This window comes from Schistocerca piceifrons, chromosome 9, assembly GCF_021461385.2.
Source record: "Schistocerca piceifrons isolate TAMUIC-IGC-003096 chromosome 9, iqSchPice1.1, whole genome shotgun sequence".
Lineage (NCBI taxonomy): Eukaryota > Metazoa > Arthropoda > Insecta > Orthoptera > Acrididae > Schistocerca > Schistocerca piceifrons.
Genome location: NC_060146.1, coordinates 225,795,290 through 225,939,468, shown reverse-complemented (window position 1 = coordinate 225,939,468; position 144,179 = coordinate 225,795,290). Strand labels below are relative to the sequence as shown.

The 144,179-nt window shown below is 46.2% G+C and overlaps 1 protein-coding gene across 1 annotated transcript; it reads left to right on the top strand.

The window, feature by feature from the left end:
- Positions 1 to 39,783: 39,783 nt before the first annotated feature.
- On the top strand, positions 39,784 to 136,560 carry LOC124716886 (UDP-glucuronosyltransferase 2C1-like). The gene is made up of 9 exons (XM_047243439.1): positions 39,784 to 39,888; positions 72,234 to 72,467; positions 76,047 to 76,268; positions 111,284 to 111,541; positions 118,182 to 118,367; positions 123,905 to 124,080; positions 124,171 to 124,223; positions 130,733 to 130,952; positions 136,278 to 136,560. Exons 1-9 carry the CDS (start codon positions 39,784 to 39,786, stop codon positions 136,558 to 136,560), a joined length of 1,737 nt encoding a protein of 578 aa, XP_047099395.1.
- The last annotated feature ends 7,619 nt before the right edge of the window (positions 136,561 to 144,179 follow it).

Sequence of the window (144,179 nt, the reverse complement as noted above, 5' to 3'; positions counted from 1 at the left end):
TAGAAGAAGAATGGGTAGCTTTGAGGGATGAAATAGTGAAGGCAGCAGAGGATCAAGTAGGTAAAAAGACGAGGGCTAATAGAAATCCTTGGGTAACAGAAGAGATACTGAATTTAATTGATGAAAGCAGAAAATACAAAAATGCAGTAAATGAAGCAGACAAAAAGGATTATAGACGTATCAAAAATGAGATCGACAGGAAGTGCAAAATGGCTAAGCAAGGACGGCTAGACGACAAATGTAAGGATGTAGAGGCGTGTATCACTAGGAGTAAGATAGATACTGTCTACAGGAGAATTAAAGAGACCTTTGGAGAAAAGAGAACCACTTGCATGAATATCAAGAGCTCAGATGAAAACCCCGTTTTAATCAAAGAAGGGAAATCAGAAAGGTGGAAGGAGTATATAGAGGGTCTATACAAGGGCGGGGTACTTGAGGGCAATATTGTGGAAATGCAAGAGGATGTAGATGAAGATGAAATGGGAGATATGATACGGCGTTAAGAGTTTGACAGAGCACTGTAAGACCTAAGTCGAAACAAGGCCCGGGAGTAGACAACATTCCATTAGAATAACTGATAGCCTTGGAAAAGCCAGCCCTGACAAAACTCTACCATGTGGTGAGCAAGATGTATGAGACAGGCGAAATACCCTCAGACTTCAAGAAGGATATAATAAAACCAATCCCAAAGAAAGCAGGTGTTGACAGATGTGAAAATTACCGAACTATCAGTTAGTTTAATAAGCCACGGTTGCAAAATACTAACACGAATTCTTTACAGACTAGTGGAAAAACGGGCAGAAACAGTCCTCGAGGAAGATCAATTTGGATTCTGTAGAAATGTTGAAACACGTGAGGCAATACTGACTCTACGACTTATGTTAGAAAATAGATTAAGGAAAGGCAAACCTACGTTTCTAGCATTTGCAGACTTAGAGAAAGCTTTTGACAATGTTGACTGGAATATTTCAAATTCTGAAGGTGGCAGGGGTAAAATACAGGGAGGGAAAAGCTATTTACAATTTGTATAGAAAGCAGATGGCAGTTATAAGAGTCGAGGGACATGAAAGAGAAGCAGTTGTTGGGAAGGGAGTGAGACAGGGTTGTAACCTATCCCCTATGTTCTTCAATCTGTATATTGAGCAATCAGTAATGGAAACAAATGAAAAATTCGGAGTAGGAATTAAAATCCATGGAGAAGAAATTAAAACTTATACGTTCGCCGATGACATTGTAATTCTGTCAGAGGCAGCAAAGGACCTGGAAGAGCAATTGAACGGAATGGACAGTGTCTCGAAAGGAGGATATAAGATGAACGCGAACAAAAGCAAAACGAGGATAATGGAATGTAGTAGAATTAAATCAGGTGATGCTGCAGGAATTAGATTAGGAAATGACTCGCTTAAAGTAGTAAATGAGTTTTGCTATTTGGGGAGCAAAATAACTGATGATGTTCGAAGTAGAGAGGATATAAAATGTAGACTGGCAATAGGATGGAAAGCGTTTCTGAAGGAGAGAAATTTGTTAACATCGAGTGTAGATTAAAGTGTCAATAAGTCTGTTCTGAAAGTATTTGTATGGAGTGTAGCCATGTATGGAAGTGAAACTTGGGCGATAAATGGTTTAGACAAAAAGAGAATAGAAGCTTTCGAAATGTGGTGCTATAGAAGGATGCTGAAGATTAGATGAGTAGATCACATAACTAATGAGGACGTATTGAATAGAATTGGGGAGAATAGAAAGAAGAAGGGATCGGTTTGTAGGACATATTCTGAGACATCAAGGGATCATCAATTTAGTATTGGAGGGCAGCGCGGAGGATAAAAATCGTAGAGGGATACCAAGAGATGAATACATTAAACAGATTGAGAAGGATGTAGGTTGCAGTAGGTACTGGGAGATGAAGAAGCTTTCACAGGATAGAGTAGCATGGAGAGCTGCATCAAACCAGTCTCTGGACTGAAGACCACAACAAACAACCACCTAATCTTCAGCAATTCCCCGAAGCACCACATTTCAAAAGCTTCTGCTCTGCTCTTGCCTATCTTTCTGCAGAAGTGAAGCGTAGTTCATAAACAGCTCACATTCCAGCTTCACAAAAAGACTCCCGAATACAGAAATTCATATAAGGTATTAAACATTACTGTTTTCCATATTTTTTTATTGGTAGTGCCCTCTGTATTTTATGTCCACGTTACGTCTGTCATCGTCAGCGAGTTTGCCTTTCGGTTGGCAGGAATCGTCCACAACGTCTGTTATTCCACCTGCCAGTCTACTTCCTTCAGAATTGCCTGATTTAAATCGACTTCGTTCCATCAGCCTTTCAGGACACTAATCATCCGTTCGACTGCTCCTCAAAGTTCTTTCGAGCCTCAGATGGAAATTGCGAGGTTATCGTCTAAGTTGTCTTTATTTCTTTTCATTCAACTGGAATTCCCTTGCAAATTTCTCCTTGGTTTTGTCGTCAATTTTCATTTACTCTCCTCGACCTTTAATTGCCTTTCCAATGTTTTCATTACTACGGACAGAGTGACATAAGCGATTTTTTTTTACATTTTTCTTTTATTGGTTTTTTCTTCTTGTTTAAATTTTTATCCTACCTCACTCCGTTATCAACCACTGTTTCCCTTTTGTGTCCTTCGACTTTCATAATTCCAGTCTGATTTCTGTACATATTGTACACAACCTTTCGATCCCTGTAGTTTATCGCCGTGACTTTCAGGATTTCAAAAACTGTTTGCCAGACATTACCAAGTCTCTTCTAAATCGACAAATGATATAAATCAAGGTTTACCTTTTTTAGTCTATCTTCTAATGGAACTCGCAGGGTCCTACATTTCTCCAGAAGAACTGAAGCTCGCCTACGTCCGCTTCTCCAACTGTCTTTGTGTATAACTGCCATCAGTATTTCGCATTAGTATTAAACTGATGATTCGGTCTGTTAGCATTAACCTCTTTGGAATTAGCAACATTTCATTTTTATGGAAGTCAGTGTTTGTATCGCTTGTCGCATGTGTCTTGCGAAGAACATGTGAATATAAATTCGTAGCTGCTGGTACGTCAATGATTTTTCGCAGAACCAAATGTGGACAGATTTGATCCATTTTTCGTTAAACTTGCCGTCTTGACGAGGTGTGTGTGGGACGTGTGCAGGTGGAGTGATACGGGACCCCTGCTACGTCTAGATAAGAGTCCGATGCGTGACACGTACGTAAGCATCCCGTCTGATCACCTGCATCCATTCACGTCTATTTTGCACTCCGACGGACTTGGGTAATTCCAGCAAGACAGTGCGACACCTCATTCGTCCAGAATTGCCACGGAGTGGCTCCAGGAACACTCTTCTGAGTTTAAATACTTCCGCTGCCCACCAGACTCCCAAGACGAAAGTCACTGAGCATATCTTTGATGCACTGCAACGTGTTGTTCAGAAGAGATCTCCACAGCCCTGCAGGATTCATGGTATCAGTTCCCTCCAGCACTACTTCAGACATTAGTCGAGTACATGTCACGTCGTGTCGCGGCACTTCTGCGTGCTCGCGGGGGCCCCGCACGATATTAGGCAGGTGTACCAGTTTCTTTGGCTCTTCAGTGTAGTTTGTGTACTGACATGCAGCTCATGTGCGACGCTACGAAAGCGCTGCACTGGCAGCGTTCACGTCTCGTGGCCAAAGTCACGCTCACCTAGCCTAGAGGGCCACGCGGATCGGCAGCTGCCACGTCAGCAGCGGCAGTTTTCGCCTTTGTCACAGCAGAGCAGCCGCCAAGTCAGAAAAAAAAGTCCGCGTTATAAATTAGCCAACTAGTTAATATTCATTAAGCGAGGAGCGGAGCTGCTCGCCGGAAACTTGTGACGGAATAACGCGAGCCCAGTTAAGGAACGCCTCAAGTTCTGCCGTGTTCCCCTCTACTCGCTCTTTTTTAAATTTTATTTTCCTTTTCCCCTGCAAAGTGTCACCTTATTCATCAGACTGCCACTAAAAACTTGCTGCGGCTTTGTAATAAAACTTGTTTAACGAGAACCGAATTTTTTTCACCGCGCATACAAGTTCGCCACGCGTCCAGGCCTTGTTTGAAAAGTCGTGCGCTGAACGAAAGAGAGTGAAGTAAAAATTCTGTTTCTGTAAGGCGAGTCGACACCCGCGGGAAAAGTTTGCGTCCTTCCACGGCTTCCGCTGCTACCTCGCGGCTACTTCTGACGTCGCCAGATTCGAAACAGCCTTCTTAGTAAGGTTTACTGTGACGGGTGCCAATTAGCGTAAGCCCTCTACAGGACGGGTACTTCCAGAAGTCAATAAGGATATATAGGGTCTTTCCATCAAACATCTAGGGGTAATTGATCACTTCACGGAGAACAACTTTTGTTCAGGAAAGTTAACACTCGCTTCCAGCCGATGCTAGGTCAGTTATACCCCTGAGAGGTGGCAGGGCGTAGGCATTCCGCAGCGCGTGTATGCTTTGTGTGTAGCCTATACCTGAGGTAAAGAAAGACACGGCATAGTGATACGCACGTAAACAGAAGGCCGTAGCATCTGGCACAAAAGGTGTAAAAGGGCAGTGCGCTGGCGGAGCTGTCTCGTTCGTGCAGTGGTGGGTTCTTAGCTTTACTCCTGGAGCCGATGGGTAGAGACACTCCACGTTAATGTTCACTAATGAGTGTCCATGTGCTTCTGCCGGATAGCGGACGACTGCCACACACCTCTACATCTACATTTATACTCCGCAAGCCACCTAACGGTGTGTGGCGGAGGGCACTTTACGTGCCACTGTCATTACCTCCCTTTCCTGTTCCAGTCGCGTATGGTTCGCGGGAAGAACGACTGCCGGAAAGCCTCCGTGCGTGCTCGAATCTCTCTTTTTACATTCGTGATTTCCTCGGGAGGTATAAGTAGGGGGAAGCAATATATTCGATACCTCATCCAGAAACGCACCCTCTCGAAACCTGGACAGCAAAGCTACACCCCACACCGCGATGCGGAGCGCCTCTCTTGCAGAGTCTGCCACTCGAGTTTGCTAAACATCTCCGTGGCGCTATCACGGTTACCAAATAACCCTGTGATGAAACGCGCCGCTCTTCTTTGGATCTTCTCTGTCTCCTCCGGCAACCCGATCTGGTACGGATCCCACACTGATGAGTAATACTCAAGTGTAGGTCGAACGAGTGTTTTGTAAGCCACCTCCTTCGTTGATGGACTACATTTTCTAAGGACTCTCCCAATGAATGTCAACCTGGTACCCGCCTCACCAACAATTAATTTTATATGATCACTCCAGATCGTTCCGCACGCATACTCCCAGATATTTTACAGAAGTAACTGCTACCAGTGTTCGTTCTGCTATCATATAGTCATACAATAAAGGATCCTTCTTTCTATTTATTCGCAATACATTACATTTGTCTATGTTAAGGGTCAGTTGCCACACCCTGCACCAAGTGCCTATCCGCTGCAGCTCTTCCTGCATTTCGCTGCAGTTTTCTAATGCTGAAACTTCTCTGTATACTACAGTATCATCCGCGAAAATCCGCATGGTACTTCCGACACTATACACTAGGTCATTTATATATACTGTGAAAAACAATGGTCCCATAACACTCCCCTGTGGTACGCCAGAGGTTACTTTGTCTGTAGACGTCTCTCCACTGAGAACAACATGCTGTGTTCTGTTTGCAAAAAAGTCTTCAATCCAGCCCCACAGCTGGTCTGATATTTCGTAGGCTCTTACTTTGTTTATCAGGCGACAGTGCGGAACTGTATCGAACGCCTTCCGGAAGTCAAGGAAAATAGCATGTATCTAATATTTTCTTTGTCTCACGAACAAATAAAGCGAGTTGGGTCTCACATGATCGCTGTTTCCGGAATCTATGTTGATTCTTACAGAGTAGATTCTGGGCTTCCAGAAATGACATGATACGTGAGCAAAAAACATGTTCTAAAATTCTATAACAGATCGATGTCAGAGATATAGGCCTATAGTTCCGCGCATCTACTCGACGACCCTTTTTAAAAACTGGGACCAGCTGTGCTCTTTTCCAATCATTTGGAACCTTCCGTTCCTCTAGAGACTTGCGGTACACGGCTGTTAGAAGGGGGGCAAGTTCTGAGCAGTATTGCGTGATGACACGCAGAAGTCATTTGTAGACGGACTGAGCGTGGCCAGTGTCCTGCTAGTGAACCCAGAAGCACAGTGATCGGGCCGCTCCAAACGTGTATAAAGTGTCATGTACAGGTATCTGTATTGGTTGACTGATTGCAGTTGTGAATTTTCTAGTCATAAGATACTAAGTATTCTAGTGCATAATTTTACACTCCTGAATACTGAAAGTAAGTTGCAAATCGTTGCACCACTTTGAAATCTTATCAAGCTCTGGTAGAATATTCCTGCACCTTCCTTCAAATGGTACTTCATTTACGCATCTTCGTGATCTGCTGTTAAAAACAGTGCCTATTTAAAACTGGTCCGTCTCATGTGTCAGTGGACAGGACAATTGAAAAGAGAACCAAAGACGCTTCTGAGAAGCAGAGCTACACACCGTCAGGTGGCTTGCGGAGTATGGACGTAGATGTAGATTGTTAAACAGTATTTAACGACAAACTTGTGCCATTTCTTGTGAGCGCACTTGTGCATGAATGCTGGCTTATTTATTTATGAACAAACTTTTATTTATAAATTATATAAGCATGACCAAATGTTGATAACATTTATTTAAGATTTGTTGTAATAATTTAGTCCACGAAATGGTCAAGTAGAGTCAAATGATGTTTGTAGAATGTATGAACTATGTATTTTCGGTGGGGACGGACTTCAGCCAATGGAAAAGCGGGCAGTAGCAATTGCTCTAGTGAAGAGCTCAAGTGAGCGATTTCGGACAAGTTATGTCGACTGCTGGAAGAAGGCAGACCGGCCTGTGGTAAGGCGCGTGATTCAGTCGTAAAGGTGGTTCACTCTCGGTGGTGAACGGCCTCTACAATTTCCAGAGGTCTGAATGTGCTTCAAGTAGGACTAACTTTTTTCCGCTTGTATTACGAAACGGAAGATAGTCAGAGTATGAGTTATTATTCCGTGTACCACGTGTGGCAATCTGTGAACCGTCATGTTAAACTCTGAACTCTTTTAAGGTGAAGAATATTTCATGTATTGTGATCACGAAATGAATTTAGTTGTCCCATGTCTTTGATGACTATTTAGTTTGGGGTTTTGCTACCATTCTCGTAACGCTCTGAACGTAACTAAATTGCATGTGATAAGGGTATTTTCTGTCTGAATGAATATCTTAGGACAATTTCTCGTTTATTTGAGATGTCGCTTCTTGAATAAACATTATTCAACATAATTCTTTGTTGTCTACATCAATTACAGACGTTAGAATAGCTGCCTTGTTATTAAATGTTTCGTTTGAATTTATTTTGTATTTATGTGTGTTTTAATAACTCGAAATTCTAGTCAGTGTATAGACTGACTGCTGGTTATTATTTGCAGCGGATATGCTGCGGGGCGTGAAAACAGACGTGCGCGGCTCCACGCTGTGTTTACATCGAGCTAATCTCTTTAAACAGAGCCCTGAATATCCCAGGTACCTACAGTACGAATAACCGCACGTAAACACGCAAATGATTTGAACTGCTCGTATGGGATGCTGTTTAGAAGAGCACGTACTCGTCAGCAACCGTTGGGAACCGTCGCAATCACCGAACAAGCCGTACTACCTCTTTCAACGGAAGCGAGGAAGTTGCATTTCGGATGATCGATGTTTGCTTAATACACGTTGATTTACATGGGAAAGTGTATATAGCGGCTGGGAAAAAAAACGCAAGCTATTCCAGTATCCAGGAAGGATCACAGGCAGATGCATACGACGTCAGTCAGTTATAACATTTTGCACGCTCACGTACTGTGACGGTTTTGGAGAACGAAAAGGTCAATAACGATTCCGCAAACTCAGCTCCCTCTGTTCTTCCACGAAACCTACAGTATCGGGTAACATTTGCGATTGGACTTGAATTAAGACTTCCTTGCAAACAGTATTCATCACATTGCTCTTACTAGAAAAAAATCGACAAATGTAAATTGCGAGCTAAAATTCCAAAGATGTTCGGGATCACATGCCGTTCCTCTTCGTCTAAATGTCTTGGCTCAAACTCGTCTACGGGTTGAACAGCACGTGTCGCATTACACGCCCTAATTAGACACTTGTGACCATTTGGTTAAATTGTCTGGCTGATGGCAAGTTTGCGAAATTGTACGAAACATACAAAGTTAATATGACATAGAAAAACAGTAATAATAATATCGGGAGCTAAATTAACTTCTTCTTCTTCAGTAGCGCTACAGCCCTTGGTGAGCCTTGGCTTCTTCAGCAATCTTCCTCCACACTTCTCGGTTATTTGCTGCTCTTTTCCACCCCCGGACTCCCATATTGGTGATATCCACTATTACCTCGTCGATCCGTCTTCTTCTAGGTCTCCCTTTTCGCCTAACTAAACGGATCATACCTTTCATCATTTTCTCTGGGATTCTATCCTCTGCCATTCTCTCCTAGTGTCGTAGCCATCGTATTCGCTGTGATTTCACAAATTTTACAATGTCCCTGCCTTGTAGTAACTCTTGTAATTCGGCATTGTAGCGTATTCTCCAGCCTTCTTCCTCCCGTATTGGCCCATAGATTTTGCGTAGTATTTTCCGCTCAATGCTTCTTAGTGCATTTTTATCGTGTTCTGTCAACGTCCATACCTCTGAGCCGTATGTGATACCTGGGCGGACTAGGGAATTATATATTAGCAGTTTAGTTTTTCTTGTAACAAGGCTGTTTTTGAAAAGCTGCATATTTGCAAAATAAGCTCTGTTTCCTGCTTGTATTCTTTCCCTTATAGCCTTTCAAATACTGTTATCATTTGTTGTTAGGGCCCTTAAGTAGTTAAAAGAGGACACTCCATTGGAGCATTTCCCATTGATGTTTAGGTTTTTAGGGGTTCTTCTGGCCTCAGATTGTGACATTACCATATATTTTGTTTTGTTTTCGTTTACTATGAGGCCAATTTTTAAGGCTTCTGTTTCCATTGCCCGGTATGTTCCTAGGACTGTATTGGTATTCCTTCCTACTATAGCAATGTCATCAGCGTATGCACATATCTGGCTAGTTTTCATAAATATGGTGCCTCTTCTGTTGATTTTATTTACTACACTATGCAGGGCTATATTGAATAGGACAGTGGAGAGGCTATCCCCTTGCATCACACCTTTATTAAAGTCAAAGCTTTCACTTGTTCTGCTAAGAACCTTTACTTTTGCTCTTGTCTCTGTCATTGTCATTCTGATTAGTCTTATTAATTTAGCACATATATCAACTTCTTTCAGTACTCTGTATAGTTCTTACCGATTTATGCTGTCAAAGGCTTGTTTGAAATCGATGAATAGGAAATGCAGATCTATATCATATTCATAGTACTTTTCCATCACTTGTCTTATCACAAATATTTGATCAGTTGCCCCTCTGCCTGGTCGAAAGCCACACTGATATTCCCCTAGTATGCCTTCTGCACACTTCAGTATCCTTTTGTTTAATATACTTGTGAAGATCTTATAAACTGTACTAAGGAGTGTTACACCTCTCTAGTTTTCACATGCTGTTCTGTCCCCTTTCTTATAAATAGGGACTATTATTCCAATTTTCCAATTATGTGGCATAGTTTCTGTTTCCCATATATCTCATATTAATGTGTGCAGTTCCTTTATTACAGCCTCACCACCAGTTTTTATTTATTCAGCAATTATGCTGTCTTCCCCAGGGGCTCGATTGTTTTTTGACTTGTGCGCAGCCTGGGAGACCTCTTGTAGTGTTGGCTTTCTTGCCTCATTGGTTTCATTGTCTACTTCCAGCTCCACTCTTCCCTCCTGTGCGGCTGTCTGTTCATCTTCTAGGCTGGTGCTTAGTGTATCTTTGAAATACTCTGCCCATCTTCCCACTATCTGGGAGCTAAATTAACGACCCATAAATGACGTAGGCCACACAGTTGTGATTTGGTTAGAATAATGTTTATTCACAAAGCAAACTAATAGCGAAAGTGGTCGTATTTAGAGCTACTGTAGCCCTCGAGCGCTTATCCCTTTGACACAGTTCGATCATTCACAATCTCATCGCGAAATAAAAGTCCAGTACTCCGCCTCGTTACCTACGCGACTAGTTAGAGAGTTCGTACCAGGCACGCGGCTGCTCACCGCTCAGGAACCAAGTCCCGCGATGCCACACAACACAACGCGACGTTTCACGTCCTGGCTACCTAAAGACCGGCCACCTGCTTTAACAATAATATCCGTTACATAATAAACGTTAAATTCTTTTACATAAAACCAATACAATTTCCTTCTTAACTCTGAATTTCAGGGCCAGTAGCCTTGCACCAATGTGCTTTCTGATAAATAATACAGAACAAAAGTAACTGTTATGCACTAAACCTCACAACAAATGTTCTATTACCTAATGATTCAATAAGGTGCAATGCTGTCATCGTTCAACGTGTTTTATGTGGAGGAAATGACGACCTGATGTTTAACTGAAAATACTGATAATTTAAATTTACTACATCTTTTAAACAACTAAATTTACAGAGTTGATACTTACAACATTTGTCATGTTAATGGTGCGCTTTTATAACAAAACTTGTTAATTTCACTTCATCAGTAAATCCTAAACTATTATAGATTGATCAATATTAAAGTTTTATTGGGATCACCACGAAAATTTAAGAAAGATAGTAGATTTAATTTACTGTGGCTTCAGTCCCTGAATTACTACAGAATTAAATAGTTTTCGTAAATGTTCCCTTTTATGGCCGATTTCAGGTCCGCCATATTTGCTACGCCTCCCTGGTCACAAACAGCTCCTACGGGGTTTCGCTATGATGAACATTCTCGTTTGTCTCACTCGCACACTACAGCGCTTAGGCCTCACTCAGCACAACAGACGCCTGTGGACTTTCCCCATATCGTGGCTAATCTGCGCTCTTTGTGGCAAGCGGTCCTGGACGACAGGATTCGTTTCACAATTCCTGGAAGGCTCTCTCTTTCGACCATATACTTAAATGAGAGCGAAATGCTCGTTAACTCACAAAATATAATTTCAGGAGTACTCCAAGGAAGCGTGACAGGGCCGTTGCTATTTAATATGTAAATAAATGGTCTAGTAGGATGCGTCGGAAACTCCATAATGCTGTAAAAATCCGACGTGTTGTGTTTGTTGTGTGTGGGTTTTGGTTTCCTAGGGGTAGACGTGGAAGTGACCCACAAAATAATCCTCCAATCTCGTTTATGTCCATCCGTTGTAGAACCATAGAACATGTTCTGAGCTCGACGTAATGAGGTGTCTGACACGAAATCATTTCCTCCTTCATCAGGTTATCCTCCATTCAGAGGCTGTTGCACGCAGGGACTGTTGCACGTGTCCTCCAGTGTTTTATAAATTTAAAAAATGTTTTCAAAAATTAAAACGTTTTTCCCACCTGAAGTAATTTAAATGTTTTAATAATAATAACGAACTCACAAGGAGTGAACATGCAAATTTTATTACTTGATGATAAATATGAAATAAGTTGGACGACAATGTATTAATTTTACTTATGTTCCATTTCATGTAATTAAATTTGAAGTGGTTTTCTTCCATTGAGTTTTATATGTAGTTCACATAGGTGGCGCCATGTAATCAGCCGATGGGTTCTCCACACAGCCCGCCTTCCGCAAACATTAGTATTCAATGAACTGTGGACAAAGCCCGACCAACAGGCATTACATGCATTGACCAAAAATGATAGTGGTATGTAATGTATAAACCATATGAGTAAAGCCATTAATTGCAACTTTTTTATGACATCATCTATGTACCTGTTGTATTCTTGCCATTTAGAACGGCTAGTTTCTAGCTGAAATCTAGAACTGCCGATAAAAATTGCAAAGGATGACTGATAGCTGAAATCTATTATTTACATTTCCTCCTTGCCAAACAGGAAAACTGGAAATTTGTGGCGAGTTGCTATGGAACCAAACTTCTGAGGTCATCGGTCTCTAGGCTTACACACTATGTAATTTAACTTAAACTACCTTACTGTAAGGACAACACACACACACACACACACACACAATCACACACACACACACACACACACACACACACACACACACACACACAACATATGCCAAAGGGAGGACTGGAACTTCCGACGGGGGGAGCCGCGCGAACCGTGGTGAGGCGCCCAAGACCTCGCAGTTATCCCGCGCGGCTTGCCAAACAGCACGAACTGCAGAACCATAGGTCATACTGAACTCAACTTGGGCTTTCCTCACACGAAATCGTCAAAACCATGGACTGAGCAAATCAGGTAGATGCAGTAAGCGTTTCTGCCGGTAGCACCCCATATTTTCTTAACCAAAGCGCTTCTATAGGGTGTATCAAAATTTTTGACTGACTTGAGGATTTTTGATGGACAGAAAGCGGCACTTTATGTAGGATGGAGAGCCGTCGACAGATGCGGGGAAGTTCCCGTGTCTTCCGGCTAACCCCGCTGGCTGCCGTCCTCGTTGTCGGTGTTTTAATTTAATCACCCGACACATAACGTTATTAGCGACACTAGTTACGGGCAAACCAGTAAACTGTTCATTAAATAACTGCAGAGGTATGACGATGTGTGGGGTACTCGTGTGGAGAATACGATGTTGTGATAAGTTTTGCGTAATAAAAAGAGGTATAAAAGACATCATAAGTGAATAAATAAAACTGATACAGGTATGCGGCTTTCGGGGACGATAGCAATTGTGCAGTGTTCAGATAAGAACATCGTTTCTTGAAATCGCATGAACCATTTGGAAGTTATTAATGCAGAGGTACACTACTGGCCATTGCTACACCAAGAAGAAATGGAGATGATAAACGGGTATTCATTGGACAAATATATTATACTGGAACTGACATATGATTACGTTTTCACGCAATTTGGGTGCATACATCCTGAGAAATCAGTACCCAGAACAACAACCTCTGGCCGTAATAACGGCCTTGATACGTCTGGGCATTGAGTCAAACAGAGCTTGGATGGCGTGTACGGGTACAGCTGCCCATGCAGCTTCAACACGATACCACAGTTCATCGAGAGTAGTGACTGGCGTATTCTGACGAGCCAGTTGCTCGGCCACCATTGACCAGACGTTTCCAATTGGTGAGAGATCTGGAGAATGTGCTGGCCAGGGCAGCAGTCGAACAGTTTCTGTATCCAGAAAGGCCCGTACAGGACCTGCAACATGCGGTTGTGCATTATCCTGATGAAATGTAGGGTTTCGCAGGGATGGAATAAAGGGTAGATCCACGGGTCGTAACACATCTGAAATGTAACGTCCAAAGTGCCGTCAATGCGAACAAGAGGTGACCGAGACGTGTAACCAATGGCACCCCATACCATCATGCCGGGTGATACGCCACTATGGTGATGACGAATACACGCTTCCAATGTGCGTTCACCGCGATGTCGCTAAACACGGATGCGATCATCATGATGCTGTAAACAGAACCTGCATTCATCCGAAAAAATGACGTTTCGCGATTCGTGCAGCCAGGTTCGTCGTTGAGTACACCACCGCAGGCGCTCCTGCCTGTGAACAGCGTCAAGGGCAACCGCAGCCACGGTCTCCGAGCTGATAGTCCATGCTGCTGTAAACGTCGTCGAACTGTTCGTGCAGTTGGTTGTTGTCTTACAAACGTCCCCATTTGTTGACTCAGGGATCGAGACGTGGCTGCACGATCCGTACACCCATGCAGATAAGATGCCTGTCATCTCGAGTGCTAGTGATACGAGGCCGTTGGGATCCGGCACGGCGTTCCGTATTACCCTCCTGAACCCACCGATTCCATATTCTACTAACAGTCATTGGATGTCGACCAACGCGAGCAGCAGTGTCGCGATACGATAAACCGCAATCGCGATACGCTACAATCCGACCTTTATCACAGTCGGAATCGTGATGGTACTAATTTTTCCTCCTTCACGAGGCATCACAAGAACGTTTCACCAGGAAACGTCGGTCAACTGCTGTTTGTGTATGAGAAATCGGTTGGAAACTTTCCTCATGTCAGCGCATTGTAGGTGTCGCCACCGGCGCCAACCTTGTGTGAATGCTCTGAAAAGCTAGTCATGTGCATATCACAGCATCTTCTTCCTATCGATTAAATTTCGCGTCTGTAGGACGGTATCTTCGTGGTGTAGCAATTTTAATGGCCAGTAGTGTATATAGTGAAAATGTTTAGTCACTGTCGGATGTTAATTTCTGTACTTTTAAAGGTATTGGAAATACTATTGCTTGCGTGGATGCACCCTGTTTTTCTGCGATCGCAAATGTATTCAGATTTGCTGTAATACTTGACTGTCAATTATCACAGAATCTCAACGAGTTGTAAAGAGCCGTCTTCCAGCTTGTGTGACGCTCCGTCATTTTTTGGAGCCTTGTGTCCTGGACAGAGGCCACGCGAGCGGCAGCCGTCCAGATCGCCAGCTCAGTCTGGGGTTCGCCACAGTCTGCCTCCAGCCACGGTGCGCGACCCGCCCACTCCGCTCACCCAGCCCGACCTGCCGTTGCGCGCACTCAACCCTCAACCCTCAGCCCTCCAACAGTTTCTCTTCCCCTCACACCATCTCCAGGCAGCCACAGCGTTCGTCTACATATGCGTAACGTTATGTGACATTAGATTTTTCATAATCACGTGAAGACGTTTGCGACGTACAGAACGCAGCACGATGCTCTGGCTGGAGAATCGTCCACAGACAGTGCAGTAATGTCTGGCATTTCTGTTCATCTCACCTGTTTGTGTCTTAGCGGTTAGTACTCCGTACAATCTCACTGTGTTCCTTGATGATGTGATTATCTACATGCAATTTCTGCCTGGTAAAGATTCTACTAATTTCCAGTTACATCTTGCCGCAACTTACTGCAGAGAAAAAAAACCTATGATTTTCTTATATAATATTGTAACTTCTGTAAGTACTTGCATTTTATACTGCAGTCTCTGCTGAACTAGATTATTTTACCTGAAATTATAACGCCATCTACCAGAGATGAAATTTGTGTCGTTTACAGATTTTATAGAATTACGTAGTACTTACAAAATACTTTGAGTACTGTATACCTATACTATCACTTGTACTACATAATGACCTTAATTACCTGGGTAGAACCATCATACAATTACACTAACCTTCAATGTCTCTCTACGCGCGCGCGCGCGGGTGTGTGTGTGTGTGTGTGTGTGTGTGTGTGTGTGTGTAAAAGTAATAATAGTAATTATAATGATAATACAGTATGTCCATACAGTCAGTAACATTGTTATCCTAAATTTACTGTGTTCATTTACCTCTAACTATGATCCTGCCTTCGTCAAACACTTATTTAGTTTTAAAGATATGGAAATTGTTTTACCCTTTTGTCTCTAGGCACGGACTCTTATTAATATTACAATCTTAATTTATCTGTACTTTTTTATCTACAATCATAACGTCCACTATTTCTCAATCTTTCGTTTGGTCCACAGTCTTTGAAGAACTATGGTCTCCATGTATATAATAACGTAACTTCTGCAAGCTCACACTGTTATTTCACTCTAAACGCGGGGTTACTCGCACAGTGCTGGAAGGCAGCACTTGCATCGGAATGGCGGTAACTGACTCCCACGGTAGCCGACCGCTGTGGCCTAGCGGTTCTAGGCGCTTCAGTCTGGAACCGTGCGGCTGCTACGGTCGCAGGTTCGAATCCTGCCTCGGGCATGGATGTGTGTGACCTCCTTAGGTTAGTTAGGTTTAAGTAGTTCTAAGTTCTAGGGGACTGATGACGTCAGATGTTAAGTGCCATAGTGCTCGGAGCCATTTGAACCATTTGTTTGAGTGCCGCGGTACGGCCTCGTGCAGAGAGGCTCAGTGCAGCTTGTAACACGGCACGGCTGACAGTCGTCTGCGTGGGCGGCTGGCCAGTGGTTTCCCGGAGCTAAAACAACAGGCGCTGGAGGAGCAACCGCTGCTCAGCGTCGGCCATGTTGGAACACCTGGTTGGGTGCGAATTCTCAGAACGAGGGTTCGGACGGACTGGTATGGCTACGCCACCGCGAGGCTTCAATTTCAATTTGAAATAACGGCCAGGAAACTTTCCTGAACTTCGCCGCCTTGAGCGTTTTCAATATTAATTAGACTTGGAATCTTATATATATATATATATATATATATATATATATATATATATATATATATATATATATATATATATCGCATCCCTCAAATTGTAGATAAGAAGACATCGGGCACGGGAAAATTAATTCAGTACCCTAAAAAGGGCAGTTAAGTTCGGCCATTTATTAATTAATCAGCTGACTGGTTTGAGTTTAGTATCGAATTACTGGAATTGTATCAGGAGTCCGAATTAATTCTATTTCTCTTCCCCTTCCACTGTGGTAGCAACTGCTGTACGCGGCCGCTGTGGTCCGGTTCACGTGCGATGTCAGTACAGTTGCTCACGAAGGTCAGGTGTGGGCTGCGACTGTCGAATAACAGTGAAACTTGTCAGGTATCGTAATGCGTTACTGCGCAACCGAGTTATGCTACAAAACATTAGTTTCAATTTTGGCCACCAGTTGCAAATTTGGCGCTGTACTCTGTACCACTGTATGACATCCATGCTGTCATTGGTGAAGCCGTAACGTGAGTGAGCAGTATGGCTAGGGAGAGGAAAAAAGGTGAAACTGTTTTATGTGCACGGCTGCGACTACAGCGCTGCCTGCACTGACAGGCTATCGCCGACTGAGAGCTCTGGGGAGAGGATGTCATTAAAGGGTTGAAAGAAAATGATACCGACATGCAAAAACACGGGCGAGGTTGGCGTGGTACCTGGAAGAGAAAAGCGTCCTTTGTCGGTGGAAAGTATCGACGAGGTTGCTGTTGCTGTAACTGACCATGAAGCACGTGGCCCGGCTATTTCTGGTACTCGTGCAGAGAACACTCTATATGGTCAGAAGGACGGAAGCTTTTGCGGTATATTTTACACTGATACGTGCAGCAAGTGAAACCTCATGATCCGTAGCAACATTCCGATTTTGTTCTTCGGTTTTGGCCACTGGTCGAAGTTGATGGCACGTGGCCAGGCAATAGTTTATGGAGCGACGAGGCACATTTTACACTACAGGATGCAGTGAATGCGCAGAACTGCCGAATTTGGGACACTGCTCAACCGAGTTTTGCGCACGAAGAGCCAATGCACTCGCCGTGTGTGACTGCGCGGTATTGATTCGAGAGCACCTCTACTCTCGGTGCGTTCTTCTATGTGTTATGTCTAGAGGTTTCTCACACGTATGGCCTGCAAGATTACCTAATCTGAACCCATGTGACTTTTGTCTCTGGCGATATCTAAAGAGAACGCGTTTACCAGTGACACGCTCGGTTCCTTCCTGATCTGAGGGCCAGTACACAGGAACACTTTGGTCGGATTCCACCGGAACTGCTGCGAGCAACTCTCTATCACGACCTTTTATAGATGCTGCATCTCTCGCCTTCTCTGCTGCTCATAGTGAGCAAATCGTGTAAGCGGCCGTTAATAACAAAATCAACACTACCCCTTTCTGTCTTGTTTGACCTTTTCTGCCCACGTCCCGTTCCTAATGCATTATATATGGAAACCTTTCTGTACGTCTTTCTTGCATTCACCGCGCCAAATTTTCACGTGATTGTCAAAATTAGGACTATTTTTTTAATTAACGCATTAACATATCGAACAAGTTTCGCTGTCATACGATAATTACAGCCCACACTGGACCTCCGTACGCAATTGCAATTTAATTACAACCAGCCGGGTTAAATCAGTCCGTTCCAGGGTAACCGCGGTGTATCTACCGTGAGGTGTGTAATGACATACCGCGGATGGAAAGTTTGGAAAATACAACGTTACGCTATATTATACTTTGCAGAGTATTTAAACTTAAAGAACATTATATTGGATTGGATTGTTTGGGGGAAGAGACCAAACAGCGAGGTCATCGGTCTCATCAGATTAGGGAAGGATGAGGAAGGAAGTTGGCCGTGCGCTTTCAAAGGAACCATCCCAGCATTTGCCTGGAGCGATTTTAGGGAAATCACAGAAAACCTAAATCAGGATGGCCGGACGCGGGATTGAACCGTCGTCCTCCCGAATGCGAGTCCAGTGTGCTACCACTGCGCCACCTCGCTCGGTAAAGCACATTAGAAGTGAACCATCTAAAACACTTATAAAACTCAGCAATTTGATAGGCTCCACTCAAACGGTGAACAAACAGCAACGCTACAGCACTTCCGCATAAAATTCCGTAGTGCGCTACGACACGTAAAATACACTTCAATATACGACTCTCTAGGGTCATTTTCCCATTGTTTTAAAGAAGTCAGCTTTTTGTGGAGGGTCGTTTCACACATTTTCTGTGTTATCAGGTGCAACAAGTGAAAGTGATTTCGTTCAAACTTTGTCCTTCCGTCCACATAATCACTTTGTTTCATTCCTCGAATTGGTTCTTCGTTATTTACGCAAGACTAGTACTGCCGTCCAGGACACCATATCTAGAGTGGCTGTAACTTCATCCTTCTTCTGTTGCCTTTGCTTCGACGGAACGCTTGTTGCAGCGGTTGACACGTGGTCAGAATGCCGCTTTGCCGATTGAATACGCAACAGTATTTCTCGTCCGAATTTAATGCTGAACTGAGTAACTGACGGCGATTATGAGCCTGATATGCTCTTAAGGTGCCGTAATCCAGTCAGTGCCACAATAAGTGACACATACACACTAACAAGAGGGTACGTGAAACCCACAACCTTTGGATATAGAAAGCAATCGGATTCTCTGTTGCTGAATCCCGAAGAGTTGCACGGGAGCACAAAGAGAAATTTAAACAGACCGTCCATCAGTTCCACCGACTACACGGTCCTACATGCAGACCTGCCAGGGTTAAATTCCGCAAGAGATTCGTTACTACTGAGCCAAATGAGCCATCGAAGCCCTGCCTCGTCCCAGCGGCAGCACGTCAGTGTGGAAGACTTGGAGGACACTGAACCTCGCCAGCACGCGTGTAGCGCCAGACAAGACAAATCTGATGACGTGGGGCCTCTTCCCCAACGCAACACCTGTGGCTGGAGAGGAAAGAAGCACTGGACGTGCCTCGACGTTGGGCTGGAAAACTTCGAAAGAAACTTTCCGGACAAGAAGGAGTAACGTAAGACAAGGTTTGAACATTACAAGGGAAAATATCAAAGACAGTCTACATGCAGACGGTAATCAGATTTTGGCTCTGGGATATATGGCGCAATAGTTAAAGACCTGTAAACCCTCCGACTCTTCAAAGAATCGAACTCTCATGTGTAAAACACGTTCAAACGTCAGGTTACTCTACAACTGAGTCTATGTGTTAAGTATTTGACCTTAGGCATGTAAGCGAGAAAATGTTTAGAAGACATATGAAATTATGTGGGAAGTCGCTAAGTGCCCTCAATCTCAAACGCTGCATGAATGAAGTCCGGGTACATGCCAACTGTCACTTACGCTACCTCAAGAGAAACACACACATTACACTTGTAACACTTAAACTTTTAACAAAAGATTATACGTCTTGATGAACAGATTATGAGTGCATTTTAAATTCGATCAACATTGAAAATCACTTTTTTTGTTGTCGTTAGGTATTCAGCTTGCTACTGGTGAAGGGTTCCCGCATACTCGTTTAGTAATACGGAAGTCGTACTGCTGTTTGTGAGGAGGGATGTGTGCCGGCTGCGCAGGCTCAGTAACAGGTGAAGTAGCAGACAAGTTCAGCCGGAATTTTCACGAAAGACCTGACGGTGTTCAGACAGAACAGGCCAAACACAGCTGTGGGTGGGTTGTTTGTTGCTGTTGTAAGCAGTTTATCTTGCAGCGAAACTGCAGTACATTGTCGTACTTCCCGTGAGGTAGTATCGGTAGAGATAATTCTTGACAACCTGAATAAAATATTAATTCGATTCTTTTACCGACCTCGCAACTCATATGATACAACTGCTGAAAGGTTCAAAGAAAACTTGACTCGTACAGTTTCAGTTACCAGAAACTTCAATGTAACTTCGATATGTCCGGGAAAATCCACGTTTAAATCCGGAGATACCAGCGAAACATCATCCAAAATTGTGCTGAACGCATTCTCTGAATATTATTTCGAGCAGTTATTTTATGAGCCAATTCGAATGGTAAACGGTTGTGAAAACGCACTTGATGAGCAGCTGATGAAAGAATTTCAGGTAACGTTTTAGGAGCAGTAACGCACAACTCGAATGTCAATAAGAGACTTCTCGGAAATCAGAGAGAGATCAACCAGACGAGTGTGCTGCGAACACCTCACTCGGTCGCATTCTGTCCTCTTCACATTTCGCTGCTTCTTCAGCTTCACGGCAACGACTCCCAGAATTCGTTACAGTTCTCCGAACGTTACCTACGGAAAGTGCGAAGAGATGCAGCATATCTACGCAAAATTTTGTTTACGGTACAAGCATCGTTTACAAACCATGGGCGAGTCAACCTTTCCATCGCCAGTTGAAAATCCACACTGACTCTCAGAAGTGGATAAAAACAACGGTCTTGACCTTGCGCATTTTTCAAGACCCACACCATTGGTCTTTGTTTTATTCATGGGAACCTAAATACAGCCAAATATTTCGAGGCGCTGGGATATTCAGCTGCCGCAGCTACTGGAAGACATTCCACAGGACATGGGGTAGTCCGTGTGGTCCCTCCAGTTCCGCGCATGTAAAGACAGACATTCCTAAGAGAACGTTTGGAGAGCATTGGAACGGTCGTTGAGGAAAATCAAAATGGTCTGCAGATCACCAAACTTAATACTTCTATACTTTTACGTGTAGCGAAAATTAAAACAAGAGGTCTATTATGACGAATTCCCAAGGCACGGAATGCCTTATAACACGGTCCTGTGCAGCCGTCAACTCCAGATGAAATTCAACGTGCACTATTGTTTCTCCAGAACCACTTTGTAGCGTGTTATCTTGATACTACTGAAATGTGAAACACCGCCTGTAATTTTTCCATAGTTCTTCTGCACGAATCAACGCTCTATTGTTTTTGATCGCATGTCACTATATGTAGGGTTCATCGACGACAAAGTTTTCTCACATCTAACTGTTGATGTAAAATGTTTTGGATTTGACTCATACCAATGCTAAATGTCTGCCGAATAAATTCATAAAATGCCTGTCGACCTTGTCCAAACATTGCTCGAAGGGCGGTAATATTTTCATCAGTAACAACAGTTCCTGGCCGCCTTCGCGAAACTCGTCACAAAAAAATCTACTTTCAATTCCCAGTACGGATTATAAATTCTCACTTTACATGGGGTTTCTTCGCCAAATGCATTTCTAAACGGACCTTCACATTGTAGAGGCGTTAAAGGTGATTTAAAAGTGTAAAAAACATTGCCCGAAAACGTGAGACCTGAGTTTCTCCTGGCGTATACAACTTTCAAATAACTTCCGTGAATTCCACCAGGATGAATGCCCGGAAGTTATTTGAAAATTTACCGAAAATATTCTGTAGTCGAGTTCATTTTTCGATGCACAGAAAATCATTAAATGAAAATAATTAACAAACTATTGCAGCACATCGAACAAACTACGCGGCAATCAGTTCGCAAAACATCAGCAAAAGTCTATTTAATAGAGTCGATAACATTTACAGCAACATCGCTTTTAACGACGTATTGGCTATAACAACGAAATCCAACGATCCTGTCTCTATCCTATGTAAACGGTACGTTTAAAAATCGCGTAGTACTTATTGCGACCTATCGTATAACACGACATACTTTTTGGTACATTTTCGGAGAAATGCCTAGGCTGTAACTTCCACTGTTCATTTTTGTTTGCTGTGCGTTCACGGTTTACTAATAGCAGTGTAACGCTTATTTTCAAACTCGTATTTCTGCAAATTTTTGGTTTTAAACCAGGCGCTTTTGACTTCCCGCCAAATTCAAAATGCATACGCACATCTTACATGCGAAAAATATGAAAAGATAACTGATTAACTCGAGTAGGACAACGTAGTGTAGTATGCATTAATTTATTTCATTTTAAAGAAAAAGCAAGAGGTTGAACAACGAAACAACACTGTCTTTGCTGAGATTGCAGAAAACTAGAAAGTAAATTTCAGTACGTGTTATTTTTTCAAAGTAAGGAAGTGGAATAATAAAGTATTCTCTACTGAAGTTTTGTGGTTGTGTGTGTTAGATATTTTCACTGTGCTTGGCACAGTACATCACATTTGTACAGCATTTTAAAGAGAAACGTAGGTGGAAGTGTAGGACTAGGTGCAATTTAGGTGTGGAATCCTATCTTTTCGTTTTGCAGCTGTTGATTAATTTTTGTTGCACGGTACCCCGAACGACGTTGTGTTGTTCATGACTGATATACAGTGCAGTACTTACAGTAAGTTTTAAGCATTCTCAGCTTTTATCTCATTCATTTCCGAGACCGTGTTCGACGTTAATAAACAATTTACATTGCTGCTACTTCTTTTTACGTTTTTCCGGGACTTTATTACTGTACGTGCTGAAAAAAAAGTAAAAAATATTTCCCTTCAATTTCTCTCCACAAATACAGTATCGTAAATACTGTAGGTACACCGCATTTCTGCTACTTTTTGAACTGTTAACTCTATGGCAGCACAGTATTTGAAAATACGAAACTTTTAGCAAAAAGCAGAGCAAATACTCGGTTTATGCGACCATCGGCTGTAACGAACATAAACCGTTGGTCCTTTCGACTGTATGAACTAATTTCATTTGTCTTTAAAAACCGTTGCATTCTAAAAAAATTCAGTCACTCTTGCGTGAATTGACTGATTCCAATTGTGACCAACCGAGCGGGGTGGCGCAGTGGTTAGCACACAGGACTCACATCCGGGAGGCCGACGGTTCAAAACCGCGTCCGGCCACCCTGATTTTGGCTTTCCGTGATTTCCCTAAATCGCTCCAGGAAAATGCCGGGATGGTTCCTTTGAGAGGGCACGGCCGACTTCCTTCCCCGTCCTTCCCTAACCCGATGAGCCCGGTGACCTCGCTGTTTAGTCTCTTCCCCCAAACAACCCAACCCAACCACTCCAAATGTGACTCACTGATATAGTGTCACAGAGCACAATTTTGGGTCTTGTCGCTGGAGAGAGAACATCAATAGACAAAGGAATGCGTCAGTATCTCTAGCATAAAGCACTTCCACGGTTCACACTCCTGTTCTTCCCCTGTGTGTGTGTGTGCGTGTGTGTGTGTGTGTGTGTGTGTGTGTGTGTGCCTTTTTTGGTGGAGTCACAATATTTGCATGATTCGGGGACTTGGGTCGTCTTATAAGGACTCAGGATTTCATTTTTATATACTTCTTTTACTTTGAATTGAACACTAATTGACTCGAGGGAATTTTCTGTGTTAGCCAACCTAAAAATCGGGAACCCCAGCCCAGTACAGACCGCTGCAGGGCTGGAATTTTGCTGGCGTGCCGACTCGAGGAGAGTGTTCTGTTATTTCGCTTAAAATTTTGGGAGCCTCATAAACTCGGTTTTTCAGCGCGCGAGCACCTCGCCGTGTGTCTACAAGTCCGACTGGGACGTTCCGGGAGAGCAGATTGCATTACCGCTCGCCCACAGAGGAATGTCCCCGCAATGAAATTTAAGTCACGCACGAGAGGACGACAAAGGCTGGCCTTTGTCCTTGTCTGCGCACACACACACACACACACACACACACACACACACACACACACACGGCGACTTGAAATGGAGCGTGCACGAGTGCCTCCGCAACATTAAGCTGGGAATTCCTCTGGGGGCGCGCTTTGGAGGGGCGTTGACGATCCCTTCGCAGTCGAGCGACACTTCCGGCGAATAATTTTGGTAAGAAACGAAAGAGAAGCAGCGGTGTGTACGCAAAACGACTTGTTGCAGTGTAATGAAAAAAAAAACGGGAAATGCAGCACCCCTGTGTTTCTCAGCATTTTTTTGAACGTGAACGAGACCAGGCTGTAGAGTGCAAGAGGTCCGCCTGTCGTTAATTTTCAGCTTAATTTTTACCATTTTTTGCTTTGCCAGAATCAGTCTGACAGGTTTTACTCGGATCGACCGTTACGGAGTGTGGGCTTGCCTAGATTCGACTAGATACCGGCTGGTTACGGCCACCGACAGTGAGCAGATCCTAGAAGACGATTAACAACGTCAGAAAGAAAAGGAAATAATTCTATATTTACAAAAGAATTTAATGTTGGTTCCGCAGATCCCAAGTGAGATGTTTATATGGTTAGGGAAAAAGTTAAAGACAAATATGGTTCAAATGGCTCTGAGCACTGTGGAACTTCTGATGTCCTCAGTCCCCTAGAACATAAAACTACTTAAACCTAATTAACCTAAGGACATCACACACATCTATGCCCGAGGCAGGATTCGAACCTGCGACCGTAGCGTAAAGACAAACACATTTTTTTTCTTTTTTTTCATATACGCATTGATTAAGACGTTTACCATATACGTTTTAAGTTAAAACTACTGAGGAGCACAAGTTAATTGCAAATCGATTGTAGTCAAGAGTCGAAAGAGACATAAGAAGTTTCCACGGTTTCGTAACATAGACCATAGACTCATATTAGAGAAAAAGGCTGTGCTGAAATTAAATACTAGAAAACATCACACAAACCTGATTCTTTGAACAACCAAACTGCCATGCATAAAACATCTTCAAATTCCTGATTGCTGTACAAATGAGTCAATGTGTTAAATATTTCACGTTAAGCATGTGAACGAGAAAAAGTTTAGACTAAGTTGGAAACTACGCTCGAAGTTTGTTGGATGTCAGCAAGCCCTCTCGTCCTCGGATACTGCATTGCTGCCTGCAGTCGAGGTGATTTGCCCGCCACAGCAGGGTGCAACTGAGTCTGAGGACTGTCTGCTTACACCAAAAAGAAGACGAAAATGACCATCAAGGGCGAGCTCCGAAATGCATACGTCGAGACCTGCGAGCATTTATTTATATCTCGGTGTTACGAGACGGGTCAACCAAACGAGTGCTGTGCGGACGACTCACTCCGTCGCAGTCCAGCCTCTTCACATTTCGCTGCATCTACAGATTCACGGCAATGCTACCCAAAATTTGTTACAGTTGTCCGAATGTTGTCTGTGGAAAGTACAAAGTAATGGGATACGCCTAAACAAAATTTTGTTTAAGGAAATAGCATCTCTTACAAAACGTGCGCAGATCAATGTTCGCAATACGCAGTAATCGTCAGCTGAAAATGCGTGCCGATTTAAAGAAGTTGAGAAGAACAACGCTCTTGGTCTGTCACGTTTTGGTGCGTGTTTGGCCCCGTTTTATTGATAGGAATCTAAATGCAGTCAAGCATCTCGAGTTTCTAAGATGTTCCGTTGCCGCAGTTACTGGAAGACATTCCACTGCATGTCTCTCCAATTCCGCACACGTAATAGCAGACACTGTTAAGGGAACGTTTGGACATCTTTGTAACGGCTGTCCAGGAGACGCAAAATGGTCTGCACGCTCACCAGACCTAACACTTCCATACTTTTAGCTATAGCGGTGCAGTGCAGTTTCTGAAAAGCTTTTCTTACTTCTGCATGCCAGCGTTTTATTTTGTATGTACTCCTACCGTGATCAACTATTTTGCCCCCCCCCCCCCCCCAAGTAGCAAAAGTTGTCTGCATATACACTACTGGCCATTAAAATTGCTACACTAAGAAGAAATGCAGATGATAAACGGTATTCATTGGACAAATATATTATACTAGAACTGACATATGATTACATTTTCATGCAATTTGGGTGCATACATCCTGAGAAATCAGTACCCAGAACAACGACCTCTAGCCGTAATAACGGCCTTGATACGCCTGGGCATTGAGTCAAACAGAGCTTGGATGGCGTGTACGGGTACAGCTGCCCATGCAGCTTCAACACGATACCACAGTTCATCGAGAGTAGTGACTGGCGTATCGTAACGAGCCAGATGCTCGGCCACCATTGACCAGACGTTTCCAGTTGGTAAGAGATCTGGAGAATGTGCTGGTCAGGGCAGCAGTCGAACATTTTCTGTATACGGAAAAGCCCGTACAGGACCTGCAACACGCGGTCGTGCATTATCCTGCTGAAATGTAAGGTTTCGCAGGGATCGAATGAAGGGTAGAGCGACGGGTCGTAACACATCTGAAATGTAACGTCCACTGTTCAAAGTGCAGTCGATGCGAACAAGAGGTGACCGAGACGTGTAACCAATGGCACCCCATACCATCACGCCGGGTGATACGCCAATACAGCGATGACGAATACACGCTTCCAATATTCGTTCACCGCGATGTCAGCAAACACGGATGTGACCATGATGATGCTGTAAACAGAACCTGGATTCATCCAAAAAAAATGACTTGTCATTCGTGCACCCGGGTTCGTCGTTGAGTACACCATCGCAGGCGCTCCTGTGCGTGATGCAGCGTCAAGGGTAACCGCAGCCATGGTCTCCGAGCTGATAGTCCGTGCTGCTGTAAACGTCGTCGAACTGTTCGTGCAGATGGTTGTTGTTTTGCAAACGTCCCCATCTGTTGACTCAGGGATCCAGACGTGGCTGCACGGTCCGTTACAGCGATGCGAATAAGATGGCTGTCATCTCGACTGCTAGTGATACGAGGCCGTTGGGATACAGCACGGCGTTCCATATTACCCTTCTGAACCCACCGATTCCATTTTCTGCTAATAGTCATTGGATCTCGACCAACGCGAGCAGCAATGTCACGATACGATAAACCGCAATCGCTATAGGTTACAATCCGACCATTATCAAAGTCGGAAACGTGACGGTAAGCATTTCTCCTCCTGGTACGAGGCATCACAACAAAATTTCACCATGCAACGCCGGTCAACTGCTGTTTGTGTATGAGAAGTCGGTTGGAAACTGTCCTGATGTCAGCACGTTGTAGGTGTCGTCACCGGCGCCAACCTTGTGTGTATGCTCTGAAAAGATAACCATTTGCATATCACAGCATCTTGTATGTGTCGGTTAAATTTCGCGTCTGCAGCACGTCATCTTCGTGGTGTAGCAATTTTAATGGCCAGTAGTGTACATTACACGTTCACACATTATGCTATCCTGTTCGAACGACGATTACCGAAACGTGTGATTGTGCTAAAGGTCTGCTGGCAAAAAATATATCAGTCGAGTGAGTGGAGTCCATTAGCGACACAAACACTGTACGTTTGAGAGTCACACTGCAAAGCCGACCTGCGCAGCCCACGCCTCGCTCTGCCGCTGACGATCTGCAGCCTGGCCATTAGGCGCCGACTGGCCACACTGCGGCCGCGGTCATCCCAGTTTAAAACGCTGCCGGGCCACCGCGCTGAGTGGCCACGGAGTAAATCGGATCTGCCACCAGAGCTGTGGGCTTTAGTCGCACTCTGCACCGCCGTTCCGTTAAAAAAACAATCGCGCGATACCACCTGAGTTAGACGCATCGGCCCACGCTCCCGCCACATTAGCGTCGGGCAAACACGTTCATTCCCATCTCCGACGAGGATTCCGTCCTGTTTTCTCACCGTGCTGATGGCTACTCCGTCAACAGCGCCAACAAATTCGGCCAGCAGTCAGCAACGCCGGTCGGCTGACGCGACAGCAGACGCCGGGCAGAGCGCTGACTGATTTGCCTGCCACACTCCGCCAGACGCACACCGGCTGTAGTATCCACCCAGAGCTGTGCGGAGAGTGAAGTAAGAAGAGCGTGTGGGGCTATCGCCCGCGGCACACCGCCTGCGACGGTTGACCCATCTGGTGCGAGTCTTCCCGCTTGACGCCACTTCGGCGAATCTCTCGTCTTTCTGACGGAGTTTAGATGAAATGAAGTGAGACCTGGTAGTCGATGAATGTAGGATTCGGTTACGATTGTGGACGGGGCCGTAATCAATTACTTTTGGTTGCCTTTTTTTAACGAAACACAATTTATTTAAAATCAACACCAAATTAAAATAGTGGCAATAATTTAAGAATTGTTTCACGGCTGAAAGCCTTCATGGGCATAAATTAAGAATTGTTTAAACTTGTTGTAACTTTCAATTGCAGTTCTTACAATACAAAAGACAATTCACCAAAGATCTTAAATCCGACTGTTAAAATGCAATTACCAAATTAGGGGTTGGGTTGGGTTGTTTGGGACCAGACAGCGAGGGCACCGGTCTCATCGAATTAGGGAAGGAAGGCGGCCGTGCCCTTTCAAAGGAACCATCCCGTCATTTGCCTGGAGCGATATAAGGAAATAACGGAAAACCTATATGAGGATGGTCGGACGCGGGATTGAACCGTCGTCATCCCGAATGCGAGTCCAGTGTCTAACCACTGCACCACCTCGCTCGGTACCAAATTAGGATTTTGAGACAAGTAACAACACTCACGGCTGATGGCCCTAATAGCAACAAATTAAGAATTTTTTCACACCTGAAGGCCTTACTGGCAATAAATTAAGAACTGATTCAAGGCTGAAGACCTCAAACGCCAAGAATGGCAACTATTAAAAAATTTAACAAGCATACTGTCAAACAGAAATGCAAAAGCAAAAGTTAATTTAAAAGACAGGCAACTGATCACCAAACAAGTGAGACAAATGATAATAAACTTGGTAGCACAACCGTTTAAATTTGCTGTAACGCCAAGAGTGGCAATTATATTTAAAACAATTAGAACATACAATAAAACAGCAAATATAATATCAAGGTTAATTCAAAAGAACAAGCAACTGATTACCAAACAGGTGAGGCCAATGATGGTAACTTGGTAATACAATAATAAAATAATAACACAGTAATAAAACACAAGGGCCAGTCACAGACGGCGCTCCAGGAATCGACCTCTGAGTAGATCAGGCCAAAAGCACTTCTTCGAGCAATGAGAAAGACGGCCAGAAGTTGCTTTCACATCACAAGATGGTAACTCGGACTAGTGGAAGTCTAAGGAATGAATAATGATAATCTGCTGAAGCTACCTAACGCCCGATAAGCAATGCAACGATGGAACAACACGTCAAGGCTGGAACTACGTCCTCAGAATGCTGTGTTCAGAGCGTCCGAAAGGAGAAAGGAACCACTACTATCAGAGTAGAAGAAACACCAACCGACCTACAAATCAAGGAAACTGTCAGAACTAAACTCCTTGCAGGACAGCAGCGGCAAGGCGAGGAAACGTACACTGCCGTCACACACACTGACCTCCAGGGCAGGTAAGTGGGGCGTTAGCGGCCACCAGGCAGGGAAAAATACCGCTGGTTGAACTTAACAAACAGTAACACGTAGCATGCAGCAATTAGTAACAACAACTCGAGGAAAGCTAATTAGATCCGCCTTCCCCAAGCACTCCACTCGCTGCTCTTCGTCTCGGCAACATTGCGACCAGCAACAGGAACTCGAGTCACTGGAGAATCGCGAGATCTCACAATGGTGGAGGTTTCACTACTCGGATTAAAATCCACTCAACTTAAGGCTTGTTAGATCCGGTTGAGGAGTAGGCCATCTACCCTCGCGACCACAGCCCTTCCATCCGGCAGTGCATGCGTGTCGCCAGCAGTCTCGGCGTGTTCCCGCACTGCACTCCTGGCTCCTCCGGAGTCCCCAACTGAACTGCTCACTCACACGATCCGGAAAAACAACGACGTCACCGCAAAGATAGGGCCACAGTTACCACATATCGATAACGCCGCTGCTGCCGCTAGCGGACAGGCAACGCTTGCGAAACCAAGTGGCGCCAGTCAAGACAAGAGTAAGACAAACAACCGCAACCGTGTCAACTAAACGATACAGTCTGGCCTCCAACAGAGGGCGGAAACCTACAAACAGCAACAACGCGAGCCAGAGAACAGCTCACGAAGAGCACCAGTTTCTGAGCGAAGAATGTCTGCAACCCAGATGGGAAGCGAACCCGCGACCTCGCGATTTAGCAGCGGTGCTAAATCACTAGACCACCAACTGAAAAGCACTGGCTGCACGAATTTTTGAAAAAGAGTTACACCGGACTGCTGATGTTTCTCAGAGACGAAAGCAACATCACGTGTGCATCAATTATCGTAACGTACACTGTCTTTCACAGTTTCTGTTATAGGGGTCTCCATGTTGTAGAGGGGTCTGAGTAGATCAAGTTCTGATCAGAATGTTTTAGAGTTAATAAAAACAAATGTGCTTGAGTGATAAATGGATGATTCGTTTTGTTTCCTTTTGAATAATTCCACAGCAGAAGTGGATGAGTTAAACGTCCGAACTGAAACCATAGTAGAACGGAAACGGTACGTTTCCGGACACGGGATACTTTTCAAAATACTATGTACTCACTAACCTCCACAAATTCTAGAAGTTTGTAACGGGAAATTCCGAACATCCTGAACTGGTAAAAATGACTCTTCCACTTCTCTGCCTGTTATTTCTTATGTACATCAGTAGCTCTCGAAAGAAAGTTTCACCCAGTAATGTCAGTTTTCAGAACAAGTGCGAAAAACTCCCTTTATGAATGAATGCGAAATTTGCCTTAGTGTTCAACTAACCGAGGACACCAGGAGGTCCTGAAGAAGATCGCAGCAGTATTGAGGTCGAAACCGCGGCTGTGTAAGAAGAAACCAAAGAGGAACATGACGGGTCAGATTAGATCAGAACGAGTTCTTCTTTATCAATCGGCTTAATTTTCGGCGTCTTTCTGCAACACATCTCGAAGCCTTCGATTCTCTTGTGTACCGGTTTACGCACAGTCCGCGATTCACCTTCGTTCTGTGCTGTACTGCAGACGTACGTTCTCAGCAATTCCTTCCTCGCCTGAAGTCCTACGTCATGTTGAGGTAGACGTATTGCAGCGAGCAGTGGCCCCTCTGACTGAGCTGCTCTCCTCCCGCCGCTCTGCCTCCTCGGAAGCAGAGTTTCTGCGGTTCGTCTGCTGCGCTACCTCTACTTTCGGTGTCGGAACTGTCGGTAATCTCATTTCCGCAGGGGACCCTGGGACAGGTAGTCAGCGGGCGTGGACGGCGCGCCGGCACATTCCGCGGCGCCGACCGCCCGCTGCTGACTGCTGACACGCCACGCCCCCGCAGCTGCAGATGGCCGCCGAAGGTTAATTGCCGGCGCTCCGCCGTTCGTGACCCGCGTCCCCGATGTCCCCCGCCACACAGTAGCCTCGCGGCGTACGAGCAGTCAGCGACACACACACACACACAGACAAACCACGGTTCCTGGCACCGCCCCACAGCAGCTCCGTACACTGTGCAACGCGAGTCACCCTACACAAGTAGGCCGCCAGTGTCTTCTGACCTAACGACAGCCACAGCAACGTAATACCGTCAAGACTGTCACAGTTGGAGCAGAGCCATCTATTGGCGTAACGTCTCTCCACATTATCTGATCGAAAGCATCTGGACACCGCTGGTAGTGCGGAATCGTCCTCTAGATGTCGTGTCAGACAAAAGCAGGCTTGGAGTGTCGTCAGCAGAAGCGGTCACTCCGGGGAAACCGCGACTTGGAACGTACACACCCTTCAGGAATATCTGAATCCTTCTGAAGCTACCGAAGTCCACTGTTGATGTTATTTTGCCAGTCACCTTCCCCTTCGCAGTCCCTTCCCGAAGATCCGAATAGGAATCTTTTGCCGTATGGTGACAATTTTGCAGTTACAGACCACGTGTCTTGTGGATACTCATTCTGTGTCTTTAAGGCAGTGGTTCCCATTGCCTTCTGAATCCTCGTGCCGTTGATTATTGCCGATTCTTCGCCTTTAGGGACACTTCCCCACTCCGAGGGCAACAGTGCGCCCTGAACATCTGGCCGCTCCTCCGCCGGCTGTTGCCTCAACGAGGGTGACTACTTGTGCCGGAAGTCCTCGGCCACCATTGTTTTACTACGGTGTCAGATTCGTGAGCAGCATGTCGTCCGCTCTTGCGCCGTCTAAGAATATCTGCGTGCTTAGTGACACTTTACATGCTGTGTGCATGACTAATAACGCTGAAAAATATGTTAATGTGCAACACGGTCGATGTGCTGCCGTTACAGAACAAAGCCACGCGCCCGACACACACACACACACACACACACACACACACACTCCAAATACGTTTTCCCCTGCTCCTGCGACGCACAAAATCACAGCAAACATTCAGAATTAGCGCTACGATGGACAACACACGCAACACGATGAACAAGTCGGCTGCGACGGTAAATAAACATTTTGCCATGTGCTCTGACATAAGTTTTCCCAAAATTTCGTTCTATATAGGGGAGCTTGCACTACTAGGTGAGATTTAAGTAAAAAAAGGTATATCTAATTACAGTCCACAAAAAATACCTCAGCAGAGATGCGCAATGCGACAAACACAGTAAGCACGGTACTACTCAATATTGCTTTGCAAAACTAAAGCACGAGCTAGCTGAAGTGACACGACGCATTACATGATATGACCACTGCGTGCGCCCGACTTCAGCGTGCAGTAACCACTCACAGACGACACCGTCAGTGTCAGGGGGACGCAGAAAACAGTGCAGCCGTTGGCGTCGTGCTCAGACGGAGAGATTTGTCTTACGTCCAAAAGGCCGCAATGATTCGCTTCGTGGCTAAGTGCGGAAGCGTTTCCGAAGCGGCTAAGCTTGTAAAATGTAAGCAAGCTTGCCACCGGCACGGCGATTGCGTGGCGGGAGGGCAGCCTCTTCGCACGACGACCAACGCCTTGTGTTCCGCTGACACTCGAACGCCGCGTCACCGTTTACGTGGAGACGAGGGCATAGGGTCTGGACCGACGATGCGTGGGGTTGCGTGCTGTAGAGGGATGAAACCAGTTTCCGTTGCGGCGACGCGGTTCTTTCCGTCCCTTTACGATGGACCTGCACCTACCTGTGAACACTGTCTCAGCAAGTCATCAGTAGGAAAGCCGAGTGAAACCTACTGTACTTCGACGTCAACCAGGCTACAATTAAAGTCGCTAATCTACGTTTCGGGAGAAACACGAAATGAAAGTTTGGAAATTTTGTCCTCGATTAATATATTCTGAAACTTAGGTGATCAAATATCAGTGGCAAGCCCGTGCTAGTCTTGACACACTCATAATCCCTTTCACTCACGTTAGCAAGTTTATGGTGTTGCATTTCCCGAAAACATAATAGCTACAAAAATACTGATTGTTTTTGATTGAAAATGCTCGCCAAATATTAAGTCTGTCGGTACCAAATGCGCTCACAGTTTTTAGCCACCGACCTGCTCAATACGCCACGCGGAATTTATGTCTTTTCTCGTCACAAAATTCACTTAAAAATTCCGAAATTTCTACACACACATCGTAATAATTATGCCGTCACTTTCCAACACTTTTGATGCATGAAACACAGCTAGGTGCGGCAACTTGTCACTTCCATCCCAACTACTACTACACACGTCCGAGTCCGCAGATCGTGGTCGTGCGGTAGCGTTCTAGCTTCCCGAGCCCGGATTCCCGGGTTCGATTCCCGGCGGTGTCAGGGATTTTCTCTTCCTCGTGATGACTGGGTGTTGTGTGATGTCCTTAGGTTAGTTAGGTTTAAGAAGTTCTATGTTGCAGCGGACTGATGACCATAGATGTTAAGTCCCGTAGTGCTCAGAGCCATTTGAACCATTTTTTGCACACGTCCGATCTCTTTCATGGCTAGGCTTCGACCATTCTCTAGAATACTCTAGGTCTTCTCTACCAGCAGAGAAAAGCGCGCTAACACTATTGCTTTACCATTGGTCAGTTTACTTAACGGCCAATAGCAAAAGAACATTCTCCCGCGTCAGTCCGCGCTTTTCATCTATAACCAATCGCAAAATAGTAAACCTCTATTTACTAGACTGCGCAACACAGGGCTTAAGTAATCACATTTTTCAGTAATTACTTCCTTGTACATACGCTCTGCACTATACACACACACAGAGTCATAAAAGAGAAAAGTTACACGTGGCAGGAAAAAATCTTGCAACGTCACGGAGAAACAATGACAGTACTCGGCATATTTCCTAGAACAGTCCGTCACTGCAGTTCGCCCAAAGATGTTCCGTATTGACCAACGTCAGTACTCGAAACTTGCCGGCAGACAAAAACTGTGTGTGGCTCCGGGTCTCGAATCTGGAACCTCAGTCGCGCAGCCTATGCGGAGGACTTCCGTGAAGTGTGATGAGTAGGACAGGGGGAGGGGTGGGGGTACAATGTGAACAGCCCGCGAACACTGACGTCGACGCCGCGGACCCAGTCGTGTGTCACGAGGTACCAGCCGAGGCGCCAACCAGGGTTCCATAAAGAGCGTGACATCGCTCCTGTGAACCCAGCTACCGAGGATGAGTCTAAGCAACAGCAATGCTAACTAATTTGATGCAGAGGATATCAAACTGGACCCAAGTAACTCGGTTATGGTATCGGTACCAGCATCTACAGAATTTGAAACACGAACAGCTGCTAGCATGAGTTTCTTAGAAGTAGATACCTTAGGGGTTGCGAAGCAACTCAAATCGCTTGATACGGGCAAGTCTTCAGGTCCAGATTGTATACCGATTAGGTTCCTTTCAGATTACGCTGATACAATAGCTCCCTACTTAGCACTCATATACAACCGCTCGCTCACCGATAGATCTGTACCTACAGACTGGAAAATTGCGCAGGACGCACCAGTGTTTAAGAAGGGTAGTAGGAGTAATCCATCTAACTACAGACTTATATCATTGACGTCGGTTTGCAGTAGGGTTTTGGAGCATATACTGTATTCAAACATTATGAAGCACCTCGAAGGGAACGATCTATTGATACGTAATCAGCATGGTTTCAGAAAACATCGTTCTTGTGCAACGCAGCTAGCTCTTTATTCGCACGAAGTAATGGCCGCTATCGACAGGGGATCTCAAGTTGATTCCGTATTTCTAGATTTCCAGAAAGCTTTTGACACTGCTCCTCACAAGCGACTTCTAATCAAGTTGCGGGCCTATGGGGTATCGTCTCAGTTGTGCGACTGGATTCGTGATTTCCTGTCAGGAAGGTCGCAGTTCGTAGTAATAGACGGCAAATCATCGAGTAAAACTTAAGTGATATCAGCTGTTCCCCAGGGAAGCGTCCTGGGACCTCTGCTGTTCCTGATCTATATAAATGACCTGGGTGACAATCTGAGCAGTTCTCTTAGGTTGTTCGCAGATGATGCTGTAATTTACCGTCTAGTAAGGTCATCCGAAGACCAGTATCAGTTGCAAAGCGATTTAGAAAAGATTTCTGTATGGTGAGGCAGGTGGAAGTTGACACTAAATAACGAAAAGTGTGAGATGATCCACACGAGTTCCAAAAGAAATCCGTTCGAATTCGATTACTCGATAAATAGTACAATTCTCAAGGCTGTCAGTTCAACTAAGTACCTGGGTGTTAGATAATATTGTGGTGAAGGCGAGCCAAAGGTTGCGTTTCATTGGCAGGACACTTAGAAGACGGAACAAGTCCACTAAAGAGACGGCTTACACTACACTCGTTCGTCTTCTGTTAGAATATTGCTGCGCGGTGTGGGATCCTTACCAGGTGGGACTGACGGAGGACATCGAAAGGGTGCAAAAAAGGGCAGCTCGTTTCGTATTATCACGTAATAGGGGAGAGAGTGTGGCAGATATGGTACGCGAGTTGGGATGGAAGTCATTACAGCAGAGACGTTTTTCGTCGCGGCGAGATCTATTTACGAAATTACAGTCACCAACTTTCTCTTCCGATTGCGAAAATATTTTGTTAAGCCCAACCTACATAGGTAGGAATGATCATCAAAATAAAATGAGAGAAATCAGAGCTCGAACAGAAAGGTTTAGGTGTTCGTTTTTCCCGCGCGCTGTTCGGGAGTGGAATGGTAGAGAGATAGTATGATTGTGGTTCGACGAACCCCCTGCCAAGCACTTAAATGTGAATTTAAGAGTCACTACACAGACGGTGAGGCGTAGCGCCGTATAACGATCCTGCCTTGGAGGCGGTTAAGTGGGAGATGTCTCAGAGCTGGACAGTGACAGATGGTGACGCGAGACTGGACGCGCACGTAGTTTATGTATCAGCTGATAGAGGACAGTATTGGATAGGGGGACTGTGATTTTAGTTTCCATTGTGCGCAGTAGAGTGCACTAAGGTAATAGAATGTTTTTCATGAACTGTTCTAGGATTTTCATAAAGTGTTATTAGGTCTTTTTGTGTGTTTAGCAGTATGAATGATGCGTGACTGTGGTTTAAGGTTAATATGAAGATAATTCTTTAACGAGTTATGTAGCAGGATTTAGTGTGGGAACATTTCGAAGAAGTATGGATATGAACAAAGGGGATTTTTGTGGAATAGATTTGTAAAGTAAGTTTATGGTAAAGGGAAAGTTAATTCAGATATAAATAACAATAGTAAATAACTTTATGCATAAACAAAATTTCAGGATATTAGATAATTACGTCGGTAAAAATACGGAAGTTGTTCGTAATTTTAACACCCAGGTACTTAGTTGAACTGACAGCCTTGAGAATTGTACTATTTATCGAGTAATCGAATTCGAACGGATTTCTTTTGGAACTCGTGTGGATCATCTCACACTTTTCGTTATTTAGTGTCAACTTCCACCTGCCTCACCATACAGAAATCTTTTCTAAATCGCTTTGCAACTGATACTGGTCTTCGGATGACCTTACTAGACGGTAAATTACAGCATCATCTGCGAACAACCTAAGAGAACTGCTCAGATTGTCACCCAGGTCATTTATATAGATCAGGAACAGCAGAGGTCCCAGGACGCTTCCCTGGGGAACAGCTGATATCACTTAAGTTTTACTCGATGATTTGCCGTCTATTACTACGAACTGCGACCTTCCTGACAGGAAATCACGAATCCAGTCGCACAACTGAGACGATACCCCATAGGCCCGCAACTTGATTAGAAGTCGCTTGTGAGGAGCAGTGTCAAAAGCTTTCTGGAAATCTAGAAATACGGAATCAACTTGAGATCCCCTGTCGATAGCGGCCATTACTTCGTGCGAATAAAGAGCTAGCTGCGTTGCACAAGAACGATGTTTTCTGAAACCATGCTGATTACGTATCAATAGATCGTTCCCTTCGAGGTGCTTCATAATGTTTGAATACAGTATATGCTCCAAAACCCTACTGCAAACCGACGTCAATGATATAAGTCTGTAGTTAGATGGATTACTCCTACTACCCTTCTTAAACACTGGTGCGTCCTGCGCAATTTTCCAGTCTGTAGGTACAGATCTATCGGTGAGCGAGCGGTTGTATATGAGTGCTAAGTAGGGAGCTATTGTATCAGCGTAATCTGAAAGGAACCTAATCGGTATACAATCTGGACCTGAAGACTTGCCCGTATCAAGCGATTTGAGTTGCTTCGCAACCCCTAAGGTATCTACTTCTAAGAAACTCATGCTAGCAGCTGTTCGTGTTTCAAATTCTGTAGATGCTGGTACCGATACCATAACCGAGTTACTTGGGTCCAGTTTGATATCCTCTGCATCAAATTAGTTAGCATTGCTGTTGCTTAGACTCATCCTCGGTAGCTGGGTTCACAGGAGCGATGTCACGCTCTTTATGGAACCCTGGTTGGCGCCTCGGCTGGTACCTCGTGACACACGACTGGGTCCGCGGCGTCGACGTCAGTGTTCGCGGGCTGTTCACATTGTACCCCCACCCCTCCCCCTGTCCTACTCATCACACTTCACGGAAGTCCTCCGCATAGGCTGCGCGACTGAGGTTCCAGATTCGAGACCCGGAGCCACACACAGTTTTTGTCTGCCGGCAAGTTTCGAGTACTGACGTTGGTCAATACGGAACATCTTTGGGCGAACTGCAGTGACGGACTGTTCTAGGAAATATGCCGAGTACTGTCATTGTTTCTCCGTGACGTTGCAAGATTTTTTCCTGCCACGTGTAACTTTTCTCTTTTATGACTCTGTGTGTGTGTATAGTGCAGAGCGTATGTACAAGGAAGTAATTACTGAAAAATGTGATTACTTAAGCCCTGTGTTGCGCAGTCTAGTAAATAGAGGTGTGTCGTCTGACGTCACAGTGGACAGTTTTTAACATCTCGAAATAGGTCAAAATAAAACCAATAAAATTACACATCGAATTAACCAATAAATTTTGTCTCAATAAATTTTCCAAATTACTTTAATGAAAACCCACTTCCTATTGACGTAGCTAACTCCGAATTCGAAAAATGTTTGACACCCAGAGATGTTACACTGTTCACTCAAATGTTGTTTGTATGACAAGAAAGTAAATTCCAAACGGAATGTAAACTAGCTGACCTAATCACTGATTAACTGTGTAATGACGTTTTTCTGTATCTATAGTCCAACGGTGTGACCGTGGCCCTGCACTATTCTTCCATTTGCCTTGGTACAGTAAACATTTTCTCTCGAAAGTGGATCGCAGCAAACAGCGCCACATCAAAGCTAAATTAAAATGGTAAGCTAAAAATGACAGGTTCTAGGCGCTTCAGTTTCGGACCGTGTGACCGCTACGGTCGCAGGTTCGAATCCTGCCTCGGGCATGGATGTGTGTGATGTCCTTAGGTTAGTTAGGTTTAAGTAGTTCTAAGTTCTAGGGGACTGATGACCACAGATGTTAACTCCCATAGTGCTCAGAGCCATTTTTAAAAATGACATTAAAAAGCGTGTCTACCGCCACATGCAATGCGGACACAAGCAACATAGAATTTCTTGCATGGGAATTATTCCGAGCCCTAAAGTTCCACAAATGATTTCCCTAAAACAAAATTATATCAAATAATTACTTTATAATTTGATTTTCAAGATCATGAGCAGTATAGCCTTTATACAAAAGTGACTAGGTTTAGAAACAATTTTAGCAAGTTGATTATTCAGAATTTCACATTACCCAAAATGATCTCTGTTATTGCACAAAAGTTATATTTGGGGACGAGAACTACCTTCACTAACTGTGAGCGACAGATGAGATATGTTTCAACTAAATTTCGGTACCACAATTAACTTCACATGAGAATGCTAACTACGTGCAAGTATGCAAATCTGCGAATTTACCTTACGTCAATTCTTCCCGAAACTCTTTCAAAATGCATAAATACTCTCATCATTGTCTCACTCAATCAGTTCCAGCAAATCTGGATTCGATATTTAGCACCTCAATTCCAGATAAATAATTTCCAGGCCATTTGGATCAACGTCTGCTGTCCAGCAGACCGCGACTAATAATAAAGCGCCCACGCCAGAGACGGTGTAGCAACACAACCAAAGAACACGGCTCAACATGGCTTGCTCTCAGATGTGTGCGTACCGACACATGAAAGTAGGGAGTCAACAGTTGTCTAATGTACAACGTGACATGCACACCTCACACGTGTTCCGTCCAGAAGACAAAAGGTAGGAAACCTGTCGTTTCCAAAACGAACACATTACTCGGCCGATTTCCCCAGACGCTCGGTGTTGCGCTATCGTTCTTGGCAGTGTTCACCACGGCGAGCAGCTACAAAATTCTTTACATTCTGGAAGCTCATTCGTCGCAGGTGTACAGAGTTTGTGGTTGGCCAGGTACGGCACTGGATTGACCCCGGAGAAGCTTTCTCTCTCTCTCTCTCTCTCTCTCTCTCTCTCCCTCTCCCTCCATCCCTCTCTCTCTGGCTCCTGGAGCCTTCCCACTGTCCTCGCCACACCCGACCTGAGCCTGCTATCACCCCAGGATGCGACTCAACTTTCTCCCGCACTCCGCGGAAAACGCGGCGAAAGTGTCCGCCATTTTTCCTGCTAAAGGCACGCGCCGCCTCTTCCTGGAGGCGGGGCCGCGGGTCTGCCGTAACTGATCGGCCCCTCCTGCCATAACGACACGGCTTCTCCCTCGCGTCACGCCCACACTCAGCCAGAGGTCGTCGACCCCCCGGCCTCCAGAGCTACCGCGGGCTGATGTTTATGCATCGAGCTATATACTCGGGTGACAGCAGCCACGGGCTAGCGACGTACACGTGTACAGAAGGCGGCACCGTCGTGTACACGAGGTGTACAAAATGCAGTGCATTGTTGCAGCTGTCATTTGTACTCAGGCCATTCATGTGAAGAAGTTTCCGACCTCAATACGGCTGCACGACACAAATTTTGAGTGCGGAATACTAGTTGGAGCCAGACGCACTGCAGCATCCCACTTCGGAAATCTTTAGGGAATTCAACATTCCGAGGTCCACAGTTGCAGAGTGTGCAGGCCTCACCTCTCACCGCGGACAGCGCAGTGGCCGGCGGCCTTCGGTTGGCGACGGACAGCACCGGCGTTTCGTAGAGTTGTAAGTGCTGACAGACAAGCAACGCCGAGTGAAATAACTGCAGAAAGCAGTGCGGGACGTAATGTATCCGTCAGGACTGTGGGGCGCAATGTGGCGTCAGTGAGGCGTGGCAGCAGACGACCGAAGCGAGTGCCTCTGGTAACAGCAGGGCACAGTCCGCAACTGCTCTCTTCGGTTCGTCTACAGGAAAACCGTGTCGTGGCCACGTGAGCCCCGATTCCAGTTGGTGAGAGCTGACGGTAGGGTTGGAGCGTGGCGCAGACCCCACGAAGCCGCGGGCCCAAGTTGTCAACAAGGCACTGTCCGAGCTGGTGGTGGCTCCGTAACGCTGTGAGTTGTGTTTGCACGGAATGGACTGCGTTCCGGTTACGGTCGCTTACTTGGAGACCATTTGCAGCCATTCGTGGACTTCGTGTTCTCAAATAACGATGGAATTCTTAGGGATCGCAATGCGCCATGTCATCGGGCCACAATTGTCGACTAATCACAAAGTCCGTGGTAAGTGCCACAACTGCTGTTTTGAGGAAATCGCAAAAAAATTCCAGAAAGCCTCCCTCTTTGATATCCTTATTTTTTTAGCCTAAACAAACGAAGACAGTTAATACACAAACACTTTTAGAGTAAATTTACCGTAAAACATTTAACAACAACGAAAAATAATTGTTGATGGAACAAAACAAGAACAGAGCTATGTGCCAACGTCTTTAACACAAAAACCAGGCTAAGTCTATATATCTGTAAATAAAGTGGTGTGGGAAGGATAATAATAATAATTTTAGTATTATAAAAATCTAGAAACTACTGTTTACAGTTTTCTATAATAACTCTATTATTAAGAAAAGTCAGTTAGGCATACAGAAGTATTGTGTCAGCAAACAAACGAGTTAAAGAACAAAGACAAGTTCAAGCACGTTACTACGTTCTTACAAGTTTTATTTTAAAATAAATGCCTTTTACAAAGTTTAAAAAGTTACATTTTTTTATAAATTACCACTATTTTATAAACAAAATATTACAATGTTACGGTCTGCAAACAGCTGCTGTGTTTACTCAGTCAGATTTTGCAAAAACAGTTTGTTTTTTGTTTGAGATAAGGCATCTTTTTTATGTCCTTCTTCTCAGTTTTCAATCTGGCTGTTAGTTCAAGCTGGGGTAGATCTAGGCCATTTATGATTTCCATCTTCTCACCTTTTTTGAATACATTCGTTTGCGTCCACGTTCCAACTTCACTGATTTTTGTAAACACTTTTCCTTGGTTGGTTTTGGAAACTTGCAGCCAAACGGCCTTGTAAATTTCTAACATTTTTGTGATGAGGTTTTCTTTAGCTACATTGGAGAAGTCATAAAAATGATCATCGTTCATCATGGTGGTTAGAAAAGCAGTTTTGCTATTGGCATTACACAAAACTTTCACAATATCCAAGGGAACTTCACATTTTCCTACTCTTTTTCTTTTTTCAGTTGAGCAAAGTGTCGGTCGCAGGTTAAGTATGAGAGTCCAGAGGCGACATACTTGTGGTGAACTTCGTCAAAGAAATCATTGCAGAGCAAGTATATTCACAGGAACAATACCATTTGATTTTCATTTTGGACGCACACCACATTATTAACTTTTGTTCTGGGTAATTTTACTTTTTGTCCCCCTTAACACACAGCTCACTATTTCGTTGCCTCCCCTGCCACTCATTCTCTCATGCCAAAGGAACATAAAACCTTTATCATTATCTGCCACATGCAATACCATATTATAACAACAAATTTGACGTAAATAATACATTTGGCAGCGTGACAATGTTGACAAACAGAAAACCTGTTGTAAATCTATGGATACAGTGCATGTATGACTTGTAGGAGTGGTAGAATATGAATGATAACTTTTTCAGGGCGTCTCTGATCAAATGCTAGGGAAGTACGATGTACAGCTCTATTTGTTGAGTCATTCAACATCTTACTTTTAAGCAGATCACATGTGTTACAGGTATCTTACCTTGGGGGGTGAAATCTGAGTTTGAGAAAGTGTTCTTTCAATACTTTTTTGTAGTACAAATATCAAATGTTTGTGTTTGGATTAAGCATAACAAAAGCCTCATACATTCTGCTGTAATTTAATTCTTGGCTTAATCGTAGAAGGGAGATTTTAGCCCCTGTGTAATGGCTTTCGTCCTTGGGGAAACTTTTGATGTGTTCAACAATGAGTTTTACATCAGCAGCTGTATATTTCCTTTCTTTGTTTTTGTTTCTCCTACGTTCAATCTACATCTACATGGATACTCTGCAAATCACATTCAAGTGCCTGGCAGAGGGTTCATCGAACCACCTTCACAATTCTCGTATAGCGCGTGGAAAGAACGAACACTCCGCACGAGCTCTCATTTCCCTTATTTTATCGTGGTGATCGTTTCTCCCTATGTAGGTCGGTGTCGGTGATGCAGGCAACATCACCACTCTTTCTTGCTTTCACCAAGGTTTCCACTCTTCGCCTGGTAGTTTTGTGTATTTCCAGAAACGGCCGGCTGGTGTGGCCGAGCGATTCTAGGCGCTACAGTCTGGAACCGCGCGACCGCTACGGTAGCAGGTTCGAATCCTGCCTCGGGCATGGATGTGTGTGATGTCCTTAGGTTAGTTAGGTTTAAGTAGTTCTAAGTTCTAGGGGACTTATGACCTCAGCAGTTAAGTCCCATAGTGCTTAGAGCCAATTTGAACAAGAAAAGATTTTTTGGAAACTTGAAAATGTCCACCTTCGTCATCAGCAACTGTATAAAAAGCACTAGCCTGTCTGCGACTCTCCTCGGGTTCTTCGTAAGAACCATGACGGGTTCTTCGTAAGAACCATGACGCCTTCTTCTAACATCGGATACACTTAGGTTTCCTGTCAAATAAGAGTTTTGCTTAACATTATCACCTAGTTCGTAGAACTGATTGATTATGTTTAATTTGTGTTCCAATGCAATGTCTCTACATTGATAGCGGCACCGGCATGAAACCTACAACAAACAAACACGTGAATTAGAGGCATTAAATAATTTGCGACTGTCACGAATAACCCGTTTGTTTGCTACTCTGCAAAGTTGGTGGGTCAACTATAGTCCAGGAACAATGTGAAACATAACCTAACGTGGTCTGCATAATCTAAACATAGGTTAGCTTAAAGCGCCACAGAAAAATTATAATCAAGCGAAGTTCTTCAAAAAAGCCTTAGTCCTAAGTGCGTTAAAGTTATCATATACACTTACCTTATCAGGTGGAGGTTGTTCTTGAGATACAGTAAGTTTCTTACTGTTCTCATATGGTTTTCCCTCGGCTCGCAGCTTATTTATTTGGGAAACACTACCTTCGCCCGTTTTCCGACGTTTTCCTGTTTCATCCATCACATAAACCACAATAGTAAACACAGCAGACACGGCTAATCACTGCAACTTGAACACAATCTAACTTCAGGCTAAAAACAACAGCACCGGCACACAGCCCGGATTTTGTTTCAGAACAGGTCGCACTTAGCACATGGTGCATTCCGGTGGCAATGTTTTAAACCACTTCCACGCTGATTACTTGATAGCCCGGTTTTTACTGACGAAGGTTAGGCACATAGCCCATATTTTGATAATGAAAGGAATTTTTTATTTTTGGTACTTAGACCGGATTTTGTAATTAGTCGACGATAGTTCACGACTGCACTGAAGAATGTTATGGACAGTTGGAGGGAATAATTTGACCACCCAGATCGCCCGACATGAATCCCATCGAACATGTATGGGACATAGCCGAGAGGTTACTTCGTGCAAAAAATCCTGCACCGGCAACACTTCCGCAGTGACGGACGGCTACGGAGGCAGCGTGGCTCAGAATGTCTGCAGAGGACTTCCGGCGACCTGTTGAGTCGTCGCCACGCCCAGCTGATCCCCTACGCCGGGCAAGAGGAGGTCCCACACGATGTTGGGAGGCGTCCCGCGACTTCTGCGTCACCTCAGTGCGCAACGATAAGGAAGGCGACTCACACGACACGTCGTTCATGACTTGCATGCTAGACTCAACGGTTCCCCAAGATACCCGTAAACTGAGTTGTTGTTGTTGTTGTTCTTCTTCTTCTTCTTCTTCTTCTTCTTTTGCACTTCATAGGTTAGGCACTCTTACTTCGCAGTTGAGAGGTGGCATGAGCCCCTCTCACATTTCTATCTTACTCTGAGTAATTCGATTTTCCTCTCCAATTGCATGCGGTGAAAAGTCGCTATTCCTTCACACGCGGACTTCCCACGCAGCGTCTCTCGTCACGCGGGTGGTCCGGTGACAGGCGGGCTCTGCTGATATTGAGAGGGTTGACGGGTGTGACGGAGTCGAGTGAATGCTTTCCAGACGCCGACATTGTCATAAGAGCGGCGGAGACACGCCCCACAGGGGCCTGATGGAGTGGCTGGGCTAGAGATTCCGTTACTTCGCAGAAACTTAGTGAAAACACTTTCTGGCGGGCTACCAGCAAGGCGTGGGAATGACTTGTGTTCCCAGGAAGTCTTGGCGAGCAAGTTCCCGCGTTTCTGCAAAATCGTAACTGTGATTGGCTTGCTCAGGGGATAGCTCCGTGATGTAGCAAAATCGGCGCAGAAATTGGCGCCAAGAATCTCCGTTGGTGGAATGGTAGTGCTTTGGCAATAGAGTGGAATTTTCTGCCGGTTTTCGAGTTGCTGATTGGAATGTTTAACCACGACCACTGTCGTGGGGGCGGGAATGTTCTGTGTTCGGTTTGTACGAGTGCTCTTGTGGGATTTGGCTCTCGCCTTTCGGTCGGAGTAGGTTACAAGACTGAGCTCTCGCTGCTCGGGACAGCCTGCCTTGCGTTGGATGTCTAATATACTTTTATTTCATTGTACCTGTTTGACGAAGTTGCTGAAGTTTCGACTTCAACGTAACTTTCCGAGTACGGCTGGCAATTGAGCGTTCTGCGTAAAGGGGCCTATGTTGTCTGTCTTGAGCAGTTTTGGCTAAAGTTGACTGTATCAGAGTTACTGTGTGACTTCGCTTGTTAAAATCAATCACTGTACCGTCAGTGATTGTGTGGCGAACCTTCTTCGTCTCCCTCAGAGGCGTATTTGTGTTGCTAGGAAGTCTTTAGTCTGGAACAACCAGACCAGGATAATTTGTTTCGGGCTATACTCGCGACTTTATCATCACCACGACGGGACGTCGAAGCAACCAGCCATCGCCTCCGGTCTGCCAGATCGTGTTCTTGCAGTTAAGAAGACAGCTTGGTAATTTATGTCCACAGCACCTGCAGATTAGGGAATTTTGCTAGGTGATAATCAGAGCTCAGCAGAGCGCGCCTGTTCATCTTTTCTAACTTTGTTCTGTCTTGGGTGTTCATTGTCTGAGTTGTCACTACTGTAGCAGCAATTAATGTTGGGTTGGCTGGGTGTTTCTCTTAAGATTTGAGTTGCAAGGAATTGGCTCCACATACCACTTGGTCATAAATGTCACAATCTAGTTTATGAACAACTTTACCTTCACAGCATTTATTTGAGTATCCAATTTGATGTATTCTAAATGTTTCATGTGTTTTGTTTATTATTTTGAGTTTAGTCATAATAAATCAAATTGTTATTTTGGACAGAACTTTCATTCTGTTAATCGGTAGAGCAACCCTTTCATTTTGCACTACGTTAATGAAACTTTCCTTTACCTAATTAATTTCTATCCAATTAAATTATTGCAGGTGCCAAACTCTTTTCTACTCCACTTGCAGGGTCGATTACAGTCAGTTCGCATTTCTTCTTAATCCATGTGCAACAGGAAAAGTCGGAGTTAGAAAAGGGGGGTTACAGCATCATTTCCATATGAAGATTCTTGAAGAATTTAGTGTTAAACACACTCCTAGCCCCGGCACCTCGCGCAGTTGTCTTCAACGTGTCGTGAGCCGTCCTCGATCTCTTCTTCTCCTCGGCTGTAATCCAATGCTGCTCTAGGAAGTCTGATATTTTCCATTGTTTGTAACTAATCGCTCCAGTTCTGTCCACTATTCAACATTTCGTTTTGTATGACGCTTATGCCGAAAGTTTTTTCGCAGAAATTCAGAAACTTGCCGTACAGCTCTTACAGTTTTACATAATACTGTCCAAGAGCAGTTATACATTTTTCCACGCTTCGAATCGCTTCGAAAATGCCTCCGTTCAAATTTGTTTGAGGAAGTTACTCAGGGCACTGTTGCATACTGCGGTAGCCTCCTCATCGGATGAGAAATGCCGCCCACAATTTTTTCCCTGTCTCTGGGAACAGCAAGGATTCACACAGCGTCCGGGTAGGTGGACAGGGCGGATGCGGTGACACGCGCACTTTTTCCATCTCCGAGAAGTCCTCTGTCGTGGCAGCCGTGTGCACTGGGGCACCCACTGTCCTGATGCAGGAGAAGGCGCCGTATCTTTGAGACCCCCGTGTGGCCGTGACTTTCACTCGCGCACCAGTCACCTCTGCGTCTGACGTCACACGGGTGAGTCACCCAACTTGATCACGAAAGTGGCCACCATCTTGTTGCCGACTTGTTTCAGGGCCATTATGGGACACCCTCGTTTCGTCACATCTAAGAATGTAAGTGTCTTTGGGAAGCCCTTTGTCGGATTTTTCAAGTCCATTCTCGTTACTGTTAGGTAAAAAGGCATCCGAGGGGCCCATCCCTCGGTTAGACCTAAGTGATCGCGAACGATCGTCTGCGCCGCAGTCGATCCAGTGGTTAGGACCCCTTCAGTGTTACAAAATATTAGCTGAGGATCATCTTCTATCACTTTCCTCACAGTATCAGTGTTTCTTAGAGTCAGTCCCGTTGATGGGCGACCGAGAAATTTCAAGTGACTTCCGATCAACTGAACATTCACGGAACCAGTTCCCGATAGTGGACCTAGAAGGCGCAGACTCACCACAAAAAGGATCTAGAGAAGACCGGCGTTCTTCCCCATTTTTTGTGGTCATAATAAACGTGATCCTGCTTGTCGTGTATCAGAGTCAGCACTCATCGTTTGAAGCACGGTTTGAAATCCAGTGGTGGAGGAATCGCCACGTGCGTCTTCCAGCGCAGAAGGAAAAAAGCTTGTTCAAACTGGAATAATCTCATTATTGTCAGACCTCCAGTTTAACAGCTGCTGAAAACTTTAGCCACAGCCCTCTCACTGATTCTACATTTAATTCTTTTCTAATTCTTCATTTCATATCCTACGCATGATCGTACAACCTTTCACACTCCTTAAAAATCTCCGTTCTGCCGATTGTATTTTATTGCGCTGCGTAAGAATCGGCACCCGTGCTTCTCCGCCATAAAGCAATGTGTTTAATGAAATTACTTCATTACATTTCATTTCTGCTTCTTTCCCAACTTTATTTTTAAAAGTCGTTTGAGTGGTACGACATATTGCTTGAAATTTACCAACTTCTTGCCCAAGGTCCTTGTCATCACAAAAACGTATCTGACAGCGAAGATACTTAAAATTCGATACTTGGTCTAAGATGTTGTCTTCTGGCACAGTGTTTCCTTGTAAAAGATATAATAACTGTTTTATTAACTGAAATTTTAAAATTGTAAGACTTGCATAGGACACAGGGACTCATGTAACTCTGTGTCAGTGACTTGAATCATTATTTACCCACCTGCAAATAAATGAGTGTTTGATAATTAATTTCGTGGATCTATCAGGAATTTCCATTATACATATATAACCAAACAACGGAAAATCCAGGATGGAATGTAACAATATTATGAAATGCTGAGTCGCAGATAGGCACAAGAAAAAGACTCTCACAATTATAGCTTTCGACCGTTAAGACCTTCATCAACAATAGACAGACAGACACACACACACACACACACACACACACACACACTGGCGCAAACGCAACTCACACACGCGACTGCAGTGTCAGTCAACTGAAACCACACTTTTTGCTGTGCCTATCTGCGATTCAGCATTTCCGCTGTAGGATGAGTAGCAACTTTCCTTCTCATAATATTGTTGTGACCAGCGCATACATATAACAGTTATCTGCATACGCTGTAAGTGTTCGTTGTACATTTTTGAGATGGTTTTCGCATCTCGGGGAATGCCATTTACGACAATGTTAGGATTACCTGAAATGGGCCTCGGCCAGAAACTAGTCATCGAGAGAATAAAAAAGTAAAATTTTCAACTATGGGCTGGTTTTCCGTTGCACAGACTACTAAAGCTGTCAAACTAGACTGTCGGTGAAGTGGCTGTGAAGTGGAAACGCGAAGGGAGCGACCGCGGCTGAACCGAGACCACGCACACGTCACGTACTGGTAGGCGGTAGTAGTCGAGCACTGCGGAGGTGGCTGAAAAAATAAAGAAAACACGCCAAGTCCGCGGATGGAAACACTGGCGCCACCACAGCAAGTTATGCACAGCGGCGCCCAGCGACCAAGCAGCTACTCACCAGCCTAATGTTTCTGTACGACGCTCGACGTGCTGTAAAGAGCGACGCCATTGGTGCCGTGGAAACGAGAGATCTGGAGTACCCCGTGGCAGTCTGACAAAGGTACTGCCTGGAGAACATCAGGAGTGGAGGGAAGGGGACGCGGTGTCATGGCGGGGGCGTGTTTCCGTGGATGGGGTGCGGTCCCCTTACAAGCCAAGGGAAACACCTAATGCAAACTGAACCGTGCTCAGCAGAGGAACAGTTCGGAGGCAGTGACTGAGACGGCACGACCACGCACCCAGAGTCTGTGAGGCAGTGGTTTGTGGCCAGTACCACCTGTCATAAAACACCACGTGCCGGGCAGTACTTTGATGGACAATAACATTCCTGAAATCATGCACAAACGATCAACGTCTCTATCACGTCTTCAAACGTCCCCTTACAAAAATTATACGTGACTGTGCTTAAACTGACACACAATATTTTTAGCGCAACGCAATCTGAGTTTCAAAAATCCCTACAAAAGAAAGGACCTGACTAACGTTAACCTATACCTTTCAGAAATCACTTACCTAACAAAAATCTTCGTTACTCGAACTACTGCAATACAGCGAGCGCCACTACTGCCAGCTAAATAAAAGATTCAAACTACTGAAGGCACTAGCTACTGATAGGCACAGTTAGCAAAAGAAATATTTTGATAGAGAACTAACAATGTATTTACCTTAATATTGTTCAAAAGTCATATTATATATATCAGTTCATGACATCCAGTCTTACAAATTTACTCTTTCTTAGTGGGACACGTCCAGATCGTCGGCTCTCAAAATTCCGCCATCTCTCTCCCCACATCCACCACTGCTGGCGGCTCACCTCCAACTGCGCAACGCTACGCGCTGTTAACAGCCAACTGCCCAACACTACAATAGCAAACAACAATGCAAACCAGCCACAGACTGCTCACAGCACAGCCAGTGATTTTCATACAGAGCGCTGCGTGGCGTTACCAATATAAAAGCCTAAACAGCCTACTTACAGTCTCTTATGACCTGGCCGGCCGCGGTGGTCTAGCGGTTCTAGGCGCTCAGTCCGGAACCGCGCAACAGCTACGGTCGCAGGTTCGAATCCTGCCTCGGGCATGGATGTGTGTGATGTCCTTAGGTTAGTTAGGTTTAAGTAGTTCTAAGTTCTAGGGGACTGATGACCACAGATGTTAAGTCCCATAGTGCTCAGAGCCATTTTTTTCTTATGACCTGCTGCCGCCTTCAGTCTGCGCAGCGGATCATCTTGAGCTGTGGCGTCTCGGACTACAACGTATCACAGTTGACAAAGCTTCACTCGGTGACGTCACTCCTCAAGGTGATCCGCTGCGCAGACTGAAGGCGGTAGCAGCTTACAAGAGAAATGATCTAGACGGTGTTCGTTTATGTATTATAATACAAGAGATCACGATTCCTGCTACATGGTATCAATTATCAGATTCCTGATCTGCCCTGAGATCCGGCCTAAATCGAGTGGAGCACCCTTGGAATGTGTCAGAACGCCGAGACGCCAACGTCCCACATCACTGCTTTCTCTAGTCTCGGTTTCTGAGGAAGAATGGCGTGCCGTTCCTCCAGGGAGATTCAGACACGTCACTGAAAATGTTTCCAGCAGTGCAGAAGTGGTCACGAAGCGGAACGGTGGACACGCCTCAGATTAATGTTCAGTAATAGGCGTCCCACTGCATCACACAGTGAGGTGGCGACAGTCACGGAATAGCGACATGTCCTTGTACAGACGGCGGTAGTACAGTGTACACGAGGTGTAAAAGGACCGTGCGTCGGCGGAGCCGTCATTTCTACTCGGGTGCTTCGTGTGAAAGGGTTGAGGGTTATGAGGGCAAACGACCGACGCGAGTGCCCCTGCCAACAGGACGACATCGCCTGCAGCGCCTGTAAGGCTCGTGACCACCTCCTGTGGACCTTAGGCGACTGGAAAACCGTGGGTGGACTTGCAGTGCAATCCCTGTTTCAGTTGGTAAGAGCTGACGGTAGGGTTCGAGTGTGGCACAGACCCCTCGGAGACACGGGCCCAAGTCATCAACAAGGCACTGTCCGAGCTGGTGGTGGCTCTGTCAGCTGTTTCCACACGGAATGGTCTGGGTCGTCTGGTCCATTGACTGGAAGCGGTTCTGCTCGGCTGCTCGGAGATCATTTTCAGCTACTCGTCGTTGTTTTGGAACAAGAATTCCGTGGAGTTTTCCAGGGATGGCACTGCACCTTGTCACCGGACCACAATTATTCGCGATTTCCTTGAACGTAATTGTAGGTAATTCGACCGAGTGATTTGGCCACCCAAGTCGTCCAAAACGAATCCCGTCGAACATTTATGAGACATAATAGAGAGGTCAGTGCGTCGACAAAATCGTGCATCGGCAACACTTTCGCATTTATGGACGGCTATAGAGGCAATATGGCTCAATGTTTCTTCAAGAGACTCCCACGCCTCGTCGAGTTGCTGCACCGCGCCGGTCCGACACGTTACTGGGAGGTGTCCCGTGACTTGTATCACGAGAGTGTACGCCAACGCTTTAGGGAGGTGCGAGCCCATCTAAAGCCTGCCACCTGCGCAGCTGCGGCGCGTTCAAACCAGACCACACGCGACAGGGTTAAATTCGGTGTAGAGGGCGATTTTTTTTAAGAAACGCCGGACACCGCGCAACGCCTGTTCGGCCGCCGGCGTGAGCTGGTCAGGCGGTGGAGCGGCGGCCGTGTGGCCCGGAGGGCGGGGTTCGAACCCCCGCGCGGCCTCACCTCACCGCACCGCGACCGGCAGTGCACGTGGACCCCGCGCCTCCGTCCTCCCTACGCGCGCTTTCGCGCACACGTCGCCTTAATTTCACGGCAAACGCAGCACCACATCCGCGCTGCCTGAGTGCGGCGCGCCTCTGGCAGGGTGCGAGCGACTGTGCCGCCACGGCGTCCGTCCATTAGCGGCAGGGCCGTTCCAGCTCATCCGGCATTCACACAAGGCGCCGCGCCGCGCAACGCAACACGGCTGCTCTGAGAGCGACCCGGCGGCTGTCCCTGCCAAAGGCCTCGCTGCCCGCACACACTCTACACCAGACACACAGGCAGCTCTCACGGCGACTTTATTCTGATACGGCGATCGGAGCACCCCAAAACACACACATTCGACGCGAAACAAGGCCGGCGGCAACGCTTCTAAACACTGCGGCAGCTGCCTCTAGATGACTTCTGCAGCCGAGAAGTGCGCGAAATGAGAGCAGGTCTCTACACGGTGCGGACTCTGCCTCTACTGGCTGTCGCGGGAGGCGGACCCGCTGTTACAAAAAAAAAAGTTCAAATGTCTGTGAAATCTTATGGGACTTAACTGCTAAGGTCATCAGTCCCTAAGCTTACACACTACTTAACCTAAATTATCGTAAGGACAAGCACACCCAGCCAGCCATGCCCGACGGAGGACTCGAACCTCCGCCGGGACCAGCCGCACAGTCCACGACTGCAGCGCCTAAGACCGCTCGGCTAATCCCGCGTGGCCCAGCTGTTACAAAAGGAGGCGGGGAGTGCTGTGCTGACAGTAGACGAGCAGCGACTGCACAGTAGGTCGGTCAGCACAACTCAGTAACTCATCCACAAGCGACGTCTCAGCCCTTCCACAACTCTCAAAGTCGATTTGATTGTGAAGGAAGAACTACAGCTTAGCCGAGACCAGACAGAACTCATCTACTGACGAACTGGGGCAATCGAGCCTTGCCGGAAGTGTCCTTCTAGAGAACCGCGTGTAATCAGGGGCAATGACTGTGCGTAGGGAGGTGAAAGGAGTGGAGTAAAGCGGCCGAGCAGGCCCCCGTGAGTCAAACACTGGTGTACTTCTCTCCTCAGGGACCTTCGAGGTGGTGTGGAGAGCAACTGGATGAAAGGAAACGAGTGATTTCCAGCGACGAACCACGACGTATGCCGTCAGACGAATGGGTTTCCGTTCGGTGAATGCCTGGAGAACGTTATATGCGAGCATGTTTACTGTCAGCAGTGCGGACCTGAACACATTTTAGAGTGCTGTGTACGTAAAGTGGAAGACAGGTTCGGAGACGATGATCGATTGCACCCTGTGTGGAGCATCGTCTGTGGCTCAGTGGTCTGCGGACGGTGCCATTCCTGGAATGCGCTGGCCTGCCCAGTGTCCTGACGTGGATCCAGTGGAGCGCCTCTGTGGTGAGCCGACCTGAGCCACCACCTCGTCTCGTCTCAGCTCTTGACGAAGAACTAGCTGCCCCCCTTTCCCTCCCCCTCCCCTCCCTCACACACACACACACACACACACACACACACACACATTGAGTGCTCCATTGAAAGAGCCCCCTAAACTGAGACCGACATAAGAGCGAACTGTAGACAAGCCCTATATTAGCGCCCGGAAACTTGTGGTCACATAGTGTTGATTTACCAAAAAGTGTGTAATTTGCTAGTGTTCAAGCATCTCGTAAACTGTCAGTTGCGTCTCAGATTTATGCCGCACGCGTTTGCTGTTACGTAAGAGCTCAGCTCAAAATACACTCGACAAACACCCAGATTCGCACTTTGCGAAATTATTGGCGGACCGCTCCACTGTCAGGTCCATTCCTTCTTTTTCTGTGAGCGCAAATGACGCACGTAGAGTGTTTCACAGCGCAGGCAAATCACGTGCGTGAGTGTTTTATTGTCGCAGCCGTGAAACCGCAACTGGCAGCGAGATTCGCGCAGATGAAAAAAGACCGCAAAAGGCTTTCAATTTGTATGGGACCGCGATTATTTTGCGGTCGATCGGCGATTGCAGTGCCAGATAGCTGAGCGCCGCGTGTGAGAAACGGGGCAGCGGCTGGCAGAAAATAACTAATAAAAAGGGCCGGTTCACACGTCACCGACCGCTGCCGACCGCTAATTACAGGAGGGGCGGGCCTGTTCATTCAGACGCTCCCCGGCTATTGGACGCGCTTTTATATTTGTTTCGCAGGCCGGGCGGCGTCTGTAATTCCGAGCGTCGGCAGATGTCTGAAGCGCGGATCAGTGCTCGTAAACAGAGCACGTGGTGGGCGAGCTCTGATCGCGACGTCATCGACGGGAGGACAATCGATTTCCCCCGCCCCTTCCCCGCAGACAGCATCACTTACGGCGTAGTTTATTTCGATGGCGCCCACCGACTTAGGGAGGAACGAACATCATATTAAACTAAAAGAAATCGCAGCTCACACGGAACTGTACGTGTTCGTTTTTCCCGCGCGCTGTTCGAGAGTGGAACGGTAGAGAAGCAGCTTCGAGGCGGATCAATGAACCCTCTGCCAAGCACATATTGTGAACTGCAGAGAGATTTTGTAGATGTAGCTGTAGATGCAGATGTTGAGAAGGACCGAGATGTACTCATACTAGCATTTACCGCCACATATTGATTACTTTATCACATCCTATTGCAATATATGAAAATGAATATCTGTTCATCTCCTGTGCGTTCCTATACATTCACCCGATCATGATCAAACTTTATTGGGTTGTTATACGCCATCCGCGAATGTTTCTGTGGAGTTAAGAACCACCTACCACCTATAACGTAGAGATTTGACTCAGGAATCTCTGGAATAATCTCAATCAAATTTTGTATCTACGTTGTAATATTAGAGAACGACTAATATTAATGTCAAATGCACAGTTTTCAGGGTCACCCGGCTAATTAGTGACAGTCAGAACGGACTTTGACCCCTACAGTTACGGAGATGGTGGTGTGCACAGACAGTGTCCTAGCGCCATTGTGTGGCACCTCTAGGAATTCCTATTAAATTGGGCACACACACTACGTGCTACCTGGAAAAATTTACCGTGATAGTAACACACCACTAGCACCCCAGTGTCTGAGGGTTCGGAATGAAAAAGTAGAAGCATAACTCAGCAACGCCTGAAGCAATGGCAATCAAATCTGATATACGCATGACTTAATTGTATTAAAATACTGTGGGAGTAAGGTACCTGTACAGCCGCTAGTGACAGAAGGCGTGATGTGTAGAAAGGTATGAGAGTGATCCGTCGGTATTTGTTTGCTACACGTCGTTGACTTACAGTATTTTAAAGGTACGGAGCACGGTGTCTTATTTGGGTTGCTCAGTGCACGCCCAACCGTATCGTAAGAGTAAGCACTACAGCGAAGTAGTGATTTTGTCAGCGTTTATCGGGCCGAGTCTCACGCCACAGCCCCATTGCCACAGATACACTTACAGTCGCGTGCTGGAAAACATTGAAGAATTACGCAATCGCCAGCGAATTATATCAGAGTGCTATATATACACTACTGGCCATTAAAATTACTACACCACGAAGATGACGTGCTACAGACGCCAAATTTAACCGACAGGAGGAAGATGCTGTGATATGCAAATGATTAGCTTTTCAGAGCGTTCACACAAGGCTGGCGCCGGTGGCGACACCTACGACGTGTTGACATGAGGAAAGTTTCCAACCGATTTCTCGTACACAAACAGCAGTTGACCGACGTTGCCTGGTGAAACGTTGTTGTGATGCCTCATGTAAGGAGGGGAAATGCGTACCATCACGTTTCCGACTTTTATAAAGTTCAGATTGTAGCCTGTCGCGATTGCGGTTTATCTTATCGCGTCATTGCTGCTCGCGTTGGTCGAGATACGATGACTGTTAGCAGAATATGGAATCGGTGGCTTCAGGAGGGTAATACGGAACGCCTTGCTGGATCCCAACGGCCTCGAATCACTAGCAGTCGAGATGACAGGCATCTTATCCGCATGGTAGTAACGGATCGTGCAACCACGTCAACAGATGGGGACGTTTGCAAGATAACAACCATCTGCACGATCAGTTCGACGACGTTTGCAGAAGCATGGACTATCAGCTGGGAGACCACGGCTGCGGTTACCCTTGACGCTGCATCACAGACAGGACTGCCTGCGATGGTGTACTCAACGACGAACGTGGGTGCACGAATGGCAAAACGTCATTTTTTCGGATGAATCCAGGTTCTGTCCATACTGGCGTATAACCCGGCGTGATGGTATTGGGTGCCATTGGTTACACGTCTCGGTCACCTCTTGTTCGCACCGACGGCACTTTGAACAGTGGACGTTGCATTTCAGATTTGTTACGACCGGTGGCTCTACCCTTCATTCGATCCCTGCGAAACCCTACATTTCAGCAGGATAATGCACGACCGCATGTTGCAAGTCCTGTATGGGCCTTTCTAGATACACAAAATGTTCGACTGCTGCTCTGGTCAGCACATTCTCCAGATCTCTCACCAACTGAAAACGTCTGGTCAATGGTGGCCGAGCAATTGGCTCCTCACAATACGCCAGTAACTACTCTTGATGAACTGTGGTATCGTGTTGAAGCTGCATGGGCAGCTGTACCTGTACACGCCATCCAAGTTCTGACTCAACGCGCAGGCGTATCAAGGCCGTTATTACGGCTAGAGGTGGTTGTTCTGGACACTGATTTCTCAGGATCTATGCACTCAAATTGCGTGAAAATGTAATCACTTGTCAGTTCTAGTATAATATATTTGTCCAATGAATACCCTTTTATCATCTGCTTGTCCAATGAATACCCGTTTATCATCTGCATTTCTTCTTGGTGTAGCAATTTTAATGGCCAATAGGGTATATACGTGTGTGTGTGTGTGTGTGTGTGTGTGTGTGTGTGTGTGTGTCACATGTGACATATCCGTTCACGGACGGAGCCCCGGGCGAAATGCTAGTATTACATAATTTCTACAGGTGTTTTTTCTTTTTTTGGTAGTAAGTCGTGTGTGTACCAAGTTTGACTAAATATACTCCTAGTGTTCTAGTCATGCTTTACATTGTAATTCGGACTGACACAGGCTCTGCGGTACCGTATTTATCCACCGACACCGGGCAAGCGACTTCAAGTAAATGCCTGCCCCGTACGGGAACATACGTAATCGGTGTACGGGTACTTGCAGGCTGCAGCCACGTACCAAACTACGTGTGGCCGTGGACCGTGCTCGGACAGCCTAATGGTGAGGCGACGGCTCGCGCTAAGCGGGAAATCCGGGTTCGAGTCCCGACGTGGCACACATTTTCATCGTCGTCATTCAGTTATACAGCCGATGGTTGTCCGTATTCGTAGCTGCGAATACATTTCATTTAATTGGACAGATTTCGGCACTTTCTGCCTCAGAAGCACATCCAGCAACTACATCAACCTGTACCGAGCCCAATTATTGCTTGCACGAGGGACAGAGGTGGACCGATGCCTTATTGACTTGCGCAGTTTGCGAAGTTTGCGAAGTTCTTCCTCCTGAATAAATCATCCAATTTTTGTGATATTCTAATCGTTTGTTTGTCTGTACATGTACATCACGTCTGTCCATGTCCGTCTCTTTCGAATAATTCCTTCGTGGTGCATCGTTTCTTTGTCTTAGAGAGCGTGTGTTAGCACCGCTACCGTTCTCAGATAAGTATCTCAGTCACGTGAACTGAGAGACACCGTATGTTGGCTACATAAAACCTGTTACGCGCGTCTGACATCTAACTCTACAGGTTTATTGCTCTTGCGTCCGTAACTAAGGATATGCAGCAGATCTTGTGAGTTACGAATATCTCAGGAAGTTATGATAGTTCATGTACGTTGTTTTCGGATAAGCTAACTCGTAACCAGTATACAGTAGAAGTAACGGTAAGGGAAACAAACATCTGCTGACTCAGTCGTCAGTTAATGTTAAGGCTTTGGCCGGACAGTAAAGTTTAAAACTTTCACAGATGTTGATTTTTGGGCTTGGTGACGGAAAATGTACGAGGCAACAGACGTGACGTTTTGTGTGTGTGCGTAGAGGTGGGGGGGGGGGGGGGGGCAGACGTGCAAAACAGCTGTTCAAAGGTATACTATGTCGTTCATGTTTCAGCGCACATTTCATTTTTGAGTGTTTCACGCAGACGCTGAGCAAAAAACCAGACTAATGCGATAAGGACTCGCGCAATGGGGCTCGGCATAAGCTTAAGTACACTGAAGCGCCAAAGAAACTCGTATAGACATGCCTATTCAAATACAGAGGTATGGAAACATGCACAATACGACGCTGCGGATGGCAACGCCCATTTAAGACAACAACTGTCTGGCGCACTTGTTACATCGGTTACTGCTGCTACAACGACAGGTGATCAAAATTTAAGTGAGTTTGAAAGTGGTGCTGTAATCGGCGCACGAGAGATCGGACTCAGCCGGCCTGTGTGGCCGTGCTGTTCTAGGCGCTTCAGTCTGGAACCGCGTGACCGCTACGGTCGCAGGTTCGAATCTTGCCTCGGGCATGGATGTGTGTGATGTCCTTAGGTTAGTTAGGTTTCAGTAGTTCTAAGTTCTAGGGGACTGATGACCACGGATGTTAAGTCCCATAGCGCTCAGAGACATTGGAACCATTTTTTTTTTTTTTTTTTTTTTTTGATCGGACACAGCATCTCCGACGTAGCGATGAAGTGGGGATTTTCCCGCCCGATCATTTCACGAATGTACCGTGAAGATCACGAATCCGGTAAAACATCAAATCTTCCACATAGTTGCGGCCGGAAATAGATCCTACAACAACGGGACCAACGACGACTGAAGAGAATGGTTCAGCGTGATAGAAGTGCGGCCCTTCCGCAAATGTCTACAGATTTCAGTGCTGGGCCATCAGGAAGTATCAGCGTGCGAACCATTCAACGAAACATCGATATGGGCTTTCGGAGCCGAAGGCCCACTCGTGTATCCTTGATGACTGCACTACACAAAGCCTTACGCCTTGTCTGGGCCCGTCAAAACCGACATTGGACTGTCGATGACTGATCGGTCGAATCTGTCATCAATTTATATGGAGTGGATTGATGTGCACGGGTATGGAGACAGCCTCATGATTCCACGGACCCTGCATGTCAGCAGGGGACTGTTCAAGCTGGCGGAGGATCCGTAATGCTGTGGGGCGTGTGCAGTTGGAATAGTGTGGGACCCATGATGACTCTAGATACTAGTGTGACAGGTGAGACGTGCATAAGCATCCTGCATCCATTCGTGTCCATTCTGCATTCCGACGGTCCCGGGCAATTCCAGCAGGACAATACGACACAGCACACATCCAGAATTGCTGCAGAGTGACTCCAGGAACAGTCTTCTGAGTTTAAACACTTCAACTCGCCACCAAACTCCCCAGACACGAACATTATTGACCATATCTGGGATGCCTTGCAACGAGATGTCCCAGCCCCTCACTGCTCGTACTCTTACGGATTTGTGGACAGCCTTGCAGAATTCATGGTGTCAGTTACCTGCAGCACCACTTTAGACATTATTTGAGCCCACGCTACGTCGTGTTGCGGCACTCCTGCGTGCTCGCGCGGGCGCTACACGATATTAGGCAGGTGTACCAGTTTCTTTGGCTCTTCAGTGTATTTACTCGTTAGTAGGCAGCGCCTCTGCAGGCTTTGGTGAGTGAGTTGGCGAGTCTCAAAATATGCGACATCCTTAGCATTTGACGCGAATTTCACTTTGCTGCCTCTAGCAGGTAGTGAGAGTAAGGCGTCTTAACAGTCGCACGGACGGTCTGACGGATCGACGGACGAACGGGAGAAAGAAAGAAAGAAAGAGAGAGCGAGGGAGAGTCGGGCATGTTTGATATGTATGTATTTCTTACGTAGTGCTATGTCAGAATTATGTAGGTCAGTTGATGACGGTCACTTGAACGAAACGTACATCTACATACGTATTGCCGGCCGGAGTGGCCAAGCGGTTCTAGGCGCTTCAGTCTGGAACCGCGCGACCGCTACGGTCTCAGGTTCGAATCCTGCCTCGGGCATGGATGTGTGTGATGTCCTTAGGTTAGTTAAAGTAGTTCTAGGTCCTAGGGGACTGGTGAGTTCAGATGTTACGTCCCATAGTGCTCAGAGCCATTTGAAACTTTTTTTTTTTTTTTTTGCGTACGTATTCCGCACGCACGGCGGATTGCAGCTTGTATCACTGCTAGTCATTTCGTCGCCAGTTACACTGGCACGCAGGGCGAGGGAAGTACGACTGTCCAGGAGGTCCTTGCGCGAACTGTACGTTGGTGGCAGTGGAGTCGTTCTGCAGTCAGCGACGAATTCCTGTCCTCTACGTATTCAAATATTGAACTGTCTGAAGTCTTATGGGACTTAACTGCTAAGGTCATCAGTCCCTAAGCTTACACACTACTTAACCTAACGACAAACACACACACCCATGCCCGAGGGAGGACTCGAACCTCCGCCGGGACCAGCCGCACAGTCCATGACTGCAGCGCCCTAGACCGCTCGGCTAATCCCGTGCGGCTCTACGTATTCTCAGCGGCGTTTGGTGAAAAGCGCGTCGCCTTCCCTCCTGGGATTCCCAGTATTTCAATAATACTCACGTGTCGGTTGAAACTACAAGTGACAAATCCAGCGGCGCGACTCTGAATTGCTTCTACGTCTTCCTCCAAGGACTTGCTGGCGATCACAAATATTCGAGCAATAGATGACCTCCACTTTCCTAAACTTTCCCAGTGAACCGAAGTCTGCCACTGACCTTCCCTGCTAGCGTCCTTAAATGCTCGTCCTCTGAACAAGAGATCACGTATACTCCTGCAGTAATTCGACAACGATACGGCGACAGCGGCAATCAGCCGCAGCTGCCGCCCACTCTGCCCGCCAGAGAGCGAGGCCGGCCGCGCCACACTTCCCCGGGACTCTCCTGGCGACAGCCTCGCCTCTGGACAACACTCGCCGTCGAGGACAACGTACGGGATTCACTTACTCTCTGAGGCAATCGCGTGTCTGGGAACCTATTCCGTATACTTGCAGCCAGCTTCTAACAACCCTACCACAACAAAGGTCAAAATTTAATAATGATTGTGGTGTTGCTCACGCTGCTAAATACTGCATTTTCGGGCAACAACAAAGTTATTATGTGGCAGGTGTCATTAGAGCACAGTTAATAAAGTCATTTCATGTAATAATGAATAAACTAGGCACTCATCTTTTCGTGTCTCCCACGCGTCTCGTTGTAAAATCATGGCTCAATCGTCGAAAATCTAGATGGTGATGATTCCAAGCTCGGATGCAAAGAGGCCTAGGTTTTATTCTGCTATATTCTAAAGTTTTATAGATGTGTTTCACAAACCATTCTTGAAGATTACGCTCTTGCAGAAGAATGGTGATGTAAAAAAGTAATCAGCACTCCGAATTTAAGGTACAACAAAAGTATGTTGCAGTATCACGTAACACACAAAACATCTCTCCACAATACAAAACATACTTGAAAACATCTTCCTCACTGTTAAAGTTCACATTTTATAAGCTGACTACGTTATGCGTCTTTCCAACATGGCGTCCAAGACTTGACTTTCTCAAGGTCCGACTCTCTAACTAATAACCGCTTACGCGCCCAAAAATCAAGAGTTACGTCAAAGATCATAGTGACTAAAGAAAGAATACACACAAGAATAATATCATTGCAATATAAACATATCGATGAATCAAAGTACTTCAACATTAATGAAATCAAATCTGAATGTTGTCTCAGAAATACGTCAACTACTTTACAGAAACACAGTAGAATATTATTGGTATCGAGAGGTTCAGGTGAGGTGCCGTAATGGTTACTTAATTCAAGTACCATTACAAGCTGCTCTTTTTTCCGGTCGCCTAGGACTCTGAGCTGGAATTAAATTTTTGATCACGACAGCGTCTTTATATCTTCCTGAGTGGCGGTGGAGCTCCGTCCGCAGCTGCTCAGGAGGTACAGCGGACGGGCGCGGGCGCGCCCTCCGACGCTGAGTGACCGAAGCTGGCGCGCGCAGTGACTCGGCGGAAACGAACTCTCCGCGACGCACGTCGGGAAGGTTCCAGGGGGTCAACGGCCGGCCGCCGGCGCCACTTTCTCCGCTGTGACTGAGTAGTTGGGTGTGCGAGCACCGGAGGCGGCTTTCGCCAGCCGGTGACCCGGCAAGGTCGGCCGACACAGAGGACTGGCGCCGGAAGCTGCCTCCACTCAGCGTCTGCCACCAGGGACCGACGACGACTGCCAGCCTCGCAGTGGGAAAACACCGCGCAGCTTAGCTAACGATCCTGGCCTCCGTACAGCGTCACGTGCTGACGTAGAATCTACAGTCACAGCTGATTTCAGTTGACTTAGCGAGATAACATTGCAACTGGCTACTGGGGACAAATGGAGCAAACAGATTATTTTGCAAAAACAGACATAATGTCTGATGGGATAACAGCAATCAGTGATTTTATAATGTTACTTATAATCCGTCTTGATTGCAAATTTTTTTATTCATATGACCGGTTTCGGTTCATTCAGAACCATCTTCAGATCTGATATCTCAGTTACAGGAGTAGTCCGTCCAAATCCAGCAACTTTCACATGCTGCGTCACATCAGCATTACCTATAATCCGTCTTGATTGCAAATTTTTTTATTCATATGACCAGTTTCGGTTAATTCAGAACCATCTTCAGATCTGATATTTCAGTTACAGGAGTAACCCGTCCAAATCCAGCAACTTTCAAGTTAATTCAGAACCATCTTCAGATCTGATATTTCAGTTACAGGAGTAACCCGTCCAAATCCAGCAACTTTCACATGCTGCGTCACATCAGCATGTGAAAGTTGCTGGATTTGGACGGGTTACTCCTGTAACTGAAATATCAGATCTCAAGATGGTTCTGAATTAACCGAAACCAGTCATATGAATAAAAAAAATTTGCAATCAAGACGGATTATAAGTAACATCATGCAAACAGATTAAACTGAACAATGGTTTTAGCCAAAGCACCATCTTAGCTTATCTGGGCCGCGCGGGATTAGCCGAGCGGTCTCGGGCGCTGCAGTCACGGACTGTGCGGCTGGTCCCGGCGCAGGTTCGAGTCCTCCCTCGGGCATGGGTGTGTGTGTGTGTGTTTGTCCTTAGGATAATTTAGCATAAGTAGTGTGTAAGGGACTGATGACCTTACCAGTTAAGTCCCGTAAGATCTCACACACATTTGGACATTTTTTTAGCTTGTCTGGTCTTTAGCTTCTACACTGCAAGTATGCCCGCAACATAATCTCTAAAATTTGGATACGCTGCTGATTGGGCACTAGCTATACAACATAACGAAATTAAGAAAACGAAGCGTTAGTAAATTATATCATGGCAATGGGTAAGTACACTGACGAGCCAAAGAAACTGGTACACCTGCCTAATATTGTGTAGGGCCACCGTGAGCACGCAGAAGTGCCGCGGCACGACGTGGCATGGACTCGGCTAATGTCTGAAGTAGTGCTCGAGGAAACTGACGCCATCAATCCTACAGGGCTGTCCTTAAATCCGTAAGAGTAAGAGGGGGTGGAGGTCTCTTCTGAACAGCACGTTGCAAGGCGTCCCAGACATGCTCAATAATGTTCATGTCTGGGCAATTTGCTGGCCAGCGGAAGTGTTTAAACTCAGAACTGTGTTCCTGGAGACACTCTGTTGCAATTCTGGACGTGTGGGGGGTCGCATAGTTCTTCTGGAATTGCCCAACTCCGTCGGAATGCACAATGGACATGAGTGGATACAGGCGATTAGATACGGTGCTTACATACGTGTCACATGTTAGAGTCGTATCTATACGTATCAGGCGTCCCAAATCACTCAAACTCCAGACCCCCACACCATTACAGACTCTCCAACAGTTTGAACAGAGTCCACGGATTCATCAGCTTGTCTCCATACCCGTACACGTCCATCTGCTCGATACAATTTGAAACAAGACTCGTCCGACCCGCAACATGTTTCCACTCATCAACAGTCCAATGTCAATGTTGACGGACCTAGGCAAGGCGTAAAACTTTGTGTCGTGCAGTCATCAAAGGTAGACGAGTGTGCCTTCAGCTTCGAAATCACATATTGCTGATATTTCGTGGAATGGTTCGCACGCTGACACTTGTTGATGACCCAGCAATTTGCGTAAGGGTTGCACTTCTGTCGCGTTGAACGATTCTCTTAGTCCGTCGTTGGTCCCGTTCTTGTAGGATCTTTTTCCGACCGCAGCGATGTCGGACGTTTGATGTTTTACATTCACGGTACACTCGTGAAATGATCCCACGGGAAAAATCCCCACTTCATCGCTGGCTCCGAGATCCTGAGTCCCAACGGTCGTGCGCTGACTATAACACCACGTTCAAACTCACTTAAATCTTGATAACCTGCCATTGTAGCATCAGCAAGCGGTCTAACAACTGCACCAGACACTTGTTGTCTTACATAGGCGTTGCCGACCGCAGTGCCGCCTTCTGCCAGTTTACATATATCTGTATTTCAATACACATGCCTGTACCTGTTTCTTTGGCGCCTTCAGTGGATTTCCGTAAATGGAGGCTTCAGCCCAGTTCAACTGAGATGGAGGTATAGCGAATCCCCCGGAAAAAGAAACTTGCAAACATACAGTTTAAAACTCTTTCAAATATTTTTACCTTAACTCGTAATAAAACTTACGACTTCCTGGGAATTAATTTAGAACGTTAAGCTATGAGACAGCTTCAAAACCGCGTGCAGGCAATAATATCGTACGGAAGCCATGTTGCAGCACTGGTGGCTCTTCGGTACACGCGTTACCAACAGCGGTTTTTAACTCTGCTTTAAGCAGCAGCAGAATCCTGCTGTCCCAGCACCTCAGGAAAGTAGGCACATAGCTAAATCCCACAATGTAGGATTGCCTCGGCCGCCACTGAGACTGGCTATCAGCCTCAAGTCATATACGGTGCCTCCACCAGAACGGCGAGGGTAACAAAACGCTTCCTGGAGAATTTAGAAGAATTCAAAACAATCGACACCTTCCTTTCTCTTTGTTTTCTGATTACATAAGTATTGACTCCGCTCTAGAAAACTATAAATTGTGGGAGCAGGAAGAAAGCCTGGAAAGAAACCGTAAACGCGGATCCGAAGAAGTTCCATTATTCCTCCGAAAAACAGACTGGCTTTTATTGCCGAGGAAAATTCTGCGTCATTCGAAGCCCAATTAGAACCGGACATTGCAAATGTGCAGACTCGTAGTATAAATGTGAACTAAACACAATTCCGAGCTGCGACAGTGGAGCAAAAAGGCAGACAATCCAGCTCATCATATTTGTGGAGGAAACTGTTGACATTTCAGTCGAGGAACAACGAAGTGTCGGCACTTAAAGGAAGATGGCAAGCCAGTGGCCTTACTTCACGTGCCGCCCACTTTACGAGTGTATATGTCCGCACTGGCGACGTGACCTTGTTAAGTTGGGAGAACTGTCAGTATGTAAGGCTTCAGAAAAATTCGTATAGATCCTGTTCGTTATATATTTTTTACTTGTAGATATATAGCGTGATACCTTATTATACAGATTCAGAATGCGTAAGCGGCAAGCTTCTATCGGAAAAACGGTTTGGTGAAAATTAAATTGCCCTTAGTGGCCGCTTCACCCCGCCTTTCCCTTTATCAGTATTTACTGTACAAAGAGGGCACGAGACTGTTAGTTCTATAACTTCTGTTATGTAAAGTAGCCTTTCTCTGATCTACTGTCTTGGCCGCCTCCCGGATCTCGGATGCTTTCCCTGGCGGCGTTTCCGCGACGCGGCCGCTCCCTCTGCCCCCGGAGCGGCGAGTTTCCGCCCGGAGACTTCGATAGCCGGTAGGGAAAGCAGCACCACCGCCAGCGCAGAGCGGCCGCGTACGGCAAAACACCGGCCGCAGCTCTCCGCGGTCCACTTCCGTCCGTTCTGGGGCGGAAACCGCGGGCTGGGCTGCGCTGGCTGAACCGAGCCGCCTGTAGGATCCTCTGGCCCCGCTCGTCACGGTCGCGTACAGCAGTCCGCCTTTCACTCGGCTTCTAGCCGCTCTTCGCAGTAAAGACGTCTTACGGCAGTGCACGCCGCACTGACTCTCAGCTGCTGCCAATACCGGATGACACCGCCGAGAAACCTTACCACCAGCCCTCTGCGTAGGAAGAAACGTGTTCCGTCCGACCAGGCGACGATTTCCCATCGGTCCACTAAACAAACCCCACAATCCTTTGTCCACGGAATCGATTCACGAATCCTAACCGCTAGTACGGGCCAAGGGATATTATACGGCTCCCCGTGGGAGCGAAACTTTGTTTACAACGTTTCGAGAACCTACTCTGTACTAGCTGTATGCATCACTGTCAACCGAATGGTGTTCTCTTTAACTTTACATAAAAATTTACTTAATAGCCTAATTTAGTAAGGTAGAACTGTCCCACTACAGAGGCTGCCTTTATAATCTTGTCAGTAGGCTCAATTAAAATGACATACATTAAAAAGTTATAGATGGTGCTGAGCCACGGTCATACACAATTTGTGAAAGAATACACCGCCATTTGACTGTATATTTCTTGTGTACACTCTAGATTTCGGCTTTCACACCATTATCCAGTACAATGTTCTCAAAGTATTAACATTATTTTGCTGTGTAGTGTGCAGGATGACAGGTAAACAGTTCAGCACATTTGCTTAACGTGACATAAATGGTACAAAGTTAAAGTCTTCAAGGAATTTAATTAATCCCACAAAACTTTAACTCTGTACCGTTTATATCACTTAATCAAATGTGTCGAAATGTCTATTTTTCATGGTCGAAGAACATTGGAATCAATAAAGCCATGAAAGCCAAAATCTAGATTGTACACAAGAAATATACAGTGAAATGGCGGTGTGTTCTTCCAAAAAATGAAATGCGTTACTCCGACAAACTACACAGCTAAAAAATATTGACCACAACAAATTAAATGTACCATGGTACTGAATAAATTACTAATTGTATAAATGTCCAAAAAATAGAGAATAAGGCAATCTTATTTCTTATGGTACCTATTGTACAATAACTTTATTGTGCTCTATAATAAAGAAAAGATTTCATTTCTTGTTCGTAAAATATTAATAGTCTTTAAATAATTAACCAGAAATAAGAAACGGTTGTAATTACTAACAGAGAAAATATTCCTGACCAGTGTTTGTTACTTTGCAGTCCCTCGCTTTGGGCGAAGTAAACACATTATGCCATTAACCGTGGCCAGTTCCAGAGCAACCTTCGTTTACGTCAGGGATGAGTTCAGATCAGTGTGCGATTTGCAGGGGGGGGGGGGGGGGATGGGGGGATTTCACCCCCTCTGCGTCAGACCATCCCCTCCTCTGGTTTTAGTTTATGCATCCCAACCTGGGATGTTTATTTCCCACGCACTGGAGTAAAACTTTACATATAATTTAAATTTGTGGAGCCGAACACTGAAAATTTTTGATAAATCGTACTATTAATACTATTAACATGTTTCAGTTTTCTATTATTAGAATAAGTACAGCTTTTCACAAATGTGCCTCTACTTTTTGAATTCCCCTCGTATACCTGTATGTAGATAATTTGGAAAATAAGCTTTACCTATAAGGTACTTTTAAAGATATAACAAGGAATGGCTTTTCTGATAGTGCATACGCGTGAATAGTGAGTTTCGGCATTCGCATCTATTTATAAATAGCTGTTTAACCATGCGTAACTCCACGGTCCAAGCAAGTAACATATATAATTTTACTAACCCATTAAGGCATCCCTCCACTGGTACAAGCACAAAACGTACCTTGGTTCAGATGAACAGACTATAAATGTCTGTAGGCATAACAACTCCTGCGACGTTACTAATCGGCCACGCAACTGCCTTATGCCCGTCGTATTCGATTGCTACACGGAAGTTTCCAGAAAAGTCGTCAGAAGTGAGGACAATACAGGTCCCATAATTCTGGAAGAAACTGAAGTTCCTTAGATGGGCCTGTAGTTATATGCGCCAGTCACACGATCTTTCTTTATAGATTGCAATAACCGCTGTTATTTCCAATCGCACTGCATGCTGTGTGGTTCCAGATACTTTTGGTGAACTGGCATTACAGGAGATACTGGTTACTGTACTTAGTGAAGCAGCATTGGAGGAGGAGGAAACGCGACGTGTTGAGACTGTACGAGATTCTGTTTTCGTGATTACAAAAGCGAGTCAAATTTACGAACGACTTGGCAGTATGAGTCCCCTCATCAGGCCTTCTGGCCTGGATGCACGCACAGATTCAGTCGGCAAGGCTGTCGTAAAGCTTTTATATCCTCTCCTGAGGCAATCTATCCCACAGCTGTTCTAACCGGTCCTCCATCTCTCGGATAGTGTCACCAGGCTGCAGTTGACATCTGAGCTGGCCCCATGTACCCTCTACTGGGGGCGGATGTAAGGGTCTCGCTGGCCACAGGAGTGCATATACAGGGCTATTACAAATGATTGAAGCGATTTCATAAATTCACTGTAGCTCCATTCATTGACATATGGTCACGACACACTACAGATACGTAGAAAAACTCATAAAGTTTTGTTCGGCTGAAGCCGCACTTGAGGTTTCAGCCGCCAGAGCACTCGAGAGCGCAGTGAGACAAAATGGCGACAGGAGCCGAGAAAGCGTATGTCGTGCTTGAAATGCACTCACATCAGTCAGTCATAACAGTGAAACGACACTTCAGGACGAAGTTCAACAAAGATCCACCAACTGCTAACTCCATTCGGCGATGGTATGCGCAGTTTAAAGATTCTGGATGCCTCTGTAGGGTAAATCAACGGGTCGGCCTGCATTGAGCGAAGAAACGGTTGAACGCGTGCGGGCAAGTTTCACGCGTAGCCCGCGGAAGTCGACGAATAAAGCAAGCAGGGAGCTAAATGTACCACAGCCGACGGTTTGGAAAATCTTACGGAAAAGGCTAAAGCAGAAGCCTTACCGTTTACAATTGCTACAAGGCCTGACAACCGATGAGAAAATCAAACGCTTTGCATTTTCGGCGCGGTTGCAACAGCTCATGGAAGAGGATGCGTTCAGTGCGAAACTTGTTTTCAGTGATGAAGCAACATTTTTTCTTAATGGTGAAGTGAACAGACTCAATGTGCAAATCTGGGCGGTAGAGAATCCTCACGCATTCGTGCAGCAAATTCACAATTCACCAAAAGTTAACGTGTTTTGTGCAATCTCACGTTTTAAAGTTTACGGCCCCTTTTTCTTCTGCGAAAAAAACGTTACAGGACACGTGTATCTGGACATGCTGGAAAATTGGCTCATGCCACAACTGGAGACTGACAGCGCCGACTTCATCTTTCAACAGGATGGTGTTCCACCGCACTTCCATCATGATGTTCGCCATTTCTTAAACAGGAGATTGGAAAACCGATGGATCGGTCGTGGTGGAGATCATGATCAGCAGTTCATGTCATGGCCTCCACGCTCTCCCGACTTAACCCCATGCGATTTCTTTCTGTGGGGTTATGTGAAAGATTCAGTGTTCAAACCTCCTCTACCAAGAAACGTGCCAGAACTGCGAGCTCGCATCAACGATGATTTCGAACTCATTGATGGGGACATGCTGCGCCGAGTGTGGGAGGAACTTGATTATCGGCTTGATGTCTGCCGAATCACTAAAGGGGCACATATCAAACATTTGTGAATGCCTAAAAAGCTTTTTGAGTTTTTGTATGTGTGTGCAAAGCATTGTGAAAATATCTCAAATAATAGTTATTGTAGAGCTGTGAAATCGCTTCAATCATTTGTGATAACCATGTACTGTACTTTACAGACATACGTGACACAGGTAGACGAGCATTATCCTGCTGAAGAGTGGCATCACGTTACGTTAGAGGTGACACATGATGAATCGCACCATTGTGCCATAAAAGTTAATCGCTAGCAGCCACAACCTGAAGCCCTGCCCGATGACTCCTCAAATGCCAAGAGTGCAACGCCAGTGCCTCTCCAAAACACTGGAAGAGCGGGACACCTCGACACGTCTCCACGATACTGGTTGGCGGTGCTCACCTGTGGCGGTGCAGAACCAGAGCTCAACGCTGGACAGGGTGCGCCGCCATTCGTCAGCAGCCCACGCTTGTGTGTCACAACACCACTGGTTGTGTTGTGGTGTTAGTGGCGGCCTACACAGGGTATCGTAATTCCTTGTCTGGCTGCAGCTAGTCGCTGACCAGTGGTGCGAGGTGACACAGAACACTGCAAGGAACCAATTAGTTGTTCCCGGTTGACAGGGCTTACGATCTGCTCGGTGCACAGTGCGGCCGTCCTCTTCGATGGCGGTCAGCTGTAGTAGACCGGAGCCTTGACGACGAATGTGCAGTCCGACATTGGGCCACTGTCGCATCCGAATGCCTTACAAATATGGATACCGGACATTTCAATCATTCGATCAAATGGAGATCCACAGTGAGCCCCATTTCAATCTGTCAGGTGCTGATAACGCTGACCCACACGTGTACGCTGCATCTCCTTTACAGTGATCACTCGATATGTGACTCTGATCACTCCCCTTATGTACCCTATGAGGCAAGGTAGAGACACTGAAAACGAAAAACACTAACGCACTCTGGCAGCTGTTCTACCTGTCTGAAACATTCATCAGGAAGGAATTATCCAAATGAAATGGACAAATGGTTTCAATCTCAGAAAAATGGATTATTTGTTAAACAGAAAGAGCTTTAGAAAGTGAGAAAGGCAGTAACGCGTTGGCCTACCTTTGGCCCTTGTGCAAGCAGTGGTATGGCGTGACGTTGACTGATGTTGTCGGATGTCTTCCTGAAGGATTTCTTGCCAGATTCTGTGCCCTTGGCGCATACAACGTCAAAATCCTGATCTGGTTGGTGTACTAAGCCGATAATACTCCAGGCAAATGCCAGAATGGTTCCTTTGAAAGGTCACCACCGATTACCATCCAAATCTTTGACACAATCCGAGTTCGTGCTCCGTCTGTAATCACCTCGTCGTGGACAGGATGGTAAACACTAACCTCTTCCTCCTGCTCGAGTCAATGAGATTGCAGGCCGAGTGGACGCGCCCTAGACAGTGTTGGACTGTCGACCGCCATTCGACCCGAAATCTGGGAGCGATGGTGTGGGGCGCCGCTTCTTTCCACTGCAGGCCTCCTTTGGTTGCCGTCTGTCGCACTCTTACAGCACACCGGTTCGTCCAGGACATGCTACGCCTGCTTTTGTTGACCTTCATGGCAACCCAGCCTGGGCTTACACTTCAGCAAGACAATTGCCACTCGCACACGGCGGGAGTTTCTACTGCTTGTCCTCGCACTTGCCAAACCTTACCTTCTCTTCATCGGATCTCCCCACACTTGAGAACGTCTCCCGAATGCAAGTCCAGTGTCCTAACCACTGCGCCACCTCGCTCGGTCACATTGACTGGAGTAGAATTGTCTTCAGTGATGACTGAGCCGGAATGACCAGTGAACCAGCGAAGACGTGTGTGGAGATCCCCGAGACAGCACTGGGATACAAACCTGGTTGTCGCCTGGGAGTTGATAGTCTGGGGAACCATTTCATGTCATAGCAGGACCCCTTTGGTTGTCATCCGCGGCACCCTTGAAACAAAGCGGTACGTCGATGGTGCTCTACTCCTCGTTTAATGTCTCTTTGTGGCAAGACATCCTGGGCTTACATTTTAGCAAGATAATGCCCGCCCTCGCACGCTGGGGGTTTCTACTGCTTGTCTCCATTCTTGTCAAATTCTACGACCTTAGTCAGCAAGACCACTGGAGCTCTCCCCAATTTAGAATGTTTGGAGCCTAGTGGACAGAGTCGTCCAACAAACTTGGTATTTTGACCATCTAACTCGTCAATAGGATAGAATATGCACGATATACCTCAGGAGGACGTGCAATAACTCTGTCAATCACTGCCAAATCGAATAAATGCTTGCGCAAGGGGAAACGCGTTATTCACTTGCTGAATTTGCAAAGTTCTTGCTCTCGAATTCGTCACCCAATTTTCCTGAAGTGGTAATAATTAGTTTGTCTGTACATGTAGGAGTACACCACATCTACCGATGTTCGTCCGGTTCGAATAATACCTTCGTGGTGCGTCGTTATTTTGTGTTAGAGTGTAATTTACATTTCCACTGACGGGATACACGTGCACGGAGTAACAGTGAGATTCGACCGTACCATCTGGGTGCTCGGTTGTTTTTGTCAGGTAGTGGCGCACTACGAGGTCCTGTGCCCTTTCTTCTGTTACGAATGTCTTCAGTGAAGTGCCAGCAATGCCTTCCAGATGGATGACTACAGGTGATTTCTGCGGTAGCTGACTGCAGTATCGTAGTAACAGTGGTGTAGGCTGTACTGTAGGGACATATTGTGATTCTGTAGTATCAGGCACTTACAGTTGGGACAACTCTGCCGCACGTGCGGCTCTAGGCGCTGCAGTCTGGAACCGCGCGACCGCTACGGCCGCAGGTTCGAATCCTGCCTCGGGCATGGATGTGTGTGATGTCCTTAGGTTAGTTAGGTTTAAGTAGTTCTAAGTTCTAGAGTACTGATGACCTCAGAAGTTGAGTCCCATTGTGCTCAGAGCCATTTGAACCATTTTTTGAACTCTGCCGCAGGTGTGGGCGTGGCTGTGGCTGTGGCTGTCGGAGGGCGGCCGGTGCTGGGAGCAGCCGCGGCTGCCGCCCACGCCCGCGGGGGCGGAGGTGCTGATGGCGACGCTGGGCGGCACGCGCTCCCACACGGCGCCCTTCCTGGCGCTGGGCCGGCAGCTGGCGCGCAGGGGGCACCGCGTCACGCTGCTCAGCGCCTTCCCGCCGCCGCCCGGGGAGGAGACGCCGGGCGTGCGACAGGTGCGTGCCGCGCCTACCGTAGGCTGCCGTAGGCTACCGGGAATAACAGCCGACTACGGTAGTTTTCCATGTAGCTTTGTTCATTCAAGATTGTACCCACGTTAACTCTACCTTGAGTGTGTTGCATACCTATTCGGGCGTTACCTCATAACGATCGCTATCTTTACATATGTGATCCGAGTCTTGCTGGAGTTCCCTAAAAACCGTATGTGGTGAACTGTCTAGAGATAGAGTGAAAATTCATTGAACAAATGTATTATACTAGAACTAACATGTGATTACATTTTCTCGCAATTTGGGTGCATAGACCCTGAGAAATCAGTACCCAGAACAGCCACCTCTAGCCGTAATAACGGCCTTGATAAGCCTGGGCATTGAGCCAAATAGAGCTTGGATGCTGTGTACAGGTACAGCTGCCCATGCAGCTTCAACACGATACCACAGTTCATCAAGAGTAGTGACTGGCGTGTTGTGACGAGTTAGTTGCTCGGCCACCATTGACCAGACGTTTTCAGTTGCTGAGAGATCTGGACAGTGTGCTGGCCAGGGCAGCAGTCGAACATTTTCTGTACCCAGAAAGGCCCATACAGGACCTGCGACATGCGATCGTGCATTATCCTGCTGAAATGTAGGGTTTCGCAGGGATCGATTGAAGGGTACAGCCACGGGTCGTAACACATCTGAAATGTAACGTCCACTGTTCAAAGTGCCGTCAATGCGAACAAGAGGCAACCGAGACGTGTAACCAATGGCACCCCATACCATCACGCCGCGTGATACGCCAGTATGGCGATGACGAATACACGCTTCCAATGTGCGTTCACCGCGATGTCGCCAAACACGGATGCGACCATCATGATGCTGTAAATAGAACCTGGATTCATTAGAAAAAATGACGTTTTGCAATTCGTGCACCCAGATTCGTCGTTGAGTACATCATCACAGGCGCTCCTGTCTGTGATGCAGCGTCAAGGGTAACCGCAGCCACGGTCTCCGAGCTGATAGTCCATGCTGCTGCAAACGTCATCGAACTGTTCGTGCAGATGGTTGTCGTCTTGCAAACGTCCCCATCTGTTGACTCAGCGATCGAGACGTGTCTGCACGATCCGTTACAGCCATGCGGATAAGATGCCTTAATCGCGATAGGCTACAATCCGACCTTTATCAAAGTCGGAAACGTGATGGCACGCATTCCTCCTCCATACAAGAGGTATTTCGCAGACACAGATGAACGTGATGTGAAACTTCCACAGATATTACGTGTACAGTAGAAACAAAAATGAAAGTGTTTACATAGGAAAACATTTCTTTTTATAATATAAAAATAATTACATTAATTTGAAAACGAAGGTAAACAAAGCTATGGATTCACTTCTTGGTCCTGTGGAACGTGAAATTTTCATAGACCATAATTTCGAACAAATTTTCTTATACAAAGACATACTGAATTGCAAAAATAAGTACTGGTTGAAATATGTCGATCATGTGCTGTGTTTGAGAACAATAGATATATTACTTCAGCATTTAAACTCACAACTTCTTGTTGTTGCGGTCTTCAGTCCAGAGACTGGTTTGATGCAGCTCTCCATGCTACTCTATCCTGTGCAAGCTGCTTCAACTCCCAGTAATTACTGCAACCTACATCCTTCTGAATCTGCTTAATGTATTCATCTCTTGGTCTCTCTATACGATTTTTACCCTCCACGCTGCCCTCCAACGCTAAATTTGTGATCATTTGGTGCCTCAGAACATGCCCTACCAACCGGTCCCTTCTTCTTGTCAAGTTGAGCCACAAATCCCTCTTCTCCCCTATTCTATTCTCATTAGTTACGTGATCTACCCATCTGATCTTCAGCATTCTTCTGTAGCACCGCATTTCGAAAGCTTCTATTCTCTTCTTGTCCAAACTATTTATCGTCCATGTTTCACTTCCATACATGGGCACACTCCATACAAATACTTTCAGAAACGACTTCCTGACACTTAAATCAATACTCGATGTTAACAAATTTCTCTTCTTCAGAAACGCTTTCCTTGCCATTGCCAGTCTACATTTTATATCCTCTCTACTTCGACCATCATCAGTTATTTTGCTCCCCACATAGCAAAACTCCTTTACTACTTTAAGTGTCTCATTTCCTAATGTAATTCTCTCAGCATCACCCGACTTAATTCGGCTGCATTCCATTATCCTCGTTTTGATTTATTTCATGTTCATCTTATACCCTACTTTAAGGCACTGTCCATTCCATTCAACTGCTCTTCCAAGTCCTTTGCTGTCTCTGACAGAATTACGATTTCATCGCCGAACCTCAAAGTTTTTATTTCTTCTCCATGGATTTTAATACCTACTCCGAATTTTCCTTTTGTTTCCTTTACTGCTTGCTCAATATACAATTTTCACATCTAGGAACACCTGCTTTCTTTGGCATTGGAATTATTATATTCTTCTTGAAGTCTGAGGGTATTTCGCCTGTCTCATACATCTTGCTCACCAGATGGTAGAGTTTTGTTAGGCCTGGCTCTCCCAAGGCTGTCGGTAGTTCTAATGGAATGTCCCGGGGCCTTGTTTCGACTTAGGTCTTTCAGTGCTCTGCCAAACTCTTACTCTTCACGCAGTTTCATATGTCCTATTTCATCTTCATCTACATTCTCTTCCATTTCCACAATATTGTCCTCAAGAACATCGCCCTTGTACAGACCCTCTAAATACTCCTTCCACCCTTCTGCTTTCCCTTCTTTGCTTAGAACTGCGTTTCCATCTGAACTCTTGATATTCATACAGGTGGCTTTCTTTTCTCCAAAGGTCTCTTTTTCGGATGAGTCCAGGTTCTGTTTACAGCATCATGATGATCGCATCCGTGTTTGGCGACATCGCGGTGAACGCAGATTGGAGGCGTGTATTCGTCATCGCCATACTGGCGTATCACGCGGCGTGATGGTACGGGGTGCCATTGGTTACGCGTCTCGGGCACCTCTTGTTCGCATTGACGGCACTTTGAATAGTGGACGTTACATTTCAGATGTGTTACGACCCGCGGCTCAACCCTTCATTCGACCACTGCGAAACACATTTCAGCAGGATAATGCACGGCCGCATGTTGCAGGTCCTGTACGGGCTTTTCTGGATACAGAAAGTGTTCGACTGCTGCCCTGACCAGCACATTCTACAGATCTCTCACCAATTGAAAACCTCTGGTCAGTGGTGGCCGAGCAACTGGCTCGTCACAACACGCCAGTCACTACTTTTGATGAACTGTGGTATCGTGTTGAAGCTGCATGTGCAGCTGTACGTGCACACGCCATCCAAGCTCTGTTTGACCCAATGCCCAGGCGTATCAAAACCGTTAATACGGCCAGACTTGGTTGTTCTAGGTACTGATTTCTCAGGATCTATGCACCCAAATTGCGGGAAAATGTAATCATATGTCAGTTCCAGTAGAATATATTTGTCCAATGAATACCGGTTTATCGTCTGCATTTCTTCTTGGTGTAGCAATTTTAGTGGCCAGTAGTGTAAGTGACTTGTATTTACAGTTACGACATGTTCGAGTGTGCTGTGTTGTGTTCTCCTCGCAGCTGAACCCGGAGCCGCTGGTGCGCTACGTGTCGGAGCTGACGCGCGGCTGGGACCTGCTGGGGGCGCGCGCCAGGGGTGACCAGCCCGTGCCGCCCTGGGAGGCCGTGCGCTTCGGCCTGCAGGTGCGTCGCCGCGTGCAGCAGCGCGGGGGGCCGCGAACAGCAGGGGCCGGGGGCTCTGGGAGGGGGGCGGTCCCTGGGGGGCGTGGTCTTGTTAGAGGGGTCTGACAGAGCACAGTCCCCGGGAACTACTCAGGTCCTTGGCAGTTTGAGATGCTCTTCAATGTATTCCACGTAGTGTGCCAAGTGCACGAGATGGACGAAATACCCCCGACGAATGTAATAAATCCTATTATAATTAAAGCCGGCTCTGACAAGCGTGAGTATTACCGAACTACCGCATCAGTAAGTCAATTTACAAAATACTCCACGAATTATTTACAGAGGAATGGAAATACTAGAAGAAACAATCAGTTTGCGATCCGAAGAAATCTGGGAACACGAGAGGCGGTACTGATTCTACGACTTACTAGATGATTAAGGAAAGCCGAGCCTACGTTTATAGCATTTGTTGATTTAGAGACAGCTTTAGAATACTCCCCCTGAAATCCTGCAGATAGCACGGATAAAATTGACGAAGCAGATTGTTATTTACAACGTGTACAAAAGCTGGAGTCCGTGGCCTACAAATCCCTGTTGACAACTATAGTTCTTCCTCGGGAGGGGAACTTGAATGCGTGATTGGATTTACCTGAAGTTTAGCTCGTCAGATTTTGTCTAAAGACCACACACACACAGACAGTTCCTTTTATGACCGTCTCGACTGTCCAGTGTCCTAGGAGACCCACTAGATGTGTTCCAGGTAAATTTGAGTAGCTGAACTTGGATTTCACCAATGGAACTGAGTAGCACAAAATACTTGTTCTCTTATTTATTTAAGGACAACAGTTTATCGCTGTCACTTCAGCGGCAGCCTAGCTACCGGACAAAGTTAAAGTCTCGCTCAAAATTTGCGAAAAACTGTTCTAGCTGCTCCTCAGTCTGGCCACACTTCGCGACACGACTTTACTCCTCTGACACGATGAGCCTGGGGTAAGCATTACAAGCCGAGGAAAACCCAGTTAAAGCCCAAAGCTCTATCAGTTCAACTACACCGAAATCGTTTAAATCGCGGAATGCTCTCGATGAAAAGCAAAGTTCGGAAACACTGCTCCGTATAAAACCGATCGGTCTGGGCTCTCCACAGTCCACACTCAACAGCGAAACGGGAACGTCTGCACTGTGTTGAGTCGTCAGGTCACTAGAACAGCACAGAAATGTCAAATCTCCCGAGAGTCCGCGATCGAAGATCACTATTACCTCGAAACAGCATCTTGTGCACCATTTGGAGTCCCTGACTGAAATCTCCAAGTGCTCTCGACACTACTTCCAGAATAAACTAGAATATCTCCTGCATACCTTCAAATTGTTCTGCCATTGGCTGACTGACTATGTGCCCCTCCCATCATGTCATTTCACCATAGTGCTATGCAGTGAGATATAAATTTGTGCAGCTACAGACGAACCGACCGCCTTTAACAGCTACCCGAGTATCCGGCTGTGCAGCTACAGACGAACCGACCGCCTTTAACAGCTACCCGAGTATCCGGCTGTGCAGCTACAGACGAACCGACCGCCTTTAACAGCTACCCGAGTATCCGGCTGTACAGCTACAGACGAACCGACCGCCTTTAACAGCTACCCGAGTATCCGGCTGTGCAGCTACAGACGAACCGACCGCCTTTAACAGCTACCCGAGTATCCGGCTGTGCAGCTACAGACGAACCGACCGCCTTTAACAGCTACCCGAGTATCCGGCTGTGCAGCTACAGACGAACCGACCGCCTTTAACAGCTACCCGAGTATCCGGCTGTGCAGCTACAGACGAACCGACTGCCTTTAACAGCTACCCGAGTATCCGGCTGTGCAGCTACAGACGAACCGACCGCCTTTAACAGCTACCCGAGTATCCGGCTGTGCAGCTACAGACGAACCGACCGCCTTTAATAGCTACCCGAGTATCCGGCTTTTCGCTGGTTTGCAGGAGGAGGAGGAGGACGAGGTTAGTGTTCAGGATTCCGTCAACAATGGGATCATTAGACAAGGAGCCACTCTGGCATTTCTCTAAAGCGATTTAGGGAAATGATCGAAAACCCAAATCCTCCCGAATACGGGTCCGGTGTGCCGACTATTGCGCCACCTCGTTCGGTACGGATTTGTTTCGGTTGTACTAGGCTACTTCTCCCTCCCCTCTCTGTCCCCCTCCTACACCCCCACTCTCTGTCCGTCTCTCTCTCTCTCTCTCTCTCTCTCTCTCTGTCTCTCTCTCTCTCTGTCTCTCTGTCTCTCTCTCTTTCTCTCTGTCCATCTACTAGTCTACTACTCTGTCTCTCACTGCCACCTGCTCGTCCCCCTCTGTACATCTCGTCATGTCCGTCTCCTCTTTTCCCTCTCTCTATCTTCTGCTCTCCCCTTTCTCCGTCCTTCTCCTGCTCCCACTCTCTCTGTCAATCTCGTCCTTCCCCCGTACCTCCGGAACTGTGTGTCCTGCAGTAATACAACTCTGTAGGTACATTCGACAGCATATGTGCATACTGTCTGCTAAATGTGTGCCGAATAGAGAAAGAACCAATAAATTTAAGACAGTAAGTGATGTGTGTACCAAGTTTGGTAGAAGTCGGTCCAGTGGTTTCGGACGAGATCCTGAACATACACTCCTGGAAATTGAAATAAGAACACCGTGAATTCATTGTCCCAGGAAGGGGAAACTTTATTGACACATTCCTGGGGTCAGATACATCACATGATCACACTGACAGAACCACAGGCACATAGACACAGGCAACAGAGCATGCACAATGTCGGCACTAGTACAGTGTATATCCACCTTTCGCAGCAATGCAGGCTGCTATTCTCCCATGGAGACGATCGTAGAGATGCTGGATGTAGTCCTGTGGAACGGCTTGCCATGCCATTTCCACCTGGCGCCTCAGTTGGACCAGCGTTCGTGCTGGACGTGCAGACCGCGTGAGACGACGCTTCATCCAGTCCCAAACATGCTCAATGGGGGACAGATCCGGGGATCTTGCTGGCCAGGGTAGTTGACTTACACCTTCTAGAGCACGTTGGGTGGCACGGGATACATGCGGACGTGCATTGTCCTGTTGGAACAGCAAGTTCCCTTGCCGGTCTAGGAATGGTAGAACGATGGGTTCGATGACGGTTTGGATGTACCGTGCACTATTCAGTGTCCCCTCGACGATCACCAGTGGTGTACGGCCAGTGTAGGAGATCGCTCCCCACACCATGATGCCGGGTGTTGGCCCTGTGTGCCTCGGTCGTATGCAGTCCTGATTGTGGCGCTCACCTGCACGGCGCCAAACACGCATACGACCATCATTGGCACCAAGGCAGAAGCGACTCTCATCGCTGAAGACGACACGTCTCCATTCGTCCCTCCATTCACGCCTGTCGCGACACCACTGGAGGCGGGCTGCACGATGTTGGGGCGTGAGCGGAAGACGGCCTAACGGTGTGCGGGACCGTAGCCCAGCTTCATGGAGACGGTTGCGAATGGTCCTCGCCGATACCCCAGGAGCAGCAGTGTCCCTAATTTGCTGGGAAGTGGTGGTGCGGTCCCCTACGGCACTGCATAGGATCCTACGGTCTTGGCGTGCATCCGTGCGTCGCTGCGGTCCGGTCCCAGGTCGACGGGCACGTGCACCTTCCGCCGACCACTGGCGACAACATCGATGTACTGTGGAGACCTCACGCCCCACGTGTTGAGCAATTCGGCGGTACGTCCACCCGGCCTCCCGCATGCCCACTATACGCCCTCGCTCAAAGTCCGTCAACTGCACATACGGTTCACGTCCACGCTGTCGCGGCATGCTACCAGTGTTAAAGACTGCGATGGAGCTCCGTATGCCACGGCAAACTGGCTGACACTGACGGCGGCGGTGCACAAATGCTGCGCAGCTAGCGCCATTCGACGGCCAACACCACGGTTCCTGGTGTGTCCGCTGTGCCGTGCGTGTGATCATTGCTTGTACAGCCCTCTCGCAGTGTCCGGAGCAAGTATGGTGGGTCTGACACACCGGTGTCAATGTGTTCTTTTTTCCATTTCCAGGAGTGTATATACAAACACTATTGTTTAGAAAAAATGGAACACAGAGAGCGAGAGATGTGATCACAGTGAACTTCATTCCTCCGGTTAGGGACATGACTCTACACAAATGATTAGCATTTAAAGACTTGTACATGCACTGCGACAGTAGGAATTCAGTACAGAGTAGCGTTCTGCAATCAGAGCCGCTAGATGCCGCGGCACGGAATAAAACAGCTCCTGAATATGCTGCTTTGGAATAGTCTGCCTCGCGGTTTGTAGGCGCGTCCACAGAGCATCAGCTGTGGTTGCAGGAGGACCTGAATGAAGTAGTTGCCGACCGACCGAATCCCAGACATGTTGGAAGGGTGTCAGCCGAACGGGCAGGCTGGGGAAGGAGTGGTACCCGTCATTAATCGCCGTATGCGGCCGGGTGTTGTCCTGCCGGTATATGGCATTTGAAACGGCCTGCAGGGGCGGCAGTGCCTCGGGCTGTAAAACCTCCCGGATACGGCGCTAGCTGTTCAGGTCGCCCTCAAGACTTAGGTGGCGAGATTGCTTCTTACGGTGCTCCAGACCGTGACACTCGGCATTCGTCGGCTATGCTGCTCAACACTCCAGTCTGCCACGGCGGCCATCGCTGCAGTATGAGTTGGAGCGCGACTCGTCCGAACGCAGTGTGCACCCCTGGTGGTTTCTGGTCGATAGAAACTGACGCAATGGCGGGTGTGCCACCAGGTCGGCTCGCAGAGGACGGAGTCGAACGAACCGTCGAAGCAGACGTGTCCACGCCCGTTTCAGTGCTACATCGTCGCGCCGAGACTGTGCACGCTTTTCTGGCAGACAATTCGGCGGTCATTTCGCGCTCTGGTCACGCTGTGTCGTCCAGCACTCTGTCTGAGCTGTGAGCGGCCCCCTCCTCTCCTCTCCGCCTCACTGCTGAAGCAGCGAGCCCTGCACGAGCCGCAGTGCGACCCGCCTCCCAGAGACCGACCGTTCCGCCACTCAAAAGCCGACACTGCACCCTGTGATGTCCGCCAGCCATACTGGTACTTGGTTACATCTTTCGACTTCGTATGATGGCTCAGCACCGACAGAGCGTTGTGTAACACTGACTTGTCCGGTCATGCGAAGGAGGCTGCTGTTGAGCTTTCGTGCACACTGCGTCCCAGCCACGTAATCAGCTATTAATCAGTTAATGTGGTTCCGCTGTTCCACACGAACTCTTATCTTGAGGTGTTCTCGACCTTTTCTACTAGTACTCTACATTCTAGAAACATTAATACATATACAGGGTGTTACAAAAAGGTACGGCCAAACTTTCAGGAAACATTCCTCGCAAACAAATAAAGAAAAGATGTTATCTGGACATGTGTCCGGAAACACTTAATTTCCATGTCAGAGCTCATTTTAGTTTCGTCAGTATGTACTGTACTTCCTCGATTCACCGCCAGTTGGCCCAATTAAAGGAAGGTAATGTTGACTTCGGTGCTTGTGTTAACATGCGACTCATTGCTCTACAGTACTAGTGTCAAGCACATCAGTACGTAGCATCAACGGGTTAGTGTTCAACGTGGTTTTGCGGTCAGTGCAATGTTTACAAATGCGGAGTTGGCAGATGCCCATTTGATGTATGGATTAGCACGGGGCAATAGCCGTGGCGCGGTACGTTTATATCGAGACAGATTTGCAGAACTAAGGTGTCCCGACAGGAAGACGTTCGAATCAATTGATCGGCGTCTTAGGGAGCACGGAACATTCCAGCCTATGACTCGCGACTGGGGAAGACCTATAACGACGAGGACACCTGCAATGGACGAGGCAATTCTTCGTGCAGTTGACGATAACCCTAATGTCAGCGCCAGAGAAGTTGCTGCTGTACAAGGTAACGTTGACCACGTCACTGTATAGAGAGTGCTACGGGAGAACCAGTTGTTTCCGTACCATGTACAGCGTGTGCAGGTACTATCAGCAGCTGATAGCAGCTGATTGGCCTCCACGGGTACACTTCTGCGAATAGTTCATCCAACAATATGTAAATCCTCATTTCAGTGCAAATGTTCTCTTTACGGATGAGGCTTCATTCCAACGTGATCAAATTGTTAATTTTCAGACAACATCCGTGGGCTGACGAGAATCCGCACGCAATTGTGCAATCACGTCATCAACACAGATTTTCTGTGGGCAAGCATTGTTGGTTATGACTTGATTGGGCCCCATGTTCTTCCACCTACGCTCAATGGAGCACGTTATCATGATTTCATACGGCATACTCTACCTGTGCTGCTAGAACATCTGCCTTTACAAGTACGACACAACACGTGGTTCATGCACGATGGAGCTCCTGCACATTTCAGTCCAAGTGTTAGTACGGTTCTCAACAATAGATTCGGTACCGATGGATTGGTAGACGCGGACCAATTCCATGGCCTCCACGCTCTCCTGACCTCAACCCTGTTGACTTTCATTTATGGGGGCATTTGAAAGCTCTTGTCTACGCAACCCCGCTACCAAATGTAGAGACTCTTCGGGCTCATATTGTGGACGGCTGTGATACAATACGCCGTTCTCCAGGGCTGCATCAGCGCATCAGGGATTCCATGCGACGGAGGGTGGATGCATGTATCCTCGCTAACGGAGGACATTTTACACATTTCCTGTAACAAAGTGTATGAAGTCACGCTGGTACGTTCTGTTGCTGTTTGTTTCCATTCCATGATTAATGTGATGTGAAGAGAAGTAATAAAATGAGCTCTAACATGGAAAGCAAGCGTTTCCGGACACATGTCCACATAACATATTTTCTTACTTTGTGTGTGAGGAATGTTTCCTGAAAGTTTGGCCGTACCTTTTTGTAACACCCTGTATTCACACGTATACACATACATGCTTACATACATTTTGTAAGTTATATTAATATTTTGTGTGCTGCGTTGAAGTTAACAGTGAAAACCCCATAAAAATCCGTCTAGTAGTTTTGGAGAGTAGCATGTTCAACGACAAACAGGACGATTTCACATACAATTTTTTAGTACGGATTGCACTTAAATGCTGATTTTAATTATACTAAACGCTATATATTTATTAGAACTAATTTCTCATAAAACTTAAATTATATCGAATTACTTCTTTAACGTGAGTTAATTTCGTCTCAGAATTAAATATCTAAGTGGTCAGCAAAGTTCACTGGTAGAAGTTGCCATTCATCTCTCGACTTGATCAGGCAGTTGAGTGAAAACGAAAAAGGGAATGCTATTTGCGCCGCCATTTCTTAACTTTACGTGGGTTGTCGGTCTCTGCAAGAACCAGAGATATGCACAACGTATCTTTTGAAAGAGACGCAAGACAGGCCGACTCTCTGGCGACCGGCCCTTCTGTGCCGCTCAGCAGATACGCGGCCCACAGCCCACGTGTCCGAAGCACGCTGCCGGCTTTCTGCGGAAGTGTGCGACCTTCTGGAGCATGTCAGCAGACAGCGCCCCCGCTTTATTTTCTTTTATTTGCAACGTGCTCCATTAAAACGTGTATGTATTGTGTCTGCTTGTTGTTGTTGTTGTTGATGATGATGATGATGATGATGATGCGCCACACGCCCTCACATCGTGAGGCACTGCGGAGAGGTTTCGTACTTAAACCAGGAAATTGCCGGCCAAATGAGGGCGGTGCAAATTTTTTTCCCTCACAAGCGTACGTTAGGACCTCAGCCACGGAGGCGGGTGAAAAATGGTTCAAATGGCTCTGAGAACTATGGGACTCAACATCTTAGGTCATAAGTCCCCTACAACTTAGAGCTACTTAAACCTAACTAACCTAAGGACATCACACACATCCATGCCCGAGGCAGGATTCGAACCTGCGACCGTAGCAGTCCCGCGGTTCCGGACTGCAGCGCCAGAACCGCTAGACCACCGCGGCCGGCTGGAGGCGGGAGACAACGCCACTATCCGAAAATTACCTCGAGCAATTAAACAGAGAACCGATTCGTGCGGATAATAACTTCGACCTACTGACGACAAACAGACCCGAACTTTTCAACTCTGTAAGCGCAGAACAGGGAATCAGTGATCATAAGGCCATTGCAGCATCCCTGAATGTGGAAGTAAATAGGAATATAAAAAAAGGGAGCAAGGTTTATCTGTTTAGCAAGAGTAACAGGAGGCAGATTTCAGACTACCTAACAGATCAAAACGAAAATTTCTGTTCCGACACTGACAATGTCGAGTGTTTATGGAAAAAGTTCAAGGCAATCGTAAAATGCGTTTTAGACAGGTACGTGCCGAGTAAAACTGTGAGGGACGGGAAAAACCCACCGTGGTTCAACAACAAAGTTAGGAAACTACTGCGAAAGCAAAGAGAGCTTCACTGCAAGTTTAAACGCAGCCAAAACCCCTCAGACAAATAGAAGTTAAACGATGTCAAAGTTAGCTAAGGAGGGCTATGTGTGAAGCGTTCAGTGAATTCGAAAGTAAAATTCTATGTACCGACTTGACAGAAAATCCTAGGAAGTTCTGGTCTTACGTTAAATCAGTAAGTGGATCGAAACAGCATATCCAGACATTCTGGGATGATGATGGCATTGAAACAGAGGATGACACGCGTAAAGCTGAAATACTAAACACCTTTTTCCAAAGCTCTTTCACCGAGGAAGACCCCACTGCAGTTCCTTCTCTAAATCCTCGCACAAACGAAAAAATGGCGGACATCGAAATAAGTGTCCAAGGAATAGAAAAGCAACTGGAATCACTCAACAGAGGAAAGTCCACTGGACCTGACGGAATACCAATTCGATTCTACACAGAGTACGCGAAAGAAATTGCCCCCCTTCTAACAGCCGTGTACCGCAAGTCTCCTGTGCCCGCCGGCGCGCGCAGCTCGCAGGCGCAGCAGCTCCGCCGCAGGGCCGGCGCCACGACACGGCGTCCAGAGTGCTGGCCGCTCCACCTCTCAAGTCGAAGGAAGAGTAGAGGGGGCGGGGAATAACGCGGCGTTCTACAGTCTCCCTAATGTCAAGCAATCTGTACGTCGAACGAGCGCTGAACGAAACCGAGGCGACATGTGGAGAGGAACGTAGAACTCACGGAGAATAAGTAAACCGTTTGAAGTTCGCCATTCAGATTGAAGTTCTGTCGAAGATGGCAACGGAAGTTAAATGGAATATACAGTTACATGTGCTTTGTAAATAAAATCGACTTTTCTTGCTGCCACTTCATTTATTTCTCTCGGACGCGTTTCGCCTTTTTCTTGCTCTAGGGCATCTTCACTGGGATTTATAACGGTACAGTTTTATTATTTTTAGATTATCAAACGTCGCATTTTTTATGTAATTAAGTAATTAGTTATAGTTTTCTGGCATTTGCGTTTCCTCTCATCCGGTCTGGAGGCTGCACTACTACTTTATTTTCGAAATATAACCACAATTTTGTATTCCGAACTTTCTCACACTCTCCACCATGTTTCTCCTTCTTAGTGGTGTACTGTTATTCTTTTGCCACTACATATAACTATTTGTTCGAACCCTGTGCTTTTAAGAACGTAAATATTGTAACTTCATTATGTGTTTCCCCCTCTTTTGTTTGTTACCTGCGTGTTGCCAACTTAACGAAGTATATTTTCAAAACCAACTTCTATTCATGATGTTTGTATCTGTATGTGTGTGTGTGTGTGTGTGTGTGTGTGTGTGTGTATACGTGCGTGAGAGAGAGACAGAGAGAGAAAGAGAGAGAGAGAAACATCATGGTTTTGAACATAAACTTCATTAAGTTGTGTAAACAAACCAACGAGGAGGAAACACATAATCAAGTTACAATATTTACGTTGTTTAAAGCACACTATTCGAACAAACAGCTATATCTAGTGGCAAAGGAATAACAAAACACCACAAAAAAGGACAAACATGGTGAACAGTGTGAAAAAGTTCGCAATGCAAAGTTATGCCTATGTTTCGAAAATAAAGAGGTAGTGCGATCTCCAGACCAGATGAGAGGAAACGAAGAATCACAGAAAACTATAACTAATTACTTAATTACATAAAAAATGTTACGTGAACGGTTTGATAATCTATAAATAACGAAACTGTATCGTTATAAATCACACTCAAGATGCCCTAGAGCAAGAAAAAGGCGATCCTCGTCTGGAAAAAAATAAATTGAGTTGCAGCAAGAAAAGTCGGTTTTCTTTACAAAACAAGTATTCCAGTGCTTGCTGCGGACGGTGGCCACGCAAACAAACTTGGAATGTATAGTAATTTGAAAAGGGGTTGCAAGAAGAAGAACAAAAGTAAAGCATGTGTAATGGAATGCAGTCGAATTAAATCAGGCAATGCTGAGGGAACTAGATAAGGAAATGAGAAAGTAAAAGTAGTGGATCACTTTTGCTGTTCAGGGAGCAAAATGACTGATTATGGCCGAAGTGGAAAAGTAGAGTGGCGAGAAAAGTTTTCTGAAAAAGAAAACATTTTAACGTACGATGTAAATTTAAGTATTAGGAACTCTCTTCTAAAGTTGCTTCGCGTATAGCCTTGTATCTGGACGATGATCAGTTCAGACAAAAAGAGAATAGAAATACTTGAAACATTGTGGCGATCTAACCTTCAGCATTATTCTCTAGCACATGGAGTACTTAGTGAGGAGCTACTGATTCGAATTGGGATGGAAGGAAATTCGTGGTATATTTTAAGCAGAAGGATCGACTGGTGCATAGCACACATCCTGAGGCATTAAGGAATCATCTGTGTGGTGATGCACAGAAATGTAAGGGGTAAAACTTGTAGGCGGGAAAGCTAGGCATGACTAGGAAGGTTGAAGTGGATGTAAGGTGCAGTAGTTATGTGGAATTGAAGAGACTTGCACAGGACAGGCTAGAGTGAAGAGCTGGCCTTCTAACTGAAGACCACAACAACCACAAAAACAACAACAACGGGATCGAATACTTTAATTAGACGCCATCTCACAAGCGCTGCCTGCCTCTGCTGAGGGGAAGGCAAGCCAACTTGCTGCCTGGTTGGCGGGGTTGCGTCACACCCAGGGGCCACACGTCGGTTTGGAAGTTGATTATTTAGATCGTGCTGAAAAGTGTCGAAAATTATGATGACGTGAGTTATGTTGTAAGCCCACCCACATCGCACAGAGGCAAACTGAAGGCCGCTCCGTACCCGCGATGTCGAAGTCGTACAGTGTAGCGATGGCACGGCAGATTCATCGTACGGAGCCCTAGCCACACTCATTCTTCACATGCGCCATTCGTGAATGGAAGAGGAGAAGGGAGGGGGGGGGGAGCAAGACAGTGCTGCTAGAAGTACCCTCCGCGAAGTACAGATGTAGAATCTGATGGGTGGTGAGAGACGTATAAGGGCTGCGGCACAGCACCGCTATCCCTGTACAGTTGGCCTGTGACTGGCTGTACTACTAAAACCCGCAAAAGTAATGGCGCACAGTTGAACTTGGCTAAATACAAGAAATAGCTATCAAAAGTCACTCAGAAATTAAATCATCACAGAAAAACATTCGGCAGTTGGCAACACCTGAGACAGCGATACAAAATACCATAGCGGAAGAACGGTTGTGCAATTTTTGTGAGCCGCAGACAAGTGTCTGTAGCGATGAAAGCAGAAAAACTCCCTCTTCCCCAGGAGACAAGTCATTACCACCGTAGCGTGGTGTCAACCCTCGCTGTAACTAGCGAAACATAGCGAGTCACAGACTGCAATAGTAAATGGAACGTACCGCACGTTGCCGTATATCAGACGTTTTCACGCCTTCTCATCTTTGAACCCCACAATGCGCTGCTTTTAGCACCGCCAACAGGTGCCTGATGGCGAGAGGTGACAGCTGACAGATCGGAGCAATCTCTTCAGTGATATGATGAACGGACTGTGGTCTTGCATTTTCATGCGAAACAAGAACATCCGTCATAGCTTTTGTCGGGAGAACACGCTAAAGACGTGCTTCAACGTGTCCGAGGTTTCTGACGTCTCGGACAGAATTTTTTGTGCATTCTTGGTGCAAAATTTCGACCACTATCACACCGTCTGCATCCCAGAATACTGTAACCATCACTTCCCCAACCGATCGGACAGTTTTCAACTTTTTCTTCTTCGGTGAGTTTCTGTGGTGCCATTCCACTGAATGCCTATTTGATTCTGGTTCCAAAAGAACAGCGCTGACATCCACTGTTGCGTCACCGTACACATTTTCAATGTTTCATGAATGCGAACGGCCGCTTCATCTCCTGATTTCAACAATTCTATCACAGGACGCTGTCTAATACGAACATCGATGTCGGACATTTTGCAAGGACTGCAGTACTCGGAAAAGCACTGATGTTTCACTTAAGAAACTTTATTTAAGAAGAAAGAAAATACAAGTCTTTCCTTTTTCGCTGATCCCCTATTGACACTAAACTGAAAATTACGGAGTAATAAATTATGTCGTCTCGAATGACTCGTAAAGATGCTGAGAATTGTAGAAAACGCAGTCAGGACAAGTCTCGCGTCGAAAGGAATCCAAGAAGCCTAAAATACCCAGAGCCGAGAGAATGCGGGAGATATGGCGGCGTCGAAAAGGAATTGCAGGAACGGCGCCAAGCGGTTACGTACGGTTCGCCAGCGGCAGTCCAGAGGTATACGGAACGCGTGCACGCTTCGTCGGAAGGCGGTACAGGGAATAACAGCGGTAGGGCAGACGTAGATTTTATATCGACATATTCACGAAAAACGGAAAGACAGAACTTTGTTTTCTGAGAAAGGTCATCAGTTGCTGTTGTCAGTATGGCACAACAGTCCATTCGTCCTACGCAGCGGAAAGGAAAAAGACAACGAGTAAATGAGATGAACTACTTACCTTATTACAGACGTAAAAGCTATTTTTTTCCATTTTCGAAAGACGTTGAAATAGTGTCCATGACGTTTTGCGCATTTCTTACCGAGACAGAATTACAGATCTTCTCGGGACTGAGATGAAGTGAAACTGCAGGCCGAAATTCGCCAGAGGTACGGATCAAACATGTGTAGAAATATGGGTGACATGTTAAATATACGTATGAAACGTGTTACGTGTGGGTGTAAAACGTACGTACATATTTAGTTACTGTGGCCTTAAGTATACGCCCCTCTATCCCTGCAACTTTGGACGCGAATGTTACGTTTATGGAAACAGTGCTGTAAGTCTTTCTCTGTGAGCTCCTCGAAGACGCGTGCCGCTTTTTCTTTCACTGTTTTAACGGTCTGCCGTTATTTTGTTCTACTGCAGATTTGATCTTGTGGAATAGATAAGTCACATGGTGTTAGGTCAGGTGCATAACGTGGACACTCATAACACCGGGACGCTGTACTTCTCTAGAAACCTCTTAACACACAATGCAGTTAGAGCCGGTGCGTTGTCTCGATGCAGAACCCTTGACTTGTTCCTGCACAATTCTGGCCGCTTTTTCCGTATTTCCTCACGGAGGTGAGGAATAACCGGAAGCCAGTAATGTTGATTGATAGTATGAGGTTCAAAAACCCATTGAAGATAAATTGCATAAATATAAAGAAAACCATAATCCTTTGTAATATCGATTTGCTCATTCGAACTTTTTTCGCTCGCGGTCTTTCCATTGCACGGATTGACAGTTTCCAGATCATAAGTGAAAAACCACGATTCGGCACATGTTATCACTCTCTCTGGGTCTTAGGATCTTTTTCAGTCGTATTCAGAGTATCAGTACATACATTTTTGCAACCTTGTTTTTTTTCAGTTGTAGGATTTTCGGCACCAGTTTCGCACACACTTTTCTCACGTCAAACTGGTTATGTAAAATCTGCCTTCCGCGTTCTTTGTCAATTCCTGCAGTTTTAGCAATCGATCGAGTACTCGACCGATCTTCGTATCGAATCAGATTACCTACTTTTCTGACATTCTCATCGGTGTTTGATGCTCAAGGGTCTCTTGGGCGTGAATCAATGTTAACATCTTCTCGACCGTCTTGGAAACCACTGATCTATCCAAAAACTCGTATACCTGAGAAAAAGTCTTCGCTACACACTTCTTTCAGTGAAAGACAGATTTCAGTAGCAGTTTTTTAGAAATTTCACGTGAAACTTCTCGACAGTTCGTTGTTCTTACAATTTTTCCGGCAAGACAAAATAACTGCACTTATACAGACGAAGGCCACGGAAAGAGTGGTTTGTCTACGGACGCCAGTGATGCCGCATCCGACTGAAAAGGCCTCACCCTTCACAGTTACTGGTCTCTCATTTTCGGTGCACGCGTAACTCGCTCTGTGAGAGCGCCACTGCCGTTATTGTACAGCCACGGCTCGTAGGCTTTAGCGGCGTAGTAGCGGCCAGAGAGCTGGTGACGTATTACAGTGAAGCCACTAGTCGGTCGGCTGGAACGAACGCGACTGGGTGCTGGGTAACTGGCAGCGTGTCGGTGGTTTGTCGGCACAACGGCCGGCGTTGTGGGGAACGCGCCACCGTTGTCGCGCGATCGTGTGTGGGAGCGGGGGCGAGTTTATGGGGGCCGCGGTCCGGCCGCACTGGGGTAATCTCGCGAGAGGCGACACGGCTGGGTGCGGGCTGCGGGCTGTGCTGCTGGTCTGAGCCGCTGTCGGCCAGCACTCAGTGGTCGGGAACCGCCGAGTGAGCCGCCGTGCTGCGCCGACACTCGGTGGCGGGCTACCACTGCCCGTGCTGCCCCTCTGTGGCGGATTTTCTCGTCACGCATCCGGTACTTCTGACGTGCCGCTCGGCCGAACACGCCGCCGCCTATTAAACGCGCCCCGACAGATCCGCCTAACTATTTGTGGTGCTGTATAATCAGCCCGTGACAGAGCCGCCGCGTCTAGCGTACAGTTTTACCGCGGCGCTGGGATTCGCGATTTTCCAGAGCACCGCCTCGCGGACCGAATCCCACTCGGGCCGCCCTCCGACCAGTGGTGGCCGGACGCTGCCGCTGAGCAACGCACACGCACACCGCGTCCCGTGGCTGGAGGCAGCGGCTCGCCCACAGCTGACGCTGAGGCCCCCCGGTCTCACGCCTGGCGCGTCTCCAAACCTCACTGCCCCTGCTCGACCGCCCTATCATTATACTGCCTCCAGTACCAGTCCTATTGCCGGCCGGAGTGCCCGAGCGGTTCTAGGCGCTTCAGTCTGGTCAGTTCAAAAAAATGGCTCTGAGCACTATGGGACTTAACATCTATGGTCATCAGTCCCCTAGAACTTAGAACTACTTAAACCTAACTAACCTAAGGACATCACACACATCCATGCGCGAGGCAGAGAAAATCCCTGACCCCGCCGGGAATCGAACCCGGGAACTCGGGCGCGGGAAGCGAGAACGCTACCGCACGTCCACGAGCTGCGGACACTCTGGTCAGTCTTAGGTGAGTTACCTTTGAGTAGTTCTAAGTTCTAGGGGATTGATGATCACAGATCTTAAGTCGTACAGCAAGACAACGGAGTCTTCTCCCACTTACTGTCTTTCATTTATATCTTGGCGATGTTATCAGGAAATGGCAAAAATTATTACCAAAACACTTAAAAATCAATAGTACTCCTGCAGACATACTGTTCTTTGCGGATGACCCTGTCAATTTAGCTGGAACACAAGGCGATCTACAACGCGCGCCTAACAGATTCGGGTAATCAGTAAATGAGTATAATTAAATACCTGCACGTCAGAAGCAGAAGCGGACAATGTAATCCAGTTAAAACCAACAGTTTAGCAACATAACAAATTCCTTCATCTGTGGTGCGGTACCAGGTAGCGACACCAGTAAGTGAGACGCGCCGTCCCCCGCCGAGACCCCTGCGAGCGTTGTGGCAACAGAACACACACGTAGTTCCGGGTCTCCTGCAGACACGCCTCTGCTGCATCGCTGAGTGGCGCGCTAATTGGGGACGTAGTCCAGAGTTGAAGTACGTAGGACAAAACGTCTGAAGTAGCACCTCTAAATTCTTGCGGTATATTTACAAAATGCCATGTCGTGTCCATCCGTAGAGAAATGGTGCCAAAAACTTGACCGGGCCGCACAGACGCTGTGACGCTGATTGGGAATTACAGAGCTTTGACCGTGCCATTCCCATGTTTCCGGCGAGCTGAAATATCTTGGGGGAAGGGGGGGGGGGGGGATGAGATTTTCCAGCGGTGTGGACGTTCACTCGGCGGTTCTCGTGACAGACAGCGGATTTCTGCCGTCGAGGAACTGGGCGAGTGGCTGAACGTTGTGTACAGACACTTGTTGACAATGTTGAGGAATACAGGGGTCCAAACAAAATGTATCCATGGTTTAAAAAAGTCCATAACTTGCTAACTAATTGAAGTAGTTGTCTCATTTTTGGTGAAAGTGTAGCTTTAAGTCCAACTTAAAGATATCACTGTGGGTGTTCGAAATGGTCACCACTAACATCCACACACAAACGATACCGCCGAACTGCAGCACGAACTACTGACTGCAACGTGTTCAGTTGGACATTTGCACATGAATGTTCGATGGACTCCCGGAGTTCATCCAATGTGCGTGGCTTTTGTCGATAAACGACGTCCTTTAGTGTTCCCCACAGGTAAAAGTCCAGAGGAGTTAGGTCTGGGGCCTACCTCTACGGCCTATCCATCTTCCTGGTAGATTTTCGTCGAGATAGCCCTAACACGATTCTGGTAGTGGGCTGGGGCACCGTCTTGTTGAAAGTAAACTCTTCCATCTCCATACAAGTCACGGGTGGGAGGTAAAATGGATGTCTGAAGCTTCTGAAGGTACACGTCAACGGTAACTCTGCCGTCAAAGAAAAATGGCCCAATCAAGCCCCGGTAAGACAACCCACACCACACATTTACTCCTGGCAAATTCACGGCTTTGTCTACATGGACGTTCGGATTTTCGGCGGTCCAGTAGATGCAACTGTGACGATTTCTGTACCATTGAGTTTGAACTGTGCCTCATCAGACCACACAATCATCTCTGCAAACTCTTCATCTAGGTACAACCAAGAACAAAACACTGACTATGTGGCGACTGTCATCTGGCAAAACAAAACAACGCAAAACAACGCTTGTGTGGCGATTGCAGGCACTACAAACTATTACACTACCAACGATGAGACAACTCCGTCAATTAGTTTGCCAGTTATGGACTTTTAAACAGTGGATACATTTTTTTGGATCCCTCTGTAGTATCGTGTGTTTGAGTCAGTTTGAATCGTAGTTCAGCATTCAATAAAATTTACTTGGCTTATCATAACAACGCGTAACTTACTTTTTCAAATTCCCTCGTCGATGTGTATGAAATTATAACGCAAGAATAGTACTACAGAAATCCCGGTTTGTATGTGACCAACGGAGCAGCGTTTCTAAAACTATGGGAGATATTAGTGATGAAACTGTATACAGTAATGAAACCACCTGGAAGGGTAAAACTACTCTGGCCCCTAACTCGATCTGGGACCTTTGCCCTTCGCGGGACAGTGTTCCAATGCCTCACGAGCCCTTCCTCCCCCCCCCCCCCCCCCACTTTTCCCACCAACCCCCACCACTTCCCTCCAACTCCTTCCGCTCCGCCGGTGACAGCAGAATCAACGTTGTCGTTCTGATGTGAACGATGCAGCTCTTAAACGACATATCGAAATGACTTGGACTGCAGTGATGGCATTTTTAAGGGCCGTAACTAGCTACAAAATTTAAAAAATGGTTCAAATGGCTCTAAGCACTATTGGACTTAACATCTGAGGTCATCAGTCCCCTAGTCTTAGAACTACTTAAACCTAACTAACCTAAGGACATCACACTCATCCATGCCCGAGGCAGGATTCGAAACTGCGACCGTAGCAGCAGCGTGGTTCCAGACTAAAGCGCCTAGAAGCGCTCGGCCACAGCGGCCGGCGCTACAAAATTAGTTTATCGAGAGACAGAGAGAGCAAGATTTTAGCAATTAAATTAAACATATTTAATCTGAATGAAGAAGTAGTACAGAATTACAGGAAAATGGCGTAACAAGGATCGCAAGAAATGAGCACACTGAAGCCACCGCTGAAGTATGAGCCAGAACAAGGTAGAGGGGCACATCGATGTGTGGAATGAAAAGTGGACTGAGCGAAGTACCTGTTGCTGCAGCAAACCAGAGATGGTTTACACCGTGATGTAGATGACTGTGGTGGTGGTGGTCGCTGGCGCCCGTCCACAATAGTAATTTAGGGCTGACCTCAAGACTATGACGACGATGTCTGGCTTCCAAACCACGTCTGAAATCCTGAGTCAGAGTCTCGGCATATTACTGACCACGGTAAAAGGATGTTAGTATTATCTACTGCAGAGCTTTGTTGTTTGCTTTACGGAAGATAAAGAAATGTTACAGCTCAATATGTCGGGTGAAATGAGAGATATATTCACGACAACCACTGAAGATGACGAACTACATCAGTCAAGATGACGAACTACAACAGTCAAGATGACGGTTTACGTAGTCGTTTTTTTTTTAATTTTATACGATTTTTGTGCCATTGACTGTTTTTTCCAAGCTCGCTATAAGTGGAGATGTTACAGGGAGCATTAGCCGAGCGGTCTAGGGAGCCTTGTCACGGTTCGCGTGGCTCCCCCAGTCAGAGTTTCGAGCCCTCCCCTCGGGCAATGGGGTGTGTGTGTGTTGTCCCTTGGCGTAAGTTAGTTTAAGTTAGATTAAGTAGTGAGTAAGTCTAGGTACAGATGACCTTCGCAGTTTGGTCTCATAAAATCTTACCACAAATTTCAAATTACAGGAACATTATCTTCTGGACCATATACAGCCAGACGCTAGGGTGTGTGTGTGTGTGTGTGTGTGTGTGTGTGTGTGTGTGTGTAAAAGCCGGTTAAACTGTACATTATTGAAATGTATTTCTGAAGCATACCAAAATGCAATGCAATGTAAGGGGTAGGACATATCGACCTTTGCGTTTCGTACGCATTTCGTTAAGTTATGCTTAGATTTCCGTTATTTCCGCCAGCACCAGGAATCTAGCGTCTAGCTGCACGTGCTCGAAATCGTAGTTAACAATGCAGTAAATCGTACTAAATCAAAAAAAGCGGCTGTTTGCATATCAAACCTACATAAACCGCCAACAAGAGACATATTTTTTACACAATGAAGCTCCTAGAACGCGGGGAGTGAATGAAATGAAAGTTTCAGTTGGGAGGGTATGTGCATGTTAGCTTGGTAGCACGATCGTAAAGGCCGCGCACTCTTCTTGACTATCTAAGAGCTCGGACGTCCTTTCGTGGTTCAAACATCCGCCCTGTAATAGAGACGTTCCGTAGCCGCGACCTTTCTATTGAACCGGCATACTGGGTGACACTGTCTCGCTACCTCTGAGTGCCATATCATCTGAAGTTCCGTAAATACTGAGTTTAGCCCTAATTTCTATCCCAAGGAAAAAAACGCATAGGGTAGATTGAATTTCTGTGTGGGAGTAATTATTCAAACTCGCAGAATAATCAAAAGCAAAATTCACCATTTTTCAACAAAGACTGAAGCGCCATGGCCGATTTGTGACGCGCGTCGAAAATAATCACGAAAGTTAATTGGGTACACGATGCACCACGTTAATCGTGACTGAATATGTTCCGCACATCCGATCAAACCACGAAGTTATAAAGCCACGAAATTGAAAGTGGACTGACTGCCACCTTTCAAGCCTACTGCACCCCATCTGGCTGGGATGCACGCACCCCTTCGGCCGGGAAGGGTATCATAGGGCCGTTGCATGCTCTCATCGCACAAGCTGGCCCGCAGCTGTTCCAGCCCTGACCCTCGATACCCAGGTACAGGAATGGTGTCCGACACGCTCTCAGCAGTGTCCCATCGTGGACGGATGTGTGGACCTGGCTAGCGACGAGACCGTGCGGACGCTTCACAGGGACACGTGCCACGTGTGGACGGGAGTTATCGTGTTGAAAAATGGCAGCGAGGTACTGTAGCTCGAGGCGTTGCCGGACGTTTGTGACTACCAGCCGCCACGGCCAGTGGCTCCCCGCAGCGCCGTTGCTCCTGTGCAGACTCCAGAGCACTGGAAGACCGGCGGGACTTGCGGCCAGGCCGCCGCCACGGGCGCGCCTACGATGCAGTCCCGACCGCCAGCAGGCCGCGCTTCCCGCCCCACAGGCGTGCGCACAGCCCTCTGAGCTGCGGTGTCAACGGCTGACTACGCCTGCCACGGTGACTCTCCAGTCTGGCTGCCAGCTGCCACTAGTTGCGACCCACGGTGCATCACGGTATACGACGTTGCAGCGAGGCCGTTACTTGACATCAGATGGCCGGCGCACGCTTGGAGAAGTTCCTGTGTACTTGGAGTGCAATACAAAGATCCTCCCTCGTGGTGGTCAGACGTGGTCGCACAGAACCTTGAAGACGAGTACGTCTGTCCCCGGTATCGCGCTACAGGCGACCGCACCACTTACCTGGATATTGCACGATTCGACCTGCCGGCCAAATGGAGGTCCCTTTCAAACTTTTGTCAGGTGCTGATAACGCTGTCTCACACGAATGTTCAGCATCTCCGTATCTTTCGCGGTTACCATTCAAGATCTGACTTTTTTTTTCTTTGAGTTTCGATTCCCCCCCGAAGGGGACGAGCTGGCAGCAGCTTAGTATGCCGCTCTTCAGCCTACAGAATTTGTTTTAAAAGATGTAGATTATAAATAACAAAAACAGGCGATAAAATCGGAGACAAATGGTAACATGGCGGAAAATCGTGGAACTTAAAACATAGAACAAATGTTGATGATGCTAATAAAATACATATGAACCAGACAGGTACAATAATAGACAGACAATTAAAAAAACACGCTGACAGTCTGGTTTCTGTTCGCAAGAGACATAAAATTCACACCCAGCGACAGCATGATTTCTGTTTGCAACACTTTGTAAAGACGAACAACACTGAACATTCATTTGAACACTGCACTAATAAGTTGTCATAAATAATACCACAGCCGAGGGCAGTCGGGTGGAACCTGGACAGATGATGGGAAAGAAAGGAGGGGAAGGAGAGGAAAAACGAAGTGAGGAGGGGGAAAGGAGCCGATACAGGAAGAAGACCCATAAGAGGGGGGAGGGGGCTGCTGGTCAGACGTGACAGGGAGTCGGGAAAGGCAGAGGAGGGGAATACAAAGGGACTCTGGGGGGGGGGGGGGGAGAGAAGGGAGGCAGGGAGCAGTTAGGTGGGGAGAACACAGGTTGGAAGGGGGGGGAGAGAGAGCCCAGGGAAAGGACAGAGGAAAGGAGAGGGGTGAGGATCAGAGTTGATAGGAGGGATAAATGGAGGAAGTTGACGAAAGCGACCTTGGGAAAGGAGATAGAGGGTAGGGAGGACACAACAGTGAAGGCGCGGCAGTGGGCAGGGATGGAAGAGGAGAGGAGCAACCAGGGGGTGAAGGGGATCGAAGCGGAGGGAGGTGTAGAGGATGCGAATATGTTCGAGGAATAGGAGCAGATGGGGGAAAGGAATGAGGTCATAGAGGATCTGCTTGGGGGACGGGAGGTGTATACTGAAGGCGAGGCAGAGTGCGTGGCGTTCGAGGATCTCAAGGGACTTACAGAATTTGGGGAGGGCGGATATCCAGGCAGGACTGGCATAACAGAGGATGGGAAGGATTAAGGATTTGTATGTGTGGAGAATGGTAGAGGGCTGCAACCCCTATGTCCGGCCGGAGAGGAGTTTGAGGAATCGGAGGCGGTTGTGGACTTTGGATTGGATGGAGTGGAGATGAGGGATCCAGGTGAGGTGACGGTCAATGGTGAGGCCAAGAGAGGTGAGGGTGGGAAGATCTGCCCTTTTTTCTTTTCTTTATTGTGATTTTGACCACCTTACACATGGCGGGCTGTCAGCAGCAGAGTACGCCGCTCTTCAGCCTTGAGTTTTACAGTAAGTGATACAGAGAGGGGGCACAGAGAATACAATCAAAACGGCGGTCAAAACAATGTAGACACTAAAAAACAAAAAACATGGAGCCGTTCACGCTGGACGAGAAACATCACTAACACTAGTTGACACGGCGCACATAACATGGATAATGGTGACGGTACACGTGAACATAAGATCTGACATTGCTCATGGCTCTTATATACTCTAGGACGTCTGGTAACAACACTGAACACGAAAGACACTACTGTACCCTGGTGGCCGTTCCAGCTGCCACAGAGATCTGCATCTGTAGTCAGTTTCATGCCTGCCGGTGGTGTGCGTGTACCAAATTACACTGGCATTCGAAAGTCTTTTCTGGGTGCTTCTCTCTCTCTATCAGGCACTCTATTATTATTATTATTATTGTTGTTGTTGTTGTTGTTGTTGTCTGCTTATGTTACTTTTGTTTACTCTCTGTTATCTAAGAAATCCTTCGCTGTATATAATTCATTGCTTAACTGATGCTTTTCAACTGTGTTTCAAAATGTTTCTGTTTTATTAAAAATGGGTTACAAACAGTGTCTACCACAATTAAAAACTTTTATTTCAATGGCTATGTTCCGGGAAAATCAGGAACAGAAATACAAGTCGCTGAGGAATGAAATAAATAGGAAGTGCAGGGAAGCTAAGACGAAATGGCTGCAAGAAAAATGTGAAGACATTGAAAAAGATATGATTGTCGGAAGGACTGACTCAGCATAGAGGAAAGTCAAAACAACCTTTGGTGACATTAAAAGCAACGGTAGTAACATTAAGAGTGCAACGGGAATTCCACTGTTAAATGCAGAGGAGAGAGCAGATAGGTGGAAAGAATACATTGAAAGCCTCTATGAGGGTGAAGATTTGTCTGATGTGATAGAAGAAGAAACAGGAGTCGATTTAGAAGAGATAGGGAATCCAGTATTAGACTCGGAATTTAAAAGAGCTTTGGAGGACTTACGGTCAAATAAGTCAGAAGGGATAGATAACATTCCATCAGAATTTCTAAAATCATTGGGGGAAGTGGCAACAAAACGACTATTCACGTTGGTGTGTAGAATATATGAGTCTGGCGACATACCATCTGACTTTCGGAAAAGCATCATCCACACAATTCCGAAGACGGCAAGAGCTGACAAGTGCAAGAATTATCGCACAATCAGCTTAACAGCTCATGCATCGAAGCTGCTTACAAGAATAATATACAGAAGAATGGAAAAGAAAACTGAGAATGCGCTAGGTGACGATCAGTTTGGCTTTAGGAAAAGTAAAGGGACGAGAGAGGCAGTTCTGACGTTACGGCTAATAATGGAAGCAAGGCTAAAGAAAAATCAAGACACTTTCATAGGATTTGTCGACCTGGAAAAAGCGTTCGACAATATAAAATGGTGCAAGCTGTTCGAGATTCTGAAAAAAGTAGGGGTAAGCTATAGGGAGAGACGGGTCATATACAATATGTACAACAACCAAGAGGGAATAATAAGAGTGGACGATCAAGAACGAAGTGCTCGTATTAAGAAGGGTGTAAGACAAGGCTGTAGCCTTTCGCCCCTACTCTTCAATCTGTACATCCAGGAAGCAATGATGGAAATAAAAGAAAGGTTCGGGAGTGGAATTAAAATACAAGGTGAAAGGATATCAATGATACGATTCGCTGATGACATTGCTATCCTGAGTGAAAGTGAAGAAGAATTAAATGATCTGCTGAACGGAATGAACAGTCTAATGAGTACACAGTATGGTTTGAGAGTAAATCGGAGAAAGACGAAGGTAATGAGAAGTAGTAGAAATGAGAACAACGAGAAACTTAACATCAGGATTGATGGTCACGAAGTCAATGAAGTTAAGGAATTCTGCTACCTGGGCAGTAAAATAACCAATGACGGACGGAGCAAGGAGGACATCAAAACCAGACTCGCTATCGCACAAAAGGCATTTCTGGCCAAGAGAAGCCTACTAATATCAAATACCGGCCTTAATTTGAGGAAGAAATTTCTGAGGATGTACGTCTGGAGTACAGCATTGTATGGTAGTGAAACATGGACTGTGGGAAAACCGGAACAGAAGAGAATCGAAGCGTTTGAGATGTGGTGCTATAGACGAATGTTGAAAATTAGGCGGACCGATAAGGTAAGGAATGAGGAGGTTCTACGCAGAATCAGAGAGTAAAGGAATATGTGGAAAACACTGATAAGGAGAAGGGACAGGATGATAGGACATCTGCTAAGACATGAGGGAATGACTTCCGTGGTACTAGAGGGAGCTGTAGAGGGCAAAAACTGTAGAGGAAGACGGAGGATGGAATACGTCAAACAAATAATTGAGGACGTAGGTTGCAAGTGCTACTCTGAGATGAAGAGGTTAGCACAGGGAAGGAATTCGTGGCGGGCCGCATCAAACCAGTCAGTAGACTGATGACCCAAAAAAAAAGTTTGGGTCAGCAATGTGAGCACCCTCAGACTCTTACACCACGACGGTAGGCAGTGGCGGTGAACGGGCCACGTGTTATGGCTCGGCAATTGACGTTCGTAATAACGGTTGAAATAAGTTTTATTGCTGTCGACACTGTTTGCAATTCATTTGCAAAGTACTTTTACCCAGACCGCTGGTTTCACACGAGAAATCTTCTCAAAAATTGTGTATTTGTTTTAGTAATATGTCTAACGTCGTTTAGTAAGTTACTGTACAATAGCAGAAACTATGTCACGAACTGAGCCTTGTGTGTGTCGCATGGACACCGTAATGTTACAAAGTCTGTATACCAAGGGCAGTAGCAGTTCCCTTTTAGAGCTACACACACTAAAACATTTCCCCGTCAGTGAATCGTATGCCTGTAGTATGATTTTGACAGATCTGCAAAACACCCTTGTTACTGCGAATTTGAGTACACGAGCACCATCTTTATGGCAGACTGGAAACTTTCATCCTCCGGTTCATATTACTATCGTTGTTTAGGAACAAAAATAGAAAAACTGAAGTTAAAAGGAAACATATGCCTCATGATTCCAGAACAGCGATGTTAAATACAGAATGTGTTGACCTCGCAGTCCATCAGCGTGCAAAGGTTGAACTGCCGCTGTACCTACGATATTATAAGAGCAATTGTCTCCGTTAATGAGACTCGCAAATCAGGCAGAAATGAGAACGCGTAGGCTGGAGCCATCCAGACGGCCGCCGTTTCCGCGCTGCGACAGCCTGGGGCTCTTTCTGCGGCTGCTATTGGCTCTGGAATCGTATTTACTGTCGAGGCAGCGCAAATTGAGCGGTACAGCGCAGAACACGCTTTTTTGCAATCACGGTTCCGCTTACAGGATCATTAAAATTCCAAAATAAACGATACAATGCGAGTGAAGAGCAAACGGAGTTTCCATTATGGTCTCCGCCTGACCTTTCACCGGTCGCCGGCTGCGTTAATTCACTGGCAGGGGGGGGGGGGGGGGGGGGAGGTGAGGAGGTGGCTGCGAGCCCCCACTCACACACGCACACACACACACTCACACACACACACACACACACACACACACACACACACACACACACGTCTGACCCCAGCGCGCGGCAACTCCTCACCTGCGAAACGCTGTGAAACGAGTGGGTGACGGGCGGCACCTCGCACTGCGCCGTCTGTTAGGCTCACATCACGGCATTCCGCCGACGACCGACATCGCCCGAAGATGGCCGATCTTTTCAAATCAGATTGCCAGAACCAATCTCACCGCTCGAACGTACAGACAGAGATTCGCTGGAATTCAAATCAGGTTGCCTTCTTCAGTCGAATCGGACGATGTTCTCACACACGAAATGTGGACTGACGATCTGACAAGTTTAGTCCAATGGGGAAGGAGTCTGTGGCATCCTGAGGACGAAAAATATCATATTCGTGATGTTACTCGGGACCTATGGAATGAAATAGGAGTTTTACTGGAGACCAGAACTAGACAAAATATTTATCGGAAGTAAAAAACGACGTACGGCGAAGTAATCATCGGAATGTGATGGATAAATGATAACAGTTTCAGAAAAATTGCATCGTTTGTTCAAGAGGAAGACCTTCACAAATTGAGCAAGTCAACAACCCGCTGGCCCATCTCTGGCTCTTACCCAAGCAGTTATTCGGATTCACATAGATTGATAGAATTGTTGGTTCTCTTCCTGTGGGACATCGTGCTACATTCTATCCAACTGGCACGTTAGATCGTCAAAATACGGAGCTGGCTACAGGGCACCGCCCGTAATGGTTAAAGCTTCTACAGCTGGGGCTAGATCCGGCGACCTTTCTGGCCGAGGTAGTGTTTGGCAAGCACGAAGACAGGCAGTAGAAACTCTCGCCGTGTGCGGGCGGCCGTTATCTTGCTGAAACTTAAGCCCAGGATGGCTTGTTGTGAGTGTGACACCTCAGACCATCACTCTTCGTTGTCGGGCGATTGGGAGGAGGACGTTCAAGTCGGTGTGGCATCGCTGGCTGGTTAGTCCCCAGATGCATCTTCACTGGTAATCGGGGCCCACTTCGGAGCGGTACTCTGTATGTAACCGTCTGAGTCTGGCTTTGATTACCTACTGTCACTCGATTTTGACACCCGGCATTCACCAGTCTCTTTATCCCTCGTCCGTAGCGGTTGGCTATAACGGCGACAGAGAATGGTCAGCATCAGTGGGAACCGTAGAGCGAAACTGTCGGAACTGAAGAGCTGAGACTCAGCTGGAACTGGCAGAGTGCCGAACAAATGAGCTGGTCCAGTATATTCTTACCGCTCACCTTTGTAGATTCACAGCATACTAATGAACTTGGGTCTGAAACCTGCCTTACCTTTGATCGAGATGATGCGTTCATTCCACCCAGAGCGTCGGCTACATCGTCAGTGAGAGAGCACCGTGAGTTCCTGCTGCCAATAAGGCGAGTACACCGTTCGTGTATTACATACTTTCACGAGCTTCAAACAGGAGCGACTTATATTCAGTTACCTGTGTATTTACTAGTATATTTTTGTAATTTATTGTGTGTCTGAGAGCTTTCTAGGAAAAACCTTTCATTTTAAAAACAGTGTAGTGTACAGTACCGCCGTTGCTATCGCCCCTCGTATCATACAGGCTTTTGTTTGTTGTCCTTAGAACAGCTCAGTGTCAGTTAGACAGTCAGTGAGAGAGCACCGCGACTTCCTACTGCTGATAAGGCGAGTACACTGTTCGTGTACTACATATTTGTACGAGTTTCAAATGGGAGCGAGTTCAGAAATGGATAGTCACTGTGATTGCTGTGTACAGATGCGAGCTGAGTTGGTGACCCTTCGCCCACAGCTCCAGGCTGCTTTGGCTTCCATCACACAGCTTGACGCTGCTGCCAAGGGGCATCACTGTGTGGGTTCGGATGCAGGGATACGAGGGACGTCGAGCACGTCCCACGTGTCCCACGATCGGTCCACTGCTGTGACTGCCCCTGGTATTGGATGCACAGAGGTTGACCCCTCACCTGTGGTCGAGTGGGAGATCATTCCAAAGTCTGGCAGGCAGCAAAAGACTTTCCGAGGGGCCGATCATAGGGCCTCCCCAGTTCGTTTGACGAACAGGTTTTGGGCGTCATCTGTGGCTGACGAAGTCATTCACCCTGTTCCAGAGGAAACTTCTTGGCCCGCTAGGTCAGGGCATTCACAGAGGGTGGTTTTGCTGGTAGTTGGGAGCTCCAACATTAGGTGCGTAATAAGGCCCCATAGGAACGTGGCTGCCAAGAAGGGGAAGGAAGCCAGTGTGCATACCGGGGGCAGCCATTCCAGATGTGGAAAGGGTGCTTCCGAATGCCACGAAGAGTACGGGGTGCAGCCAACTGCAGGTGGTGGCTCATGTCGGTACCAATTACGTGTGTTGCTTTGGAACAGAGGAGATGCTCTCTGGTTTCGGGCGGTAAAGGCTGCCAGTCTTGCTTGCGAGATTAACGCGGAGCTCACCATCTGCAGCATCGTCGACAGAACCGACTGCGGTCCTTTGGTGCAGAGCCGAGTGGAGGGTCCGAATCAGAGGCTCAGACGGTTCTGTGACTGTGTAAGCTGCAGATCCCATGACTTGCGGCATCGGGTGGTGGGTTTCCGGGTTCCGCTTAATAGGTCAGGAGTCCACTAGACACAGGAAGCGGCTACACGTGTAGCGGGGGCTGTGTGGAAGGCACGTGGCAGTTTTCTTAGGTCAGAGGGTTTCAGGGAACCACAGAAAGGGCGGCCGTCTAAAAGGGGTCAGGTCAAACACAGTAACGTAGTTGTAGAAACGATCGGTATTGTACTGGTAAGTTGTGGTAGCTGTGCTGGAAAACAACCAGAGTTCCAAGCCCTAATATAAAGCACTGAAGCTAGGTACGGAAAGCTGAGTAAAGCCGGAAATAAGTTCAGCCGAAATTTTTTCAAGCGACCTGACAGAGTTCAGAAAGGATACATTAAATACAGTTGATGGTGGGGTATTTATTGCTGTCAGTTGTAGTTTACTTTGTAGTGAAACTGAATTAGATAGTTCCTGTGCGCCGGTCGTGGTGGCCGAGCGGTTCTAGGCGCTTGAGTCTGGAACCGCGCGACCACTACGATCACAGGTTCGAATCCTGCCTCGGGCGTGGATGTGTGTGATGTCCTTAGGTTAGTTAGGTTTAAGTAGTTCTAAGTTCTAGGGGCTGATGACCTGAGACGTTAAGTCCCATAGTGCTCAGAGCCATTTGAACCATTTTTGAACCATAGTTCCTGCGAAAAAGTATGGGAGAGGTTATACTTGACAATCGGAGTAAACAATTAATTGGATCGTTTTACCGACCCCCCGACTCAGAAGATATAGTAGCTGAACAGTTCAAAGAAAACTTGAGTCGCATTTCCAATAGATACCCCACTCATACAATTATAGACGGTGGCGATTTCAATCTACCCCCGATATATTGGAAAAATTATACGTTTAAAGCCAGCGGCAGGCATAAAACGTCATCCGATATTGTACTGAATGCTTTCTCAGATATTTTGAACAATTAGTTCATGAGCCCACTCGAAGCGTAAATGGTTGCGAAAGTATACTTGACCTCTTAGCAACAAATAATCCTGGACGAATAGGGAGTATCATAACGAATACAGGGATTAGCGACCACAAGGCAGTTATTGCTAGGCTGGATACCTAACACCCACAACCATCAAAACGTAACACACAGTACTTGTATTTAAAAAAGCTGATAAAAATGCTCTTAACTCCTCTTTAAGAGAGAGTCTCCAATCCTTCCGATCTGATCATGTAAGCATAGAAAAGATATGGAATGATTTCAGAGAGTTAGTACCGGCAATTGAGAGATATATACCACATAAATTAATATGTGATGGTACTGATTTCCCCCTGGTACACAAAACGGGTCACATAGATGTAGCAGAAGCAAAGAAAAAAAGCATGCCAAATTTGAAAGAACGGTAATAAAACACCAAGACTGGCAAAGTTCGAAATATAGCGCGTACTTCAATGCGAGATGCTTTTAATAATTTCCACAGCGGAATTCTGTTTCGAAGTCCGGCAGAAAACCCAAAGAGATTCTGGTCATACATAATGCATACCAGTGGCAAGACGCAATCAATACCTTCACTCCGCAACAACGGTGAAGTCACTGGTGACAGTGCCACTAAAGCAGAGTTATTAAACACGATTTTCCGAAACTCCTTCACCAAAGAAGACGAAGTGAATGTTCCTGAATTCCAATCAAGAACAACTGTCAAGATGAGAAACATAGAAGTAGATATCCTCGGTGTAACAAAGCAACTAAAATCACTTAACAAAGGCAAGGTCTCCGGTCCAGATTGTATACCAGTAAGGTTCCTCTCAACGTATGCTGATAAAATAGCTCCATATTTAGCAATTATATACAACCACTCGCTCACAGAAAGATCCATACCTGAAGACTGTTAAACGGCTCAAGTCACGCCAATACCCAAAAAGGGTAGTAGGAGTAATCCGCTGAATTACAGGCCTATATCACTAACGTCGATTTGCCCTAGGGTTTTGGAACATATACTATATTCGAACATTATGAATTACCTCAAAGAAAACGATTTATTGACACGCAGTTAGCATGGTTTCAGAAAATATCGTTCTCGTGAACCACAACTAGCTCTTTATGCTCATGAAGTAATGAGTGCTATCGACAGGGGATGTCAGATTGATTCCATATTTTTAGATTTGCAGAAGGCCTTCGACACCGTTCCTCACAAGCGTCTTCTAACCAAACTGCGTGCCTATGGAATATCACTTCGGTTGCGCGACTAGATTGGTGATTTCCTCTCGGAAAGGTGACAGTTCGTAGTAATAGACGGAAAGTCATCGAGTAAAACAGAAGTAATATCTGGTGTTCCCCAAGGAAGTGTTATAGCGCCTCTATTGTTCCTGATCTATATTAATGACGTAGGAGACAATCTGAGTAGCCGTCTTAGATTGTTAGCAGATGATGATGTCATTTACCGTCTTGTAAAGTCACCAGATGACCAAAACTAATTGCATAATGATTTAGATAAGATATCTGTGTGATACGGAAAGTGGCAATTGACCCTGAGTAAAGAAAAGTGTGAAGTTATTCACATGAGTACTACAAGAAATCAGCTAAATTTCGATTACGCAATAAGTCACATAATTCTTAAGGCTGTAAATTCAACTAAATACTTAGGGATTATAATTACAAATAACCCAAATTGCGAGGATCACATAGATAATATTGTGGGTAGAGCAAACCAAAGACTGCGATTTATTGGCAGAACACTTAGAAGGTGCAACGGATCTACTGAAGAGACTGCTTACACCACACTTGTCCATACTATTCTAGAGTATTGCTGTAAGGTGTGGGATCCGCATCAGGTGGAACTGACGGATAATATCGAAAAAGTACAAAGACTGACTATCACAATATAGGGCAAATAGTGCCACAGACATGATACTTGAAATGGAGTGGCTATCATTAAAAGAAAGGCGTTTTTCGTTGCAACGGGATCTTCTCATGAAATTTCAATCACCAGTTTTCTCCTCTGATTGCGAAAACATTCTGTTGGCACCCAGCTAAATAGGGAGAAATGATCATCACGATAAAATAAGAGAAATCAGGGATCGCACAGAAAAATTTTAGGCTCGTTTTTCCCGCGCGCCGTTCGAGAGTGGAACGGTAGAGAGAAAGCTTGAAGATCGTTCATCGAACCCTCTCCCAGGCACTTTATTGTGAATAGCAGAGTAACCACGTAGATGTACATGTAGATGTAGATATCGCCATAAATTATTGCACCCAGCTACCTAGATGAAGTAAGTGATTCCAGTTGTAATCGTAGAGTACAGCCTTCTGCGTTTTGTAGAATACACAGTGTCACATCTCTGACTTTTAAATTGTGTTGCCAGTAAACATGTGTCCTGGAATCACAGGTGGCCACAGACAGATAAGCGTGCGATTCAACCACAGCGTGACACGATCGATATCAGTACGCCTGCACGTGTTCCGCATGTGCGCTCTTGCGTTAGATATGATTCAACCTGGATGGGGGACTTACCAACAGTGGTTCTGAACAAGGAATGTGGCAGGCTGTTTTTTTTCCTGAGTTTACAGACCAGATAGAAGGTGTATGCTACTTTCTGTCTTCTATTAGGAGTGACTATTGTACATAATTTCTCTGAGAACAGATTTATTATCTAGAGTTAGGTACAAAGTGGCTGAACAGTACTCGATACTCAAACCCGTGCACCACTGAGTATTCAGGCTGTCATAATTGCCAAATGTGGTCCCGATTCATACCAGGTGTCTGCCTGCCCCAGTTCTGTAAGGTGAAGTGGACGGGCGTGCCCTATGTGTGGCGGGACACTGGTGTGGCGCCACCTGCTGCAGACGTCGCTGGTGCCGCTGGGCACTTAACCTCAGACCTTCTGGGTTGCACTCGTCACACACCGTCACCCCCTCCCTGCTAGTGTTCAGCTGGTCCGTAGCGACGTCACACTTTTACCTCCACGAAGGACAGACTGTGGTGTAGTTCAGGTGGCCAGCTGTTGTTGCTGGTTAATGGGGGATGGCTTGGTGTGCTGCTGGACTCCACCGCTGCCTCACCGCTGGAGGACACGTGTCCAGGCTGGGACGTGCAGCACAGTAGGCTCTGGCAGCGCCGCTGGGTCGCACCCTCCCAGGTTGCTGGCCACCGTGGCCACGGGACAGTTACTTAGTTTCCTGTGCCAGTGACCATTTGCACGATTAAGCAGAGTGATGTGCAATGAGCGATTTTACATTTACATTCGCATTAGAAATTCACTTGTAACTGTAGCTATATTTTTTGTTGTTGGATATAGATGTGAGTTAGTAATCCCAATCCACCACCGTTTACACATTACAAACATAGAATTTCTTCTACAGAACAGGAGTTGTGAAGGAGAAACTTTTCCAGTTTGATGTAAAGTTTGAGTTCGATGTGATTCAGACATTTTCTGTCACTGGGTAAGAGACCAGAAATTTTGGTTGGAGTATTGTGCACCCCTTCTCGTGCCGAATATTACTGTGGTCTAATCAATGTCATTTTTCTTTCTGGTATTGTAATAAAGTATACCTCTGTCTTTTTTGAGCTGCAGCGGATTATTTACAACAAACTTCGTGAGGAGATAAATATACTGTGACGCAGTAATGAAAGTGCTTAACTCCTTAAACAAATGATCGTGAGTGAGCAACAGATCTTGTTGTTACGAAACATTTTTGACCTATGAGTACTCTTTTCTAAAGATGATTTACCCCTGAACATTATTCCGTACGGCAATACTCAATAAAAATATGCAAAACATGTCAACTTAGTGATTTCTCTCTCCTCAATATTTCCAATGAATCGAAGTTCAAATGTGGGCGAACTAAGTTTTTTTAGAAGTTACAAAATGTGCTTTCACCAGTTTAAACTCTCATTATTACGGAAACCTAAAATACTCGATATTCTAATCCTAGTTGTAGTTTTATTACCACGTGTTACATCTATTGTCGGTGTAGTACCTCTGTATGTGCAGAATTGAATGTGTTGTCTTTTTGCAACTGAGAGTGGGACCATTCGCAGGTAGCCACTCGGGAATACATTTAAGAGCACTGTTTACCATTCCTTCTGTTGCCGTACGTACATTTGGATCGGTTTCAACACAGGGTGTTTCAGAAAAGACTTTACAACTTTGAAAATTCATATAAATTAAATCATAGTACCAACAGAGATGATTGCAGTGTCAATTTCTAGGGAAATACATCAAGTTTTCTCTCGCGTAATACGCTAGTGCCGAATCGCACCGTAAGGAGCGCTAGCGGCAGTTGCGTTAAGGATCGTTGCCTTCACTGGACCCGAGAGGGCAAGCTTTGTCTTTTGAAGAACCGATTCGGCGACAAGAGTTCAGCGTAATTTCCGTACCAAGTACGCTGAAGATCCTCCTAGTAGGCCTACAACTGATGAGGGCCATAAATGTTTCGTAGAAACAGGGTGCTCGGTAAGACGTGGGAAATCATCAGGTCGTGCAAGCACATCTGACGACCTCGTTGAGCGAATGAGACAACGTTTTGTCAACAGACCTACGAAATCGACCCGGCGCGCATCTCGCGATCTGCAAATCCCACATACTCCGAACATTGCAACATGTACGTGATAGCCCTAAACTGGACGTTTTCTGAGCATTGAGCAAGAACAAAGTGAATGGGCCCTTTTTTGTGAGAGAATCATCAATGGGATAGTGTACGTGGATATTAAATGAAACAACAAGTTCACTGTTACCAGTCCCCGTTTTATTTATTTCCACGACGCGTTTCAAAGGTTTCAACCTCCATCACCGGGTGGACCACTGGAGGTACTCTAGTTTACTTATTTCTTGTTTCTCCACTAGGCAGTGCCGTAAGTTCCTCCAAAAATCGCAACACAACACACACACAAATGTAATAGTAACTAATGTAAATCCACCCGATGATGGACGTTGAAACCTTCGAAACGCGTTGTGAAAATAAATAAAACGGGGACTGGTAACAGTGAACTTGTTGTTTCATTTAATGTCAGTAACAGTCACGGTAAAGGCTAACCCAAAAATATGTTCGCATTTAAAGTACCTGGATATGTTACAACAATTTTTGACCCTACTACGGATCGATGAGGATGACCAAGAACAAAATGTTTACTTCGAGCAAGATGGTGCAACACTACGTGGCTGATGTCCGGGATTTTCTCAATGACCGCTTACCAGGTCAATGGAATAGCAGTGATGCGCCAATTGCATGGTCCATCACGTTCCCCATTCCTGACAACACTCGATTTTTTTTGTGAGGATCCATCAAGGATATCGTGTTTGTACCTGTTGTGCCGGCTTCTCTACCTCGACTTATAGTAAGAATTTACGCCTCCGCCGAACAAGTTACACCCGCAATGCTACAGCGAGTTTGGGAAGAAATTGGCTTCCGATAGGATGCAGGATAACCAACGGAAGCCACATACATCTTTGGTTTAAGGAAAAAAAGTTGATGTGTTTCTGTGGTGTCGCCGCCAGACACCACACTTGCTAGGTGGTAGCCTTTAAATCGGCCGCGGTCCGTTAGTACACGTCGGACCCGCGTGTCGCCACTATCAGTGATTGCAGACCGAGCGCCGCCACACGGCAGGTCTAGTCTAGAGAGACTCCCTAGAACTCACCCCAGTTGTACAGCCGACTTTGCTAGCGATGGTTCACTGTCTACATACGCTCTCATTTGCCGAGACGACAGTTTAGCATAGCCTTCAGCTACGTCATTTGCTACGACCTAGCAAGGCGCCATACTCAGTTACTATTGATACTGATATTGATATTGTGAATCATGTACCGTCAAGAGCGACGTCCATCATTAATGGATCAAAGTTAAGTATCAAACCAGCTACGTCCGCTTTCTGAATTCTAATTCCTTGTCATGTTCCAGACCTCACGCCAGTGTAGTTCTTCCCTCCTAACGCCAGCCTGCGTGAGCTAAATCGGCGTGCATTTCGGCCTCCTCTAGTAACACGGTGTTGGCTCTTCTGCCAACAATACAGTTTCCCTACAAAATAACACTAAATCCAGCTGTAAATCTTCTTGCAGTGAACTTTTTAAGTCGTCCTTTTGGAAACACCCTGTACTAGTGTACTTGCGCTACAGCGTGGCACCTGACGCCGGCAGGTGTGCGAGGCGGCGCTGGGGTCGCGGGAGGTGCGCGGGCTGCTGGAGGCGGCGGCGCGGCGGCGGCCGGCGCTGGCGCTGCTGGACGGCGCCTTCCCCGACTGCCTGCTGGCGCTGGCGCACCGCCTGGGCGCCCCGCACGCCCTCCTCAACACGGTGGCGGCGCACCCGGGGGCGGCCAGCTGGGCCGCCGCCAGCCCCGCGCCCTTCAGCGTCACGCCCTTCATGGGCCTGCCCTACACCGACCGCATGGCCCTGCCGCAGCGCCTGCTCAACGCCGCCTACCACGTCGCCCTCAGGGCCATGCAGGTCCTCAGCACCAAGGTGGGTAGCTCACCCGTTCACTAGCACCGCTACAGCCCACCTGCTTTGGCCCTCCATGTCACCATTGAGGCGGGTATAAATCACTCGTCAAAATCCGATGCGTACAAAACACACGCGACATCGTAAGAATTGCGCTTATTCTCACAATGCCACATTCATTCGCTTTGCTAGCTTACAACCTAATTATCAGCTACAGTAGTGAGAATCTGTGTAAAACCGGGGTTCCTACTAAAATAACTGTACAGGGTCTGTAGCATACCGTAACGAATTTGTTATGAAAGTACACTGAAGCGCCAAAGAAACTGGTATAGGCACGCGTATTCAAATACAGAGATATGTACAGGTTGTTACAAAAAGGTACGGCCAAACTTTCAGGAAACATCCCTCACACACAAATAAGGAAAAGATGTTATGCGGACATGTTTCCGGAAATGCTTAATTTCCATGTTAGAGCTTATTTTAGTTTCGTCACTATGTACTGTACTTCCTCGATTCACCGCCAGTTGGCCCAATTGAAGGAAGGTAACGTTGACTTCGGTGCTTGTGTTGACATGCGACTCATTGCTCTACAGTACTAGCATCAAGCACATCAGTACGTAGCATCAACAGGTTAGTGTTCATCACGAACGTGGTTTTGCAGTCAGTGCAAGGTTTACAAATGCGGAGTTGGCAGATGCCCATTTGATGTATGGATTAGCTCGGGGCAATAGCCGTGGCGCGGTACGTTTGTATCGAGACAGATTTCCAGAACGAAGGTGCCCCGACAGGAAAACGTTCGAAGCAATTGATCGGCGTCTTAGGGAGCACTGAACATTCCAGCCTATGACTCGCGACTGGGGAAGACCTAGAACGACGAGGACACCTGCAATGGACGAGGCAATTCTTCGTGCAGTTGACGATAACCCTAATGTCAGCGTCAGAGAAGTTGCTGCTGTACAAGGTAACGTTGACCACGTCACTGTATGGAGAGTGCTACGGGAGAACCAGTTGTTTCCGTACCATGTACAGCGTGTGCAGGCACTATCAACAGCTGATTCGCCTCCACGGTTACACTTCTGCGAATACTTCATCCAACAATGTGTCAATCCTCATTTCAGTGCAAATGTTCTCTTTACGGATGAGGCTTCGTTCCAACGTGATCAAATTGTAAATTTTCACAGTCAACATCTGTGGGCTGACGAGAATCCGCACGCAATTGTGCAATCACGTCATCAACACAGATTTTCTGTGGGCAGGCATTGTTGGTTATGTCTTGATTGGGCCCCACGTTCTTCCACCTACGCTCAATGGAGCACGTTATCATGATTTCATACGGGATACTCTACCTGTGCTGCTAGAACGTGTGCCTTTACAAGTACGACACAACATGTGGTTCGTGCACGATGGAGCTCCTGCACATTTCAGTCCAAGTGTTCGTACGCTTCTCAACAACAGATTCGGTGACCGATGGATTGGCAGAGGCGGACCAATTCCGTGGTCTCCACGCTCTCCTGACCTCAACCCTCTTGAATTTCATTTATGGGGGCATTTGAAAGCTCTTGTCTACGCAACCCCGGTACCAAATGTAGAGACTCTTCGTGCTCGTATTGTGGACGGCTGTGATACAATACGCCATTCTCCAGGGCTGCATCAGCGCATCAGGGATTCCATGCGACGGAGGGTGGATGCATGTATCCTCGCTGACGGAGGACATATTGAACATTTCCTGTAACAAAGTGTTTGAAGTCACGCTGGTGCGTTCTGTTGCTGTGTGTTTCCATTCCATGATTAATGTGATTTGAAGAGAAGTAATAAAATGAGCTCTAACATGGAAAGTAAGCGTTTCCGGACACATGTCCACATAACACATTTTCTTTCTTTGTGCGTGAGGAATGTTTCCTGAAAGTTTGGCCGTACCTTTTTGTAACACCCTGTATACAGGCAGAATACGGCGATGAGGTCGGCAACGCCTGTATAAGACGACAAGTGTGTGGCGCAGTTGTTAGATCGGTTTTTGCAACGACAATGGCACGTTATCAAGATTTAAGTGACTTTGAACGTGGTGTTATAGTCGGCGCACGAGCGATGCGACATAGCATCTCAGAGGTGGCGCTGAAGTGGGGATTTTCCCGAGTGTACCGTGAATATCAGGAATCCGGCAAAACGTGTAATCTCTGACATCGCTGCGGCTGGAAAAAGATCCTGCAAGAACGGGACCAGCGACAAGTGAAGAGAATAGTTCGATGTGACAGAAATTGCTGCCGATTTCAGTGCTGCGCCATCAACACGTGTCAGCGAGCGAACCATTCGACGAAACATCATCGATATCGGTTTTCGGAGCCGAAGTCCCACTCGTGTACTCTTGATGACTGCTCGACTCAAAACTTTACGCTTCGCCTGGGCCCGTCAACACCGACACTGGGCTACTGATGATTGGAAACATGTTTCCTGGTCGGACGAGGCTCGTTTCAAATGGTATCGGACGGATGGACGTGTGCGGGTGTGGAGACAACCCCATGTATCCATAGACCCTGCATGTCAGCGAGGTACTGTTCAAGTTGGTAGAGGCTCTGTAATGGTGTGGGGCGTGTGGAGTTGGAGTGATATGGGACCCTGACAGGTGACAGGTACGTAAGCATCCTGTCTGATCACCTGCATCAATTCGTGTCCATTGTCCATTCCGATGGCCAATTCCATCAGGACAGTGTGACACCCCACACGTCCTGAACTGCTACGGAGTGGTTCCAGGAACACTCTTCTGAATCTAAACATTTCCGCTGGCGACCAAACTCCCCAGACATGACAATTATTGAGCATATCTGCGAAGCCTTGTACGTCTTGTTCAGAAGAGATCTCCACCCCCTCGCACTTTTGCCGATTTATGGACAGCCTTCAGGGATTCGTGGTGTCAGTTCCCTCCAACACTACTTCTGACATTAGTCGAGTCCGTGCCACGCCGTGTTGCGGCACTTCTACGTGTGATATTAGACAGGTGTACCAGTTTCTTTGGCTCTTCAATGTACATATAACACATAAACAAACCTGACGGAATTACGTAGTTTCTTTCATAACAGGCGTAACAAAATAAGGAGTTTGCATTTCTTGCTTAGAAATTGTTATAAAGACAGTCTGCTGTTATGTTATTGCATCGTTAGTCCTTTGTCCAACCTCCATTTTTGCTAGTTACCTCAAAAATTGTCTTCAGCATTGATTCTGTTAGGGTTTGTAGTTCTTGCAGTGGAAATGTCGCCCAGTCTTCTCGTATCACACTTTTCAGATCACGCACGGCCCCAAATTGCCTCCTATTGCGATAAACTTACGTTCCATTGCGATTAACACGCCTTGCAAGTATCCCCCGACTTTTTTGCTCGGGGTTCATATCCGGGATACGTGCGGGCGAGGGCGAGACATCTTCAAATCACTTTCGGCTGTAGTAGAAACCTGCACAGATGCATTATCTTGTTGAAACATTAGACTTCCGTCCCCTAGTACCTCATACATTCTAATCAGTACTATCTCTAGCAGCCCAACCTGTGTGTCAGATTTTATAGTAGAGTTCAGCCAAGCAATGCATGATTCACATTTTGGTCAGAAATCTGTCCAAATCGTAACACTTCCACCACCAAAATTTCTGCTCATTCTTACCTGTTGCTCTGTTCTCAGATCATCCCCCTAATATTGAAATCCATCTGGTCCATCTGAATTAAACTTCTTATTATCATTGAAGCTCTTTTTACCCTGTTGTGAATTCCATGACATACGTTTTCCAGCAAACTCCAATCTAGCCTATTTATGTTTCAGTGTTAGAATAATTTACTGCAGTCGTTTCTCGAATACAAGGTATTTGTCGTATGACAAACTTTATTATACAGATCTAGCATTTAAAAGTCTAGCATTTAAAAGTTGAAGACTAATGGTTTGTGGTCCTCGCTTTGCGCAAAGGGAACCGTTTCGGTGCCTCAAATAATTTTCTACGTAGTATAATAACTACGAGGGTTGCCCAGAAAGTAATGCACCGCATTTATTTTTCTCTACTGAAAACAATGCTCTGAATGGGAAACGTTACGTGTATATTGTTTGGAGTCTCCTGAGTGAGAGCGCCGAGTTTCCGCCACTTCCGTCAGATGGCGTAGCTACAAAACAGTTTCAAAATGGCGTCTGTAGGTGATGTAAGTTACAAGCAGAGTGCCATTACTGAATTTCTCCCTACAGAGAAAGAAACAGTTGGGAATATTCACAAACACTTGTGCCAAGTCTATGGAGCATCTGCTGTCGACAGAAGTACAGTTAGTCGCTGGGCAGGGAGGGTGAGGTCATCAGAAGGCGGTCAGGCGGTTAGGCGGGGAGACAATCCACCACTGTCACACCTGAACTAGTCCCCTCCCATTTTTTTGGGCCATTAAAAGATGCCCTTCATGGAAGACATTTTGAGGACAATGAGGAGGTGATTCACACAGTGAAGCACTGTCTGCGCCACCAGGATAATGATTGGTATGGACAGGGCAAACACGCCCTTGTTTCACGCTGGAAGAAGGTATTCGAATGGGATACGTGGAAAAATAGGGTGTGTAGATAAATCATTCTTTCGTGCATGTAATTCTCACTATGTTTTATAAAAAACTATTGACGAAAAAAATGCGGTGCATTGCTTTGTGGGTAATCCTCGTATAACTATACTGCGCCAACTGCAAGTCTTCGTGTTTGCTACCAGCTGGCAAATGACGCAGTCGGCGCAATGTAGTTATGTTTATGTTGGTACCTGATACTTTTACATTTGAGATGCCAATGTGTAGTGATCTTCGTGGTAGTGGGAAGTGTATATGCAGTGTGAAGCGACGTGTAACACTGATGTTGTAAACATATCAAAGCTTAAGATCCGATGATGACAGCGTAGCTCTGTCAAAACTGATCAGCCAATAAAATGCGTTTTTTGCGATCTTGGGTTGTGACGTTTTCTTTAGTTACCAGATTTGGAGTGAAGTTGATGTTTCAACTCATTCCAGAGGCGGGTTCTGTTGTAAGCAAAGCGTTGCCTCGTGACAAGACGCTCTGTGGTGCTGACACACACTCACACTCATCATCTTTCCAGAGACCTCACGTGTCGCTTAGCACTGCGTACAGAAATGTGTGCCTCGTGAGGAATTACTCGATCATTGTACCCCACTCTGTTAAACTCCTTATGTGAATGAGGGGCATGAAAGGGAAGCATTGGGTGGGAAGGGAGTGAGTCAGGGTTGTAGCTATTCAATCTGTAAACTGAGCAAGCAGTGAAGGAAAAAAAGAAACACTTGGAGTATGAATTAAAATCCATGGAGAAGAAACTAAAATTTGAAGTTTGCCAACGACACTGTAATTCTGTTAGAGACAGCAAAGGACACGGAAGAGCAGTTGAATGGAATGGACAGTGTCTTGAAAGGAGGGTATAAGACGAACATCAACAAAAGCAAAACAACAAAAATGGAATGTAGTTGAATTAAATCATCTGATCCTAGGGGAATTAGATTAGGAAATGAGACACTTTTAGAAGATGAGTTTTTCTATTTGGGGAGCAAAATAACTGATGATGGTCAAATTAGAGCGGATATAAAATGTAGACTGGCAATGGCAAGGAAAGTGTTTCTGAAGAAGAGAAATTTGTTAACTTTGAGTATAGATTTAAGTGTCAGTAAGCCTTTTCTGAAAGTATTTTTATGGTGTATAGCCATGTATGGAAGTGAAACATGGATGATAAATAGTTAAGACAAGAAGAGAATAGAAGCTTTTTAAAATGTGGTGCTATAGAAGAATGGTGAAGATGAGCAGGTACTAAACAGAACTGGAGAGAAGAGAAATTTGTGGTACCTCACCAAAAGAAGCGATCAGCTGGTAGGACACATTCTGAGACATCAAGGAATCATCGATTTAGTACTGAAGGGAAGTTTGTGGGGTAAAAATCGTAGAGGTAGACCAAGAGATGAATACAGTAAGCAGATTCAGTGGGATGTAGGTTGAAATAGTTACTTGGAGATGAAGCAGCTTGCACAGAATAGGGTAGCATGGAGGGCTGCATCAAAACAGTCTCTGGACTGAAGACCACAATAACAACAATGATGTGAATTTGGTAGCTGGACTGCTGGAAGTACATCAGAACTCACAAGTAATTCCTTCTGCTGGTTTCATGTGACTGCCTTACAGCTACCCTCTGCAATGCTCAGTGATCCACATCAGTCAGTCCGTCAGTCTACCTGGTCTCAGTTTAGCCGTGCTCATTCCTTTACTTTTTGACTTCACAATTACACTACCAATAGTCTACTTGGGCCGCTTCAGAAGGATTCAAATACTCCTGATGGTTTTGTTAGTCAGGTGTCATTCAATGACCAGTCAAGTATGAAGTCACTGAGGTCTTCTTGCTGACCCAAATTGCTGTTACTGCTCCTCTGCCGACAATAGAATACTCTGCAGCTCCTTTTATTCTGGCAGATACACCTTTTGTGACATCCAGCAGTCATTTCTACATTACTTAGAGGAGTGCTTTTGACCAGGTCAACACGTTGCTACATTTTCCGTTTATAATGCTTAGTGTAGTTGTAAAATTGGTCATTTCCACATCACAGTGAGCAGTTGCAGCTATAACCAGTGGAACACGTAAATGACCTAGTTGTGATTGGGTGTGTGCCGGCAGCTGCTGCTGGAGCCGTGCGTGCGGCGCCACCTGGGTCCTGACGTGCCGCCCATCAGCTGGCTGGCGCGCAACACCAGCTTCGTGCTCCAGAACGCGCTCAGCCCCACTACTCTGCCGCGCGCCTACTTCCCGGACGTCGCCGAGGTGGGCTGCCTGCACTGTCGGCCAGCCAAGCCGCTGCCCCAGGTGGGTCCCCTCTATACGTACCACAACTCTCTGCAGCGCGCTGCTCGTGTATCGTCTGAGCTTCCCAAGGCATTTGATTTCATACATCATTTTACAGTCTGAGAAAAACTCAAGTTATTTTTTTTTTTAATTGACGGCTTTGCACACAACCAGTTAGAATCGTTCTTAACAATCAGAATGCAAAAAAAATTACGCTTAGTCATTCAAATACTGTTGGAAAGGTAGTAAATTGTGAGTACTGGGGAGAAATCGCAAAGGTGTCCCACAGGGTTGGATTTTGGGTCCACTGCAATTCCTTACATGTGTGAGTAACCTTCGAATCAACTTTCAACATGCAGAATTGGTACTTGTTTTCAGATGATACTAGTGCTGCAATAAATTCCGTTAAAGATAAAGTAACATAAAAGATAATAAATTATAGTTCCAGAGAACTATTGCGGTTCTCTGAAAATGGACCTTCCCTTAATTTTGAAAAAACACACTCTGTTCAGTTCTTTACAGCCAATAGTCATACCAACAACTGACTAGCGCATGAAGAGTCGTCATTAAATACGGTAGAATGCTCCAAATTTTTGGTTGTACATATTCGTGATAACTTGAACTGGAATAATCATAAACCTGAGTTTTGGAAACAATTCAGTTCATCTACTTTTACTCTTTTTATCAGTGCTGATCTTGAAAACAAACGAATGTACCTCCTTGCATATTTTTATTATTTCCACTCAATAATGCCTTATGGAATTATTTACTGCAGTAATTCATCATTGAAAGAGAAAATACTGATTGCACACAAGTCACCAGTAAGAATAATATGTGGTGTTCAGACACAGATGTCCTCTTCTAGGAGCTAGGCATTTTATCTGCGTCACCACAATACATATACTCGCAAATGAAATTCGTCATAAATAATCCACCACAATTTGAGTAGGAGAGTGAGGGACTTACTTACAACACTAGAGCAAAAAATTACCTTTATTATCCATCACTAAAATTGTCAATGGATGAGAAAGGAGTTCAGCATGGGGCACCAAAAGTTTTGATCATTTGCCCAATAATATAAAATATCTGATAGGTAGCAAAGAAAATTTTAAATTGAAACTAAAATCACTTCTCCTAGACAACTCCTTCCATATCTTGAACGCTTTTCTATTTAAAAACTGGTAACCTGTAGAAAAAGCTTATTTTGAGGCAGCATCATCATTAGTACTAAAAATTAATGTGTTCATTAACGTTAACAATAATCATGTACACATATCCTGTAAACTGACTCGTTGCACATGATTTCAATAAAAAAACGTTCAGATAATGTATGGAACACGTAACTAATTCACTAACTCTCACGCTATATGCTGCGTGTAGCTATAGCGTCATTTGCAGCTTAATATCCTTTCAGTGACTTTCAGGCACTCTGTTTACTAGCTGTTTAGTTTTTAAGCACAGTTTGGGACACTAAAGCGCAACACACACAGACTACCCACTACAGCAGAAGCGGTTCGCTGTTTCCATACTCTGCAGGCGGAATTAACCTGGAGCCGAGGTCTGCTACTGATCAGTCTGTCACAACAACCAAGATTTCGGGTTGGGGAGGGGGATGGGGGGGGGGGGCGAGGGAGAGGAAATTACACTCTAGCCAAAAGTTTACATATCACATTTCCTTTGTGCGTCATAATCAACTACTACATTACACGGAAAGCTAACTCCAAAACAAGATCTATTGACAGCATTTTCATCTGTTAACGTCACATTTCGACTCTTTTATCGCAACAAATGGTACTGGAAGACGTGATCTGCAGAGATCTTTGATGCTGCGTCTGTTATTTGCGTTGTATTTTTAATTATTTTCGTGTTTTAAATTCTAAACTTAGTAGGTCAAATGTTTTGTTTGTGTTTGGTGCATGGTGTTTATGGGTCTGAACAATGAAACAGTGATCAGTCTGTGCCGTCACGGATCTTATGTAGTGACTGAGTTTTGAATGTATAACTGAATACTGAATTCCGATCAAATCAGGCGAGGACGTAGAAAAGAATCTTGCAAATTTGTTGGTCTATATTCCCCGGCATGTTCACACAATGTAACAAAGTCACTCTTTAGAGAAAGAGCTCTTATATGTATATATAACATCTAATACTGAATGACATACTTCTATTAAATTAATAATACAGTCCCAGGACCTTTTAGAAAACGAGAAGATGAATAAATAAAATGTGGAAAAGGCAGGATGTAAGCAACAAACTTTGGTATCATAATTCTCTTCCTCTATTCACAATACTATTTTAAACTTCTGCATAGACAGTATGCGTATTTTACATTATGTGATCCGTTGAAGACACTAATCGTCGATATATTATTAACTGTTCAAATGGCTCTGAGCACTATGTATATTATTAACTGTCATTTGATTATGACAAATCCTAACAAGAACAAATCGTTTTTCATACACTACTGGCCATTAAAATTGCTACACCAAGAAGAAATGCAGATGATAAACGGGTATTCATTGAACAAATATATTATACTAGAACTGGCATGTGATTACATTTTCACGCAGTTTGGGTACATAGATCCTAGGAAATCAGTACCCATAATAACCACCTCTGGCTGTAATAACGGCCTTGATACGCCTGGGCATTGAGTCAAACAGAGCTTGGATGGCGTCTACAGGTACAGCTGCCCATTCAGCTTCAACACGATACCATAGTTCGTCAAGAGTAGTGACTGGCGTATTGTGACGAGCCAGTTGCTCGGCCACCATTGACCAGACGTTTTCAATTGGTGGGAGATCTGGAGAATGAGCTGGCCAGGGCAGCAGTCGAACATTTTCTGTATCCAGAAAGGCCCTTACAGGACCTGCAACATGCGTTCGTGCATTATCCCCACCGATTCCATATTCTGCTAACCGTCATTGGATCTCGACCAACGCGAGCAGCAATGTCGCGATACGATAAACCGCAATCGCGATTGGCTACAATCCGACCTTTATCAAAGTCGGAAACGTGATGGTACGCATTTCTGTTCCTTACACGAGGCATCACAACAACGTTTCACCAGACAACGCCGGTCAACTCCTGCTTGTGTATGAGAAATCGGTTGGAAACTTTCCTCGCGTCAGCACGTTGTAGGTGTCACCACCGGCGCCCACCTTGTGTGAATGCTCTGAAAAGCTAATCATTTGAATGTCACAGCATTTTCTTCCTGTCGGTTAAATTTCGCGTCTGTAGCACGTCATCTTCGTGGTGTAGCAATTTTAATGGTCAGTAGTGTACATCTACAATGCACCATTATCTTGAAACGACATACTTTCAAAAGAGACTGGTTATAATACGAAACCAACGAAATATGGAAGTTCTGTAACCACCAGACATGACTTCTGCAACATTTCAATACACCATATCACACCAATAACGACAAATTATCGGGAGATCGTCAGTGTCCTGGTGTTATGAATAAGTATATATTCACAGAACGCAAGTAATAATATGAAGTCCACGAAATATGGGCTAGAACTGTATACGAAGAAATCCAGTACAGCTTCTGCCAGATTCTGCTTGTGACGTAGTCGTGACGTAGGACGGCTAGGCCTTCAGGAGGCCCAAAAGAGCTGTACTCTGAAGTAGCTGAGCCACATGGAGCTCACTGGCATTCCAAGGTGCAGTCTCAAGTCTGTCCACAAGCTGTTCAGAAAACATCTTTTGATATGACAGTTCTCGAAACATTCACTCTCATTATGTATATTCGTGAGGGAAATTTTCGAAAGGCGTCCTGATAATTTAAATCCTGTGATCTATTATTGAGTCTTTTAATATACACCGGGTGCTTATAATTAAACTTTCCCTATTTATCACGTTTTAACACAGAAACTAATCACCGTACGAGTACCAAACTTGGTAACATTAATGTCAAGGACACGGGGAAGAGAATTAATGCAGAATCAATTCAACTGAAACAGTTTTAACGTGCTGCCACGGTACATCATACCGGTACCATTACTGCTGCAAAATGGGCTCAGCACGGCACCCGTCAGTGTCCAGAACAGTCTGAAAGCGCAGGACTGCATTCTGCACTGCAGGACGAAGCATTTCCGTAGGTATGCTGGCTACCTCTCTCGGTATGCTGCGCTTCAGCACATGTGTGAATGTTCGCCTGGTAAACCCTGTCCTTCAGGTAGCCCCACAACCACAAATCACACGGAGTGAGATCAGGTGATCCTGCCGGCCGAGCAGTTGGAAACGATCGGCTGATAATTTGATCGTTTCCAATTGTGTTCCGAAGAAGCAGGTGAACTTCAGCGATTTGCTGTGGGGCCCCATCTTGCACGAAAACTGTTGAGTTCATTGCGTCTCTCTGCTGTAGGTCAGGTATGACATGCCGGCGAAGCGCACAGTATCGCTGGCTAGTCATACTGCACGTCTCTGGTCTCGAGCGCCAACCTGTTCAATTAAGAATGGGCCAGTGACGAATGTAGCCGTGAATCCACACCGTTAGGGTAACACGTTGACCGTACAGAGGAACTTCATATACCGCGACTGGAGGTGAAGATCTCCGCACTCGGCAATTCTGTGTATTCACTTCTCCTGTGAGAGGAAAATGAGCTGTATCTGTCCATAGGATGGTCCAGGGCGAGCTCTTGTCAACTTGAATGCTTGTGAGAAACTGGAGAGTGAAGTGAACACTTTGTTGTGCGTCCTGTGGTGCAAGCTGCCGTTCAGTAGGAATCGTGCACAGATACCATTTGAGAATGGTTCGAAACAACTTCCGTGCAGTGGACCACGGGATCTTCAACTGTCGTCACACAGCACGGGTACTGCCTGACGATCGGGAATTGCCCGCAGCGTTGTCTGCCATAGCAACAGCGATTTCATGAATCACCTGTGGTGCAACCAGTTGTGGGCCTCTTCCTGGAGCGAAGCACAGTTCTCCACTTGACTCGAGCTTCTTCATCGTGCTCCGCACAGCAGGTGGAGAAAGAGGACCCTTCTGTAGTGATCCTTTCAGCCGCCGATGTTTTCTAAGTGCAGCTGCAGCATTACTGTTGCTTCGATAATAGAGCTTCACCAATAAAGCCCTGCTCTTTTTGTCTAAGCTCTTGTTGACACGTCAACAAGTGCACTGCGACTGGTCAGGTGTGTGAGACTGCGAATCACAGCAACTGGTGGCCATAGTTGGAACTGGAAGGTGGAGCTGTGAAGCAAGGAAATCCTGCACCCCATAGTCTGGAGATTAATGCTACCAAGTTTGATATTCGTACGGTAATTCGTTTCCGTGTTATAGCGTGTTAAATAGGGAAAGTTTAATTATAACCACCCGGTTGGCAGCACCTCCTTGTCTTTAACTACAAGCTGCGCCAGCAGTAGAACCTTCATCGCAGGAGGGAAGAGCCAATGGCTTGTCCCCCTCAGTAGGACCTCGTGAAGGACAGGAGATGCAGGAGACGTCGATTCCCACGTTATCCCACACACTCATTCTGAGGTACGGAACTACGAGAGCGGCGTTTGACGATGGCGGTGTGCTGAATTCGTTGGTGCCGTTACGGTTGCAGGACCTGGAGGAGTTCGTGAGCGGGTCGCCTTCTGGCTTCGTGCTGGTGAGCATGGGCTCCGGCGTCAGGGCTGCCAACATGCCGGCGGAGCTGCACCGGCTGCTGATGACCGCCTTCGGCAGCCTGCCGTACCGCGTGCTGTGGAAGCACGAGGCCGGCCCGGGCAGCGAGGGGGTGCCGCAGCTGGAGCTGGAGCTGGAGGGACCGCTGCGACCCCCACTGAACGGGACGGCCGGCTCTGGGCTGGAGCTGGAGCCGGGCCTGAGGGTGCCGGGGAACGTCATGCTGAGGCGCTGGCTGCCGCAGCAGGACCTGCTAGGTAAGGCGGCGCTTCTCTCACCTAGCTGACCAGCTGTTACCAAAGTGGGCGAGCACACAGCAAGTGTCAGCCCGAGGCAGGAGATCCTAGCCAAGTAGCAACCCAGTTGAAAACTGAAAGCGAAAGCAGGAAAGTTTCAGTCGATCTTCTGACAATGATTTAAATCTGACTAGGCAATATTCTTTAACCTAATTCTTTTTCTTGTACCTTTGTCCCACATCGGTGCAGGGCCTGGTCGATTATTAACGGATTTGGCACAGTTGCCAGACGGCCCTCCTGTCGCTACTCTGTAACGCCCTCCCCACTCGAGGACGGAATACGTGTCTCTCCCCCCCCCCCCCCCCCAACTGACTGTGTTATCCGTGTGAAAATGAGCACAAGTTTCCTAAGTGTTTGCAAATCGTGTAACTGAGATGGGACGTGGGTAACAGCCCGATATTCACCTAATGGGACATGGGAAACCACCTAAACCCCACACACAGGCTGGCTGCCACACTGATACTCAAAATTAAACTGCCACACAGACAAGATCTGGGGCCCGTGCACGTACCCATGCCAGAAGTGGCGCCTTTCCAAACAGGACTATCCAGGTGAGGTAGGCAGTACATTTTAATAATTATCTTGCCATAGTATTGGGATGCAGACACCACTAACAACAAGGACGGTCGCCCTGACCCGGGATGGTGTGTGCAGCCCGATGTATTGCGTAGCTACAGTAACGAAGCAGTCACGGAATTAGAAGAGCTCAGATAAAAAATACATTCTTCACTCAGTAGTACGGTCACACAGCGGTCGACGGCGGTGACTTGACGGAACGCGTCGACTCTCGGGCAGCAATCGCTGCCGCGGCAAAGGACCGGGTGGCGGCGTGCGCGGCTGTGGCAGTGCGGGCAGACTGAGTGCTGCTCGGTGAAGTGGCAGCGGCCGGTGGCAGCCTCACATGTGTGAGCCTGTCAGCAGGTGCGTGTATGTTCGTGTGCGAGCGCGCACGCTGGGCAGCTGGACAGATCCGAGGCACGATGGCGGACAGCCCCGAACCCGATATCCCTCGGTGGTGCCCACAGACTGGAAGGAGCCTCCGTGTAAACTGCCCACTCTTTGCGACTCCAGCTGGAGCCCCAGCATCAGCAGGTCTAACAGTGGCTCACTGGTCAGAAGCTGGCGGGTGAGGCAGCCGGACGCGAGCGGCGCAGACGGGGCCCCGCACTGGAGTGCAGCACGTCTCGGTGTCGGCGGCAGCGGAAGGCGGGGGACTGCCACGGCCCGGGCGACGCCTCTTTGTGACTGGCCGAGCCGCTTTTGTTGTGGCAGGGCCCCACCTGCTGTCTCGTAGGCGAGCCCGGTGGCGCGGCGTCAGCTCACAGCGGGAGGCAGCTCAACTCACTGCTGCCGCTGTACGAGTGTGAGGACGACGTAGATAACTAGACACAGATAAAGATCGAGTGCAAATGGGCTACGAGAAGCTGTATGTTCCTCCTGCAGTACTACAGAAGACAGGGAAGTGGCCACTGCGCACGATTACCAACAGCGGTGCTCACGACGGTGTACGGTCGCGAGACGGCCACGCTGTGCTGTCGAGAGGGGAGAGCGTCGCGTTCGGCGTAAGGCTCTGGCGCGTCCTACTGCATCTGCAGCAGCAGCCTGTGAAGCAGCTGCCACTGCAGTGGCGCAGCGGGCTGTCACAAGGCGATTACTTCGAGAACAGCTCCCTCCGAGCCAGGCGCCCTGCAGCGTGCATTGCTTTGACCACAAAGCGCCGGCAGTGCTGTGAAGCGAGAGCTCATTGGAGGACAGGGGGGACGTCTGATGAAAGCTGGTTCTGCCTCTGGTGCCAGTGGTGACCGTTTGTTGCTTGGAGGAGGCTAGTTGAGAGCCTGCGTGCTAGACAAGCTAGACCTGTACCTCGAGTTGTGGTCCGGGGTGCGAGTTCGTATGACAGCTGGGGCATTCCCGTCGCTATCCCACGCATCCTGAGTGGAAATTTCTACGTCAGTCTGGTGATTCGACCTGTTGTGCTGCCTTTCACGAGCAGCATGACAGCGGGTGTCTGTCAACAGGATAACGTGCGGCCACGTACCGCTGTTGTAGCCCCACACGCTCTGCAGAGTGCCGACGTGTTGCCTCGGCCGCAGCTCTCTCTCCGATCGTCCACACGTGGGACATCACCGGACGACAACTCCAGCGCCGTCCACAAACAGTATTACCGTCCCTGTATTGAACTATGAGGTGCAACAGGCACGCAACTCCATCCCGCAAGCTGACACGAGGAACCTGTTCGACACAATACATGCACGTTTGCATGCGTGCATTCAACATTCTGGCGGCTACACTGATTATTAATGTACCAGCACTTCACAGTTTACGTTTAATGTACAAGCATTTCACATTTACAGTGGCTTATCCCGCACTTACGTTAACCTATGATCATATAGTTTTGATCACTTAAACGTGTTACCCACTCAAAAGTATTCCAAAAAACTTGATGCCCTACAGTAATTTTTTTTTGTGTTGCGATTTATTTTATATGATTGTATTTTTAAAAAATCACAACGCATTTACTTGAAGTGTCTTACTTTGAGATTTTGTTGAAATGTTACTGCACAGTTGCAACTTATGCCTCGTCACAGATTTCAAATGGCTCTGAGCACTATGGGACTTAACTGCTGAGGTCGTCAGTCCCCTAGAACTTAGAACTACTTAAACCTAACTAACCTAAGGACGTCACACACATCCGTGCCAGAGGCAGGATTCGAACCTGCGACCGTAGCGGTCGCGCTGCTCCAGACTGTAGCGCCTAGAACCGCTCGTCCACAACGGCCGGCCACAGATTTCAGCCTAGGTCTTCAATTGTGATATCAAAGTGAATACCGTCTTCAAGAGATTGATGTGTCACATCAGATTTGTTGTGCCATACATGTCAATAGATAACAGCGGTTACTTTAAATCGTATCTACGAGAACACGCTCGGGCTCTGGCAGTGCACAGTGCACCCAGCCGCTCAGCTGATGCAGACGTGAGACCTGCTTCGCAGTAGTCGGACAGTGTCTCGTTTGGCTGCCCAGCGAACAGCCGGTGTTCTTGCGACTGAAGTCAGTATATGGTGCCAGTGCACCGGGTGGGACATGCTGAACAACTGAACTCGATGTGTACAAGTAGGCGGATTACAAGCGTGCGCTGGAACAGACCCGTGACCCACGGTTTCAAAGGTGATGCACACGTGAGACCTCCTTTGCAGTAGTCGGAAAGTCCGCACACACTTCGCTGCAGACCGAAAATTTGTTCTGCATGTTTTCTTTGCTTCCATCTTCGGCGTTATTATGACACGAATTTCCGGTCCTCTTTCTCAGCTATTTTCTAACCATTTTCTCTTTTTCGTTGTTTACCGTAGTTACAGCTAATGCAATTGCGGCACGCGCTTTGTTTTTGGTGTTCGACATTTTAGCTTTGTGAAATAGTGTTGCCAACTGAAAATATTGACAATGATGTTGGTGGTTTGTGGGTTGATAGAGTATACTGAAGGTTTGACAAATAAGTGCAGTTGATAAATACCGAACGTGCGCAGACCCCTTAGCACTTCAAATGCAAAAATATAACAACTAATTCGTAAGTTATGTAGAAAACTAATTATATTCAGTGACAACCACCCAGCAGTAACAACTGTTATCATACAGTGACAACTGACAGGCACTGACAACTATTATCAGACAGTGACAACTGACAGGCACTGGCAACTGTTATCAGACAGTGACAACTGTCAGGCACTGACAACTGTCAAGCACTGACAACTATTATCAGACAGTGACAACTGACAAGCGGTGGAAACTGTTATCAGACAGTGACAACTGACAAGCGGTGGAAACTGTTATCAGACAGTGACAACTGGCAAGCGGTGGAAACTGTTATCAGACAGTGACAACTGGCAAGCGGTGGAAACTGTTATCAGACAGTGACAACTGACAAGCGGTGGAAACTGTTATCAGACAGTGACAACTGACAAGCGGTGGAAACTGTTATCAGACAGTGACAACTGGCAAGCGGTGGAAACTGTTATCAGACAGTGACAACTGGCAAGCAGTGGAAACTGTTATCAGACAGTGACAACTGGCAAGCAGTGGAAACTGTTATCAGACAGTGACAACTGACAAGCGGTGGAAACTGTTATCAGACAGTGACAACTGGCAAGCGGTGGAAACTGTTATCAGACAGTGACAACTGACAAGCGGTGGAAACTGTTATCAGACAATGACAACTGGCAAGCGGTGGAAACTGTTATCAGACAGTGACAACTGGCAAGCGGTGGAAACTGTTATCAGACAGTGACAACTGGCAAGCAGTGGAAACTGTTATCAGACAGTGACAACTGACAAGCGGTGGAAACTGTTATCAGACAGTGACAACTGGCAAGCGGTGGAAACTGTTATCAGACAGTGACAACTGACAAGTGGTGGAAACTGTTATCAGACAGTGACAACTGACAAGCGGTGGAAACTGTTATCAGACAGTGACAACTGACAAGCGGTGGAAACTGTTATCAGACAGTGACAACTGGCAAGCGGTGGAAACTGTTATCAGACAGTGACAACTGGCAAGCAGTGGAAACTGTTATCAGACAGTGACAACTGGCAAGCAGTGGAAACTGTTATCAGACAGTGACAACTGGCAAGCAGTGGAAACTGTTATCAGACAGTGACAACTGGCAAGCGGTGGAAACTGTTATCAGACAGTGACAACTGGCAAGCAGTGGAAACTGTTATCAGACAGTGACAACTGGCAAGCAGTGGAAACTGTTATCAGACAGTGACAACTGGCAAGCAGTGGAAACTACTATCAGACAGTGACAACTGGCAGACAGCGATAACTACTATCAGACAGTGGCAACTGACAGGCACTGACAACTATTATCAGAGAGTGACAACTGGCAGGCACTGACAACTATTATCAGACAGTGACAACTGCTATGTACTGACTACTATTATCAGACAGTGTCAACTGCCAGGCACTGACAATTATTATCAGAAAGTGACAACTGACAGGCACTGAGAACTATTATCAGACAGTGACAACTGACAGGCACTGACAACTGTTATCAGTGATTCACAGAAATACATCACACTAGCAACATAGAATACATCACAAAGAATAATCACAACGTTAGAATCACTTAACTTTAAGCTTTCCCACTCCAATTAGTATTCATCCCAATTTCACACGACACTGCCCTACTTAGTAACTTTTCTTTCCTACTACGAACTTTGGAGGATATATGCACTTCTTCCTGTGCAATGCAAGCCAAGTGGCGTTGCTGGATAGACGGCTGACTCACCTTGCTTCTTTCTCAGAGTATTAGAGTTTGAGTCCAGCGTCACACGGAAACATAACACGCAAAGTAATATTAAGAACATATTCGTCACACACGCGAGTCCTGAACTGATACCATGGATGAGTACTTTGAGACTCACACAGTACTCACCACGTGGAAGTACTCGTCTCTAATTTCAAGTCCTGCACACGCCATTTCTTAAATATTTCCAACATATAGTACACACGCCAGTAATTCAGCTTAACTTAAGCAATCGGAAGTATTTCAACTTATTGCTACACGTGGTTTCATTGTGACCGTTGGTCACTTCCGAAGATTACTACGATCCCCTTAATATTACCTGCCTGTCATTTAATTCTCCCCACAAAAGTTCCTGAAATAGAGAAATTATTATTCCAAACTACTCTTAAGTATTCCACATGCATAACATTCTCACCACTCTTTTGTCTTTACGGAGCACACCTAAAACAGGTCTTACCAACACAAGATCCAGCGCCAAAGTGTTGAAACATGGCCGTTCTTCAGATCACCTCGCACCTCCGGCGAGGTGGGGGAAGACCATGCTACCCATTGGTCAGCCACATTTCAGGCGCTCAAAGCTCAGGTAAATTTCATTTCTTTGGTTCCACCAAAGGTGACCAAAGGACCGTCTCAAAGATGATCATATATTGCACATTCACTATTTGCGGTTAGCAGACGACCATACATTCATTCATTTCGCAGATCTCACCAAATTGGATATAGGGATTTATTTTGTGCGAGTGCACATGTGATCAATTAAATAAATTGCCATTCTTTCCTACATTGGTATCCGGCTTCGGTGTATTAAGTGAGATTGAGTTATTATTACAAAAAATATGTTGTTCTGACAAGAATAACGAAGAATGTTGTACCCATTTTCAATGTCGGGCGGTACTGTACCCTTTCAATGTAATGTCTCATGCGTCTAGTTCCAGCTACCATTCCACGTTCAGAGTCTATTGAGACCTGTTGTGCGGCCATAATCGTGTCGGACTTTCTCCCACGAGCCACCCGAGTACAAATGCCGGCTCCGCCAACGCACTGCCCTTTTATATCTCGTGTGTGCGATACTACCGCGTATCGCCAGCCCACGGCTTATCGCCTGAGTGTGTTACTGTGCTGTAGCGGAGGCCCGGCCAGTACGCTCGCTCTTTTGCCCGGTGCGCAGGGCACCCGCGGCTGCGCGCCTTCGTGGGCCACGGCGGGCTGCTGAGCGTGCTGGAGGCGGGCTTCCACGGCGCGCCGCTGCTGGCGCTGCCCGTCTTCTGCGACCACGACGCCAACGCGGCGGCCGCCCGGCGCGCCGGCTTCGCGCGCGTCCTCCAGCTCCAGGGGCTCACCGCCCCCGCACTCGCCGCCGCCGTCCGCGCCGTCGCCACCGACCCCAGGTGGGTGCCGAGTTGTTTCGTCCTGTCAAACGTGCCCAGCTGTACGGAGTCTGAGACACAGTGTACGTCTCCCTGTAACTGGCCACGATCTGTAGCCGTCACCACATTGTTCCTCTCACCACCGAAGGTACTTCGAAATAAAGTGAGCACGTACGGTCTAAATAAGTCTTTTACTGTAGTTACAAAAGATGGTTTGCTGGCTGTTAGTGCAGAAATGAGGGCTAACAACAAAAAAGAACGCGCACTGCCAGGATGGTGTCTGTACCAATGAGTTGCCTCATTTTTCGGCCCAGACCTTTAGGAGTGTAGCCGAGGCTGAATAACGATTTCAATGTGGCCTCCCTAAGGAGATACTCATTTCTAGTCACATTTACAGTACACGAGAGTTGTAGTGTGGTTCGCTACACATCACAAAATCCGTGTCAGAGCAGTCAGCCTGTGGTCAGAAGTACTGAGCGAGGTGGCACACTGGTAAGACAGATACTGGAATTACATTCAAGAGGACGCTGGTTCAAATCCCAGACGTACAGTCTCCATTATTTCCCTAAATCACTTAAGGTACATGTTGGCGTCGTTCCTTTACGAGGAGGTGGACAATTTGCTACCCTTTCCTGTCCAGGTTCGACCTTATGAGCTTGCCACTGACACGACATTAAAAGCCCTTATCTCCCTTCTGTAAAGGTCAGAAGCCAGGAAAGAATAAGAGATTTCAGCCAGATGAGGTAACGCACAAATCGAGGAAAATAGAGTGCAGCAGACTCTTAGGGACGGCATTAAGGCTACGTCGGTAGAAAGGAAAGAGTCCTGCTACAGGTGTACGCCAATTGGTACAGAAAAAGCTAGGCCTAGAACACCAAATCACAAGCAACGTGAAAGCTTGCGCCGAGCATCCGGCAGAGAAAACGTAGGGGCCCTGCGTACAGATTTTGTTGGCGAGAGTAACTACTTGCTGTAGGAGGAGCAGGAAAGAGCCTGGCTAACAACTTAGAATACAGCATTCAACGTGACCTGGAGAAAACAGGAGCAGCGACAGCACACACTCGCGTGGAGTTTGTCGACATTACCGGCCCTCGGTTAACACGGCTGTTAGCAGTGTCAACAAAGAGCTGGGCAAGCTGCTTTTGACTGAAACAAAGGTTCACATCTGTGCCGTGGCTGATGTTGCGACCTGGCGATGGGGATGCACTAATAATGGCCTGCACCTATGTAGGAGGGGGAAGGAAAGATTAGCTGAGCACCTTGCACAAATTGTAAGGGGGGCCGCAAGCGTACAAGACAAAATCCCTGTGACTACTGGAACCGACGGGGCACACTTTTTAGGTTATCTTCCAGTAAAATAAAATTACTGTGTTTCATCAAAAGATTAGAGAACTGGAAAAACAACATAGATGAGTTTATTGAATGCCCACAAGATGTTGAAAATTCTGGAGGGATAGATGCTCTGTGCCTCTCTGAACACCATGTAACCACAGCTATGGACAAGTTAAATATCAGGTGTTACAGACGTACATCATTTTCGTGTAGAGTTAACCTGGAAAACAAGAGGAGTTGCAACATATGTAAAAGTTGAAAGCAAAGTCAAAAATATTGGAACAAATAGTTTTTGTGTTGATCAGAACCTAGAAACACCTGTTTGTGAGCTTTTACTGCAAAATACTTCCCTGGTAATTATAAAAGTTTTCTGATCCCCTCTAGGAAACTTTCAGCTATTTATGAAAAATCTAGAGGAATTATTGAGCTGCCTATCAGACAAGAAGACACAGTAGTGTGTCGAGATTTCAGTGTTGATTTCTTAAACGATATGGACAGGAAAAATCAACTAGAGTTGTTGTTAGGGTGTTTAAATGTAATTTCAGTACACAGTTTTCCAACTCGAGTGCAACAAAATAGCAGGACACTGGTCGATGACATTTTTACAGACAGTGTTCAGGCTAAAACAATGTGTACCCAATTGCTGATGGACGATCTGATCATATTGCACAGTTCATCGAAGTAAACAGTATGCCACCTTACAACCCAGAGTCAGATCCAAAGATCATGAATACGACATTTTGTAGTGATGTGGAATGTGTCTGTTTAACATAAGATATCTTTACACGATATAATTAATTTTTTTACAGTTACTGCTTCATATCTAAAAATTCATCTACTGAGTAGAAGGAGTCGTCATTTAGAAATTCTTTTAATTAGATTGTAAAGTCTGGTTGGCTACCTGTCAGACTTTTAATGTTATTTGGAAAATGGCCAAAGACTTTTGCGGCAGCATAATTCATCCATTTCTGTGCCAAAGCTGTAAGCCAGAATAGTGAAAATCATCCTTTCCTCTTGTGTTGCAGCTATGCAGTTGGCCATTATTTTCTGAATTGGGATGGATTAGTAATAGCAAATTTCATAAGTGAATATATGTATTGTGAAGGAACTGTGAATATCGCTTGTTCCTTAAGTAAATGTCTACAAGGTGTTCTTGGGTAAGCTCCAGCTATTATTACACGCTTTTGTGCAATGGATATTTCTTATCTCAATGATGAATTATACCACAATATGATGCTATATGAAAGCAGTGAATGAAAATAGGCATGGCAGGATAATTTATTCATATGTTTATCACCAAAATTTGCAATAACTCAAGTGTTTCAGCATACCATCCATGTGTTTCTTCCAATTCAATTTCTGGTCAATCCACACACCCAGGAATTTTTTGAATATTGTGTCTCAGCAATGGACTTCTGTTCAAAGTTTATATTTGTCATTGGTGCTATGCCATTTACTAAACAGAATTGGCCTATTAATGAGAACAGGGTGTAATGTTTTAAGATGAAGCTAAAAGGGGTGGTATGGGATGAGATATATGTAGAAAGACATGCTAATGTCAAATTCAGTTTATTCCATGGTAAATTTGTGGGTATATTTGAAGGCTGCTTTCCTAAAAATTATCCAAAAGATCTGTTAGAAAGCTAGTAAGCCATGGATAACTGAGGACATTAAAATTTCCTCTAAGAGGAAAAGAGAAATTTATGTAAAGGCCAGAGTAAGTCAATATCTGATATTACTTGCATACTACAAAAAATACTACAGTGTTTTAAGGAAAGTTATTAAAATGTCCAGACGTATGCATGCCCTGACAGAAATAAATAGTGCAGATAAGACGATAAAAACTATAAGGATATTGTCAAACAGGAGACAGGAATGCCAATTAGTGTACAACATTCCATAACAATGAAACTAAATGACTGTGTTTTGACTGATAATTCACAAGTTGCAAATACTTTTAAAGTTTATTTTCTAATGTAGCAACAAATATAGGATTAAATGGCTCAGTTGAAGAAGTAAGAGAATATATTAAACGGGTAATTCCACAAAACTTTAAGCTTCTAGAAGTACCACCAACAACTCTCACTGGAGTTAATACTTATAAAAATTCTAAAAAACAAAAGCTCTTGTGCGTTGATGGTATTTCAAACAGATTTCTGAAAAGTTGTTCCAACTTAATAAGTAACATCCTTAGTGGTATAATTACATAATGGATTACTGACACAGGGACTTTCTCCAGATAGGTTAAAATATGCATTTATTAAATCATTTCATAAGAAAAGTGTCAAGACAGACATAATTATTGTCCAGTTTCCTTAGTGACATCTTTTTCCAAGATATTCGAAAAATTTTAATGATGGGGGGTTAAACAATCACTAAGAAAGTCCCATAGGATTCAATTTTGGGTCCACTCCTATTCCTTATATATGTCAATGACCTTCCACTTAACATTCAACAAGCAAAACAGGTACTTTCTGCAGACGATACCGGTATTATAATAAATCCCATTACAGAGAAATAAACGGAAGAGTTAGCAAAAGATATTTTCCAAAGAATTATTAAGTGGTTCTCTAAAAATGGTCTCGCCCTATATTTTGAAAAAAACTTACTACTTTCAGTTGTGTACAACAAATAATCATATTAAGAATTGATGTAATACTTGATCAGGAGTTAATAAGTAGGTTAGAATGTTCCAAATTTTTGTGTTACATATTGATAACAACTTGAACTGGAAGAAGTATAATACTGAGCTTCTCAAAAAATTAAATTCAACTACTTTTGCTCTTCGTGTAATTGCTAATCTTGGAAACGAACGTATCAACCTCCTGACATATTTTGTATATTTCCACTCAACAGTGTCGTAAGGAATGATTTTCTAAAGTAACTCATCACTTAGAAAGAAAGTATTGATTCCACAAAAGCGAGCAATAAGAATAATGTGGTATTCACACACGGACGTCATTTAGACACCTCTTCAAGGAGCTAGGCATTTTAACTGCGCCATCACAGAACACATTACTGCTAATGGAATTCGTCATTTCACAATTTTTACATACCTACAACATTAGAGGGAAAAACAACCTTTATTATCGATTGTTAAAGCTGTCAGTGGCTCAGAAAGGCGTCCAATATCCAACAATAGAAATTTTTGATCATTTACCCATAGCATAAAATGTCTGACAGCCAACGAAGCAAATTTTAAATCTAATTTAAAATCATTTCTCCTGGACAAATCGTTCTATGTCATTGAAGAATTTCTACTTAAAAAACTGGTAGCCAGTGAAAAAAAAATGAAAAAACTTATGTTTAAGCGTAGTTGCACGAGTAAAAAGAAAATGATAATGTATTCATTAATGTTAACACTAATCGTCTATAGATATCCTGTAAACTGACTCGTTCCACATAATTTCGATAAAATAATCGTTCAAGTGATCTAGAGAAAGTGTAACTAACTCCATCTTGGCTCTATAAGCGTCGCCCTAATGTTCCTCTGCAGAGTAGTCTTGGCCCCTAGCCAATTACAACTGTTTCAATATCTTTACTCCACAAAGAATAAACGTTTGCCAGAATGTTCACTCTGGAGTGGAATCTGCTCTGATTTGAAACTTCCTGACACATCAGAACTGTGTGCCTGACCGGGACTCAGAACGTGGGAGATGAGGCACTGTTGGAAGCGAGTCTTGCCCAGATGGCTCTGTCAGGGGAGCACTTCCCTGCAAGAGGGAAAGGTTCCCAGGTTCGAGTGCTGGTCAAGCACACAATAAAATTTTAATCTGCCAGTTAAGTTCCAGTATGAACCCTTTGTCAGGATGACCAGAGTCTGACTCCAGTTTTCATTTATACACGTTTCCTGTTCCACTGTCTTCTACTAACCTTGAAGGGATACCTACCTGGTGTCTGCATTCACTTAGACGCCATTTCAACAGACCCATGTTACTGCTATTTTCCATCTAGACTTCTCGGTGAATTTGGCAGTATTTCACTATTTGTGAGACACGACATTTTTTTTTACAGGTACCGGGAGGCTGCTTACCGTCAGTCAGTGCTCATCCGGGACCAGCCGACACCCCCGCTGGAGAAGGCCGTCTTCTGGACGGAGTACCTGCTGCGCCACAAGGCCGACACAAGGCACCTGCAGTCCGCCGCCAGGGACATGGCCTGGTGGCAGCTCTACTGCCTGGACCTCGCCCTGGTCGTGCTGGGCCTCCCTGTCCTCCTGTGGGTTGCTCTTTCTAGGCTCTGCCACTTGCTGCTTCACTCCAGGCGCGCACTGGCCAAGAAGCTCAAGGCTCACTAGCTTCATCTCAGCTGGTGTTTTGTCCAGTGACAGCTTTCCTATTTAGGCCTCACGCTGGGCCTCCCTGCGCTGCATTGGGTCGCTCTCTCCAAAGTCTGCTGCCTGTTGCTGCTCTCCAGCCACATTCTGGTCAGAAAGCTCAGGCAGTTGTCAGCTCTATTGCCTTGACCTCATCTTGTTGACAGTGGACCTCCTTGTGCTGCTTTGGATCAGCCTTTCCATGGTCTGATACGTGCTGTTATATTCCAGGCACATGCTGTCCCAAAATCTAAAGCTCTCTAGCTTCATCCCAGCTACAGCCCTTACCTGGTGGCAGTTGTCCCACCTGGTCCTCGCCCTACTGACACTGATCTTGTTGTTGTGGGTCGCTCTCTCTGTCTACCATCTGCTGCTACACTCCAGGCACACCCTGAGCAAACAGATCAAGGCTCACTATCTTTGAGATAACTAGCGTCCTCATTCGTCGGAATCTCTACAATTTTGACCTCATTCAGCTTCTACTGGGTGCCATTGTTCTACTGTGGGTCACTCTCTTCAAGGTCTGACACCCGATACTACACTCTAGATAAAGCCCAGCCAAAAATTCGAGGTTCACTATCTTCATTGTAGCCAGGAGTCTGGCCTACTGGAGAGCTCCATTACGTAGACCTCACCCTAGTCACACTGGCCCTCGCTGAGCTCTGTGGGCTGCAGTCTCAAAAGTCTGCTACCTGAAGCTACTCCCCACATACACCGTGTCCATAAAGTTCAGGGTTCTCTAGCTCTGTTTTTGCTAGGGTTCTTGCCAATTTACATAATGGCTCGACCTCATTCTACTCTCAGTGAGCCTCCCTGACCTACTGTGGGCCACTCTGTCCAAAGTCTAATGCCAGCTGGTACTTTCCAGGCGCACCCTGACCAAAAACCTCAAATCTCACTAACTTAATCACACCTAACTGTCCTTGACCCAAACATTTTTCTTTGAGCCATGAGTCTTTATGGGGACCACCATGAATTCCTCTCCTGTGCCAATCTATTCATCTCAAAGTAGCGCTTGCAACTGTCTTCCTCAATTATTTGCTAGATGTATTCCAATATCTGTCTTCTTCTACAGCTTTTACCCTCCACAGCTACCTCTACTAACATGGAAGTTCTTCCCTGATGTCTTAACAGATGCCCTTATACTTTTCAGTGTTTTCCAAATACTCCTACCCTCGCCGATTCTGCACAGAACCTTCTCATTCCTTACTGTACCAGTTTACCTGATTTTCAACATTAGTCTGTAGCACCACATCACAAATGCCTCGAATCTGTTCTGTTCCGTTTTTCCCACAGTTCATATTTCACTCCCATACAATGCTGTGCTCCAAACGAACATTCTCAGAAACGTTTTCCTCGAATTAAGGCCTGTGTTTGATACTAGTAGACTTCTCTTGGCCAGGAATGCACTTTATGCCAGTGATAGTCTGCCTTTGATGCCCTCCTTACTGCATCCGTCACTGTTTGTTTTGCTGCCTAGGTAGCAGAATTCCTTAACTTCATTTACTGCTTCACCATCAATCCTGATGTTTCTCGCTGTTCTCATTTCTGCTACTTCTCATTTCTTTCGTCTTTCTTCGATTTATTCTCAATACACATTCCAAACTTTTTAGACTGTTCATGCCATTTAGCAGATTACGTAATTCTTCTTCACTTTCTCTGCAGACAGCAATGTTATCAGCGAAACGTTTCATTGATATCCTTTCGCCTTGAATTTTAATTCCTCTCCTTAACCTTTCTTTTATTTCCATCATTGCTTTTCGATGTACAGATTGAACAGTAGGGACGAAAGACTACATCCCTGTCTTACACATTTTTAATCCGAGTACTTCGTTCTTAGTCGTCCACTGTCATTATTCCCTCTTGCTTCTTGTACATTGTATATTACACATCGCTCCCCATAGTTTACACCTATTTTTCTCAGTATTTCGAACATCTTACACCATATTGCTGTGACGAATTCTTTTCCCAGGTCGAAAAATCCTGTGAACTTGTCATGATTTTTCTTAAGTCTTGCCCCTATCATCGAATAAATCAGAACCGCCTCTCTCGTGCCTTTCCTAACGTTAAACTGACCATTATCTAAAGCAGCCTCAGTTTTATTTTCCATTCTTCTGTATGTTATTCTTGTCGGCAACTTCGATGCATGAGTTGTTGAGTTGATTGGGCGACAATTCTAGCTCTTGTTAGCTGTTGCAGTTTTCAGAATTGTGTGGAATGATATTTTTACGAAAGTCATATGTTATATCGCCAGACTCATACATTCTACAGACAAACGTGAATAGTCGTTTCATTGTCACTTCCCTCAATGATTTTAAATGGTGGAATGTTATTTATCCCTTCTTCTTTATTCGATCTTAAGTGTTCCAAAGCTCTTTTAAATTCTGATTCTAATACTGGATCCCCTATTTCTTCTAAATCGACTGCTGCGTCTTCTTCTATCACATCGGACAAACCTTCCAGCTAATAGAAGCCTTCAATGTACTCTTTCCATCTATCCGCTCTCTCCTCTGCATTTAACCGTGGAATTCTCTTTGAACTCTTAATGTTACCACCCTTGCTTTTAATTTCACCGAAGGTTATTTTGACCTTCCTTTACGCTGAGTCAGTCCTCCCGACAAACATGTCTGTTTCGATGTCTTCACATTTTTCATGTAGCCATTCGGTTTTAGCTTCCCTGCAGTTCCTGTTTACGAGTATTTCATTCCTGAGCGACTTTTATTTCTGTATTCCTGAATTTCCCAGAACATTTTTTTCTTTCTATCATCGATCAACTGAAATATTTCTTTTGATAGCCATGGTTTCTTCGCAGTTACCTTCTTTGTGCATAATTATGTTTTTCTTTCCGACGTCCGTGATTGCTCTTGTTAGAGATGTCCATTCCTCTTTAACTGCACTGCCTACTGAGCTATTCCTTATTGCTGAATATATAGCCTTAGAGAAATTCAAGCGTATCTCGTCATTCCTTAGTACTTCCGTATCCCACTTCTTTGCGAACTGATTCTTCCTGACTAATCTCTTAAAATTTAGCCTACGTATGATCACTACTGCATTGTGATCTGAGTTCGGTAGGCTGGCAATGGCAAGGAAAGCGTTTCTGAAGAAGAGAAATTTGTTAACATCCAGTATTGATTTAAGTGTCAGGAAGTCATTTCTGAAAGTATTCGTATGGAGTGTAGCCATGTATGGAAGTGAAACATGGACGATAAATAGTTTGGACAAGAAGAGAATAGAAGCTTTCGAAATGTGGTGCTACAGAAGAATGCTGAAGATTAGATGGGTAGATCACATAACTAATGAGGAAGTATTGAATAGGATCGGGGAGAAGAGAAGTTTGTGGCACAACTTGACCAGAAGAAGGGATCGGTTGGTAGGACATGTTCTGAGGCATCAAGGGATCACCAATTTAGTATTGGAGGGCAGCGTGGAGGGTAAAAATCGTAGAGGGAGACCAAGAGATGAATACACTAAGCAGATTCAGAAGGATGTAGGTTGCAGTAGGTACTGGGAGATGAAAAAGCTTGCACAGGATAGAGTAGCATGGAGAGCTGCATCAAACCAGTCTCAGGACTGAAGACCACAACAACAACAACATCTGCTCCTGGGTGCGCCTCACAATCCAGTACCTGATTTCAGAATATCCGTGTGACCATGATGTAATCTAACTGAAATCTTCCCGTATTACCTGGCCTTTTCCAAGTATAGCTCCTCCTCTTGTGATTCTTGAGGAGAGTATTCGCTATTACTAAGTGAAATATGTTACAAAACTCAGCTAGCCTTTCTCCTCTCTCATTCATAGGACCAAGCCCATATCCTCCCGTAACCCTTTCTTCTACGCCTTCCTCCACGACTATTAGATTTTCGTCCCCCATTAAGTGCTGCATTACAATATCCTCGTACACTTTCTCTCTCTCTCTCTCTCTCTCTCGTCATTTTCAGCTTGCGACGTCGGCATGTATCCTGAACTATCGTTGTCAGTGTTCGTCTGCTGCCGATTCTGATGAGATCAACCCCATCAGCGAACTGTTCACAGTAACACCCTCTCTGCTCTCCCTTCCTATTCATAATGCATCTTACTCCAGTTATACCATTTCCTGCTGCTATTGGTGTTACCCTATACTCAACTGGCCAGGAATCCTTGCTTCTTTCCGTTTCACTTCACTGACCGCCACTATATCCAAACTGAGCCTTTGTACTTCCCTTTTCAGATTTTCTCTGTTCCCCACCACGTTCAAGCTTCTGACATTCCATGCCCCGACTCGTAGAACGTTAACCTTTCGGTCGTTATTCTGTCTTCTCCTTACAGTTACCTCCTGTTGGCAGTCCACTCCCAGAGATCTGAATGACGACTCCGCCCCCTGAATACTTTGGTCCTCCATTTCCGCTGGAGCTGCTCTCTCCAAGGATCGTTACCTGTTGCTACACCCTTTCCAAGAAGTTCAGTGGATTGATCTGCGTTCTCCAAGGACTCTAACAGTGTTCCACTCTAGGGACATCGAGCACTTTCTGTCTGTAAAGTTCAAGACTCTGCAGAATTGTAATTCCACAGCTTCTACAGCAGTGAACAGTGCGGCAAAGGCCCTAACCCTACATGTACAAAGCATCGATGTTCTTGAAAATAACTTTTCTGTCAGGATTTAATCGAGAATAAGAATAAAAAATGAAATTATTTATTTATTGTTATTTTATCTATCGTTGTATTGCATGTTACGAACTGTGTATTTTATTTGCAATAAAGACTGTATGTACAATTTAGATCTGTGTAACACACATTGGGCAGTTCTATACACCCAAGTTCTTGCTGGAGTCAAAAATCCAGAATATCTCTTCAAGAAATAGTCATTACCTTCAAAGATAAGATGTTTCTGTGTTTGTTTCGTATTTGTGTGCTACTGAGTGACCTAGAAAACCTGAATAAATTAATAATTGTTTCCTTTTACCAACCTCCACCTCCTCCAACCTCCCACCCCCACCCCCCACCCCCGCAGTGGGATAATGCAATTTCTGAATAGGTCAAAAAAAAAACCGAGTCTCGTTTCAAATAGGTACAAGACTGATATAATTGTAGCTGGTAGTGACTTTAATGTACCCTCGGTATGTTGGCGAAAATACAGTCGGTGGAAGGCACAAAACGTCGTCTCGAAATATTACATTATTTTATCGTTTGCACATGTAGGTTATAGATTAAAACAGTTCGTGGAAGTTTTAATGGTTAAATGGGAAGATACTTACAGATCAAATTCATCATTTGCAAACCATACGGCATTGTCTCATACGGAAAACTGCTTGAAGACTTGCTGTTTGTCTTGTGGTCACTCTGTTTTCGAAATTCAGCGTCTCCGTGTGGCGCCTACGACGCGCACACATTGACGACGTCGGCCCTCTCTCTCCTTCTGAAGGTTTTCGATCGTCGACCGATCCGTGAGGTGGGCGGAGCCAGTCCCCCTGTCTGATGTTGCAGCTGACTCAGCTGCTCAGGGCCGCCAACCTGAGTCCTGCCTTTTGCCACTGCGAGTTGTGCGGCGTCGACTCGACAGGATCCACGGCCCCGCTTATCACCCACAAAGCAGCGGACTTGCCGAACGCCGGCAGCGCAGCCGCACCCTCGAGGTGGCCGTCGCGTGCCACGGTGTTTCCTGGCCAGAGGCGCCGCCGTCCAGCCTTCTCGGCATCCTTGCTGCACACAGAGCCACTCGCCGGCATTCTGTACAGTGGACGGCTCGTTCTGGCAGCTCAGCTCGTAGAGCAACCTGACCCCCCGACTCAGAAGAGCTGCCCGCTCCAGCTGAACACGTACACTCACATATTTCTCACATTCACACTGACCCACCAAAGCCACACACACCACCACGAACCTTCGTTATAAAAAACTCGCTAACTGAATATGTGATGCTTCACGATGACTCTGTTCGCGCGTCTCTCCAGCCTCCCTACTTGGGCCCTCACAAAATCCTTAGCAGAGGACAGAACACTGTGGACATACTATTAAATAACGAACGCCAAACTGCCTCAGTGAACAGGGCGAAACCGGCCTGGAAATTAGTCGATGATCCCTCCCTAACTAAACTCTGCAGCGCTTCTGCCACGAACTACTCCAGCGGTACAAACAATGCCTCTTTACAAGGTACAGTGTGCGAGGTGTGCAATGACATCACGCCCCCGTGTGGCATTTCTCTCTGTGACGCTTCTCTCTCTATCCCTTCACCCCTACCCCCACCCCTCCTCATCTACAGTATTTACGTTGGGCGTCGTGGGCTTTAACTGGGAGGATCTCTTCTCTGAGACACGGCAAAGCCTGGGCTTCGTCTTCCTGACATTCAGGTACTGCACACCTTCCAGCTGCCGGCGGACGCAGACGAGGACCACATCACGGCCAGAATCTCGGGTGAGGGTGTACCCTCCATTACACCCGCCTCAGCCACGAACCTTCTCGCTCTCGCGCAGAAAGACCCCTCCGCCTCCTACGTGGCTACAGGACTTCGTGGTGTCCACCTTCTCCTCCACGCTCTGCACTGCCGGGGAGGGCGAGGGGGTGAGGGGTTGGGCAATGGCTCAATGGCTCTGAGCACTATGGGACTTAACATCTATGGTCATCAGTCCCCTAGAACTTAGAACTACTTAAACCTAACTAACCTAAGGACATCACACAACAACCAGCCATCACGAGGCAGAGAAAATCCCTGACCCCGCCGGGAATCGAACCCGGGAACCCGGGCGTGGGAAGCGAGAACGCTACCGCATGACCACGAGATGCGGGCAGGGGTTGGGCACCAATACTCAAACAGCACCTTTGGTTTTAACTTCACTTTTGTTTTTATGCACTAGCTAGTTCGCATACTGTGTTCTAGGGTATTCGGTATTTGCGAATAAAACTTGTGTTCAGTAAGGTAGTGCGTTGGTGCTACTATTCCCCCATCTACTGCAAAAGACCCTCATTTAAGATTTCTCTGACAACTTATCCTTGTTTTGAAAGACTCCAAAATCGTACCAAATTTTACATATTTCTGCAAAGAGTGTATCTTCAACAACAACAAAATAACAACTGACTGAATCATACTATAGGTTTTTAATTTATTTGCAAAATATGGTCTAGTCTTAGTTCCAAAATCGTAATTTTAAGCTTGCGGGTACCATTTTGGCATTTTGGAGCGTTTGTACTGTCACTTGCCGCCACCTTCGACTCAAAAATTTTCTGGCAGTACCTGCAAAAAATTAAAAACTTTTAAGAAATATTTCATGGGCTTGCTGGTTTTCTATAAAAGTCTCATAAAGCAGCCTTGAGACGTTGTGGCGACTTGACTGTCGGTTGCCTCAGCAGACTCTGTGGTCATAGGAGCAGAGCTCCACCTCGGCACTATCTTTGCCCAGCAGTTCTCTTTGGACAACAGCTGTGTGCACACGCACCCTCCTGTGTATCGCGGCACTGTTACTAAAGTGCACGTCACCGGCACTCGCCGCCTACGTAATTCCACTACCTGTAGCCTCTGCGCACTGGTGACACCGCGACGAACGCCAGCAGCTGCTACGGCTAGCTCAGCATACTGTGCCAATAATGGAGCCGTCACACAATTACAGTTCTGGTGAAATCTGAGTGACCTTCG

Bases quoted from the DNA above. Each gene is read 5' to 3' on its own strand.
- LOC124716886 (XM_047243439.1), top strand. From the start codon at position 39,784: ATGCGACTCAACTTTCTCCCGCACTCCGCGGAAAACGCGGCGAAAGTG. The intron at 111,542-118,181 runs GTGGGTAGCTCA...GTGTGCCGGCAG, and splicing joins TGCAGGTCCTCAGCACCAAG to CTGCTGCTGGAGCCGTGCGT. The intron at 124,081-124,170 runs GCCGCAGCTGGA...GCCGGGCCTGAG, and splicing joins GGCCCGGGCAGCGAGGGGGT to GGTGCCGGGGAACGTCATGC.